Source organism: Ochotona curzoniae, unplaced genomic scaffold, assembly GCF_017591425.1.
Source record: "Ochotona curzoniae isolate NIBS_2020 unplaced genomic scaffold, NIBS_Ocur_1.0 contig_43, whole genome shotgun sequence".
In the NCBI taxonomy this organism is placed as follows: Eukaryota; Metazoa; Chordata; class Mammalia; order Lagomorpha; family Ochotonidae; genus Ochotona; species Ochotona curzoniae.
Window position 1 is genome coordinate 22,015,221 of NW_024466218.1, and position 144,179 is coordinate 22,159,399.

The 144,179-nt window shown below is 42.5% G+C and overlaps 2 protein-coding genes and 1 long non-coding RNA gene across 10 annotated transcripts; 2 read left to right on the forward strand and 1 right to left on the reverse strand.

Moving 5' to 3' along the window:
- Nucleotides 1–11,827: 11,827 nt before the first annotated feature.
- Nucleotides 11,828–62,621, forward strand: SMAD4 (SMAD family member 4). 8 transcript variants are annotated; one of them, XM_040985008.1, is made up of 13 exons: nt 25,019–25,031; nt 28,118–28,119; nt 28,428–28,807; nt 30,380–30,554; nt 31,244–31,273; nt 35,633–35,845; nt 39,262–39,381; nt 39,481–39,597; nt 41,009–41,059; nt 53,350–53,533; nt 54,461–54,629; nt 58,295–58,433; nt 59,904–62,621. In XM_040985008.1, exons 3-13 carry the CDS (start codon nt 28,559–28,561, stop codon nt 60,113–60,115), a joined length of 1,659 nt encoding a protein of 552 aa, XP_040840942.1. In that variant the 5' UTR covers nt 25,019–25,031; nt 28,118–28,119; nt 28,428–28,558; the 3' UTR covers nt 60,116–62,621. The 8 variants fall into 8 exon arrangements, 7 of the variants coding, with proteins under 7 accessions (XP_040840941.1, XP_040840942.1, XP_040840943.1 ...); XM_040985007.1 differs by lacking the exons at nt 25,019–25,031; nt 28,118–28,119 and adding an exon at nt 11,828–11,957; XM_040985009.1 differs by lacking the exons at nt 25,019–25,031; nt 28,118–28,119 and adding an exon at nt 27,448–27,605.
- Nucleotides 62,622–64,167: 1,546 nt separating this feature from the next.
- LOC121159686 lies at nt 64,168–67,024 on the forward strand. Its single transcript, XR_005884406.1, has 2 exons — nt 64,168–66,520; nt 66,631–67,024. It is a non-coding gene; the product is annotated as an uncharacterized LOC121159686 (long non-coding RNA).
- A 25,645-nt stretch (nt 67,025–92,669) lies between these two features.
- On the reverse strand, nt 92,670–112,332 carry MEX3C (mex-3 RNA binding family member C). Its single transcript, XM_040985015.1, has 2 exons — nt 111,204–112,332; nt 92,670–95,682 (listed from the first exon to the last, which is right to left on the reverse strand). Exons 1-2 carry the CDS (start codon nt 111,967–111,969, stop codon nt 94,457–94,459), a joined length of 1,992 nt encoding a protein of 663 aa, XP_040840949.1. The 5' UTR covers nt 111,970–112,332; the 3' UTR covers nt 92,670–94,456.
- Between the last annotated feature and the right edge of the window lie 31,847 nt (nt 112,333–144,179).

A 144,179-nucleotide genomic window follows, 5' to 3' on the forward strand; every position in this document is an offset into this window, starting at 1 on the left:
GGAGGTTTTTTTGGTTTGTTTCTACCCTATAAAACTTTTTTCAGTCTCTTAAAATTCAAGTAATGCCTCACTGGGCACTTTTCTGGGCACCGTTTTGTTGTAGAGTAGCAAGTGTCAGGGTGTCCCTGAGTACAAGTTCAGCTGCTCCACTGGTAATCTCAGCTGTCCCCGGGATCTTGTCACTGCTCTGCTCATTTTCTCATCCCACCACTAAGTGAGCCTGAAGGCACGTGGGGGAAATCCCATCGCACAGGCCCAGAGTGAAGTTGATGCCCTGCTCCCCTTCTGCCATCCCAAAAGTGGGCAGAGCAGCACGAGCCGGGACATGTTGGCCTTGAGGAGGTCATCTCAAGCCAAGAGCTCGCAGGCCGCAGCAAGGCAGCTCCACCCCGCAGCCCAGAGCAGACAGGGAACAGGGCGGCTGCTGGACCTCCGGCCTCCTCTCCCTGGCTGAATGCAGATGCTTACTGAAATGTCAAGGAGAGAAAACAGAAATTAAAAAAAATAATAATAAACTAAACTAAGTTTCATGGAAAGAGGTGATTGAGTGGGCTGACCTAAGTGGAAGACCTGAAGGGGAAAACTGGCTAAGCTTCCTCCCACACGTGGATTCCTTCTCTCTGACTCTGTCCTGTCCACGCTGCTCTTCCTCCTGTTTTATGAACCCATTGCTTATTTCTGCTTTGGGGTCTTTGTATCTGCTCTTTTTGTATTACTCGGGTCTCTGCTGAAATGTCACCTCTTGGTCGACCTATCCTACCTATCCTGTCCTATAACACACATCCTCCCCAAATCTAATTACCCTCTGCAGGCTTTTCAAAAACAGTGATGATCATGACTTAGTGTTACGTGTTTGGCCTTGTATTTATTATTAGGTGTCACCTGCTAGAAGGTAAGTTTGCTAAAGGCTAAGAATTTGTCTCCTACAGCGCCATAGCCCCACCTTGAGCAGTGCCTGCCACACACACACACTCATAACCATACTGGATGAGAATTCTCATTTAACTCTTAGGAAAGAAAGGAAACTTTAAACAATGAGAGCCATGGCTAGGAAGACAAAGGGGCTGGCAGCTGTTAATCTGGAAGGATAAGGAGCGAGGTCACCATTGGCTTTGCCTGGGATCGAAGAATCCAGTTTGGCTATTTCCCTCAGCAAAAGGTAGGTTTCGGGGGCACAAGAGCGAAGCCCACATGCCCGGGCTCGTGGCAAACACTCCAACAAACAGCATTTTCCAAGGAGCCTTTGTGGACTGTGGTCAGGACTGGAGTCGGGACCTGCATTCTAATCAGTGCAGCCTGGGGCAGGTCCAGACCCACTCAGCTGCCCCGTGGAGCTGCCAATCTTCTGTGTGCTGGGAAGGGCAGTCCAGGCCTTGAGCGAGGTTTCCGAGCCAGGGCATCTTTTCTCAAAGAGGATTGGTGTGTGCTAAACAAGGTAAGAGGTGAGGGAAACAGCTACTGCCAGGACAGCTTCAAAGATCTACTTATCAAAGCCCAAAGAGGTCGCTGGACCACAGGCTGCTCTAGGGGCTTGCTTCCCTGCATGGTACAGCATCTCATTAAGGGAAGGAAGTGTGGGCACAGTTCAAAGGCAGCTTCTGGGTGAAGCTTGTCAGAAGTGCCAGGGGAAGTGAAAGTCAGCCAGAAAAGGGAAGAAGCAAAAGTCAAGAAGCTGCAACAGCTGCTGAGACAAAGGGAGCGGAGTATCTCAGAGGGACCTGATTCTTAGAACCATCTGTGCTTCTCTGTCATCCAGTGACCTGCTCTAGAGCGCACAGCATCCTTCTCTCTTCAATTCCTGTTTCCTGGCTTCATTTCCACCTCTGAACAGTGTCATTTGGTTTTCTCTGAATAGTGTTTTTTGTTTGTTTGTTTGTTTTGTTTTTAATAAGAGCAAGTGTTTAGCAGCAGGGTGAAGAAGCCACTTGAGATAGCTGTATCCTCTGTTGGAGTGCCTGGTCCTGATGCTGCTGCTGATTCTAGCTTTCTGCCAGTGAAACCCCTGGGAGGCCACAGGTGATGGTGTCAGGCCTTGGGTCTCTCGCTCTCTCTCTTAAAAATCTATGTAGAGTTCTCAGCTCTTGGCTTTAGCCTAGGCTAGGTTTTTTTTTTTTTTTTAATCTATTTATTTTTATTGGAAAGTCAGATATTCAGAGGAGAGACAGAGAGGAAGCTCTTCTGTCCGATGATTCACTCCCCAATCAACTGCAATGGTCAGAGTGTTGTCGATCTGAAGCCAGGAGCCAGGAGCTCTTCTAGGTCTCCCATGTGGGTGCAGGGTCCCAAAGCTTTGGGCCATCCTCACCTGTTTTCCCAGGCCACAGACAGGGAGTTGGATGGGAAGCTGGGCTTCCAGGACATGAACTGGTGCTGATATTGGATCCCAACACATGCAAGGCAAGGACTTTGGCTCCTAGGCTACTGCACTGGACCCAGCCTAATCTAGTCTGATTCTCTCAGACATGTAGGGGGTGAACCAGTGGATAAAAGATCTCAATCTGTCTCTGTGTCTTTCTCCCTGCCTTTCCAAAAATAAATAAAAATAAACAAACAGTAACTGTGACTTTGGTCCAGGGTAAAGTAATTACTTTCTCCAACGTTTTCTCCCAAGAAATATATGAAAATAATTTGGCATTTGCTTAAGGTTAGGATCTTTTCCCTCTGAGAGGTAAAAGTTTAAAAAAAAGCAGCACAAATATTCATTAGATGATTATTTTATCACTAACCACTGCCCTGGCGCAAATATCACCTCTTTAAATTTTTTTTTTTCTCTCTCGTGTTCTTGCTTTTGATGAACTTGTCATTTCCAGCACTCCCTGGCTGCAGTGTTCTCTCTTGTGCCTGTGACACCAAGTGAGACTGTCAGATACCAAGTTCACTCACCAGACTAAAAGCTGTCTAGACTTCAAGCTGATTTGGGGTCTCATGGGGGAAGGGAAAGTCTGGGTGGATTCTAAATGCTTCAGTTATTGTGCATCACCATGTGATTTGGAAATCTACAGCACGGCAGCCAATAGGTTCATTCTTAGTATACAGTGAAAGGAAGGACATCTGACAGAAGGAAATCTCAACTGATCATCGAAAAGCACCTGAAGCGGGTAGTGCCGTAAGCGCGGCGCCTCCCAGGACAGGCACTGTTCCTTTCTGATATTTTCCTCCTTGATACCTTTTGAATTTGGTCCCTTTAGGTCTAGACCAGGGCCTGCCTCTGGAACCACGGTCACGAACCAATGGTCCCACCAGACTGTTCACCTGGGCTTCAGAACCACTGGATCAGAACCATCTTTTCATAAGACCTGTCAGTGATCCCTGTGCATGTTATAGAGGGAGGAACACGGCTCCGAGGCTCCTGGCCAGCAGGCGCCCCTGGGCCCTGGCAGAGGGCTACACAACAGCATCATAAAACATATCATAGAGACATGGAGGTCCGCGGGGTTCAACTGCTAGAGAACTCCAACACCTACACATTAAAAAAATAATAATAATCAAAACTTACAGAAAATTTACAAGACAGTAAAAGGAATTTCTGGATACATCCTTTATCCATACAAAACCCAAGTAGTAATTCATCAAGTATTACTATTTTGGCTTTGTTTGTTTTTAAGATTTATTTTTATCACAAAGTCAGATTTATAGACAAGGAGAGAAACAGAGAAAAATATCTTCCATTCGTTGGTTCACTTCCCAAGTGGCTGAAACAACCACAGCTGGATTGATCCAAAGCCAGGAGCCAGGAGCCCCTTCCAGGTCTCCCACATAGGTACAGGGTCCCAAGGTTTTAGGCTGTCCTCGACCGCTTTCCCAAGCCACAAGCAGGGAGCTGGATGGGAAGTAGAGCAGCCAGGACATGAACTAATGCTCATACGGGATTCTGGCTCATGGAAGGTGAGGACTTTAGCCACCAGGCTACCACTCCAGGCCCCAAGTATTACTATTTCATAATATCTACTGTATCATATTTTTCTTCTGTATGCATACATTATTGCTTTGCTCCTGAACTTTTGGGTGGGGGAGTAAGTTGCATACACTGGCATGCCTTTACCCTGAATACTTCAGTGTGTATTTCCTAAGATTAAGGGCATTCCTATCCTCAGCCACGTTACCAGGGCCAGAATTGAATAGAGGCAAACACCACCTGACAGCAGGTGGATCCGCAAAAGTGCTGCCTCCAATTCTGCACCTTATGGCCTTTCTTTCCTCACTCCATACCTGGCCCTGCAGCGCTAGTCACAAAGTTAGGAAATCACACTGATCCTATATTATAACCTAATCAATGGCCCTTTTTCAAATGTTGTCAAGTGTCCAAATAACATCCTTTTAAAAAAAGTTTTATTTTTTGTAATATAATTCCTTAGGCTCAGGGATTTCCCATTCTACCCTTCCCCCCTCCCCTCACTATTATCCCCCTGTATTTTTATAATAATATAGTCCTTCAGCAACAGTCACAAATCCATCATATTATTTCAGTGTATCGTGACATTGTAAATATACAGTAGCAGAAGTCTAGAATGCCTTGTCAAGATGTATTTAACAATTTCATTGGGAGTCCATCTTTTATTTGCGAGTAGAGATATACACTGCAATTTTTTTTTCTCTTTCTTCTTCTTGTATCTGGGGGAAGGGAGAGAGAAGGAGAGAAGCTGCACCCAGCTCCCAACTGTCTCAGTACCCAGGGATGGGGAACAGGCCTGGTGGGGGCTTATTGGGAGTCAGTCCAACTAGGCTGAACAAAGTTTTTAATATATAAATTTTACTTCTATGAAACTATATTTTACAAAGAGTTATTTATTTGACAGGTGGAATCACAAAGTCAGAGGGAATGAGACAGAGAACTTCTCCATGCATGAAGTCACTCCCCACATGCCCATAGTTGGCCAGGTCTGATTCAGCCTGAAGAGCAGAACTGGAATGCCAACTGGGTCTCCTACATGGGTGGCAGGGGCCCAAGTTCTTGGGTCATCTTCCTCTGATTTCCCAAATGCATCAGCAGGAAACTGGATTAGAAGCAGAGCAGCTAGGACTTGAACCAGTGTTCCTATGGGATGCTTGTGTTGCAGCTGGGGGCTTAACCCCTATGCCACTTGGTTCATAAAACTTTTTTGTCTTAATTCAGACATATCTGATCCTGAATGAAGTGCAACTCATCAGCATGTTTTTCCTTCATAGTCAGCATCACTGTATCTTGAGGGAGTGAACTAGGATTTCACACAGGGCCTGGGTTCAAATCCCAGCTCTGCTTCTGACTCCAGCTTCTTGGTAATGTGCTCCTTGGGAAGCAGCAGATGCTCCAGTAGCTGGGTCCTGGCCGCCCGTGTGGGAGTCATGGATTGTGTTTCTGTTTGCCTCTGTGGCTCCTCACTCTTGGAAAACTCCTCTTTATAGAAAGGAGACCCTTTTAGGAAACATGGGTGAGAGCTCTCTGTCTCCCAAATAAATAGATGTTTTTAAACACATTATTAAAAAAAAAAGACAACATAAGGAAAGCAAAGCTTTCCAGCCCCTACCTGCACAGGTAGGAAGTGATGGGGAACCAAGCTTTGCTTGGAGAAACCTCAGCAGAGGCTGAACTCTCCTTGATTGCTTTTTGGAATCTCATCTTCACAATTTCTTGCTTGCTTATGTCCTAAAAGATATCTGAAAAGCTGCATTGCTTCCTATATTTTTAAAGGTCACATCTAAAATGTTTGATCATTAAGCTTGAATAATGGCAAGGTTTGGGTAGTACTGACATTTAAAAATAGCATTATTAAATCTATCTTTAAGTGAATCCAAAGGAATCTAAATATCATAATATGTCTATCATCCAGTTTTAAAAAAATTCATGAAACAGCTCTTCTTTAAGTCTTATATCATGCTTTTGTCCCCTATTTTGTATTGTCTGCTTTCCCTCTCAACATTTTAGTATTTTAAACTAGAAAATTTATGCAAATCAGACTATCATAGTTCCCAAATAAAAAAAAAATTAATTGAATGTCAGAGCAGGTACTTATCTAGCTGAGAGGTTGAGCTCACACCCTACACTGGAGCACCTGAATTCACTTCCTGACTCCAGCATCCTGCCAGTGCAGACCCTGGGAAGCAGCTGTGATTAAAAAAAAAAAATTATTTATTTTTATTGGAAAAGCAGATCTATAGAGAGGAGAGACAAAGAGGAAGATCTTCTGTTTGCTGGTTCACTCTCCAAGTGGCTGCAAAAGCTGGAGCTGAGCCAATCCAAAGCCAGGAACCAGGGGCTCTTCCTCCAGGTCTCCCACGCAGGTGCAGGGTCCCAAGGTTTTCCCAGACCACATGCAGGGAGCTGGATGGGAAGTGGAGCAGCTGGGAAATGAACTGGTGCCCATCTGGGATCCTGGCACTTGCAAGATGAGGATTAGCCACTTAGCTACCGTGCTGGGCCCTACTTGTGATGTTTTAAGTAATTAGGTTCCTGCTACCCAATGTGAAAGACCTGGACTGTGTTTCTGGGGTTTGGCCTCAACCATTCCTCAGCCCGTGGTTATTGTGGGTATTTTTGGAGTAAACCAGGAGAAGTGAGCGTTCTTTCTCTCAAATACACACAATTCTAAGGAGTTGATGTCTGCATCTCATATGTGAACACTTGGTTCAAGGCTTGCTCTTGCTTTGATGCAGCTTGCAACTAGAGATAGCCATCACCCCCCCCACCAAAAGAAGTTCCTGAATTCTGACTTCTGACCAACCCAGCTCTTGGCTATTGCAGTTATGTGTGGAATGAATCAGCAGATGGAAGATCTCTTTCTCTGTGTCTTTCCCTCCCCCTGCTCTCTCTGTAGCTGACTTTCAAATAAAATAAATAAATCTTAAAAAAAAAAAAGGAAAAAGTGGATGCAGCAAAAAGAAGAAAGTGCAGCAAGGACAGAGTTGTTCCCACCTGCAATAGGAAAGTTAGTGTGTTTGAATAGAATTGATAGCGGGGGGGTGGGGGGCATTCAGTTTCTGACAGGTCAAGTTTGAGGTGTGCAGTAGTCTGCTGGAGTTCAGAATCTAGAGTTCAGGCAAGGGGTCTGAACTACAGATAATAACATTGGGAGTAGTTAGCATATATGACATCAATGTGTATTAGATGACAAGGAAAGTCAGAAGACTGGATGAGATCATTCAGGAAATGAGCATAGATAAAAAAGAGAAGTCCAAGAAATAAACACTACCCTTGCACTTGCTCCCTGCAAGGGAAGAGGTTTGAGAAAAACAGATGGAACCAGCAAAGACAGGGAGGCAGGAGCGAGGAGGGAGGAGGAAAGCCCTGAGCATACGTGTGAATCAGGTGGTTAGCTGTGACAGCTGTCAGGCAAAGCAACGAAGAGGAGAAATGAGACCAGATCACTGGACTTGGCCAAAGTGAAGTTCACTGTTGACCTTGGTAAGAGTATGCTCACCCAGAGTGAACAGGATGAAAGCATGAATGGAGGGGGCTATAGTGAGGGTCAGAGACCTGTCTATTCCCTGTCAACATAAAATATGCCACAAATGTCATCTCCTCTGCATTATTATCCTATTACATGTGCATGTGGTCTCAACACACAAAAAAATTTCATGTTTTTGAACTTCATAGAAATAGTATATGTGGCATGCATTCTGTTTATCCAGAGTAGGAAAGGAAACTAAAGGACTACTTAGAAAACTCAGAATTTTGTAGGGCCCTATGCAATGGCTCATTTGGTAATCCTCTCTTGTAAGCACCAGCATCCCATATGAGCACAGGTTCAAGTTCTGGCTGCTCCCTGTTGGTAGTCAGGGTAAGCAGTAGAGGATGGCCCAAAGCTTTGGGACCTGGCACCCATGTGGGAGACCTGGAAGAAGTTCCTGGCTCCTGGCTTCGAATCAGCTCAGCTTTGGGTGCTGAGGCCATTTGGGGAATGAACCAGCAGGTAGAAGATCTTTTTCTGTCTCCCCTCTGTAAATCTGACTTTCCAAGTAAAGTAACCTTAAATCCTTAAAAAAAAAATTGTCAACCTCAGTGTGGTAGCTTAGTGGCTAAAATTTTCTGTTTGCATGTGCTGTGATTCCTTATGGGCACTGGTGTCCCAGCAATCCCGCTTCCCATCCAGCTCCCTGCCAGTGCCCTGAGAAAGCAATGAGGACAGCCCCAGGCCTTGGGATCCTGTACCCTGAGACCCAGAAGAGGCTCTGGGGTCCCAGCTCCGGATCAGCTCAGCTCTGGCTGTTGCAGCCACTTAGGGAGTGGATCAGCTGATGGAAAATCTTCTTCTTTGTCTCTCCTCTTCTTTGTATATCTGACTTTCCACCAAAAACAAATCATAAAAAAATTAAAAATAAATCTTTCAAAAAATTTGGTAACAAGGCAGAAGAGATATGGGTGGTAACTGATAGTGGAGATGAATCAAAGAATGTAATTTGTTTTTTCTTTTTTTAAAGATTTATTTATTTTTATTACAAAGTCAGATATACAGAGAGGAGGAGAGACAGAGAGCAAGATCTTCTATCCGATGATTCAGTCCCCAAGTGAGCACAACGGCTGGTGCTGCGTCGATCCGAAGCCGGGAACCAGGAACCTCCTCCAGGTCTCCCACACGGGTGCAGGGTCCCAAGGCTTTGGGTCATCCTCGACTGGTTTCCCAGGCCACAAGTAGGGAGCTGGATGGGAAGTGGAGCTGCCGGGATTAGAACCGGCGCCCATATGGGATCCCAGCCTGTTCAAGGTGAGGATTTTAGCCGCTAGGCCATACTGCCGGGCCTCAAAGAATGTAATTTGTATGACTGGAGAAGTAACAACTGCTTACAAGCTTATGAAAATGACCACAATAGAGGGACATATTGGGTAAAACAGAAGGGATGAGAGTTGTTGCTTTAGTGAGGGAACCAGTTTATCCAGGTTATCTGATATATCTGATAGTACATAATGAAGATCAAGTGAGGAAGAAACTGGTGTGCAGGCATGAGTAGAGATGATGATGGGATTCTGGGGCAAGTTTTCATCTCATTGCTTCCATTTTCTCAAAGATATAGGAAACTAGTTATTAACCAAGAATGAAAGTGGAATTGAGGATGTGTACAGGAAAGAGAAGGGATACAATCTAGGAAAGTGTTGGGGGAACATAAAATCGCTGGGCAGTGCAAAGGGTCTACCCACGGCTCACTGTGTTGACATTACAGTGAAACTCGTCCGTGTGGCTGTGCTTCTGACTAAACGTATTCGGACATATCAGTACTGGTGTGGACCAGGTGATGAGCTGACCTAAATCAGAATTATGTTTTTGCCAAGTAAGCACTACAAGGAGGAAGTAGGAAAGGCAGCTGAAGGTGTGTCGAAGAGTGATGATATTGATTAGCCAGGGGACTAAGCTGAGTGAGGATGGGGCTGAGAACACACCTGGAAGCTAGAGAACTGTTGGAGTTAGTACATGCCAAGAAGCCACCCGGAACTCTGAGGTGGTAACCAGAACGTGAGGAATCCTAAACTCTGATTGTGCAGAAGTTGCAGAGTTTGATCATGCTCTGATGTTTATAACTGTGGGAGGAAGCAGCTAAATTAGGAGAGAGGACAAGATGCTTGGCTAACTCCAGAGGCTTACTGTTAAAACCAGTCATCAGTGTGAGAAGTGACAAGGGAAGCTGTGTTCCAGGAGACAGCCAGATTTCCCTTAAAGAAAAGGATGAGGAGAACCCAAAGGGCAGTTCAAAGCACAGGCTGTGTATAGGGAATGTGAGCTGCATAAATAAGTAGACGGTGTGGTGAACTGACCCTTACATGCCTGTGCAGTTTCTTCTTATGTTTAGGCAGAGCCTGGGACCTAAACAGAGCAAGGCAAAGGCAACAGGATGTGTTGGATCAGTAGCCATGTGTGGTTATGTTACCTAATGTTGCAACCAGTGTCTGGAGGACAGTTTTCCCTTTGCCCAACTTTGAAGAAGCAAGACACCACATCACATGTGAGCTTCCCTATGGAGACGGTCCCTTGCAAAGAGCTGAGGTGACCTTGGCCAATAGCAAGGATCGGGCCCTCAGTCCTGCAGCTTGCAAGGAACCAAATGCTGCCACCAGGATGTTGGAAGCAGATTTCTCCCCCACCCCTGGGGCCCTACCAGGGCAGCCCCACTTGGCAGAAGATTTCGATGAGCCTACAGTGCTGACTCAAAATGTCTAGATTTGTGGTAACACTATTACACAGTGTAATGCAGTTACACAGTTACAGCTGGCTAGTACAGGGAGGAGAAGGTGCCTACCCAAGTTTAAAAACTCCTTGTGGCGCATTAACTAACAATCACCTAGTGATCTGTTATCAAATGATCTTAAATGATCTATTGACCTGACAGAACTTCCTTCACTGTTTGTTGATGGCAAAGATTCGGAGTCACTGGTTTGTAAAATAATATAACATCCATTCATTAAGGTCATTTACGTTCCCACCACAGATCAATTTTCAAATTGTCCCTTTGAATCTCCTTGGAAGGATTTTACATTTTGGATCAATATACCTTAGCAGAGTGGGAATTTTGACTTTTTTTTTAAGGCAGGTGGAGAGCAGTTTTGAAAGGGGATGTTGTGTCTTCCCAAGCAGAGCAGTTCAGGAAAGCAGTATATTTGGCAGGTCTGGAAGGACTCTAAGACTGAGCCGTGAAGGAAAGGCAGCTTGAAGAGTGGACAGCTTCAGGGGTTTGTTGTAGGAGCAACTGCTTAGGCGATGATGGCAGTGAGCAAGGAATGGGGCACTGGGTGCATGAAGGGTGTTGGTGCTGATGGCTTTTCACACTTTGCAGCCACTGTTACCTCAACCCACGTGTATTTTCTGGAATGCTCGAAATTGCAGGAGAAATTACTATCTCTTGCTTAAAAAAAAAATCAAACAAGTGAAATGTACAGTCCCAAAGCAGTCTTTCCTCTCCCCAACCGGCACCCTGGCTAACAGGTGCATCTTTGGGATGCTGCCCACTCCTTTTCCAGCAAGATGCATGCTAGTCCTGTGACACCTAGCCTGGTCCTTAACTCCAGAGTGGCTCCTCAAGGTTAAATGATCCCCCTCTTTTTTTTTCTTGTGCTTGTGATTCGGGACTGCAGCAAGGAGAGGGGAAAATGAAATCATCACTAGTTTTCTCCCCCAAAAGTAAACCGCTACATCCACTTCCTCCCCGGAGTTGACGCTTGGCTGGGAAAGCCTAAGTTTTGCACCCAGGCAGGCCCTCCAAACAAACGAAACAATATCAAAATCCACAAAGGCCTGGCTGGCTGATCGTGATACACACTCGCGGGACCCAGGCGCTACGAGCTCCCCCGCGTTGCCAGAGTGCTTTAAATTTTTTTTTTTCCCCTGGAAGGGACACCCGTTTCTGTGACAACCCCCCCAGCCCTCTCCGTGAGCAGCCTTTCCTCACCGCCCTGGGCCAGCGCCCTGCGCCAGCTCCCGGGACTCGGAGCCGCCCGCCGCCCGGCGTTGCCCTGCCGGCGCCTGCGCAGAACGTAGCCTCCCGTCACTCCGGGCAGGAGGCGGGGGCAGCGGGAGAAAGGAGCTCCGTGTGTGTGGAGGTGGTGGGGGGGAGAAAGGGCCAAACCCTGAAATTACCCGGATGTGGTCTCCGCGCGCGCATGCTCAGTGTCCTCCCGACAAGTTGGCAGCAACAACACGGCCCCGGTCGTCGTCGCCGCTGCGGTAACGGAGCGGCTCGGGTGACGGAGCTCGCGTTCTCGCCCGCCCGGCCCTCCACGGGGAGGCTCTTCCGGCCCTGTTCCACAGCTCCCCGGCCGCCCGCGGGGGGCGGGAGCGGGTGAGGGGAGCCGGGCGCCCCGCGAGAGAGGCCCCCCTCTCCTCCTCCCCGCCGCCGCCGCCGCCGCCGCCGCGGGGCGGCCCGGGAGCTGGAGGCGGCCCGGCCCGCGCGGCGCTCAAGGAGGGGCGGCCCGGCCGGCTGGGACGCCTCGGAGCGCTCCGGGCCCGGCCAGCGCCGGCGGACGAGCGGAGACCCTGGTCGCCACCGCCCGAGCCCAGGTAAACCGCGCCATCTCCCTTCCCCTTCCCGCGGCCCGGGCCCGCGCACCCCGCCCCGGGGCGGGCTCCCGGCGGCGGCCGCGGCGACGAGCGCGCGGGACGCGGGCGGATCGGCACGGAGGGCGAGTGACCGCGGCCGCCGGAGGGGCCGGCCCCGGGGCGGCCGCGGAGCCTCGCCGGCCCTCGGTTCGCCGGCCCTCGGTTCGCCCGGTCGGGCTCCCGTAGTTTGTGTGGGAGAATCGAGAGCGACTCCCGCGGCGGCCGCAGCCGCTCTTTGTTGTTCCTTCCCCCGAGGAGTTTGGGCCGTCACCCCCTGCTGCACAGGCGGGTCGGATCCGAGGACCGAGTTGCTTGGAATCTCAAAGTTGTCATTCTCTCCTCGAGCCCATGTGGGATCTCTCTTTGTCCCTTATTTTTCTCTTCCTGGTCCTGTCATCTCGAGTTCACGTTTCTGGCTCTAGTTTGTTTACTTTGCCGTCCTGGTGTGGGGTGGCGACGGCGGTCTGCAGGAATCCCCTTTTACACCCAACCCCGTCCCGCTCCCCGCGCTCTCTAATTAAAAACGCGGCCCCTCAGGAAAGCCGCGGATTGTCTTATTGTTGGGGCTGCGGGTTCCGAACGTGAAATCCGTGCAGGGTGGTGGGCGGTGGCTCTATCTATCGCCCCCCTCTCCCGCAGTGATGAATTGTCCAGCTAGGTTTTCAAAGACTAGCGGGAGGTGCTAAGTTAACTTGCAAGGTCTCTATGGGATTACAGAAGTTTTAGAAATCCCAGTATGAAGCTGTGTGGCCGTGGCCCCCTTCAGAACCTTCCACCTCTCCCGAAGCCCGTAGAAACTTGTTTTTGTCTTTTAAAATTGTGGCACAATTATTTCGAAATGAGTTTGTTAGTGCTCTGAGTCTTTGTAGCATCGTTTAAAGTGCGGTTGTTAGTGATTTAGGACAGAGTGTAGAACCAGAGGGGCAGATCACTTTAAGTACCCCGGGTTCGCTATTTGCAGGCTGATTTTTTAACGACCTTTGACTTTTGCCGGAATTAATATCCTTTTAGTCTGAGTATCAGTTTGGTTATTCTAGTGTTTAAGAAGTGGGTGCAGTACTTTTTGCTGACTGAAACCATTTAGAGGTTCAGTAGAAAATACAGAAATGCATACTTTGATTATTAGACCTAGTGCATTACATTTGAATAATCTTACTGTAATTTCATAAGTTGTGTTTGCTGTGTTTTACTGAGGCTATATTTCATACAGTTTTATTTCCCTGCTAAGGACTTAGTGTCTCTGTGATCGTTAAGTTCTGGTATAATTAGTCGGCATTACAATTTGTAAATGATTGATATAGTTTTAAAATACTTTTCCAAAAAGCTGTCATTTTTATTTATTTATTTATTTATTCTTATTTGAAAGGCATATTTTACAGAGAGAGAGTGAGATAGATCTTCCATCCCAATTCACTCCCCAAATGGCTGCAATGCCAGAGCTAAGCTGATCTGAAGCCAGGAGCCAGGGGTTTCTTCTGGGTCTCCCACATGGGTTCAGGAGTCCAGAGACTTGAATCATCCTCCACTGCTTTTCCATGAACATTAGCAGGGAGCTGGATTGAAAGTGGAGCAGCCAGGACTTGAACCAGTGCCCATGTGGGATGCTGGTGTTTCATGCCACCATGCTGGCCCCTGATTTTTTTCTGAAGTAAATTTGTTACAGAACAAATGTAATTGAGGCAGGCCAAGTATTTTGATGGAGAAGTACCTTTAGGTGTCAAAGTGATGATTAATTATGTAAGTCTAGGTTCTTGAAATTAAAAGCCTTTCTAGAGAAAATTGAGTTTTGTAAATCTATTAATAGAAGTGGCTTTGCTTTCCAGGCTTTTGGGTGAGTTTGCTTTAAAGAGGTATTGCATCTCAGTTAAAAGAATTGTTTTGAGTGAGGAATACGTACTTCTCTATTAAGTGTCATCACAGAAAATCTTGAGCTTAGAAAAAAATACCCTGCAAATCTCTTTTGGATTTAATGAAAATTTGTGATGAAACAGTAATTTTGAAATATTTTAGAATAAATCTTAGATGGATTATTGACCTTTTATGATGAGTTTGCTGCTTGAAGCAGCTCTTCTAACTTGAGGAAGCAGCAGATTTTATTTTTAACAACTTAAACTTTTTTTGAGTTACATTGTAATTTAGGTATTTCTCTGCTTTTGTGTGAATTCTTTTGCAGCATTTCTGTTCAGATCTCCTAAAAATTACCCCTTCCCCCCCAGTTAAGAAGCAAGCGTCATAATCCAGATATGACTTAGATACTGTCTTTTTTTCTGATTTGTTATAGTAACCTGGTTAGACACTGCTATTGTGTTTGAGCTGTACATTGCTGAGGAATCCATGGAAATAGTTAACCCTACAGGATTTACAGTGGTCGTTACATTTAAAGTTAGTCTTGCCTAAATTTTTCCTGCTTTTGAAAAGAGCATACATTATTTTTCTGATGTTTAGGATTTACTCCGTTTTATTTTTCCCCAGCCATGCCTTTTCTTCTTTCATTTTCAGTTAATGATTTTAGAGAAAATGGTCCCCACCCCCCCCTTTGTTTTATTTGAAAGGTGGATTGAGAAGGGAAAAAGGAGAAACTGAGAATGAAGTCCTTCATGTACTGACTGACTTCCCAAACGGTGGCTGCCGTCAGGGCTGGGCCAGACCCAAGCCAGGAGTCCCTGTGGCAGGCAGGGGTCCAAGTGCTTTCCAGGCGCACCAGCAGGGAGATGGGTCAGAAGCAGAGGAACCCAGACAACCCACGCTCCAGTATGGGATGCAGCTTAACCCACTGTGCCACTAAGCTGGCTTCTAGCGAATGGTTCTTTTCACTGGTTATTGTACAGGAATCTGCATTTCTTTTTTCCCTACAAAATTGTGTAGTTCAGCAGAGTTGCTTTGTTTTTCTTAAAGCTGTGATGAATAATATTCTGAGGTGACCCTTAACCTCATACAAAACTAACCTGATTAAAACTATCTCATTGATGTCCTGTTTTCTGTATTAAATGAATGCTAAAGTGTACATAATAAAGCATAACATATTGTTAAATTATCAGATTTAAGGCTTTTTGTCCAACAATTGAAGACTTAATTGTTTTAAAATGGGAAATCCAAACAGTTGAGAAATGTGTTTATTATTCATTTGAACTACTTTCAGTATGATACAAATATACAAATGTACTTGGTAGTGAGTCAGATTTAGACTTTTTCTTCTAAAATGTCTAATTTTGGTAATGGGAAATTTGGCTAATTCCAGTTTCTCAGGAACAAGGTATTTTTAGGTTGTGTCACCTTGGTAGTTACATGGTGTAATTGGCATCCAGGAAAATTTGAACCAAGTGAGAGTGAAGAACAGGTAATGCTTACAGGGAGTGTTTTGCAGTTTTGACAGCTTTGTAACTGAGTTGGGTTTAATCATTGTGTTTTTCTCTCAAGGTTAGGGAATGGTTTTCCACTTTGGGTGTACTTAGGAGCTTTACAAAATGCTGCTCTCTGAATCTCACCCCCATAAGTTGTGATTCAGTAGGTGTAGAATGTGACCGGTTTAGAGCACCACAGTGGTTGGGCCTTTAGGGATCTCTGTTTGTCCTCTGAGCTGTTTCCCTTTTGTAAACTGTATGTTCAGGGGCATGCTGCTCCACGGGTGCGATGCTGTCATCTCATGGCTAACCTGATAGGTCTGCTGAAGGTATCTGTGCATTTGTTTTAATTCTTTCTCTACTCTTCCCTCTCTGTTTTCTTCCCGTCTTTCTTAGTTTCAGTCCATTTGAATGATTTGGGAACAAGTTTCAGCAACCTGTACTTGCCATTTTGAGGAGTTGGTTTATCAGTATTTTAAATAGGAAGTTGCTCTTCTTTTAAGCTGCTCTAAAATGCTTGCTTGTTCTTTTAGAAATGAACAATTTTTAAGTGCTTAAATTAGCATTTAAATTCCTAATGAAACTTAATCTTAGGGGATTAACCTGCTTGGAAAACATAAAATTTGCAAGCCACCAATTAATTGGTCACTTTTTGAGGGGCAAGCTGTATTGATTTAGCTTTTGCTGTCTGCACTTAACTTACTGTGAGAAAATTGTTCATATACTTTAACTACCCCCACTAGTCAGCAGTTTTCTAGTTACATTCAGAGTTAAAGTTCAGGGCTCCATTAACATCACCTAAAGTCATTTCCAAGGGCTGGCATATAGAGTTTGTTGCTTTTCTGTCACTGGATAAGCTGTTTCTTAAAAAGAAGATATTTTTCCTTCCTTGACCCAGCACACACACTGATTCAAAATGGTAATGACATGAAGACATGAGAATCAGTACTGCATTTCCAGAAACATTAATCTGTACAGTATTTTTAAAAATTGATTTTTAAACACTTTGATTATTTTAACATGCTTATCCTTATTGCTTTGTTTTTGTAAAGTGCGGACTTATCAAGCCCCAATTCACATATTGTGATGCATGTCTTATTTATGATTGAAATAGGACTTTTGAATATTTTTCGTAGTGAAGCATGGTTTCTGTGTTATTTTAAATGACTTATTTGAGAGGTAGAGTAAGAGAAAGAATGCTATTGGCTACTGCCCAAATAGCCGCAACGGCTGTGCTGAAGCCAAGAGCCAGGGGCTCCGTGTGGATCTCTTCTGTGGGTGCTAGGGTCCGGGTATCTGGCCGTCCTCTGCTTTCCCAGGTACATCAGCAGAGAGCTGGACCAGAGGCAGAGCAGCTAGGACCTGTGTGGGCAGCTGGTGTTGTGGGCAGCTGGTGTTGTAGGCCCCTGAGCATGGTGATGCTGGCCGCTGATTTCCATAGCAAATGAAGTCAGATCTTTCTCAGGTCAGTGTGAGTTTTTAGTAAGACTAAATTAAGGATTTTTTTTTAGTGATATTTAATAGTGAATTCCAGCACATTTGTTATCTGTAAATGGCCAGTCATTGTAATAATTGAAACATCTGGTGAGTGAATGCTAAAGTAGCACTGAATGGGGGAAACTAAGCCAGGAATCCTTATACATCAGCACACTGGGTATATCTAAGAGTTTTTTATTGGAAGGTCAGATATACAGAGAGGAAGAGAGACAGATCTTTCATCCGATGATTTGTTCCCCGAGTGGCTACTGTGGCTAGAACTGCGCCTATCCAAACCCAGAAGCCCATAGCCTCTTCTGGGTCTCCCACGTGCAGGGTCCCAAGGTTTTGGGCTGCCTCAACTGCTTTCCCAGGCCACATGCAGGGAGCTGGATGGAAAGTGAGGCCGCTGGGATATGAACTGGCACCCATATTGGATCTGAGCATGTGCAAGGCGAGGACTTTAGCCACTAGGCTACCTTGCTGGGCCCCATATAAGTAGTTTTTTAATCAGTTGCATATATTATAGTGTTGTAATTTGTTTTGGTAGTTTGTAAGGTGAAGTTATTGACTGAGTCAGTTCTATGTGAAACTGACAGCAGCTCTGATTCCTAGGGTGCTTTGTCAAGGTGAAGCCCTGGTTGTCCACCAGACTGCTGATGCCTGTATAGTAGAGCTGAGCTAGTCTGAGTGACTTGATAACCCCTCTGTGAGAATAAGACAGATGACTTGACAGTCTCCTTCACTTAGAAGTTTTTTTTTTTTTAAAGATTTATTTATTTTGTTGGGGGAAAGTCAGAGTTACAGAGAGAAGGAGGTACAGAGGAAAGATCTCCCATTTGCTGGTTCACTCTCTAAGCGACTGCAATAGCCGGAGCTGAGCGTTCCAAAGCCAGGAGCCAGGAGCTTCTTCCAGGTCTCCCCCGTGGGTGCAGTGTCCCAAGCGTTTAGGCTGCCCTCTTCTGCTTTGCCAGACTAGAAGCAAGGAGCTGGAAGGGAAGTGGAGCAGTGGAGATAGGAACCAGAGCCCATATGGAATCCTGGTGCATGCAAGGTGCTGGGTCCCACTTAAAAGTTGTATAAAATATATTTTCCAGTTTATTAAAGTATAACTTTAGTCTCCAGATCTTTTAAAATAGTTGCTTTAGGATGAATGGTTGTAGTGATTAAGACAGCCATGTGGGCTTGATGTCTGGCATTGGTTCCTGACTCGGCTTCCTCTTTCAGGAAGTTCCTGACTCCAGCTCTTGATTTATGCTTCTTGCAGATTCTGAAGGGCAGCACTGATAACCCTGTAATTGGGCACTCTACTTGTGGGAGATCTGGATTGAATTTTCAGCGCCAGGCTTCAGTGGTTGCAGACACCTGGGAAAGATTGGTTCCCCCCCCCCCCCCCCTTCCTCAATCGTTCAGTCTTTGCATGCCAAACAAATAATAAACAAATAAGTAAATAGGAAAAATTTTAAGTGATTCCCAATGTATGGTTCCTTAGACTCCTGAGGATCACCTGGACCCTTTTATTTAAGGGGTTCACAAAGTCAAATTCATTTTGAGAGTAAAACCAAAGCTAGCTTTTTCCTTTCATCACGCTGACATTTACACTGTTGGTAAAGGAGCAATGATGAGTAAAGTACTGGCACGTTCGCACAATCAGGGCAGTTGCCCAACTGTATACGAGTCCTTGTTCTTAACATAGAAGTACACATTAAATATTTGAAAAAAATAGCAGTTTCACTCAAGAATGCTTGCTGAAGCAGTAAGCAGTTTCAGTTTTTAAAATCTCTCCCCTGGAGTGCATTGAGTTTTTTTTTTTAATATTTAGTATGATTAAATAGTATGCCTGAAACATTGTGGACATCGAAATACTGTACTTATTCCTAGGAAAAGCACTTGTGTGAGCTGCAAGCTAAACTGGCTGCTTTCTAAATGTAGAATATGATTTTAATTTTTACATAACGAAATGACAGATAAACCACAGTTCTTTTTTGATAATATAGTGAGCCTTTTACTCAGTATTAAAATTTTGATCTTTCAAGTGAAAATTAGATTTTTGGAAAGCTTGAACCTGTCATTAGGAATTTATCAGTTTCCTAATAAAGATTTTTCTGGAGATTGGTAGTGATCCTGAAGGATATGAGTTTGAAAGTATGCATTGTGTAAGATCTTTCAGGAATTAAAAAATGATGTATATTCTGAAAGTTATGCATACTCATTGAATCAGTATTTTCCCAAATGAAGAATTCATGATTTTTAAAATCAAGTGTAGGTGGCTGAGTCCAAATAGTAAGTTATAAAGTTCATTTGATATAGGTTCAAATTCTATACTAAAGTCAAATTACAGCTTGAAGTTAAGGAATCATTAAGATTATTTAAAAGTTGTAAATAAGAATTGCTGTTTTGTGTTGAATAGAAGATGAATACCCATTATCCAAAAAGGTTAATACTATAATCCTTTTTTATAGCATGTCTTTTCTTCATATACTTTAATCAAAATAACCTGTCATGATAGATGGCAGAAGCATCTATGAGACTATAATGTTTCATGTTAAGTTAATAACTTAGTGAAATGTAAGTGCCAATGGCTATTTTCTTTTGGAAAATTTTTCTTGTGTTATCTTTTAATGTTAAATGAATTAATATAATAAATTTTAATGTTTTATTGTAACTTGTAGTATGATGAACTTTCTAATGGAAAACTATTTGCTATACTCAGTAATGCAAATGAAGGGATTCCCAAGACTAGATTTTTTTTTTAAGATTTTTTTTTAAATTTGAAAGATAGATTTTACAGAGAGAAAAAGAGATTAAAAAGATCTTCCATCTGCTGGTTCACTGCCCAAATGGCTACAACTACCGGAGCTGAGCTAATGTGAAGCCAGGACCCAGGAGCTTCTTCTGGTTCTCCCATGTGGGTGCACAGGTCCAATTGCCTGGGCTATTCTCCACTACTTTTCTAGGCTATTAACAGAGAGCTGGATTGGAAGTAGAGCAGCCAGGACAGGAATCCCTCCCGTATTGGATACCAGCATCACAGGGTGGAGGATTAGCTTGCTCTGCACTACTGCAGTGGTCTCCAAGACTAGAATTTTCAGTAACTTCTATATTAAAAGTAACTAGTTCTTTTTGTTGTCCGGATTATTACTTGGGTCTGTTGATTGGTTTGTATTACTGCTATTTCTGAAAATATTAGTAATGAAACTTCTTGTTTAGTTATATATTATGGGACATAATAGTAAACAGAGAAATCTGCTGTTTTGTGGTCTTGATGTAGAGCTTACCTCAAACTGCTGGATCCAGGCTCTCGCCAGAATCCTCAGACTCCTAACTCGTGGCTCTGCTTTTCTTTTTTAGTTTAATTCTCAGGTAGTTTCCAAACTAATTATTCCTGCTTGAAGTCTTGTGTGAGGAGTCTGTGTTCTCTCTAGTTCTATGAAGGAAGGTGCTGGAGAGATGTCACTGTCCTGCCTTGGACTCCTTCCCATCTCTGAAATAGTGGAGTGCCCAGTGGGCAACTGCTTTGTCAGGCTGGGCACTGGCTCAGCTGCTGAAATGGAGAGCTTCTCCTTGGACAATCCTTTGATTATCCTTCAACTTGGCAAATTTTTATGCACACATGATATAGTCACTAGCACTATTCTTCCAAAACTTTCATAGCTCTTCTTTGGCACAATTAAGTATTGTACTTCTCTCCTCCCTTTGCTCCTTTAAATTAAGCATGGTCCAAGGTTTCTCAGTCGTGGCACGATTGCCATTTTGGACTGTGAGCTATCTTTATTCTGGAGGATTCTACTGTGCATCCAGGACATTTAGTAGCCATTCTTGCCTTTCCCTTCTAGAAGCTCAGCTGTACTCTCCATCCAGCTATTATATTAGAAAGGTCTTCAGATATTGCCAGGATGTTTTCCCAAGGGACACAAATTCCTTCTGGGTGAGAACTTTGGCATGTCCTGTGACCTTGGGCAATCACATGTGAATGAAGTGGCAGCATTTACAGATGGTACTTGAGTTGCCTTGTCCCTTCCCTTTCCTTGCCATTTAAGAATAGAGATGGAGCCATTGCCAGCCTGCTCCCTGAAAGATTACAATGTATAGTGCTTTGAAGTTGATCTGTGATGAACTTGTAGCTAAGGCAAAAACGTAACTTTTGTTTTAAGCTATTGATATTGCTGGTTTTGGTTGTCACTGTGATTGATCTGTTCTAATCTGTTATATAAGTCATGCCAAGACTCAGCTTATCTAGTCTTTCCATGCCCTCTTCAACTCCCATATCGCTTTAATGCCTATCTGTTTTAGTGCATATTATTTTGTACAGTAATATCTGGACTATTAAATATTACTGGAGTTCTTAAAGAGGTGTTATGGAAACTCATGGGAAGAGCTTTGTTAAGTAGGACCAGTGGTCCCATTCTTTGAGAGACAGTGAAGATTTTCTGTGTTGTATAAGACTTTTAGATGCTCCAAAAATTCATGTAGGAGGAAACAATTGGAGGTCAATTTAATTTTAATCTATACTAAAATATTCTTGGAATTAAATTTATCTAGTTTGATTTCTTCATTGCAGGTTTTATTTTTCTGTTTGCTTGTTTGCTTAAAACTTTATCAGCAGTTCATCATTAGGGAAAATTCATGTCAAAAACTGCAGAGCCATGGTGGTATTTTAATAGTTAAAAAGCATTCCTGTCTTGAAAACTCAGAATTTGTGGCTGTTGTATTTATGGTTCTTGCATAAATGCAGGCATCTAGCCTCTTTATTTTATATTCTAGGTTAGTTAGTATGCTTGAGCATTTGTGTATTGAAATACGCATTTCAATATAAATATTTTTCTTTATGTTGCAGTCGGGGCATTTTCAAACTTTAAAAAATCAGCAGGTTAAGATTTTGTTTCAGCATAGCTAAGGGGGTGACATAGTTTATTTGTTATAAAAGTCAGGTGTTGGTCTGATAGAGTTGAGAACCATTTTCTGATTGCATACTACTTGTGTCTGTAATGCTTTGTACATGGTAGGTAGCATGTTTATTGGTTGGTCAGTTTTTGGTTTCCAGATTGCTTTTACATACACTTTTTTATATGATTACCACAGTAAGATTATGGTTAAATAGTTATACTCATATTTTAAATTGGTAAAGATGTTTTTGGAAAATAATATTAGAAAATGTATTAAATTAAAGTTATTTGTATGCTTTGGAATTTACTGTAAGAAAATTCTAAAGATTAGACAAACTAGATTAGACAGATGCGAGATGCTTGGCTTGGTTTGTGTCGGATTGTGCATAATGCTAAAAGTCTATAAGATGAAGATGTGATTGTTTTCTACAGTTTACACATTTGTGGTGCAACAGAGTGAGACAAATACATAATCAAATGACTGTAATGTGGCATGGTAAACTGTAGTAGGAGTGTGTTTTAGGGAGATAGTTAAGTAACATGCAAGGAAACACTAGACAAAGCTGCGAAACAGTTCTCTAGGATTAAGAGGAGAGGAGGCAGTGTGTCAGGGAGAAATTCAAATCGAAGTATTTGTCAAACTATACTCTGAAGCATGTCTAGAACACAGTGGATAAAATGTGGCTTGATTTTTTTAGATCAAAAGAGCATAAGCTAACATTAGAAGTCATAACAATATAGATGCCAGAGTCCAGCTCCAGCTGAGTTCGGAACTCGCGAAGGGTGCGTGGATGAGGCGCAAAGAAAGAGACGGACCACTAGGAACTCTTGACCATCGTGGACGATGCACAAAAGCTGTCCGCTTTATTTATATAAAATCACTCAAACTCTGGCTCAGACTTTTTACGTCATGGTCAACTGAGTGTTTCTAAAGATAACTCTGCCATTTGTTTCACCTAAGGCTAGGTTGCTATTCACCTGGCACCTGGCTAGGAAAAAGTTCTCAATGGATGGTGCATATCAATCACTAACACATTCCTGCCACAATTACTCTACAGCTTGGTCTTGAGACAGTCAAGGAAGGAAGGGCCCTAAAAGATCAGAGAAAGAAGGAAAGAATAGATTCCCACTACACCTGAAGACAGAACACCCTTGATTAGCATAGGATCAAAAGGGGAGTTAGCACCCTTGATTAGCATATTGCCACAGGATGCAGCCGTAACAGCAATAACAGCTTTTAGGCTAAAAAACGAAAACAACAACAGCAACATCAGCTTCTAAGCTCCCATTGATATTTAGCAGTAACTGCAGAGGCAGACAATGCTTAAATAGATTACAGAAATCTCAATGGGGTTGTCCGGTGTCCATGCAAAGGGAGGCAGAGCTGCATTCAGGTGTTGTAGAGACATCTGCCGGGCCTTGCCACACAGCGGAAAGTTCCTTGTGGCCTTGCCTGCAAAGGAACGATACTCTTCACACCTTCCTGTCTTCCACATCCATCACGGACCCCAGCATATAGATAAAAAGGATTTTTATTTATTTATTTTTTGGACAGCATAGAGCACTTACCCACTTACCCTAGGTACTGTGTAGATAGGGCATGTAAGACAAATATAGTTTCCATTTCCTAAAGCTTTCAGTGTAGGAATGTAAACTGTAAAGTTTGACCCGTAGTAATTTCACACTGGTAGTTCTCTTGGGTGTTATTTGAGTTGATGTTGTATTTTGTTTGGCATATATTTGATCGCTTGCATTCTCTCTTTTTCCCATGAAAAAAAATTACCACTACTTAAAAACATGATTTCAGCGCCCGGCGCAGTGGCGCAAGTGGTTAAGGTCCTCGCCTTGCACGCCCGGGATCCCATATGGGCGCCGGTTCTATCCCGGCAGCCCCACTTCCCATCCAGCTCCCTGCCTGTGGCCTGGGAGAGCAATCAAGGACAGCCCAAAGCTTTGGGACCATGCAAGCACGTGGGAGACCCGGAAGAGGCTCCTGGCTTCGGATTGGCATAGTATCAGCCGTTGCCCGCACTTGGGGAGTGAATCATCAGATGGAAGATCTTCCTCTCTGTCTCTCCTCTCTGTATATCCGCCTTTCCAATAAAAAAAAAATAAAAATAAATCTTTAAAGAAAAAAACAAACATGATTTCATGTCTTGATGAGCATGTTTAGCTCTCTTTGGGAGGAGTGGAATAGCATTATAAAATGTCCCCCACTGTGGATGGGCAGGTGCTTGTCCACTGAGTGATGTTCTTCACAGCAGCACATTTTGTTCACTTACGTGTTTTGCCTCCCCACCACTTTTGAGTTGTTAGTGGCAGACCAGAGATTCACTTTTGTTTCCTGCCTTGGTTCATTTTCTCCAACAATAGAAGAAAATATGCATAATCAATTTTAGGAAAGTCTTCCTTTTTTTAAGATTTTTTAAAAAGATTTATTTATTTTTATTACAAATTGAGATGTACAGAGAGGAGGAGAGACAGAGAGAAAGATCTTCTGTCTGATGATTCACTCCCCAAGAGAGAGCAATGGCCGATGCTATGCCGATCCAAAGCCAGGAGCCAGGAACTTCTTTCGGTATCCCACACGGGTGCAGGGTCCCAAAACTTTGGGCCGTCCTTGACTGCTTTCCCAGGCCACAAGCAGGGAGCTGGATGGGAAGTGGAGCTGCCGGCATTAGAACCAGCACCCATATGGGATCCCGGGCACTCAAGGCAAGGACTTAAGCTGCTAGGCTGTGCCGCCGGGCCTGAAAGTCTTCCTTTAAAGCATTTAAATATTTTGGTATTTAGACAGTTGTTACTTTCGACTGAATGCTGTGTACCAGATACGTTAGATTAAGTTTCTCCTTTGAGCTCTCTATGCACTTTATACTAAGACAGATAGTTTTAAGTAGATGTGATGCAACCAAAAATGTGGCCTGCTACCTGGCCAGTTTAATTAAGAAACGCACCATCAGGAGTTGTCACACAGTTATTTATTTGCAGAAAATGTGTTGACCACAGGGAAGTGTTTACAAAAACGTTGACTCCCCAAGTAGGGGGAAATGGGTATTTTTTATGTTATAAAGGAAAATGAACATGCAAGAGTAGATTTCTTGTCATCACATGCTGGTGTGACTACAGAATTTTTGTAGACAGTTCAAAATCATGTTCCAACATAGGTTGGGGTAGGGTAATACCTAGGGTATCCTCCTAGGGTAGAGATTTTAGTATTGAAATGAGTGATGACCTTCAGATATTTGCTGTTGCTTTGCCTTGGTACAGCTGTTGGCCTGGCTTCAAGGTATAGACCCAGTCAGCGTGGCTGGTGATTGCATCTCTCCTGGAATGTGACAGAAAATCCAAAGGACAACTTTGGAGAATGTCAGGTGCTTTGTAAACTTTAAGATATGGAAGTAGAAATGAATCCCAGTGAAGGCTTTTGAACTGCTCCAGGCGTTAGGTAGTTGTACAACTTTGGGTAGTGTGAGAAGATTTTTTTTAACCTATTTGAATGCAGAGTTACAGAGAAAGGTAGAGACAGAAAGATCTTTTATTTGCTGGTTCGTTCTCCAATGGCTGCAATGGCTGGAGCTTTGCAAGGCCACAGCTAGGAGTCTGGAGCTGCATTTGGGTTTCCCAAGAGTGGCAGGACCCAAGAACTGGGCCATCTTTGGCTTTCTCAGTCCGTTAGGAGGGAGCTGCATTGGAAGTGGATCAACCAGGACTCAAACTAGTGTTTATGTATGTAGGATGCTCATGCTAAAGACAGTGGCTGCTGTGCCATAATGCTGGCCCCAAAAAGTGAGGTTCTGTTTTAGATCTCTGATTCCAAAACTTGCCATGCAAGTGATCTTTGATCATTAATATTTTCTTACTGAATGCAAGTAAATGATATGTACTCAAAGACGAGAGAAAGTGCTTGTCTGCGTGAAGCTTACAGTGAGTTACAGAGAAAATATGTGTGTAAAAGGAGTAACGCTAGAAACAAGGGTTAAATACCTAGTTATTGATATAAATACCAAGGAGGCTCAAAGCTGCAACACCAGGAGGGCGGATGGAAAGGAGGAAGCAGGTAAGGACCTGAGGAAGTGTGGAGGAGTGCAGCCATGGTTTGCCACACTTTCTAAAGCTTGATCTTTGGGAAGAGTTGATGCTTTAGTACAGGATCCTCAGAAGAGGAATGAAACTTCTGTAGAGGGTGTTGAGTGAATTTTATGCATTTAGGAAAGGGGATAAAATTAAATAGCAAAATAAAATAAAGACAAAGTCAGTCTGGAGTGAACAGATAAAACCTCCCAGGCAGAGGCTTCAGCCCTGCTTTAGCTTGTTCATTCTTAGGCTAGTGGACCCTTTTCCTATTCAGTATGTTATCTTGAAATCAGGTAAATTCTTCCAGGTATACCTAGAATACCTGTTGAATGAGTCTTCATTAGTATTCATTTTCAAAGTAACATTTTTAAAAGAATTTAGTACACCCTCATTGGAAAAATAGCTTTGCCGGGTAGGCTTTGGCTCAACAGTTGCCTTATCAGAGTGTCTGTGTCAGTGCAGTCCAGCTTCCTGCTGAGATACACCTTGGGGAGCGGCAGACAGTGACTCAAGTGCTGGGTTCCCTGCCACCCACATGGGAAATCCGGACTGAGTTTCATACTCCTGGTTTCTCTTGCTGTTTCCGGTATTTGAGGAGTGAATAAGTGTAATGTTGCTGTCTCTTTTTCCCTGACTTTGAAATAAAATGAAATCACAATGTAAAATAAGATACAATTTACATAACTTGAAATTCATTTATTTAATGTGCATAATTCAGTGGGTTTTTACTATAATTGTGTAATTATTCAATCATTAGCATTATAATTTTCAGACATTTCATTGCTCCTTCTCTCTCACAAAGAATCCCATTCTTCTTAGCAGTCACGTCTCACTCTCCTCCCCAGTCTCTGACAGCCATCATTTACTTTCTGTGTCTATGGATTTGCCTATTTTGAGAATTCATACAAATGGATTTATTCACTATGTGATCTTTTTTGATTGACTTATTTAGTTGATTTTTTTAGATTCATTACTGTTCTAATATGTATCAGCACTTCGTTATTTTATTTGTATGTTTGTCAGTTGATGTAATTTGAGTTATGTCTGTTTTTGGCTATTAGGAACAAAGCTGCTGTTAACATTCATGGACAGGTTTTTGTGTGGACATAGGTTTCATTTTGGGGGGAGGAAATTGTTAAATGGAATTGCTGAGTCTTACGGTAACTCCATTGCCAGGCTGTATTATCTACCAGCTGTGTGAGAGCTTTAGGTTCTCTACTAATTTCCAAATTCAAATATATATCTTTTTATTTATTCATCCCAGTATCAAGCAGAACCTCACTGTGGTTTTGATTTGCATCTCTTTAATGGTTAATGTTGCTAGCATCTTCTGTTGCTTTTACTTATTTGTATTTTTCAAATATTTATTTATTTTTGATTTAAATGCAGAGAAAAGAGAAGAGACAGAAACAGGGACAGGGACAGGTATAGAGACCTCTCATCTGCTGCTTCACTCTCCAGATGACTGCTGAAGCCAGGAGGCAGGAGCTTCTTTTGGGTCTTTTCCCACAGGGGTGCAGAGGTCCAAGGACTTGGGCCATCTTCTGCTGCCCTCCCAGGCACATTAGCAGAGAGCTAGATTGGAAACAGAGTAGCTGGAATTCATACTGCACCCATATAGGATACTGCCACCACAGACAGAGGCTTAATTTATTATATCATGGTGCCGGCCCATGTTTGCTTTTTACAGACTTATTTGAAAGACTTATTTGAGAGAGAGAGACAGAGAGAGAGAGAGACAAAGAGGGAGCAAGACTGAGATCACACTGGCTCCTCCCCAGGAAACTGGACTTTATCATGTTCCTGTCTTCTGCATGAGTGGAAGGGCCCAGGTATTTGAGACATCTTCTATTTGCCTTCCCAATTGCATGGATTAGCAAGGAGTTGGATTAAAAGCAGAGCATCCAGGACTTGAACTGTTGATCATGCTGGGATGCTGGCATCATAGCCAGTGGCTTAGCTTGTTGTAGCATGATGCCTGAACATCTTTTATAGACTCATTAACCATCTTCTTTGGAAAAATGTCTGCTAGAATTCTTTTGCCTTTTTGAAATCAAGTTACAGATGTGTGCTGTGTGTTTTGCCACATTGTATATATGATGCTGGTCCCATGCAAATATATTGTCTGGTGATGTTGTAATAGTCATAGTTTTTAAGTATGCCCTGGGATGTTCACACATACATGAAATTGCCTAGTGACTTATTCTCAGAACATATTCCTGTTATTATAAGCACAACTATTTGTCTTTTTATTATCACCAATGGTCTCTCTTAACAAAGATGATGTTACTAAGTGCTAAGTAGAATGTATACCAGGAGATGCTGAATTTTTCATATGTACCAGTGGTAAGAGTTTAAGGTTTAATAGTGCTCATTCTCATAAGTAATCCTTTTACAAAATTCTGTTAAGATTTTATTTTTAGATGAATAGTACACTGAACATGACTCAATTAAGCATCCTTTGTAATTATGAAAAGGTCTAATTTCATAGCATTTTTGGAATGTCACAAGCAGTGACATTTTAAGTTTTTTAAAGTCAAATTTAAATATGTACATAAGACCTTGACTTAACCAGAACAATTCATTCTTTTCACATGTAGCTGAATATACTTTGTAAAATATGTTCTCATCTTTCCTCTCTCTCTCTCTTTTAGATTATTTGGAACACCACATGTCTAACAATTTTCCTTGCAACATTAAACCATTCATTTTCACTGCCTCCAAAAGACCAAAATTGCTCTGGAAATTGGAGACATATTTGGTTTAAAAGAAAAAACTTGAACAAATGGACAATATGTCTATTACGAATACACCAACAAGTAATGATGCCTGTCTAAGCATTGTACATAGTTTGATGTGCCATAGACAAGGTGGGGAGAGTGAAACATTTGCAAAAAGAGCAATTGAAAGTTTGGTCAAGAAGCTGAAGGAGAAAAAAGATGAATTGGATTCTTTAATAACAGCCATAACTACCAACGGAGCTCATCCTAGTAAATGTGTTACCATACAGAGGACACTGGATGGACGCCTGCAGGTTAGTGTCATAGTAGACTTCCTTGCCTTCTCTGGTGACAGATTACAAATTATTCTTAAGTATTTTTCTCGACTTGCTGTAGGATGATTTAATGCATGCTCCATCTCTTCAGATACTGTGTATCCTGTACAAAATGCATTGTGGGAATGTATGGAAGAATATACAAGATACCTCTTGAAAGTTTTTTAATGTTCTGACTCAGAAAAAGTTCAATGAAGAAAATTGGGAAAATAAAAATAAAAAGCAGAAGAAAGCTCACACTGAGAGAACTACCTTTAGCACTTTGGTATTCATCCTTTTTTTTTTATTTTTTAATAATCTTACTTAGTTGATTAAGGTGCAAAGGGTCAAGGGCTACAGGGTGAAAGTGGGTAATACCATTGTTTCCACACTAATATTATCATTTCTTCCCTGTATCTGGGGTCAGGGGAGAAACAAGGGAAAAGCCCCAGCCACTCTCCCACCCTTCCCAGATCCCCAACGTGAGACGCGCTCTGAGGGTCCTGCTCAGGCAGTTTTGATAGTTCAGCAGTTCTGGATTGCTGCCAATCTCTCCGTTCCAGTCGCCATGAAACCTATTCAGAGTCCACTGGCTGACATAGTCTCTTCATGGTTGGGGTTCTGAGATCAGCAGTTCAGTTGGACGGATCTCCAAAGAAACTTCATCTGAGATGATCCCAGACCTGATTATTGCATCAGTTTGCTAGTACAGGGTCCAACACTGTCCATTACGCCAATCAGCTTACGCACATGCTGGTTGTTGCTGTTGCTGAGTCAGTTCTGTTTCCAGCCCTGTCTTCCTTGTGAACCAATGGGTGTTGTAGTCCAGCTCCATCCTACCCACTTCATACTCAGTCCTCACGCAAACCAGTTGGAGCTGCAGCCTAGTTGGGGCGACTCCCCATAACCCCCACCAGTTCTACCCCCTACCCTGGTTCCCATGCTTGCCAGTGTGTATCGCAGGCTTGTCTAGTCTGTCCCACATCCCATTTAGCTCTCGTACATGTCAGTGGACATTGAAGCCTAATTCAACACAACCAACCTACTATCCAGCCCACACACTTACTGGCAGGTGTCTTTCTGTCTAGCCACCCCTGCGGTATTCATCCTTGTAGCCTTTTTTTCTTTCTTGATATTGTCTGAATGTTTAGAAATAAATCATCCTTAATCCTTTTATGATTTAGAAGTCTGGTATCATTATGTTTCACTGATATCAAATGTTGCACTGATCACTTTTAGGGTAGAACTACAAAATCTAGCTCCTGTGCTTAAGGGAACTTCAGAAAATTTTATGTTAGATTTCAAAATTTTATTTCTAGATTTTAGGTATAGGTTTTACAACAAATTCATACTTTTTTCATTTTTAATGCCCAAACCTCAATCTCTAGATTATACCTAGGCTCAAATTTTAACTCTGAGACATGGGCAAGTTAGTTATTTTGAGCTTTGGTTTCCTCAAAGTGAAGGCTGGATTTTTTTTTTTTTTAGGGTTAAATGAGAACACATGTAAAAGGGTCTTGACTAAAATCTGAAACATAAGTGATGTTCAACAAATGGGTATATTTTTCCTAGGTGGCTGGTCGGAAAGGATTTCCTCACGTGATCTATGCCCGTCTCTGGAGATGGCCTGACCTTCATAAAAATGAACTAAAGCATGTTAAATATTGTCAGTATGCATTTGACTTAAAATGTGATAGTGTCTGTGTCAATCCGTATCACTATGAACGAGTTGTCTCACCTGGAATTGGTAAGTGAACTTTGCTTTTCTCCTTACAAGCATAAAAGGGAAAGATCCCAATACTGTTTTAGTTTTTCTAAGAGTAAATTATAAATTTAGGTGCTAAAGGACTTTAGTAAGGCTAAAGAGTTAGACATGTCTAGTGAAATACAGATATTTAAATTTGAATTGGGAAACAAATTTGTATTTTGACTGTTAAAACTAAATTGTGACCATTAAGCACATTGATTTTTTTGGCTAGTGTTGTGAAGCAACAGGTTAGGCTCCACATGTGACCCTACTTCCTGCTAATGTGCCTGGATGGCAGCAGAAGATGGCCACATTGTTAGGTCTGCCGTCCACGTGGGAGACCTGGATTGATTTCTAGGCTTTAACCTGGCCCAACCCCGGCTGTTTTGGTCATTTGGAGAGTAAATCAACGAATGAAAGATGTGCCTATATCTCCCTTGTTCTCAGTTATTCTTTCAAATAAATAACTTTTTAAAAGAGAATATTATTTTTAAAAAATAAGATGGAAAGAATTATAGATCTGATTAGCTTATGTAAATGCTAGGTATCATGCTATTTCTCATGAATTGAAATGGTTCAAAACAGTATGTAATCTTGATCTTAAAATTGTAACCTATAATTTTAAATGTAGCAGAAAATATTTTCATGATAGTGATTAATGTTTCTTTTTTTTCCTTTAAAAAATTAAGATCTCTCAGGATTAACACTGCAGAGTAATGGTAGGTAATTTTTTAAAACTTTCTTTTGTTTTGTTCCTCCCCTGTATATAGATAGACGGATAAACAGACAGACCTAGAATTAGTTTGTGTAGAAACCAATAACATTAGCAGAAAAAATCCTTACCGTTTTTGAAATGTAGGGTTTCATAGGGGGCATACATCTGCATTTAAAACTAGATTTAAACTTACTTTTGGCTCTTTGAAGTTGAATTGAAATTTGTTAAAGTACTCAAAAAACGGCATGGTGGAATGTACCAGAAACATAAATGCAAAGGAAAAATATTTTGGGTTGATGAAAAACTGGCTATTCCCACAGAATTCTTTTGAATGAATCTAACTACCAATAATGTTTGATAATTTATAATCATGTATAACATGTTCTTTAAAGATACTGATTCTTTGTTTTATCCTACCTTTAATGAATGTTAATGTTGAAAATTTTTAAAATTATGTATTTTAGTATTTTTTTAGTCTTGTTACATTTGAGTAAGTGAAACAGGGCTACTTCAAAGCATTTGCCAGTCAGCTGATAAAGTTCCCTTTTAAAACAGAAAAAAGTGTTTTTGAAGTGAGGAATTGGAACAAATGGAGAGGTGTGGTTTTTGTTTCCTAGTGTAGCATTTGCGCACGGAGTTGTTAAACCTTCAAGTCTGTTACTTAGAACTTGTTAATGGACTTTAATTTCTTTAGCAACTGATTAATTTGCAGAGAAACTGTGATAGAGAGCCCTTGTCATAGGAGGTGTGCAGTTGTGCGGTTTTCTGGAGGGAAATAGGAACTGTGGCAGGATGTGAGAGGTGGCTCACAGGTATCAACTGGCCTTAACATTTAAGGAGAGTGTACCATCTGCTTATTTTCATTTTCCGCTTCTGATAACAAAAGACTCCAGTGCTTGTACTTTGTTATTGGTTAATAGGTGTCTGAAAAGGGTTGGTTGTTTATGGGAGCTGTTACGGTCTGGAAATGGTAGCTTTAAGATTAGTTTCAGGCCCTGCCTCTGACCCACACATATTGATACTATGTCACTTCCTTTTTTTTTTTAATGTAAATACCCTTTAGATTTTAATTTTCCATCTTTTTTTTTTTTTGAGCTCAGTGGATGTTAGTGGTTGGTAGACTGCGATAATAACTGTTTCACAATTTCTCCTTGAGGGTGGTTGTGAAGATAAAGGCTTATCATACTCCTTCCCTGTCCTAATATTACTGTGTATTCAGTTCCTGTTATTGATAGGGTTGTATGGACTGATTGCCTTCTTAGTGACTGAAGTGCTGTCTTCACCCATGTGTGGAGCCCTCTAGTGGTGACTGGTAGCAAATACTTTGAGCCTAGACATTTGAGCAAAGGAATAATACACAACTGGATAACTGAAAGTTGAGAAAATAAGCAGTTTCTTCACTTTTGAGTTGGGGTCTTGTGGTACTCATTTCCAACATGTCTCATCTCTTTCATGAAAGTTTTCATGACCACACTGACTTATGTATTTGTTTAACAAATATCAAACGAGTATGCATTGCCTGATACTCTGCTAGGCTTTTTTTTTTTTTTTTCATTCAGAGGAACTCAATTTCATGGAGCAAATAAAAAATAAAAAAGCCTACGTGCTTTCAGTGATGAGGAATACAGCCTTGAGGGGTGGCTGGGCTTCAGCATAAAAAGTGCATTCTTTACCCCTTGTAGACAATTTTACAGTCATTCGGTCTATATATTATATGTATGATTATTCTAAAAAATGTGGCTAAGCGATAGTAGCTCATACTAAGTACTCATTGGCTGTCAGCTACTGAGCTGACTGATTGGAGAATATTGTTCACGATGCACGAATGGGTTTATCATCCAGATGAGGAGAGTGCTGCTGGGAAAGGGCAGGAAGCTTGCTGGGCAGCTGTGAGGAGCTGGAGTAGGACGTAGTTGCTAATAGATGTTTAAACAGGGTGACATCACAGACTGTGTCTCATGAGGGAGGGGATAGTCCTTTTGTTAATAATGGATTCTAAGTGCTAGAACAGTACCTACAATACAGGTGCTCAGTAAATATTTTTTCAGTGAATGAATTTATTGAATGCAAGCCCTAAAGAAAAATACTTAATAGTTTAATGTCTGCTTTTCTGGACATCTAAAAAAATCTATACTATATATTTTATTTCATTTTTTTTTTTTTTTTGAATAGGCAATTCATGGTCCATAAATGAAAATACCCCTAAAAGGTATACAGTGAAAAGAAGTGCTCCCACCCCACCCCCTTCTCCCTATCTCAGATAATCGCTTGTCAGTAGTTTCTGGTGTTTTCTTCCAGTGTTTCTTATGCAGAAAGAATACACATATTATTTCACTCCTTTCTTAAATGAAAAGCCTGTGCACACTATTTGGACCTTTTTTTTTTTAAACTTACATACTTTTATACATGTGAGCTTGCATATGAAGCTATAATAGAGTTTTTTTTTGTGTTAACAAAATTATATTGCAAATTTCTGTTCTTGTTGATTCTTCTAGTTACACCTAAGAAACAGTATTTGGTTGTTGGTGAAAGATAGCTGTAGACCACTACCCATTAGACGTCCCTTGGAAAGGTTTTAGCTAATGTATCGAAATAAGGAAAATTTGGGGTATTACCTGTTTAAAAGCAGAATGCAGTTGGGACTTGGAGGAGATATTATTTAATGTTCATTAAACCCAGAGTCAGTTGGCAAGCAGAAGTTATAAATATCAAGTTGTCCAGTTAACATCCTCAAATCAGTAGCTGTATCCTTATACACTACGTGTTACCAGTATATCAGTAAAAAAAATCCCCGTCCTAACATCAGGAGCCCTAGGGTGTCTAGGAATTACATAAAAATGTCAGGATCCATATGAAGAAATTGTTACATTTTGTGGGAGGGTGTAATAAAAAGTGTACCCATCTTATGACCCAAATCATTTTTTCCTTATATTTTATAATTTGACTAATGTTAATAATGAATGTTTAACTGTTTTTTTTCTTAATGAAAACCTGTATCTTTTAAAATGTTTTTTGTTTTTATTTGATTTTCTAAAGGGATACTTTTTTCATTTTTTTATTCTAATTTTTAAAGTTGTTTTCCCACAGTATGTTTTTGTAGGTATAGGGATTCATCTCTCCCCTTCTTTCCTCACTCTTCTCTCGCCATTTTTTTTCTCCATGTTATCACAGTAGTATAGTCTCGAAGGGACACTTTTAGAGGTTTAATTTAAGGGTTTTGAAAGAATATCTTTGTTTGGATGCATGAAAAAGCTTAAGTTGTACACAGAAACTAGAACAATGGATTATTACTGCTTTGAAATATTGTCAATGAAGAATAATCATCTAATTGATGTTTCTGTGTAATACATGTTTTCAAAGGTTGACATGGGAGAATGAGGGCAGTGTTATGCTGGTTCTTAGTAGAAGAGGGAGTGTTGGCATGTTGGCTGTTTGTATTCATTAACAGCTCTAGAAGAGAAGCTAACGCTTCAGTTGGGTGGATTATCAAATCTTGCAGTAGTGTTTACTTGTCAAGTAGGGGCGTTTGCTAAATGTAAAAAGCAAACCCTAAAATAATTAACTCCAAAACAAATGGGGAGATGCTTGGAATGGAATTGGCATTATAAAAATAGTTTAGTTTGATTTTTTTTCATACAACAATGGAAACCATTCATAGTTTGTTCATGGAAATGTATGATGCTTTGCCAGCTAGAGTTTAGCGTTGTTCATTAGTCTGTAACCCTATAGGAGAAAGATGCTGATTGTTGAGTTTTTTCTTTTCCTTACTGTATATTTACCAAATATTCTTACTTGGATTGGGTTTCTAGAGGGAAATATCAGTTTGACTTACTAGGATTCTTCTAGTTCTAAACCTATAGGAGATATCCAGTACACTTAACTTTCAGAAAATGTGTTGGCTTAATGGTAATTCTGGAATTAAATAGCTGTCAGATCCACTGATGTCTCCACAATGGGGAATCAGCAAAAAATATCCAGCTGGCTTTCAGTCTCAGTATGAACTCTGAGCTGAATGCAGATCTTCCCAACCATTTGGGTTTTGCCTATTTTATTTATGTATTCAGGCTATTATTGCTTACAGATTTATCAGAAAACGGAGGAAGGCCTGTTGAAGATAGACCATTGCTGAAGGCTGCTATGATAGAGTCGAGCTTCAAATGTGAGAGTCTGACATAGAAAAAAATGTATTTGATGCCCATATTAATGGCTTTTGCTGATTTTAAAAAACCCTTAAATGAAAAAAATCTAAATTAGAGTTGTTTATATTGTAGTTAAATTTAGGTGTTGTCATATTGCTTATTTATGAGTTTTTTTCTAGGTATAGAAAATATGAAATTTAAAAATTATTTGATTTTCTACATAGCTCCACAAAGCATGCTGGTGAAGGATGAATATGTTCATGACTTTGATGGGCAACAACCGTTACCCACGGAAGGACATTCAATTCAGACCATCCAGCATCCACCAAGTAACCGTGCAGCAACGGAGACATACAGCGCCCCAGCCCTGTTAGCCCCGTCTGAGTCCAGTGCTGCCAGTACCACCAACTTTCCCAACATTCCTGTGGCTTCCACAAGTGAGTTGTAGCATCAGACATAGCAAGTTAAATCTCCAAACTATTCGGTTTTATTGGGTAGTCACTTGGAGGGAAACTCCAAAAAGTACAAATTAAAGATATTGTAGTGTCTTTCACCAGTCTCTAAGTGTTAAATATGTGTTTAGCTCCTCAGTTGTATCAGCAGTTGAGATGGACTGATGGTTTGTTAGATGCTTCTAAAGGGAGTGTTAATGTATGTATTTTAATAAGATCAAGGTCAGTGTGGAAATTTTTTGTCAGCACTTTTAAAAATATTTATTTGTTTTTACTTGAAAGGCAGATTTACAGAGAGAAGGAGAACAGAAAGATCTTCCATGTACTGATTCCCCAAATGGCCACAGTGGCCAGAGCTGAGCCTATCTGAAGCTAGGAGCTTCTTCTGAATCAGGGTCGCAAGGCCTTGGGCCATCCTCTACTGCTTTCCCAGGCCATAAACCGAGAATTGGAAGTAAGTGGAGCAGCCCGGACATGAATTGTCATCTGTACGGGTTACCTATGCTGCGTGCAGATTAGTGTGCTAGGCCACAGCACTGCCACCCACTCCACCCCCCATAGAAATTTTCATCTTGAAATAAGTACCGGACTGACTTCCGTAATTGAATTTTTTTTTTTTTTTTAGTGAGCTATTTCAAATTTTCCCATCTTAATTTCACTTTAAAGCAATATGTATTTAGCTTGTCATATACATTTAAGAGGTGACAGTCCCTCCATTGACAGTATATCTTAAGTGGATTATGTAGATTGAGTGCTTTTGCACGTTAATTACTCAATAATTTGATTATTAGGTTACCTGTTCACTTTTTATTTACTATTTTGGGAATATGATTGGTGTTGTTGGCAAATAGAAAGCACAGTGCCTCTGCTTGAGTGCATGTTAGTACTGGAGCATGGCCACGTGCCTGTGCTTCTGCTCTCAGAATTAACTTTCTATGTTTTATCAAAGTGACTGCAAGTGGTCGTTTTATTCTCTATGGCCGGGTCTTGTCTAAAGACCAGAAAGAGTGATACAAATGAAATGTATCTTGATTTTGTCTTGGTAACTTTTGGGAGTAGATTTCCATAATAAAATACTAAGTACTATAGATTTTAGAACTTGTGGCGAATGGTCCTATAGATCTCAAAGGTGTATCATATCAGAAGAGAAAAAGCAGGTCTGGAGTGGAGTAATGGAAACCTGTTTCACATGAGTTGATTGAGTTATTTTGGCACCTGAGAAATTCCCCCAAATGGCTATATGTGAAAATCACTTAGTTCTTTAGTAACAGTTTTTCTAAGTTATCTGAGAGCATATAGCATGTATTATTGATTAAAACAAAGAAAAAAAAAACATAAGTAACTCTTCAACATAGCTTATAGACTTTTACCAAGGGCAGGAAAAGGGGTTGCAAAAACTGTCATCTTTAGAAATAATTTTGAAATTATTGAAATGCTTTATTTTGCTTTGTATAATTCTTAGATTTAAGGAGATGCAGTACTGCAGGAGGAGAAATATTCCTTTTCCTTTATACTTTGAGGAATGGTGACATTTACTTTCTTCCAGCTGATTAAATTCTTGTTTAGCTGAGAAAATTATAATGTGATACCAGTGATAACAGTTATGAAATTTCAGTGCTTTTCAAATGAGTTTGGCAACTAATGCTTCCCTTGGGTCGAGTGTTGTGGTGTCTGGGTTAAGCCACTGTCTGCAAGGCTTATATCCAATATGATCACCTGGTTTGAGTCCTGATTTCTTCACTTCCAATCTAGCTCCCTGCTAATACTCCTGGGAAGGCAGCAGAAGATGACCCACGTGCCTGGGCCCATGCTACCCACTTGGAGGACCCAGATGGAGTCTCTGTCTCCTGACTTTGGCCTGGCCTAGCCCTGGTTGTGGGCCATTTGGCCAGCAAACCAACAGATCTCTTTCTTTCACTCTCCTCTCTCTTTGTAATTCTGCCTTTCAAATAAAGAAAGTGAAATAAAGATTAATGCTTACCTGAATAACTCAAGATTTTTCCATTTTGAAAAGAGGTCTTAGATGAGTGTGCCACAGCAGTTAAGGCACTTCTTGGGATGCTTGCATCCAGGATTGGAGTCCAAGTTCCACTCTCAATTTCAGCTTCCTGCTAATGTGCCCCCTGGGAGGCAGCAGGTTTTGTTTCTAGTACTAGCATCACCGCAGCTGAGGGAGACCAGGATTGAGTTTCTGATTCCTGGCTTTGGCCTGGCTTGGTCCTAGCTGTTCCACCCAGCAGTGGATGAACAATCTATCCCTGGCTCGCTGTCTTTCTTCTCTGGTTTTCAGATAAAATGGAAATTATTTTTGGAAATCTGTTTTAGGACCTGGCATTGTGGCAAGTTAAGCTGCTGCTGCCTGTGATGCTGGCATACCATAAGAGCTGGTTGGAGTCCTGACTGCTGCATTTTCAATCCAGTTCCCTGCTACTGCACCTTGGGAAAGCAGCAGATTGTGGCCCATGTTCTTAGGGCCCTGACCCATATGGGAGACCTAGGTGGAGTGCTGGGCTCCTGGCTTCCTCCTGGCCCAACCTTGGGTTTTGAGGCCATTTGGGGAATGAGCCAGCAGGTAGAACATCTTTTTCTTTTTATCTCTCTCACTTGCTGTCTCTTCTCTTGCTCCCTCTTTCTGTGTAACACTGCCTTTAAAATAAACAATTAAAACAATCTTATTTACAACAATTAAAATTGTTGCGGAAGACTTTAAAATGGTAAATAACAGTATATAGTTTTTTTTTTTAGTTGAAGCAAAGCAGAAGCTTTGTTCTTCTCATTTATTACACAGAGAGAAGGCAATTGATTGTATGTAAATCTGGGAATCTTGTGTTCTTGAAAAGATGTGATTCTTCATTTTGTAAAGCACATTAAAAAAGGTCAAAGTGGACCAATAGGTGTTTTGTTTGTTTTTCATCAGTCAATACTGACTTGGTAGTGAAGCTAGTTTTCCTTAATTTTGTCACCTTCCCCATCACATCCTATTTAAAATGTTTGCTTGTTTGCTTTTTCTTTTACCAAAACTTAGCATTTCTTGATTCTGGAGTTTTTAAATCCTGATCAGGAGATTCCAGAAGAGAGCAGGATAGAATGCCTAGGGAATGAATTGATGTAATTCTAAAATACAGTGGCATTTTGCTAATGTTTGAAGATTATTTGTGAATAGCGCATTACAATTAGCTAATACTACTTATAAGAAGTAATGTTGAACTTCCAGTTAAGATGTGCCTGGATGATTTTAGGGATTTTTCTGGTTTGTTTGTTTTTGCTTTCATAGGCCAAAGAGTTCCACTCTGCCCATCTATAACTGTGAACTGTCATATATGATTGGTCCTTCGTTTGTTAAAGAAAACCGTAGACTTGCATCTATAAATGTACCATGTCATGTCTTCTTGTTCCTCTAGGTCAGCCTGCCAGTATTCTGGCAGGCAGCCATAGTGAAGGACTGTTGCAGATAGCTTCAGGGCCTCAGCCAGGACAGCAGCAGAATGGATTTACTGGTCAGCCAGCTACTTACCATCATAGTATGTACATACTTTTTAAAATCTTTTAAATAGTTGAGATAAAAAAAAATAGGCAGACTTTATAAAAGCAAATTAATCCATGTGGGCCTTGATTTTTAGACAGCACTACTACCTGGACTGGAAGTAGGACTGCACCATATACACCTAATTTGCCTCACCACCAAAACGGCCATCTTCAGCACCACCCGCCTATGCCGCCCCATCCCGGACATTACTGTAAGCTCTTGTTTTTGTTGTAAGGGCTTTTTCTTTTATAGGACTTTGTTTTATTTCTATTTTAATTGTTTTTACATCTTTTATTTATGCCATAATCTACTTTCATTGAATAATGGTTTTCAATATTTTTTGTTAAACAGTATCATTATTTTTTAGTTAATCACAGTTTTGCTTTAGAGGAGTGCTGTTTGCTAAATTCGTTTATTTCTTTGTTGCTAGTACTTCATTCACACCACATTGATTTCCATTCATTTGTTTGTATGTGTTCCTTATCCATCCATAGTAGTTGACACCTGCCCCTCCAACCCTTGAGTGCTAAAATTCAAGGTTTCCCTTACCATCATGTTCACTGGGCCATAGATACTCAGATAATGAATCTATTGATAATCTGGGTAGGTGTGATTTGGGTGGACTCACCTAGAGATACCCTGAAGACCCAAGCAGAATAGGAAAATTGTCCATTTGGCTTATTTGTTCAATGAAAATCATGTAAATAAATCTTGTATATATTTAAAACCCCTTTTCTTCTCACTGTAAGATTAGTAGTACCAAAGAAAACTTGGAAAATATGGGAAGATGCAAATAGGAAAGTTAAAATTAACCAGATTCCTACTGTACAATATACATACTTGTAATATTTTGTTATTTTTCTTTCCGGGCAAATAGATGGGTATTTGTAAATTAGGGATAGGAAAGAGAGGATAAATATGTATATTACTATATTCTGCTTTTTTTGTAGTCATGCTAAGTTTTCCATGTCTTTAAAGAATATAACTTTCGATGATTGCTTGGGTCACTGTAATGGTTGAAAGTGTTAAGTTTGGATCCTTAACTGGCTATGTAATTATGGCAATTTATTTAACCTTGTTAGGCCTCAAAGGTAGTAATAACAGTGTCTGTTTCAGAGTATTGGAGGAAATAAACTTGGCAATTCATACAAGGTGTTTAGTGCAGTATATTAACACATAATACACTCTATTATGTTAGCTATATGTTTATATTCCACTATATAGTTATCTTAAAAATAAATAGTTTTAAGAGTACACTTAACATTAAAAATTATTATACTTTCATTGTATTATAAATTATCCTATATTATATGTTTTATGCAATTATTTATTTATGATCTGCATTAAGTATTCCATGTTAAACTATTTGTACAGTACTTGCCAGCCCTTGGCAGATAGCACCCGTTAACTGTTAAGTATCTACAAAGGTAGTCAAGACTATTTGCTTATTGTAACTATTGAGTATTTAAACTACTTAGTTTTTAAGTTCTTTTAGACCTTGTATAAACTTGATCTAAATGACTCCTATGTAGGATAGTTATGTTTAGGTCAAGTTTATTGAAAGTTTAGCACTGAAAAACTTTTAATAAATGCATGTGGGATTTTTATTGTCTTTTCTTTAGGGCCAGTTCACAATGAGCTTGCATTCCAGCCTCCCATATCCAATCATCCTGGTAAGTGTATTTCAGAATTGATCCCCCCTGGATGGCTGTTTATGTTGAGGCCTGTTAGCTCCTCGGGATTAGGTGATAGTGTTAACTCCTTAAGTATATATATATACATATACATATGTACATGTATATATATATATATATACATACACATAGTATCTACACTGGGGTTCCAGCCTGTCTTTGCATACAATAAGGAAGTGACTCAGTGGTGAGAATGGCTTTCAGAAGATCTCTGGGTGATGGCAGGAGGGGATTAGTTCTGCTGCTCTTTGGCTGTGGGCACTAGTGGGTCCCTGTGGAGTTTCACCTCAGCCGTCTCCTTCGTTTCTCCTTACAAGAATATTGTTAAGTCGTCTTCCTGTTTTTGAGCTTCCAGTTTAGTTAGTTTCTTCCTTACCAGCTAATCTCTGTTGCTACTTGGTACTGCTTTCTTACAAATTTTGGATGCAGTTACATTATTGCTCCGCCTAAGATCTTATATTAATTCCCCACACGTTGCTTGGTTATATGATAAAGTCCGAAGTGCTTAGCTAACAAGAATCTGTGGTCCTGGTCCCTGCAGACTTCCATAGCCTCATCTCTTTATCAGTCTGTACCATTCACCTTAACTTACTAGGTATGTTATCCCTCTCCACTTTTTTTGTGTAAGCTGTTCTCTCCCTGATTACTTTGTACTCTGTGCTGGTTTATGTGTTCTGCAACACATCATCACAAAACTTAGCAAGTTTCAGTAGCACTTTTTTACATCAGCTAGTTTTTGTCATAGGGATTTGAAAGTGGTTTGAGTGAGTAGTTCTGACTCAGTGTCTCAGGAAGTCACAGTGATGTTGGCAGCTAGGCCTTGTCATCTGATCAAGGCTTTTGGGATTTGGAGGATTCACTTTCAAGGTGGCTTAGTAGCATATATGGCAGGTCAGTGTTATTGTTGGCAGGAAGCTCTGATTTCTTTCCTTGTAGACTTCTATAGAGTTGTTGGAAGGCTTCCCAACATGGCAGCTACTGGATGATTGGGACAGGGTAAACAACCTCAGTGTTTTTTACAGAAGTTCCATATGAGAGGTCCCACACAGGCTCAGAGAAAGATGGGACTCACTGGGGCCACCTTTGAGTGCTGGGGACCGTGTCCTCTGCTGTCATTTAAGTATGTCCCCAAAAGTCTATGTGCTGGAAGCTGGTTTCCTAGGATTGCAGTGTGAGGTGACTAGATCATGTGTACCTAAAAATTAGTATGGTTATTTCAGGAATGTAAGTTCTCATGAAAGCAAATTATTACAGAGCAAAGGCCCGTTAATTTTGACAGGTTTCCCTATTTGCTTCTCTACTGTGGTGTGACATAGCTGGGGGCGAGAGGCCCTTGCTAGATTACAGTGACATGCTGTTTGGACTTTCCAAACACGTGAATTGGGATTCAGGTAACCTCTTTTTTTTTTTTTTTTAAAGATGTGTTTATTTTTATTGCAAAGTCAGATATATACAGAGAGGAAGAGAGAGAAATATTTTCCATCTGATGATTCACTCCCCAAGTGATTGCAACGGTTGTGCTGTGCCGATCCAGAGCCAGGAGCCCAGATCTTCTTCCAGGTCTCCCACGCGAGTGCAGGGTCCCAAGCCTTTTGGGCCGTTCTCGACTGCTTTCCCAGGCCACAAGCAGGGAGCTCGATGGGAAGTGGGGCTGCCAGGATTAGAACCAGTGCCCATACGGGATCCCGGTGTGTGCATGGTGAGGACTTTAGCTGCTAGGCGATGGCGCAAGGCTTGGTAACCTCTTTTCTTTATGAAGTATTCTGCCTTGACTGTTTTGTTGCAGCAACACAAATCAGGTTAAAACACATCCCCTGCCTCCTCAACGTATGACTCTTGGCAATCCTGTTTTTTTTTTTTTTTAACTTATTTTTATTGGAAAGTCAGATATACAGAGAGGAGGAGAGAGAGAGAAAAAGTTCTTCTGTACTCTGACTCAGTTCCCAAGTGAGTGCAAGGGCCAGAGCTGAGCCAATCCGAAACCAGGAGCCAGGAGCTTCCTCCATGTCTCCCACATGGATGCAAGGTCCCAAGGCCCCGGGCTGTCCTCGACTGCCCTCCCAGGCCTCAAGCGGGGAGCTGGCTAGGAATCAGGGCTGTTGGGATATTAATTGGCACCTTCATGGGATCTTGGTATGTGCAAGGCAAGGACTTTAGCCACTAGGCTACTGTGCTGGGCCCAAGCCTTTTGTTTTGTTTAATTTTTATTTTTTGTGGCACAGTTCCTTAGGCTCAGAGATTTCCCCTTCTACTCTTACTTTTTCCACCCCCCACTGCTTTCCCCTAAATTATTACAATAGTATAGTCCTTCAACAGCAGTTACAAGTCTATTAATAAGTGTATCCTCACTTTGCAGATAATGATAGAGTCCAGCATCCTATTATTAAGATATATTGAACAGTTTCAGTGGGAGTCCATCTTTTATTCAGAAGTAGAGATGCATATTGTTATGTATTTTCACGTCTCACTATACTTTGACAAGCCTTTTTGAATCCCTTGTCCTTGCCACCTAATTGTACTTAATCATAGTTACCAATTCACAAGTGTACTATGCTTGTTGAATGAATAAATAGAAAAAGGCACAAATATGAATGTTTGTGTTAGTATGTGGTTAATTCAGCATTTTATGGTATGATGGAAAAACATGCACAACATTATATCATGCTGAAGACCCTTTAAATGGGAAATGTGCATATGTTTCTGAATGTTGTTTTAGTAGGAATCATCAATCATACAGAGTGACTCTAGAAATTATTTCTTAGAGTATTTATATGTTTCATATATTTTTTTAAAAGATTTATTTGTTTTTATTGAAAGGAAGATATATAGAGAAGAGAGACAGAGAGAAAGATCTTCCGTCCAATGATTCACTCCCCAAGCGACCACAAGAGCTGAAGCTGTGCTGATCCAAAGCCAGGAGCCCAGATCCTCTTCTGGGTCTACGCACAGGTGCAGGGTTCCAAGGCTTTGGGCCGTCCTTGACTGTTTTCCCAGGCCACAAGCAGGAGCTGGATGGGAAGTGGGGCCGCCGAGGTTAGAACCAGTGCCCATATGGGATCCCGGTGAGTGCAAGGTGAGGATTTTAGCTGCTAGACTACCACACCTGGTCCGGATTTCTTTATTTCAAAGACAGATTTATGGGGAGAAAAAGAGGCAGAGAGAGGGGGTCTTATCCACTGACTCATTCCTGAAATATCTGCAATGGCTAGGAACCAGGAGCCTCCACTGGGTCTCCCGCATTGGTGCAGGACCCCAAGGGCTTGAGACATCCTCTGATATTTTCCCAGGCCATAAGCAGGGAGCTATCAGAAGTGATGCCCATATGGGATGCTGTTATTGCAGGTGAAGGATTAGTCTGTTGAGCCACCATGCTGGCCCCAGGTTACATGTTAAGGAAATATGTAATAGTGGTAAGACATATAAAGATAATAGTTCTTTCTTATACATAATTTCAGTTGCTCATGGTCAACTACAGTCCAAAAATGTAAAATGCAACATTCCAGAAATAAATAATCCATAAATTACAAATGGCATATTGCATTGATACATGTTTTATTAATCTTTTCACTATAGCTAATTTTTAATTTTCTTGTATAAAAAATCATACATAACAAGATTCAGTGTTACTTGAATGGTTTTGATCTGAGATATCAAGGGCTTCATTGCATCGGGGTTAAGAAAATTTTTCCAAAGTCTTTTGCCTAAGTCCACTTTAGTGACTCCTCAGGCTCAGGAGCATGTTGCAAAGCTTGGCCAGGAGAATTGTCCAACCTTCTCTGCTTTCCATCTGATGCATCACTCAGTGTCCTCTGCTGGTCTGGCTGAGCTGGCTGTCATGTCACTTGTGTACATCTGGGCATGCTGTGTACTGCACAGGCATCAGCAACTCGGGAGGCAAGCCGTTTCCCAACATATGTTCTCCAAGATAAGACCACATATATTTTGATTTTCAGGATTTAATTCCAGCAGTCTAGTTGAGGAGTCCTCCCAAGAAAACTTGCCTGGGTGACCTCAGACTTGACTGTTGTGTGCCAGTCAGTGCAGGATCAGATTCAGTCTATTATCTGCACCAGCCAATGCACACACTGATGGGTGCAGCTACCTGGTCAGTTCAGCCCCATCTCTCACATAAACTGATAGGTGCTGTGGTCTAGCCCAGTCCAGTCCACCACAGGCCCTGTATTCATGCATGCCAGTGGGTACCATGGCTAGTCAGGGTGACTGCCTATAAACTCCACCAGGCTTGTGCCTAACCCCAATTTTTGCATGTGTTGGCATGTGTTGCAACCTAGCCTGGCCTATTCAGCATCCCATCTGGCTCTTGTTCACACCTGTGGTGCTGCAGATTAGCTCAGCCAAACCCTCCCCCAGTCCCAGCTCGTATTTTTGCCTTTGGGTGCTGCCAATGTTTGCTGCCACCTTGAACAGCCTGGCCTACCCCCAGCCCTGCTTTTCATTTTTACCAGCTGGAGCTGCAGCCCAGTGGGGGGAATACCACACTGGAAAGGAAAAGACCTTCTCCCAGCCCTGGATCTTGCACCTGCCAGGGATTCTGTGGTTTACTCTGACCTGATATGCACCCAGTCCTGGCACTTAGAAGCAGGTGTGGGTAGCCTAACCCAGCCTGGACTGCCTCCAGACACAGTCAGCTGACAGCAGCTGATGGGTACTGCAGCCCTGCCCACACTTGCCTGCACCCAGTCCTAGCTGTCACATTACTACTGGAAATAGTGGAAATAGTGGCTCAGCAAGAGAGTCTCCAAAGCTCTCCTACCAAGCCTGTTCCCAGCCCCAGATCTTATGCATGCTCATGGACATTGCAACATAACCCAACTGGGTATAGCCCACACCCTATCCTACCTCTGTGTATGCCAGTTGGTGCTACAGCTCTATAGCCCTGCCTGGCCTGGCCCATACCCAGTTCTCAGTCTAATGCTCCCCAGTGGGAGCTGTAACCTAGCATAGGAGTTCCTCAAGGTCCTTTACCAGGCCTCCTTCTAGCACCAGATCAGATGTGTGTTGGCTGATGCCATGGCCCTACTTGACATGGTCTTCCCTCAGTCCCAGCTTCTGTATGTGCTAGCAGGTTATACAGCCTCTTCTTGGCTCCTATGAGTGTTAAGTGAGTTCTGTGGTTGAGCCTGGCTCAATCCATCACCAGTCCCCAGCTCTCGTACAAACTGTCAGGTACTGCTGTACCATAGTAGTGAACCCATGATTCCCTTACAGAATCTGCCCCCTGTTCCAGTTCCTTTGTGTCCTGGTGGATGCTGAGACCTAGGCTGACATGGCCCACTCCCTTCTCTAACACTCGTGGGCAGGTACGGTGGCATAACCCACCCAGATACTGGGTAATGGGTGATGCTGCTTAGCCCAGCCCAGGTCTCCCATGTGGGGGGTGCCTTGGCTTGGCCCAGACATCCCCCCTGGCTCCCTCTTCTAAACCATTTAATCTCAGCTTCCTTGCCTTACCTGCGAGTACATTGGCCTGGTCTGTGGAAGCCCTCAGGAGTCGTTCCTGTCAAACATGCCATCAGCCACTTCCACTCCAGTTTGTCCCCAGACCACCTTCTCTGGCAATCTGCAGGTCCCCATCCCACCCTGACATGGGGAGTTGGGGTGGCGTGTCCCAGCCCGGTACCACATCTTTAAATATATATATGTGTGCGCGCACACACACACACACACACACACACATTATGACATATGCTATACTAAGGCAACTGTGCTGGCACATGGGTACAGTTAACACAAATTTGATATTAACCAGACACAGAATACCTGCCAGCTGTTGGCTGCTTTTCTCCCAGCAGTGTAATACTTGCCTAGGTACAAGGTAAACTAGACAGGTGCTTACAGCTGGGGTGCTCTTAATTTTAGATGTATACTCTATGAATAAGAGGAAAATGCTGAAATTAGTGTTGGTCATTCCCTTGGTGTTAAATATTTCACTCTGGCAGTATACTCAATACTTGTTGATACCCATGTTTGGAGAAAGTTTTGAAAAATTTAATCAGTCCATTCTTTTTCATTGACTTATTCTGTTTTCCCTTTTTAAGCTGAAGTGTTATAAGGGCAGTCCTAAAAGTACACAGAAAATGGAATTTAAAAATATTGATTTGCTCTGAGTTACTCTTTTATTTTAATGGCCTCGTCAGTATCTTTGAGTTTGTTTTGTGTTCACATTCACAATGGATTCAATATGCAAAATTTGCAAGTTGAGGTGTATTCTCATACTTTAAAACTATCTATTCAAGAGGGTACCTTCATGTGTAGAAAATCCTCACAGGGTAACTCCTTTAGCTCTGAATCTCATCGTAATAACTCACGGTGAGTTTCTTCAGTATTTTAACCAAATTGTTAACTTTTTCTTGAATAACTGCTTCAGAAATCCAAGATAATGCCTAAGTTTTACATTTTCGATTGAAACTTAGCAACATTTATTTGATTTAATTTTCAAAAACAACTACCTACAACACAAGAATTCTTTTTCAATGCCTTAAATCATTTAGAAGAAAAAAGAAGATTATTAATTTTGATACTTGTAGCTTACTGCACCAAACTTGAATGCTTGTGGCCTGGGAAAGCAGTCGAGGATGACCCAAAGCCTTGGGACCCTGCACCCGCGTGGGAGACCCGGGAAGAAGTTCCTGGCTCCTGGCCTCGAATTGGCATAGCACCAGCCATTGTGGCCACTTGGGGAGTGAATCATTGGACAGAAGATCTTTTTTTTCTGTCTCTCCTCCTCTCTGTATATCTGCCTTTCCAATAAAAATAAATAAATCTTTAAAAAAAAAAGAAAGTTGCTTTTATTTATTCATTTTTTAAAAGATTTACTTATTTGAGAGAGAGAGAATCTTTTCACTTGCTGCTTCACTCCCCATATGGTTGCAAAAAAATTAGGTCTTGGTTGGGCAGAGGCCAGGAACCAAAAGCTGCTTCCAGGTCTCCCTTGTGGGTAACAGGGGCCCAAGCAATTGGGTCATCTTCAGCCATATACTTTCCTTCTTCCTTTCTTTTCTTTCTTATTTTTATTGGAAAGGCAGCTCAAATTTATGGAGAGAAGGAGAGAGAAAGATCTTCCATTCGTTGGTTCACTCCCCAAATGTCAGCAGTGACTGCAGCTGAAACTGTCCAAAGCCAGGAACCAGGAGCATCTTCCAGGTTTCCCGTCTTGTTGCGTAGTCCCAGGTCTTTGGGCCATCCTCAACTACTTTCCCAGGCTACAAGCAGGGAGCTAGATGAGAAATGGAGCAGCCAGGACACAAACTGGAACCCATATGGGATCCTGGCGCTTGCAAGGCAAGGATTTAGCCATTGAGCCATTGCTCCAGGCCCTTTGCAGGCTTTCTCAAGCCATTATCAGGGAGTAGAATTGGAAGTGGAGTAGCTGGGACACAACCTACACCCATGTGGCTTACCAGCATTGCAGGTGTGGCTGTGTAGGCTACAATACAATACCAGCCCTGCAAATTATTTTTATAATCTTAAGCATTAATTGTATTTCATTTTTGGATTTTTTTTCTTTGTTTCTTTGAAAAGATGTGATTTCTTTTTTATTTTAAGCATCTTTGCAGAAAGTTGAAGTGGTTTTTTGTTGTTGTTGTTCAAATTCTGGTTCAGACTTTGTAAATAGCACCTAGACTTGTAGATGTATCTGTAAATAAAACTCCACCTTTTTTCCCTTTCTCCTTTCATGAATGACACTGATCTTTGTTCATTTTTTTAAAATATGCTAAACCCATTTTCATTCTGGGCATTGGCTTTTGTTTTCCTTTCTGAAACATTGTGGCTACATTGAAACAAGGTTTTTCAGTTCTCAGCTTTTTTGATATGATGTCCCTTTAACTCAGTCTAAAATGCTGTCTCACACTGTGGTTGTTTTTTTTTTTAAATCACAATATGTATTATTGCTTGCTTGCTTGTCTGTCCCTATACCTCCTTGAGACTGAAGGCTACAGTTGTTTTGGTTACTGTTGTGTATGCAATGCCTGGGAGAGTCCCTAGATACTCTGCCATGCATGTTTAATGAATTAAAAAAGGAAAGCCAAGCTGCCGGAGACCAGCTCCAGCTGAGTTCTGAGCTCACGAAAGGGGTGTGGAGTTGATGTTTTAAAAAAACATAAGAGATGAAGAGAAAAGATGGACCACTATAATATAGTGATCATAGTAGGCAATGCAAAAAAGATGTCCCCTTTATTTATATAGGTAAACTCAAACTCTTGCACAGACTTTTTATGTCATGGTGAAGTTGGTGTTTCCAAAGATAAGTCTGCAAATTGTTTCACCTTAAAGCAGGGCATTATCCATCTGATCTCGCAACCAAGAATTCTTCAGCTGGCAGCACATATTAATCAGTAATACACTCCTGCTACATTTCTCATTCTGCAACTTATCAGTTAAAGGAGAAAATGTATCACAGAGGGAAAAATATAAGATCAGAAACAAAAACTTTAACCATAAATTCTCACTACAACCATGGCTCAACAAACCCTTAATTAGGTTGAAAGCATGTTTTATGATATTAGTACAAACATCCTTGAGCTGTTCCAGTCACAGGGTTATGGGAGCTGCCGAGACAGTAAAAATGTTGTTAATGATGTTACAGAGAGCCCATCTCAAAAGGGCAAACAGCAGTGTGTCAACACCTCTCAGTGGCAGTTGAGTCCGTGACACTGCATTGAAGTAGCTGCAGACACTTACCAGGCCTTGCCATGCAACTGGGGGGCTGTTCTCTTTGCAGCTTTGTGTGCTCCAATGACACAAAAGTTGTGAGGCCTAGGCTCTCAGCACCAAACGTTTTCATGATACGAGTTTGATGTAATCATCATATTCGAACAAAAATTGATGATATTTTTAGTCAATTATATTTGTAAATCAGACTACTACTTTCTTCCCCCCATAACATTTAAATTATTTGAAGTAACTTGTTATTCAAATAAAGAAATGAAATCAATTTTCAAAGTTAAAATTATGGTGGTTAATGTTTTGACTAAAAACATCTTTTGCTGGTGGCATATACAGATGGGACAAATGACAGTCACCTATGAAATGATTGAGAATCATCTATATATGCAACAGTTGTGTGGTTCATATATCATTAACCTTGACCCAGGGCTAGGATAGCTGACTTGCTATTCCATTTCAGTTAGGGAGCTATAAAATGTGCCATGGGTGGTGGTCATGTAAGAACATTTTCCTGAAATAAGTTTTTTTTTTTTTAAGAAAAATCTTTAATGTGCTGAATTGAACAATTCTAAGAAACTTAAACATGTAATTGCATTTTATAATTCATTTTTTGTTATGTTCTTTACTCAGGGTTCAAAAATTCTAGGATTTTCATTGATGCTAAAATTCTAAGAAAATCTCATCTAGTAATAGCTGGTTGTAAAATTTCTTCAGTTTCTGTATTTTAAAAAAAAACCCTCTGCAGTTCTTGGCCAAGGGAAGCTATGCTACGTAATGCTACGTAGTGATGTTCTTTTATTTTTAGTTATGTCTTATTGGGAGTTCAGTTGGTTTTAACTACTATGTAGCAGGCACTGTCCTTGACACTGGATAAGACATGGTCTCCGTCCCTAAGGAGTTTACAATCTGTTGGAGGCAAGCTGGAAGTGCAGAGAATTACATTAGAATCTAAAATGAACGAAAATATCAGAAATGTTTGTATTATTGGGCTTTTAAATATAATAGCATGGCATTGTTTGCAATGTCAAGGCAGACCATTAAAATGCACTTTCATGTGGAAAAAAAATCAAAATCATGAAGACCAAGTTTTAAAACATTCACATGATAAAGGTAGTTAATACTAAAACTTTACACAACAGTTTATAGGCATAAGTTTTTTTTTGTTATATTTTTATTTTGAATTTTGTGGTACAATTTCTTGTGCTGAAATAAGTTTTTTTTTTTTTAAGATTATTTATTTTTATTGGAAAGGCAGATATACAGAGAGGAGGCGAGACAGGAAGATCTTCTGTCCAATGGTTCACTCCCCAAGTGACTGCAATGGCTGGAGCTGAGCCAGTCTGAAACAAGGAGCTCTTCTGGGTCTCTCAAGTGGGTGCAGTGTCCCAAGGCTTTGGGCCGTCCTCAACTGCTGTCTCTGGCCACAAGCAGGGAGCTGGATGAGAAGCAGGACCGCCGGGATTAGAATCAGCAACCATATGGGATCCTGGTGCGTGCATGGCAAGGATTTTAACCACTACGCTATTGCGCCGGGTCCTGAAATAAGTTTTAAAGTTAGTGTGCTTTAAAAATATATTATGGGACTGGTGAGATGGCTCAAATGGCTAATCCCCTGCCATACGGTATGCCTCTGTAAGCTCCGGCATAACGTATGTGTGCAGTTTGCATCCCAGCTGCTTCTGCTTCCCATCCATCTCCCTAGATAAGGCCTGGGAAAGCAGTGGAGTATGACCAAAAGCCTTGGGACCCTGAACCTACTTGGAAGACCTGAAAGAAGCTCCTGGCTTTGAATAAGTTCAGCTCTGGCTGTTGTGACCATTTGAGGAATGAACCAGCAGATGAAAGATCTTTCTGTCTCTCCTCTCTGTAAATCTGCCTTTTCAATAAAAATAAATAAATCTTCAAAAAATATTCACACTGCCTAGAAAATACAGTATGTGTAGTCAACTGAAGCATTATGGTAATTTATTTATTTTAGATTCTCAGTTGACTTGGTACTTGAGGCAGCTCTGCTTTCAGACCAGAGATGGGATCCCTAAGAAACTATTGCATTTATCTGGACAATAAGATGCTGGACTCTATGCATGGTACATGCTTGCACATGAAGGAATCATGACTGGATTTGAACTGTAATACTGCAACAAGGTGGAAGAATCCACCATGAGAGGAGGGCACGGGGGAGGGGTTGAGGGGGATCCCAGAGCCTATGAAACTGTCATAAAAAGAATTGTAATTGAAATTAAAAAAAAAAGCAAACTAAATTCTAGATTTTGAAGATGACTTAGAAAAGTTGTTTTGGTACATTGGGCTACATTGCTGCTTGGGGTTGGAGTTCCTGAGGTTGAGTTCTGCTTCTGATCCAGCTTCCTGTTAATGAGAATCCTGGAACACAGCAGATGTTGACTCAATTGCTTGGCCCTCTGCCACCGACGTGGAAGCCCTGGATTACTGCAGTTCTTTTTTTTTTTTTTTTAAGTATTAATTTATTTTGAAAGCATTACAAAGATAAAGAAGAGACAAAGATTATCCATCCTCTAATTCATTCCCCATATGGTCACTACAGCCAGTGCTGGACCAGGCTGAAACCAGGAGCCGGGAACTTCATCTGGATCTCCTTCATATATGAGAGTGCAAAATGTTTGGACCAGGTTCTGCTGCTTTTCCTAGGTTGTTAACAGGGAGCTGGATCAGAAGTGGAGAGGTGCAGTTTAATGGCCTACTGGTTAAATCCTCGCCTTGCAGTCCTGATATCCCATTGGGTGCCAGTTCGTGTCCTGGCTGCTCCACTTCCCTTCTAGCTCCCTGCTTGAGCCTGGAGAAACAGTGGAGCACAACTGAAAGCCTTGGGACGCTGCAGTGGCGAGGGTGCCCTGAGAGACGCTCCTGGCTCCTGGCTTTGGATGAGCTTAACCCTGGCATTGCAGCCACTGAAGCAGTGAAGCAGCAGATGGAAGATATTTTTCCGTCTCTTCTTCTCTCTGTGTATCTGTCTTTCCAATAAAAATAAATAAATCTTTAAATAAAGAAAGAAAAAAATGAAACAGCTGGGACATGAACTGGCATCCATATGGGATGCCATGGTTTTATTCACTATGGCCACATTATCAGTGCTTTTAATCCAGTTCTTTTGGATACTTTTTTAAAAAAAGGATTTATTTTTGTTGGAAAGTGAAATAGAGAGAGAGAGTAAGATCTTCCGTCCATTGATTCACTCCCTAAGTGGCTGCAATGGCTGGAACTGAACCGATCTGAAGCCAGGAACTCTGAGCCTCTTCTGGGTCTTCCATGTGGGTGCAGGGTCCCAAGGCTTTGGGCTGTTCACTGCTTTCCCAGCCCACAATCAGGGAGTTGAACGGGAAGTGGGGCTGCTGGGGTTAGAACTGTTACCTAAATGGAATCCTGATGTGTGCAAGGCAAGGCCTCCAGCCACTAGACTACCACACTGGACCCTTTTTGGGAGACTTTTAATGTTGTTCTCCCGTTCCCACATTTTTTTTTTTAAATAAAAAGCCTTTGTGTGTGTGTGTGTAGCAAAAACCTAATATCTTGAGTGTATGTTCTTTCCCATTTATTTTTTACAGCTCCTGAATATTGGTGTTCGATTGCTTACTTTGAAATGGATGTTCAGGTAGGAGAGACATTTAAGGTTCCTTCAAGCTGCCCTATTGTTACTGTTGATGGATACGTGGACCCTTCAGGAGGAGATCGCTTTTGCTTGGGTCAACTCTCCAATGTTCACAGGACAGAAGCCATTGAGAGAGCAAGGTATTGATTTTATAGTTAGATAGTTAAAAACTGAGCATAGTGCATTATCTTTTATTTGGGATTTTTTTTTCCATGTACATTGTATAAGTTCTACGTGTTATATATGTAGAATTTGAATATGTTCCATTTAATTGCTGATTTGTACTTATCACAAAATGATAAAGTATGGCTTTGACTTTTTTAGGGAATTGTGTTTTCTGTGCTTTGAATAACTAGTTTTTTTAGAATCCAGTTTGAAGGCTAATTTTTATTTTCTGCGTTCACAACTTTTTACAAACCTGTTGAAAGGAAATGACATGAGAATAATTGTTTCTGGAAGTGCTGCTTGTGATGTTGAAAAATTGAAAATAAAAGGGAGATGGTTAAATAAATCATGATAAAATGTAGCCGTTTAGATGTTAATGAGTCATGAAGTAGAAATGCTTAAGATGACCTTAAGCAGTTTTAACTACTGTATGAGCTCAATTCTGTAAAGACATGCTATATATGTAAGCATTATGCTCTTAGTTTTTATTACTTACATTGTGTTTTTAAGAAGTAACATTGTCTAACCCAGTGCCTGCTAATATTATTTTCTGTGATGAGGGAATTAATTTATATATGTGCTATTTAGTCCAGTAGCCACTAGTCACATATAAATAATGCGTTCTTATAAAAAGGCTGATGTGATTGAGTTTTAAATTCCAGTTTGTTTAAATAGCCACCTGTGAGTAGTGTTAGCCATAGCCTTAGTTTTCTTACTTTTATTAATATGAAAAGAAAAGGAAGAAATGTAAGGCATTACATTTAGCAGCATCAATCTTTTGGCTCAAGTGTTGAATGATATCCTTTCTCTATTCAGTTTTTCAACATTAAACATGCTGTGTAAACTGAACTTTACTCTTAATACGTACCAAGATGAAGTGTGATTCCTTTTTTCTTCCTAAGGTTACACATAGGAAAAGGTGTGCAGTTGGAATGTAAAGGTGAAGGTGACGTTTGGGTCAGGTGCCTTAGCGACCATGCGGTCTTTGTGCAGAGTTACTACCTAGACAGAGAAGCTGGGCGTGCACCTGGAGATGCGGTTCATAAGATCTACCCAAGTGCTTATATAAAGGTTAGTTACAATGTTTATGAGTATTTGAGTCTTGCAAAGTTCTATTTGTTGGTTTAAGAAGTGAAATGGAGATAGGAATAAAAGATCTATTACATAATAAAAAATCGTTTTCAGCAGAGAACACATTCTTAGGAGCATTTTTTTGATGGCATGATCACCTGTCTGCTTTGATTGCTGCCCTGCCTTTGTGTTATATTAACCAATTTGTTAAGTATTTCTTTCTGTAAATGTAATTTTGTTTTGAAAGTTTTTTTTATAGAATAGTATTAAATGATTTAGAATAATATGTGAACTTTTGAAAGTGTTGAGTGAACCCCCAAATTTGTATCTCATTGATGTGAGATTGGTAAAAGAGTCATCAGTTTTACACTTACCAAACCTCAGAATTTTAAAGGAGGATATTCTAAAATTAGTAGCTTTTAAATGTGAGAAATGAGATGCTTGAAGTAGTTTCACTTTTACATATTCAACTAATTTTAGTTTTACTTGTATTTTTGAAAGAGAAAATGTGTGTGTGTGTGTGTGTGTGTGTGTGTGTGTGTGTGTGTGTGTGTGTGTTTGTAATTTGTATATTTGAGAGACAGGGAGAAGACAGGAAAAACTATCTACTGATTGCTTCCCTAAATGTTGACAATGATCAGATCTGGGTGAGATTGATGCTGAGAGTCTGGAACTTAATCCAGATCTCCCACATTAGTGGCAGGAGTCTACTTTATTCAGCCATTATCACTGCCTCCAGAGTCTGCATTAGCAGGAAGCCACAGCCAGCTATCAAACCTAGGACTTCAATACAGGATGTGCGTGTTTTAACAGCTGTTTTAACTGCTAGGCTAAATGATTACCATATATATCTATATAAGATATTTATAAAGTTTGATTTATTTTTATTTTTATTGGAAAGTCAAGTTTTACAGAGAAAAGAGAGAGAAAGATCTCCCATTTACTGGTTCACTTCCCCAAGTATCCATAATACCCAGAACTGAGCCAATCCAAAGCCAGGAGCCTGTAGTCTCTCCTGGGTTTCCCATGTGGGTTCAGGGTTAAGGCCTTGGGCATTCCTTCACTGCCTTGCAAGGCATCAAGAGGGAGCTGGAAGTGAAGTGGAGCAGCTGGGACATGAACCAGCGCGCACATGGGATCCTGGCAGTTGCAAGGCGAGGATTCTAGCCACTAGGTTACCACACTGGTGCCCCATAAATATATTTTTAATTTCAGATTCTTCATTCATCCTAACTGTCTGTGTTGTCAGCTCTTGTAAATAGTTGAAATACCTGTATCCTACCACGTATTCTCAGGCCATTGCTTGTAATACAACTAATAAAAACAAATGTTTAATCACAAAATTTAGTTGCTCTGTTGCCTTCAATTGCAAATCCAGTATTTATTTTCAGTTGCAGTTCAGTTACAGAATATTTTTTAATGTGAAACTTTTAAACAGAGCAATTAAAACACTTATCAGCATTTTGCCCATATTTACTGTCTTCCTTTAGTTTTTCCCTTGAGTAACTTAAAATTAGTAATAATCATTTTATTAATTTAGCCAAACAATACTGCAGTAACAATTGCTAGTTCTAAAAAATCACAGGACAGTGAAACTGTTCTGTTTTGATGTTCCATATGTCATAGATTGTCCAAACCCTTGGAATACACAATGCCAGGAGTGAATCCTAGTGTAAACTGTGGACTTCGGGTGATAATGTTGTCAGTGTCGATTCATCAACTGGAATAGATTCTTGAGAAAGTAGCAGTTTCTTTTCCAGGCACTGTGGAATTGTGATTCCACTGATTTCCACAATCTGACTTCATCATGCCTTCAGTCCTGGAATCTTTTAGGATGTAGTGATACAGATTGTATATCAAATTATAGGATGGCTTTAAGTGTTGTTCATTCATTAGTGCTTGCTTTTGAGGAGATGGGCACTTGAGTGGAGAAGTGCATTTCTTTTGGGGAGAGTCTTTTACTACTGTAAATTTTTATGGTTGAAGACAATCAGAATTTTTTTAAGCATCTAAAAATTCAGTTTGTATCCCAAAGATGTTGAATATCATCAAGTGGAAGGGCATTCATTCTTTGATTTATTTTCCATTGTTTTGACAAATTAAAAAAACTTAAATTTACATATTTTACTCGAGAGCATGGGGGTTAGAGGATAGCTCCCATCTGATGGCTTTCTTCCCAGACGCCTGGGAGTCGAGAACTATCTGAGCCTCCCAGGTGGGTGGGTGGTACTCAACTACCTCAACCATGATCACTTGCTCCTTCCATGCTGTACATGAACAAGAATTTAGTTGAAGCCAGTACATAAGCCCACACACTCAGATAGGGGACACATGTGTCCTAACCAGTGTTTTAACTGTGGCACTACATGCCTGCCTCCAAAGGTGTTTTTAAAAATTTTAAATATAAGCAAATGTTATTCTGGGCTAATTTTTTCTTCCAAAGAAAAAATATGATGTGAATTATTATGCCTGACTTGTAGCTTATTCAGAGAGAATTCTAATACTCGTATGAACATAAAAGTAGAAGACAACCTCTTCTTTACTATCCCAGTCCTTGGCTAGGTTGAAAGAGAATACTGGGGGCCCATTGCAATAGCCTAGTGGCTAAAGTCCTTACCTTGCGTGCGCTGCGATCCCATATGGGCACTGGTTCTAATCCCGGCATCCCCGCTTCCCATCCAGCTCCCTGCTTGTGGCCTGGGAAAGCAGCTGAGGATGGCCTAAAGCCTTGGGACCCTGCACCCGTGTAGGAGACCTGGAAGAAGCTCCTGGCTTCTGGCTTTGGATTGACTCCTCACTGGCTGTGGCGGCCATTTGGGGAGTGAATCATCAGACAGAAGATCTTCCTCTTTGTCTCTCCTCCTCTCTGTATATCTGCCTTTCCAATAAAAATAAATAAATCTTTAAAAAAAAAATAGTCCTGGATTTACTTATGAACTTCTTAACTCGTCCTGAAAGAATAATGCTACAGGGAGACCAAAAACAATAAGTCATACAAAAATGCTTATTATTGACAATTTTTCTTTTAAAATTATAAGCATTTTAAAACATGTAGAATAGTACAGAGAAAGTAGTTTAATGAAGTTCCATAAACCCTTCAAATAAAAATCATTAAGATTTTATATTGACATAGATCCCTTTCACTTTGTTTCTTAAAGTCCTAGACATCATGTCATTTTGCTCATATGTACTGAAGAATACTTCTCTAAAATTGTGGGTGTCTTCTGGTATCGCCACAATGTTGTTTGTCACACTCTTCCAAATAGAAGTGGTAAAGAATGTTAAATGTTGGTCACGTGATTCCAGTCTTTTGAAACTTAGCAGTTCAACTTTCAGGAGTGGGATGACTTGTCTAGTACTACTTAACCCAGTGGGTTTTCCCAGGGATGCCAGCTGGCGCACACTGATCCCGATAAAAGATCAGAGGCATGTGGCATGAAGGGTCATTCTAACAGGGAAGTACACTTCTTGGTGAGCTCCAAGCCACCTTCCTTAACTAGTTTTGTACTGATTGCAGTCTGTGTGAAAATTTAAAATTCCAATTTTTATGAGAGTTAAGTAAAATAAACTTGTAAGTCTTAAGTAAATTGTACATTGATTTTTGGCAAATAGAATCTTTGCTGATAGATTCATAACATTAAACTTAGACCTTTTTTTTTGAACAGGTATTTGATTTGCGTCAGTGTCATCGACAGATGCAGCAACAGGCAGCTACGGCGCAAGCTGCGGCAGCCGCCCAGGCGGCAGCTGTGGCAGGAAACATCCCTGGCCCAGGCTCTGTGGGTGGAATAGCTCCAGCTATCAGTAAGTATGCTTTCCCTTTGTTTTAAAGCGTAATATATGGTATTTCATTTTAATTCACTCAGTTAATTAGTTAGTTTAAAGAGAAACAGAATTAAAGTTCCTTTTACTATGGTGATAATGTTTTTGAAAATATGTTTTCTTTTTTAAAAATTGTAATAGTTACTCTTTATTACAATCCTATTTTCATTCTTTTGTATCAAAAAGGGAGTATGGGATAAAGGAGAAAGTGGGTGTTGCAGTACATCGTAATGTGGCCCTTTTTTGTTGTTGATGCTTAGTGTAATTCCTGCCTCAGTAGGGTGGGGTTATAATCACTGAAGTGCTTGACTTACTCTAGTAATGGAAGCATACTTCCATTTCAGAATTGGACACCTCTCCGTTTTTTTTTTTTTAAGTGTGCTAAACTTGGGGAGAAAAGTGAGGGTGGTATATTTATAAAATTGTAGATTTTTTAAAATTATAGGGTGGTAGAATTGAACTGTGTGCCAGGTTTCACACTGATGGGGAATTTTTTACTGCAGAGTTAAACTCCTGACTATAGACTTTTATGATGGAAACACGTGGCACCCATCTTCCACGTCTGAAGGCATAACTAGTGATTCATTCAACCCCTGTTCTTAACCTCTTCAGTGTGGTAAGCAAATCACACTGGCTAAGAAAACTGCAGTGGCCCTGCAGGTTTCTCTACAGTACATGAAAATTCCTCCCATTAGTTTCATTGTAATATTGATAAATGAAGATTGACTATATGATTGTATGTGAAAATTAGATGTGAGTCTTCATTGTGACTTCTGTTCAGGAGTTTACAGTGTAGAGGTAGATAAGACATTCATTTAGAGGGTTTGATTTTCTAGAAAATATGGGCATCAAGCAATCTGCTCGTTTCAATATTATGAACATGTTTTTACTAAAGAATCCATGACTATATTATTGAGTTTCTTATTTTCATCTACTTCCCTCCCCATCACATTGAATGATTGTATGTATCTTTGTCACACTGTAGAATTAAGAGACAGATATCAGTTGGGTTGTGCAAGAGGTCTTAGTGGAACCAGGAAGATTGTCTTACTAGTCATGATGTACTCTGAACTAAGCTGCTTAGACAGATAAAAAGGTTCTTAGAACCAACCTGTGAACCTGCAGCACCTCTAAAAGACAGTTCCTTATCCCTTCACCTCCTCTTTTAAAGAAAAAAAAACTAGATGGGGTGTTGTTGGATTATGTTAATTTACTTTATAATTCGTTTTAGCTGGAAGACAAATGTGGAGTGTAAACTTGCTTTAATCAGAAGACTTATGTAACTCTACTGAAAACATGCAGAGCCACAGTTACCTCTTGGCTTTTTGGCAGAAAAGTTAAATGCTAAGGACAATGAAGTAAAGAAAGCCGGTCACTTTGTTTATAAGAATGTGGGGAGTCTGGGAAGAGGTAACCCTGTCCTGACATCGTGCTTCCACGTCTTTTCCTTAGGTCTGTCAGCTGCTGCTGGCATTGGTGTTGATGACCTTCGGCGCTTATGCATCCTCAGGATGAGTTTTGTGAAAGGCTGGGGACCTGATTACCCACGACAGAGTATCAAAGAAACGCCTTGTTGGATCGAGATCCACTTGCATAGGGCGCTGCAGCTCCTGGATGAAGTTCTGCACACCATGCCCATTGCAGACCCACAGCCCTTAGACTGAGGTGGATCACTGCAGGGCCCTTAACAGTATCAGGATGGTGGACTGTAAAATGCAATCCTGTTTATTATCTGAAGATATGTTTCACCTTTGTTCTGCTTTATCTTTTCATAAAGGGTGGAAAAAATGTGTTTGCTACCTTGCTCCTAGCAGACAGAAACTGGATTAAAACAATTTTTTTTTCCAATTTAGAACTTTTCAGGCATGTCTCAGAGCTTGAAAATCAGGAAAACACATTCTTACTAAATCTTTACCAGTTGTGTATGAAAGAGTCATTCCAGTGCTGGAAAATTTAGCCCTTTAAAATGTCTTAGAGTGTTTTTTATATGCAGAACACTGATGTGTGTGTTACTCTACACAATAAATTCAATATTGCTGATTTTAAAGGCAGAGGAGTGCTCAAAGTTAATTCACCTGTTTTATTTTGTGTGCAAATTGTTATTGTTGGACAAACTTTACTCCAAAATATTGTGCCATGTGGGTGAGTTAATTTTACCAAGAGCAACTTTACTCTGTATTTAACAAATAAAATAGTGATGTATTATAACCTTTTATCTAAAATATTTTTTGGAACTAGTGAAAGTGATTTCAATTCTGGTTGTCTTGCAGCTCAGTTTTATCTTAATAAGGTGAAAGACTAATCTGGATGTATATTAAGAATTGCTTAAAATTACTGGACAAAAATGTCATTTAAAATTACATTTGTTATCCCTATTAGACGACTATCAGAAAGTATACTTTTCCCCCATTAAACAGTAGATGTGTTTGTCTACTTTTGCCTGGAAAAGTAATTTCTTTTCCTTCATTAATTCATAGGGAAAAGTTTTGTATTTTTTAAAACACTAAAAGCAGTGTCACTCAACATAGTATCTCACTGTTCTGCAAAGGTGACAGTGCTTAAATAATGAATATTTTGGAAACTGGCAAATTCTGTGTTAAATACTGTGCAGAATAATGGAGACATTACATACAGTTCATACTAGGTAGTTTGGATATTTTTGTACTTGATTTGATGTGTGACTTTTTTTCATATACTGTTTAAATCATGTATGTTATGATATTGTTTAAAATTCAGTTTTTGTATCTTGGGGCAAGACTGCAAACTTTTTTATACCTTTTGGTTATTCTAAGCCCTTTGCCATCAATGATCATATCAATTGGCAGTGACTTTGTATAGAGAATTTGAAGTAGAAAAGTTGCAGATGTATTAACTGTACCACAGACACAATATGTATGCTTTTTACCTAGATAGTAGCATAAATAAAACTGAATCAACATACAAAGTTGAATTCTAGGTTTGATTTTTAAATTTTTTTCTTTTGCACTTTTGAAGCCAATCTCAGTGGCAAGACACCTTTTATTAAGTGACAGGCAACAGCCAGCTCTATTGGGCAGCTCTGGTTTGCTTCTTACACTCTACCAGGACTTTCCCATTGTGTATTAGGCATAGAGTTGGTTATTTTTTTTAACTTTTATTTGCTATAGCAAACAATAGGTCTGGTTGTCTATGTGATAGATGATCTACAGAAAAAAACAGTGTGAAATGAATCAAGGATTATCTTTCAGATGCTTTTTCTGTTTGTGTGGAGGGTCATTGTAAACTTACTATTTAAAGTGTGTTATAGATTTGAGCCATAGAAACACTTATGTATAATAATCCTTTTTATGTCAACTGACACGAACAAGTCTTGTGCTTGCTTGGAAGGTCTCCTTAATAGGACCATTCTCTAAGTTCTGCCACTGAGTTTGCTTATGCAGGCTACACAGTTTTTTAAAAGCTTCTCTATGAATTCATTTGTACTCTTTGAGTACTCAAGTATTTTCAGTAAAGACCTAGTTTTCATCTGTAAAGGTTTATAGTGTTTTAAGTTTTCTTGACAGAAGTGTTAAAAGATAACTTCTCTAGAAATTTTCTCTTTAGGTCCATTTTACTGAATGAAGAATAGGAATGAGAGGAGCGAGTCCTAGAGTGACATTTTAATCCAGACTCTTTGATTAAAACCTTAACCGCGTGATGGTACCATCCATTATCTCTTCCTAATTTAAGGAAAGTTTTCATGTTTATTCATCTGTTGAAAGTATGTGGGAAATATTTGCTAAGAAATATTTTTTTAACCAAGCCACCAGTCTTGGTTTCTTTCTACTAAGAGCCATAAAATATAGAAGTTTTTCTAGTTATTGCTTGTTATAATATCTAGATTGAGGCACATGCTGTTGAGGAAACACCGAGGTATCATGATCAGCTATGTTTTATAGCGTGGTTCTTAAATTGTGTTTGTTTCTTAGATGTGGTCACCTTTGATGAGAAGACAGAAGAATTTCCCTAGGTTTACACTTTTGTGTCTGCTTTAAGGATAAAACAATTTCCACATTCTCAAAAATCATTTATTATCAGGATATGGTTCTGGGTACGTTTTCTCTAACTCATATCTCAAAGACCTTCTGAATGTTGAATTCCAGTGTAAGCCGAATGAGAGATGAATCAAATATAGCCAGTACACTAGACCCATTCTACTTTTGTCGGTGCCTTTCAATGTAATATCAAAGTGAATCCTTGATGGTATTGCCTTTATTTTCCAGGGAGTAGATTCTTTTTTGGGCTACAAGGTATCTTGGTTTTTATTGTTTACTCCCTGGGTATACAGAGATAATGATAACCAGTCGTATATAGTCTTGCATTTCCAGGAACAGCTCCTTTATATTTCCCTAACCATTGAATAGGTCCCCTGTCCCATTTCTTTTGTAAACAGTACTGGTTTGTAGATTGAATGGTCTAGCTTAAAGTTAACCATCCTTGAAATACCTGACTACACTTTACACAGCGTTAACTGTGTTGTATCTCAAAGTTTAAAATGTTCTGTCTTCCAAATGAGAAATCATCAGATTTTAAACGTTTATTGCTAATTGTGGGAAGATATTGCAGGTATCAGTTTGACTGTGAACATCTGGGAAAGGAAAATGTTAAATGCTCCTTAATTATCTGTGGAGACTAAAAAGTAGAAACTGAAATGTTTCTGCTGCTGCTTTGGTGGGCACTGCCTGACAAACCATTTGATGCCAAGTCGGATTAGGTCAAACCCTTTTGATGCCAAGTCGGATTAGGTCAGACCCTTTTTGAAAGCCTTTTGGAAGAAGCAGATTTTTCCCTCTGAAGGAGGTGGAGTTTCTTATCTTGATCATTTCTAGAGTTCTCTTTATCATTGCTATATTTAATGATAGCAAATGAAGATAGTAGTGAGTTTGGGTTATTGAGGTATTGATTATATAAAAACATAGTGCATGTCAAGTCAGTTAACTCTTGTAGGCAGGCCTTGTCAGAGACTAGTGGATAATGGAGGAAATGCCCTTTTTCTCCTTCTAAAGGCAGGACCTTTATTGCTGCAGATAATTAAATCCTCCTTGGCAAGATATTGGGAAATAGACATGAGAGCCTTTGCAGTCCTTTTTGTTTTCCCCTTGGTGACCAGGTCATTTTTGTTGTTCTAACATACCATGGAAACAGCGGCCGAATCTGCAGCTCTGCCTCTGGTGCTGCTGGGTTGCTTGTGTTGTTTGTCTGGTGTCAGGGTGGATGAGAAATTTCCACATGATTGAAACTTGCCTTATTTAAGGAACAAACTTTTTCCTAATCATCTGTTGATAAGGTTACTTAATATGTACATGGGAGGATACAATGGTGATCCTGCTTCTTTCTGTACATGGACTCTGGGGGTTGCTAAGACAGGGCAGAACTGTTTGTCTTTATTGAGTGGTCCCAGACTGTTCTGCTTTGAAATTTTGGTCTTTTTTTTTTTTTAATTGCAAAATCAGATATATACAGAGAAGAGGAGAGACAGAGAGGAAGATCTTCCGTCCGATGATTCACTCTCCAAGTGGCTGCAATGGCCAGAGCTGTGCTGAGCCAAAGCCAGAAGCTCTTCCAATGTCCCACGCAGGTGCAGGGACCCAAGGCTTTGGGCTGTCCTTGACTGCCTTCCCCAGCCACAGTCAGGGAGCCGGATGGGAAGTGGAGCTGCCGGGATTAGAACCGGTGTCCACATGTGATCCCAGTGCATTCAAGGCAAAGACTTTAGCCACTAGGCCACCATGCCGGGCCCTGAAACTTTGGTCTTTTTAATTTCCTTTCTTCCTCCGAGTCTTCCTCCTTCCCAGCAGCTACTCCTTCGTGTATGGTTGTTAGTGTGTCTCTCTTTAATATTCGCTTCTTCCCTTTATAATGTATTACTTCTGCTTGGGCGAGGAAACCAGATAACCAAACTTACTTACTAGACTTTTTGTGAAAACACAAGTTCAGGTTGTGGTACAAGTCCCAGAACGCTTTCCTGTGATGTGTTGGAAAGAACTTTATGGCACTGACACTTGACATGGTGCAGAATGCTTCCTGGGTCTTGCCAAGGTTCAGCTAGTTGAGGTAAAGAGAAGTCAGTCTTAGTCCTGGTTCTCTAGTTTAGAGGAAGGCTTTGAGAGGTTGCATTGCTTCCCGTTCAGTACAGATCACACGAGAGCTGGGGTCCCGGGGGTTCCTACGTAAGTATTGATAGCCTATAGGACACCAGCCAACACACCCACAACACATGTAACAGAAAACCTTGGGAAACGAGAGGGCCGTTTTTGTTTTGTTTTGTCCCCTTTTAAACTCTGCCTTCTGGCCTTCATCCTCCTTAGATACTTTTGACCTTTAGGTGCCTTTATGGGAATTGAGGGTCTGATATCCTGCCCCGAGGAATAGCTAATGTTACTGCTGATGTTTTCAGGGATTTTAACATCAGATTTGAATGGATGAGTGAAGCTCTATTCCTTTTCTTAAATATGGGAAGGACTGAAGACATTTGGTGAAGACAATCATTTCTGTTTATTGATGTGGCTGGTTTTCACACAATTTATTTAGGAAGCTCTCTCAGTAACTCTAGGGCCGGTATTTGAATCTGATTGAAGGCTCTGGGCTAAACCAGACAGTTGCACTCCTGTTTGCTCTGCCACCAATTTGATGTGTGACCTTGGGCAAGTCATTGTTCACTGTCTCTGGGCCTCAGTTGCCTTATCTGCAAAATGAGGGGGAGTTGGGCTAGATTTGTTCTTCCAGCTCTGAATTCCAAGTGACCTTGCCTACCTGGCAGCAGTTATAGGTTTCTTCCTTACCTTTGCTCTGCTGTGTGAGGGGGCTTTTTTCTTATTTCCATGTTATTTCAAGTGAGACTAGGCTTAATAGTTCATTACTGTTCTATGGACAAGAAGTTACATAATATGTCCTTAAGACTTAATTTTAACCAAAGGCCTAGCATAGCTTAGGGGCTGCAATAAACACTTGACACAAAAATCTAAGAAGGAGGAAAAGAAAGCCTTCATTTGCTTTCTGTCAACTTTGTTTAAAGTTTTAAAAGGCTTTCTTTGAGTCATGACATTCCAGCTTTCAGGGTGACAGATGTGACACCATCCTCCTAAGTGCTGTGTGCTGGTGATTTTTTTTTCTGAAATGGATGAGAACACCTGTGATCAATGCCTAATGATATTTAGAGATCATTTTTTTTGGAGTCTTTGCTTTCTTAACTCATGTGTGCTCAAAACAGGGAAATTCTGAACTGCATCAACTGAAATGGTTTACTTGTGTATGACTCAATAAAACAATATCAGTGTATATGATTATTCACTTTATTTTTGGCACTTTTTAGATCCATTTTGATTAGGTAACCTCTGGCTGGATCGTTGCTTTCAGAATTGTCTTCCAGCCTATTCTTGGATGAATAGACTTGGTAGGTTTGTTTTTCAAGGACCCAGGAAGCCTTCTGTAGTGAAGGGGTCGGTTGGGATGGGAACTGAGGAGTCCTGGTAGAGGCCAGCTCTGTGACAGCTGGAGAGAAAGGGATGAACCCCACGCTGTTGCCTGGGCTGCCTGTTACTGATGGGACACGGACTTAGATTGGTTAGAAGGCTCAACACAGTGTTGGCAGACTTCCTCCAAATACTGGCTTCTGTTTCCTGCATTGGACATGTGAATGCCTCTAAATGAGGCAGACCTAGTGGGCTGCAGAGTGCAGGGAGCAAGAAGCGACTGAGGTAGCGGGGACAGATTGGGTGGTGGTGTTTTCCAGCTCTGTCCCCTCTCCTAAAGGCACAGGAATGCAACTGTGCCAGAACCCAGAGAGGAGCCACTCTGAGCTTTTGCTTTCGGGAAAGCTGGGCAGCTGAAGCTCCCTTAGTTCCTTTGTGGCTTTCTGTGTCCTTTTGCCTGGTTGAAGTCTGTGGCTAAAAAATAGTTGAACCTTTCTTGAGAACTATGTAACAAAGTTTGTTTTTGATTAAAAGAGAAAGCCAACTAAAATCATGATGTGCTCATTCTTTTTCTTAAGCTTGTGGATGTCTTGGATCTGGAAAGAGTTCCTCATCATGTAGAGCATTCTCAAACCTGAGGTCAGCATTTTCCTTCACTGCTTTTACTCCAGTGGCCACTGAAATGGGAAGAGTTATGGTATTTCAAATATGTCCCTGGAATAAAGAACAACTCCCATTCTTTTCTCTAGAAGAAGGGAAAGGAGCCACGGTGATTGGAGAAGAGGTGGGGTCTAAGACTTGATGAGAACCAAGATGCTTGATGAAGAACCAGAAAATGCAAATTAGAGACCTATAATTACCCATCTAAAGATTGTAAAAAGCTCTCTCCCAGTGGCCTCTCCTGTGTACTGGGGATCAAAGCGGGTTGTGGGGAAGGGGTCTGTCAAGTAAGGGCTTCTGTGTACAGCATAGTCACACCAGTATTTTCATTCTGATTTTACTGGCATGAGGTCTCAAGATGTATATCAGCTCAAGAAATTATTTTCATCTGTTTGCTAATCTAAAGTTAGCAGTATATTGGGCTAGAACCTGAGTGTTAGACTGACATTGAGTTGAGAAAAAAAAATTCGTAGTGAAGTGCCTGAGGAGGAAGGGCAGTTGGGTGTTTTCTTGAGTCTTTCTCTGCTCTATGTTCTTAACCCTGATTTATTCCACTCATTTTCACAACTCTTCCACAAACGCATTTTGAAAAGGTAGGATATGCCTCATTTCTCCTGCAGACTTTTCTCACCCTATTGCCTCACAGATAAGTTGCAAAACCCATTCCCACAATCTTTTATGTTCCATTAGCTCTGGCCGTGTTTTTGAGGTGGCATTGCCATCTCTTTTTTGATGTGTTCGTTTTGGAATACACACAGATGGGCAAGATGTGTTCAGAGAGACCAAAGGATGAGTTAGCAGACTACCCTAAAGGGCATGGTGGCACAGCAGGTTTAGCTGCTGGATGTTCGTGTCCTGTATGAGCTCCAGTTGGAGTCCTAGTTGCTCCACTTCTGATCCAACTCCTTGTTAACACACTTGGGGAAATAACGGTAGGATGTCCAAGTGTGTGTGTTCTACTAACATGTGGGAGACCTGGATGAAGTTCCGGGATCCCGACTTTGGCCTGGCCCAGCCATGTCTGCTGTAGCCATCTGGGGAGTGAACCAGCAGATGGAAGATCTTTGACTCTTCCATTCTCTGTAACTCTGCCTTTCAAAAAAAAAAATGGGTAAAGGGTAAATGAGATTATATAAACAGAAAATGATGAAGGAAAATTGAAACACCAAAAAGAAAAAAAAAAAGCAAAAATATGAATAAATAGACTTTCCTATGGTTTCTAAATGTTTGCTAGTTGGGGAAGTTATAACCCTACTCACAGTGATTCTAAGACATTATGGAGAAGGAAAACTGAACAAATATATGGGAATGTATGCTCTCTACATTTCACGCAAATTAATAAAATGACAGTAGACTACAACAAGATATCGGAAGATACACACACAGCTATTCGAAAGCTACCCTCCTCTCTGTTATATCTGACTTCCCAATAAATAAATAAGTCTTTAAAAGAGCATTAAGGGTACAAGGGAATTCTTAAAAAACAGATATTGGCAGAATGGATTAAGAAATATGACCCAACTGTGTGCTCTCCTCAAGAAACTCACTTCAAATATAGTACAGGAAAGTGAAAATAAAATGTATCTCAGGTAAACATTAAGTTTTAAAGGAAAGCAAATGGGTCCAGCATGGTGGCCTACTGGCTAAGTCCTTGCCTTGTAACTGCCAGGATCCTATATGTGTATGGGTTCTAATCCCAGCTGCTCTGCTTGCCATCCAGCACCCTGCTTGTGGTCTGGGAAAGCAGTAGAAGATGACCAAAGCCTTGGAACTCTGTATGCATGTGTGTGAGACCAGGAAGAAGCTCCTGGCTCCTGGCTTTGGATCGGCGCAGCTCTGGCCATTGCGGCCACTTGGGTAGTGGACCAGCGGATGGAAGATCTTTTTGTTTCTCCTCTTCTGTAAATCTGCCTTTCCAATTAAAAAATCTTTAAAGAAAAATAAAAGCAGGTAAGGTAGATTGCAGAGCAAAAATAAATACCCAGAGACAGGCATTATACAATGAAGAAAGGGACAGCAGTGAAATAATCATGCATGTATGAAGAAAATGAAGGAAAAAGTGAATGAAAATATAGATTCATAACCATAGTTGAGGATTACCAATCTATAGAACTAACCATGGGATCATCAGAGACTTAACTCAGCATTACAGTCAGCAGGAGTTCATTGACATTTATACGATAAGCCATGTAAGGACGGAAAAAAACACTTGCAAGTGCTAACAACATATACCAACATTAACCATGGGCTGTAAAAACCACATTGAAAAAATTTGGAAAACTATTCTGTGGTGACGTGTAATGAAAGTGAACATCAATAACAAAGATGGCAGGAAAAATCTCCCAGGAGACTGAATTCCATACTTTAGTATAATCAATGAGTTAAGAGGAAATCTCACGAAAGTTTAACACAGAACCAAATGGAAGTGAAAATAAAGGATAGCGCAGTTTGTGAAATACAACTAAAGCAGTGATAGGTTGGGCTAAATTTATAGCATGAAATGCAAACTCTGGAAGAATATTAAAGACCAGCAGACGTTGGGCCCAGTGGTTAAATTAGGGGTGCGTGTATCTTACGCAGGAGTACCTGAGTTCAGGTCCTGGATCCTCTCAATGCCAGCTTCCTCTCATGTGCGGCGATGGCCGAGTTGCTGTGTCATGGCCACCTGGGACACCTACATTGGGTTTCTTGCCCTCTGCTTGAGCCTGACCCAGTTTGGGTCATTTGGGGAGTGAACTCATGAGTGGAAGCTCTCTGATTCTCATTTATTTCATCAACAGGCAAAAGGAAAAGCCTCAGATTAGTACTCAGGGCTCCCACTTCCGAACCCCTAAAAAGATGAGAAATATCAGCCAGTGCTGTAGCATAGTGGGCTAAACCTCTGCCTGTGGCTCTGGTTTATATCCTGGCTGCTCCACATCCTCTCTGGCTCGTTTTGCTTAAGACCTGGGAAAGCAGCACAGGATGGCTCAAGTTCTTGGGTCCCTGCACCCATGTCGGAGACCTGGAGGAAGCTCTGGCTGTTGTGGCTATTTGGGGAGTGAACCAGCAGATGGACGATCTTCCTCTCTGTCTCCTCTCTATAAGCCTGCTTTTCCAATAGACATGTCTTTTTTAAAAATGCAAATATATATAAATATATAAAGAAATAATATAAAGCAAGAAAAAGAAGGGAATGAAGATACCAAGGCTCAGTAGACTTGAAGCAGAACAACAATGGAAGAGCTATTAACAAACTGAGACTGATGAGACTGACAGCTGCCTACATTACTGCAACTCACCTGATGTAAGACAGGTTATTTGAACAGACATGAATTGTTTGAAAATCCTGAAAAGGAAACCTCTAGGCACAGATAAGTTCACTGAAGACCTGTTACCAAGGAGAATGAATATCAATTATGTAGTCTTTTCCAGGACATAGAACAGGGAGTGTTTCCCAATCTGTTTTGGGAAACTAGTATTACCCTGCTTTAAAAAACAAACATAATGCAAAGAAAACTTGGTGAATACTCCTTAAGGATATTAATGGGAAAGATAATTTCTATGAGAAAAATTTTTAATGAGCAAAACAGCAATGCATAAAGGAGATAAGCCATGACAACATGAGTTGTGCGCCAGGAATGCCGGACTGGTTGAATATTTAAAAGTCAATCTGGCCACAAGCAGGGAGCTGGATGGGAAGCGGGGCTGCCAGGATTAGAACCGGCGCCCACATGGGATCCCTGTGCGTCCAAGATGAGGATTTTAGATGCTAGGCTACCGCGCCAGGCCCTAGCAGACGGAATTTTAAATTAGGAAGATTGTAGGCGGGAAGATGATGTTTTAAATCTCCAAATGTCCCTGGCTTAGAGGAAGAAAGGGAAAACCCTCCGAGTGACGCAGGAACACCTGGGGAGACAGGCAGAGTTGGAGTGAGTCGCCAGCCGAGCACCGCCCACGAGCCCCCAGACAGAGCAGAGGACACGAGACCTTGCCCACACCTCAGTCCTGGATCGCAGCCTCCAGACCTGCGGGAGAAGCCGCCCTTGGGGCCATCCAGGGTGGAGCTTCCTAATGGCAGCTGGAGGAAAGGAAGTCACGTGTTCACTCATTGCCTCATCCTTCAGAGGTGAACCGGACCTCACTCCCACGGGGCATGGGCACGCTGGAGGTGGCTGACTTCATGCCTGGCTGGGAGAGGAGGTATGTGGGGGACAGGCCCTGCGCTGTGCCCTGGGGAAGGTCAAGGCTGAGGGACATGGGACAAATTGGGGCTGGAGGACCTTGCTGCTCACCTGGGGGGCTGCAGGCCCTGTACCGAGGACCACTCAGGAGGGAGAACAGGCACATAATCCTCTCCCTAGGGCTGACAACACTGGTGCAGGTTTTCATAAGCCAGCACTGGCAGTCACTGGAGGTGCAGGTGTTCTGATGGGGGTGTAGACATTTGTCAGCACCTGAGGTTACAGGTTGGAACCACAGTTGGAACTGTTGGAACTTCAGCAGTTCACTTTTTTCTTTTTAAAGAAATTTCTGGGGTCTGCTGTGGTGGTATAGCATGCTAATCTTCAGCCTGCCGTGCTGGCATTCTATGAGTGCAAGTCCCAGTTACTCCACCTCCAATGCAGCCCCCTGTTGACCAGCAAAGGATGGTCTAAGGGCTTGAAACCCTGCACCCATATATGGAAAACCCAGAAGAAGCTGCTAGCTCCAGGACTGGAACTGTGGCTCTCAAATTTGGCAGGGTCCACCTTCCAAATGGATGGGCCAGATTCAACACTTGATCAAGAGGGCTGTTTTTCTGTCTGGGGACTGTGGTATCCTGCCACCTGTGCCCACTGTCTACCCTCTCCCGTGTGACCCTGGTGGGGGAAGGAGGGTTGCAAGAAGCTCCTCCCATTCGCCTGCGCAGAGCTGCCTCTCCCAAGAGTTGGGCTCAGGGCTGTGGAGCAGAGGGCATCGCAGTCCCCTGGGAGAGAGGGTGGCAGCAGATGCACCTCTGGGCAAAGCCAACAAACAGGTTAGCTAGCAGGGGCAGGTGCCCCGGGGGAGATCCGAGATGAGGTGTGGCAGTCCTGGAAACTCCGGGTCCCCTCGGCGCCCTCCTGGACGCAGGGACCCCGGGACCCCGGAAAGGAGCCAGGCGGCCCGACCCGGTCGGGGTTTGCGCCTGAGGAGCGGCGACGGGCCCGGGTGGGCAGCGCTGAAGGCGCCGGCTGGTGAGGGGGACCGAGGTCCCTGGCGGGAAGGACGGGCGCGTCGAGGCGGCCGCCCAGGAGGGGGCGCTCTCGAGGGCCACCAGATGCGCAGCCAGCGCGCCCCGTTCCCACAGCCGCCACTGGGTGTCGCCATTGCCCCGCGGAGGAGCGCGCGAGTTCGCCCTGAGGGAGACCCTGTTCCAGCCCACTTCGGGTCAGAAAACCCCAAGGAAATCCGGGGGACCCAGGGGAAGCATACCGGACGCGAGTGCCTCCCTGAGGGGCTGCGAGGACTCCTGTCCGGGCCGCAAGGGACTCTGCTGCGTGTCCCTAAAGGGTCACCGTGCCTCGGACGGACCGAGTGACCAAGCCAGGAGGCAGAGGCAGCGTCCCTCGGGTGGACGCCATGCTCTGCTCCACGCTGGGGATCTCCCATTCCAGAAACCCCAATTGTGAGTTCCCCGAGCGCCAGAGCCAACGTGTGTGGAAAGTGGCTGCTGCCGGACCCCAACCTCGGCTCCACACAGCCCAGTTCTGAAGGGTGGGGGGAATTGTTACTAACCCCCGCCATCTTCCCTCGCTGGGTCTCCCCCCCACCCCTTGCTGTAGGCCGAAAGGAAAGTTCTGGAAGCTGCACTGCCGCGGCTCGCTTTTGCTAGCACCCTGGCCGCCAGGACTCTCTCAGGCCAACCCCTGAGAACGCTCTGAGGAGATTCCTGCTGTTTTCAGGTGAGTGAAGTGAGGTGCAGTGATCTGAAATCTGATGTGGTGTCAGGGTCCTGAACACCCAGCGGCTCTCACTGGAAGTGCCCCTGTGTCGAGGGGAGAGGGAGCAGGCCGTGGTTCCCAAGAGAACCTTATTCTAGAGTTGCAGGCAAGTTCAGGGTGAATAATTGGCAGAGTAGGGGTGAGGCAGGGAATGTATTTCTGGGTACACTGTGATGGGGCAAGACCCTTATAAAAACCTGGAAGCAGGGCCAGCATGTGGCCCTGGGGGTTAAGTAGCCACTTACAGCCAAGCAGGTACCCCATATGGGACGTACCTTCCATGCAGCCCGATTGCTCCACTTCTGATCCAGCCCCCTGCTAAGGAGCCTGGGAAGGCAGTGGGAAGATGCCCCAAATCCCTGGATCCCTGTCGTGTGAGATCCTGATGGAGTTCGGGGTCCTGGCTTCTGCCTGGGCCAGCCGGCACTGTGACCATCTGGGGAGTGAACCAGGAAATCAGCGGGTGGAGGAACTCTCTTTTCCTCCCTCCCTTTCTTGGCTGGGGAGGAGGGTTGTCTATTTTTATCTGAAAGGAAGATTTACAGAGAAAAGGAGACACACAATGAGAAATCTTCTATCCACTGGTTCACTTCCTAAATGGCTGCAATGGCCAGAGCTAAGCTGATCTGCAGCTGGAATCCAGGAGCTTCTTGTGGGTCTCCCACACAGGCGCAGGGTCTCAAGGGTTTAGACCTGCACTGCTTTTGCAGGTCACAGAGCTGGGAACTGGAAGGGATGTGGAGCTGCTGGGATATGAACTGGTGTCCTTATGGGTTGCTGGTGCTTGGAGGTGGAGGACTAACCTATTGAGCCATGGTGCTGGCCCCTCTTTCTCTCTTTCTGCTAGTCTGCCTTTCAAACAAATCAAGCAATAAAAAAATCAGGAAGGGTACAAAATGGATAGAGGAAGTGGGGGTGAGAGAAATGATTTCTAATGAGCTTCCGGGGAATTTTTCTTCTGAAGTGACCCCTGATAGGCAGGGGCAGAGCCCCTTAGCTGGTCATCCCTGCAGGGGAAGGGGTCCCCCTGGTGTTGAGGACAGCACCAGCTTTGCTTTGACAATAAGAAAAGGTTCAGGTGGGGGTAGGAGGTGGGCTGAGGCACCTGGGCCACTAGACAGGAAGCGAGGTGTGTGGGAGGGACACCTACTGAGTTGTCATCACACCTGGTGGCCCCTGACAGCTCCAGGGATGACCAATGAGCAGGCCATGCTAAGTAGAGGAGTTGCTGGCATTTGAGGGTGCACGAGCCATGTGGGGCAGAGACTGAGTGGAAGAGGCAGGTGGGCAGTCATGGGCTGAGGTCCTGTGGCAGTTCCAGAGTGGCTAACGGTGTTAGAAATTCCCTCACGAGGAAGAAGAGGTCTTGGTACCAGGCCAGATCCCATTCTTGTGTTTCTCTGAGTCTAGAAGGGTCTTCTAAGTGCTGAGACAGGTCCTGTCACCAGTTGGTGATAGCTTTCATTCCAAGTTCAGAGCTCTGGTTTCTCCAGGGACAACCCCATAAGACTGGCATTTCATCAGACACTTTTCAGGGTTAAGGGGGAGGAGTGAGACTCCTGGGTGGTTGAAAGTGGGTGGGTGGTGGGTGTTACCTCTGCAGCTAGAACTGGAACTGATGCCAATATCTTGGGCGTGGCATGGGGTGAGGAAGTCAAGCCTGTTTGTGCGGTGTAGACCGTGTGAGGTGAAGATGTTCATTTCAGCCATCTTCAGCAACAGCACAGGTCTGGGGGCCTGTTTGGTTCCCTGTTGACCCCAGTTTTAGGCAGCTTTTGATCACATATTGCATATTACATACATGGATGAGAGCGAGCATTTGGCCTAGCAGTCAAGATGCTTTTGGGGATACCCATGTCCCATGGCAGAGTGCCTGCGTTTGAGTGACAACTTGGTTCCTGATTCCAGCTTCCTGCTGGCATGCACCCTGGGAAGCAGCAGATGGTGACTCAAGCACTTGGGTCCCTGCCACCCAGCTGGGAGACCTGAATGGATTTCTGGTCTCCTGGCTTCAGACTTGCTGTATTGGGGGAGTAAGCCGATGGGCTGCAGGGCTCTTTCTGGCTGTCTAGTTTTCAAGTGAAATGACTAAGAAATGTAAAAAAGAATGCATGGTAAATACAGGAGGGTCACAGACAAAGATGAACCTGTGCCTGCGTTCATGGAGTTGAATCAAGGCTGGTGCTTCGTCTGCTGCTCTCCAGGCCATTCATGAGGTTGGTGGTAGTCCTACGTAAGGGGTTTTCAGGAAGTTCGTAGATGGTGCTATGAACAAACTGCAGAGATTTCAAAGTGTGTTCACCATCATGAACGTGTCTTTTCATTCCAGTTCCAGGAACTTGTGCAGTAGTGTGTAGTTTACTTTTTTTACGTGTGTACCTTGAGGTGATCCTTCTGCCCTGCTCTCATCCACCTTGTCCTGGGACAAGTGTTTTTGTTAGTTTTTATGTCTCCTTGCACGTTTCCTTGATGCAGATATTTGCCACCCTGGGTATTAACCAAGGTTAAGTAATTACTCTCTCTCATTCTAATTTTAAAAAGTAGCATCCTAAATGTACAATTTCTGCCCCATTTTTCCACTTGATCATTGTTCTGCGTCAGTGCATGACACTTGAAAAAATAAAAAGGATGCCTGACCATCAAGCGGCAGTGTGAGGGCTGATTGCCAGGGAGCAGGCGGGTGATGCCTTGTGAGGCTGCCCTGGGCAGTCCCTCCTTGCCCAGTGTGTCCTCAGTTGCACCTGAGGCCCTGGGCCAAGCAGGCATTCCTCCCACATCCAGGCCAGCAGGTAGGTATCCTTCTCCTTGAGGAGGACTTGGTTCTGAGACCTGTTAGCAGCTACCTGCCCTGCTCTCTTACTGTCGCATTTCCCCCCAGCTTAGCAGTTACATTTTGTGTTATTTATTTTTGTGAAGGTTGGTGTTTATCTTTAATACTTGTATGTAATAGGTTGTGACCAAATCAGGACAGTTAATGTTTCCATTTCTGGAATGTGTGTGTGTGTGTGTGTGTGTGTGTGTGTGTGTGTGTCTGTTTCATTTACTTGAGAGGGATACTGACAGACATATTGAGAGATATCTTCCACCTGCTGATTCACTCCTCAAATGTCTGCAGCACTCAGGGCTAGGCTTAGCACTGAAGCCAGGAGCCTGGAGCTTCATCCAAGGCTCCTAGGGAGAGCTACAGGCCCCACTGCCTGCAGCTGTGACAGCACAGGCCCTGGGGACTGGGCCAGGTGCGGCTGCCACGCCTGCAGCTAGCATGCCCCTGCCAGGCAGGAAGGCCAGCCTTGTGCCACCAGTCCTCATATTTCAAGAGAAGTCAGGATCCCATGTTCTTATTGATGTTTCCCAGTGTTTAAATGCTGGCAAATGATTCAAAAAATTGTCAGACACCATGGGCCAATCAAAACAAGTCTGAGGGCCAGCTGCAGGCTCATGCTGCCAGCACACTGACCTCAGGGCCAACCTCCTCCTGGCCATGTGTTGTCTGCTGGCCCAGGACCAGCTGTTTCTGCCCGCTGGTCTCCTGGCAGGCTTGGTGGCTGCCACTCAGCTGAGGCGGCATGGATGCCTGTCATACTGGAGCATGTGTCCACACGGGGAGCCAGTGCCTGGAGCTTGGGTGATCATCTTTCCCATCGCTTTCAGGAACAGCTTGAATAGCTCACATGGCATCACATTCCCAAGCCAGACACCAGATGGCCAAAGCAGGAAGCAGGGGCCAGCATTCCCCTCATGAGAGGGAGTAGTGCATTTCCTCCACACTGCCCGCCACCAGCATCTTTCCCTCTTCTAAAGAACCGACTTTAGGGTGAGGGACAGCTGCACCACACTCGGGTTGCCAGGCTGGCAGCACTGTGCCACGCTGTTCCCACTGTCAACCTGTCAGCTATGAGGGTGCAAGGCTTGCAGAGGAGGGATGAAGAGCCGGGGGACCACAAGCTCTGACCTGTGACAGCAGGGACGGGCTGGGGGACATCGTACAAGGAGAAGGGGGACCTGCGGGAGTGAGCAAAGACACCTGCACAGGAGATGCAGCTTGAGGTTGGGGACATGAGACTGGAGAATCCTAGCTGGTTCTTCAGGGCAGGACTTCACTTGTGGCCAGTGCATAGCCATTCTTCCATCTAAAAGGAACTGTGATGGGGCTCCTACTTTCAGCTCCTGAGGGGCCGAGGGACTTGGTGGCATTGGGAGCAAGTGAGCAAGAGTCAGTCACCCAGGAGTGGGATCCCAGCCAGCACCAGGGCAGGGCAAAGTAAAGGGAGGAGGTTTGATAGAATAAACAGGTTGTTTTGGGACATGCCCACGAGGCCCCCATTTCCCGTATCCTAGCTGTTCCTTCCAGCGGTTACATTCTTGTGCTCCTATCTTCAGCCATGTCCTCTGTCCAAGCCCCGGTTCCTAGGGGACAAACCTATTGGCTGAGACATCCCTGAGCAGGTCAGCGGCCCTCAACTCTTTTGGAGTGATTTGATGACACAACGGCTTTAAGATGGAGGTGGCTGGAGCATGGAGACCTCTGAGGGACTACTTCTGTGAAGACATTGGGCACAGCAAGGATCAAATGACTTTGAGAATGAACTCCAGGCATGCTGAAGAATGCCCAGGGCAGGTGACTGTGGTCTGGGGTCCCCACCCCTCTTTGTGTGGTGCCCTGGGAGGTCTGGCTCATATCTTGGAGTGTGGAGAGGAAAAGGGAACGTCTGAGATCAGCTTGATGTCCCTGGGTCGGCCCTGGCAGTGCGTGAGCTTGAAGACTGTTGATTTGTGGGAGAAGCCTGGTTCCTATGCAGACACTAACCCCTGGACACCAGCTGAAGTCCAAATGCCATGGAGCCTGAGCCCATGCCCAAACGCCTGCAGGTGCTGTGTGCCAGGCCTGGAAGAGGCTGGGCAGAGACAAGGGAGCCCCGTGTGGGCTTGTGCACCTTCCTGTGCAGTCTTCCCTTCCACTGCCCAGCAGCGGTAAACACTGACGCAGTGCCTCATGGGGACTTCTTGACGGTGGGGCTTTTTTTGGAGTGAACAGGCAGATGGAAGATGCCTGTCTTTCAAATTCAATAAATAAATAGATTTTTTTAAAAGAATAATTTGGGACAGGTCAGAGTTCCTTTGAAAAATGCCAGAGGATCATTTTGTAGGCTGAGCCTTCCCTCTGCCCGGGGAGCTTTGGTCCATACTGACTTCGGCTCAGCAAACTGGTATTGCATGACTCCTGTGGGACCTACGTGCAGAAATGGAACCAGCCTTGTCCACTTAGCAGGAGGCAACTGAGACCCATTACAGAGACTGGCAAGTAGCAGCTTATAGAAGAACTATTGGCTTCTTGATAGTGTAGCCAGGAGTCGAGCACAAATTCTAAGTGGCTTTTCCCAGTAAGGATGAGGAAAAGGACAAGGAGGTCTGATTGGTGGGATCTTGGAGACAGTGATCATGGCTGAGATCATCCGGTTCCTGTCTCTGAGCGTCAGTTCAGCTCAGCCCTGGCCATTGTGCAGATCAGGGGCTGAGCCAGCAAATAATAGAAGTGCTTCCCTCTCTCTCTCTCTCTCTCCCACTCTCTTTCTCTCTCTCTTTCTCCCTCCCTCCTCTCCCCCCCCCCCAAATATCTCTCCCTGAAAAAATAAATAATTTTAATGATAGTATGACTTGGTTTCAAAAATTAATAATATGGGGGAGGAGATGGAATGGTAGAGTAGTGGCTCAACAGGCTAATCCTCTACCTTCAGGCACTGGCATCCCATAAGGGTGCCAGTTTGCATCCCAGCTACTCCACTTGCCACCCAACTCCCTGCTTATGGCTTGGGAAAATTAGAGAAGATTATCTAAAACTTTAGGACCCTAATCCTGCATGGGAGACCTAGAAGAGGCTCCCGACTCCTGGCTTCAGGTCAGCTCAGCTCTGGTTGTTGTAACCAATTGAAGAAGTGAACCAGATGATGGAAGATTTTTCTTTCTGTCTCTTCTCCTCTCTGTAAAAACTGTCTTTCAAATAAAAATAAATATTTTTAAATGAACAGATAAAAATAAATTTAAAAATAAAAGATAATTATATGTTGCTTGCAGAATGTACACTGGAAATTTGAAAAAATATGAATGGCAAAAAGTAAAGTATGTTAGAGGAGATAGCAAACAAAAACCTGAAACTGAAGTATCCACGTCAGAAAAAATTATATTAAAAGGCAAGAAGCATTACTAAAGAACCAAAGCATTGCTAAACAACTAAAGAAGTTGTTGGATTTTTTTCCCATTTTCCCTTTTCTTTCTTGAAAGACTGAAGGTCATAAAGACAGAGGAACTTCTTTCCCATCTGCTGATTCACTTCATATATGCCTGCGATTCCAGGGCCATGCCAGGCCAGTGCCAGGATCCGGAACTTACCCGAGCTCTCTGGTGATGCTGGCAGGGATTCGCCACTGTACCATCACCTGTTGTCTCGTCTGGGGCACAGTAGCAGGATGCAGGGTCGGAAGCAGAGTGAAGGAGTTAGGACTTGAAGCTACCAACTCCTCCGTGGTAACTGACCACTGTGCCAAATACTCACTGCTGAAGAAGCATTTTATAACAATAAAAGATTTGATTCAGCAGAAAGACTGTGTGTGCATAACAACATAGCCACAAAAAAAAGCAAAAATTCACAGAGTTAAATGAAGGAAAAATAATTAATAATTACAGTTCAGGGGTGGGACAGGAGTGTAGGATGATGGTTCAACTGCCTAATCCTCCTTATGCAAGTGCTGGAATCCTATATGAGTGTTGATTTGTGTACCAGCTGCTCCACTTCCCAGCCAGCTCCCTGGCTAAACCCTGGGAAAGCAGTGGAGGACGGCCAAAAGCCTTGGGACCCACATGGGAGACCTAGAAGAGGCTCCTTGGCTCCTGGCTTCAGATCAGCTTAGCTCTGACCATTGTAGCCATTTGGGGAGTGAGCTAGCAGGTGGATGATCTTTCCATCTCTCCTTCTCTCTGTACATCTTCCTTTGGTATATATCGCTGAAATGGCCAGAGCTGGGTCAGGCCACAACTAGGAGCTTGGAACTCCATCCAGATCTCCCACAGGGGTGGCAGGATCCCAAGTACTTGGACCATTTTCTGCTGCTTTCCCAGGTGCATTAGCAGGGAGCTGGATGGGAAGTGAAGCAGCTGGGACTTGAATCAATGTCCATATGGCATCACAAGCTTAATCTGATATGCCACAACACTGGCTCCAAAACCTTTTGCACTTAGTCCAGCTTTTCTAGTTGTTCTTGGTGGAATAATTGATTTTCCTGTCCTTATTATTAACTCTGCTCTGCTTGATGAAGATGCATTAAGCAGGCGTGGAGAAATCGCTGCTAAGAGGCTAGGCTAAATCTCACATTCTTTGGCCTCTGAAAAGAGTGGCTCACGGGCCTAGCACATGATGTTGCAGCAGGGGGCCAGGTGTGTGTTAGTCCAGCCTGGGAGCTGTACACATTGCTTAGCTGTCTGAGCAAACATCATCCAAAAGGGCACTTGAGGTGACCTGTGCTGACCCAAGGAGATCTGGACCAGTGCCCAGGTTCCAGTGCTGCGCAGGCCTCTCTAGACTCCACAATCAATGCAGGAGTCTTTGCACTCCACTCACACTGAGATGGACCCAACAGGGCTTGGTGCTGCTTCCACAGCCTGTAGACCAGCTGGAGGGCAGAGCCAGCCTGTCCTCGCCAGGGACTGATGACCACTCTGCAGGTACAGAGTACTCTGCTTTTATTTTTATTTTTTGATGATGCTTATATACTTGACCAGGGTGGGGAGGGTCAAGGATTAGGGGAAGTGGGTAAGACCATTGTTTCCAAGTGTACTTTTACTTTTTCCTGTATCTTAAAAAAAAAAAAAGATTTATTTTGATTGCAAAGTCAGATATACAGAGAGGAGAAGAGACAAAGCGGAAGATTTTCCACCCAATAATTCACTCCCCAAGTGACCACAATGGCCAGAACTGTGCCAATCTGAAACCAGGAGCCAGGAACTTCCTCCAGATTTCCCACGTGGGTACAGGGTCCCAAGGCTTTGGGCCATCCTCGACTGCTTTCCCAGACCACAAACAGGGAGCTGGATGGGAAGTGGAGCTGCTGGGATTAGAACGGGTGCTCATATGGGATTCTGGCACATACAAGTTGAGGACTTTAGCCGCTAGGCCACTGCACTGGACCCCTTCTTTCTTTATTTTGGGGAAGGTAGGAAATAAGGGGAGATGCCTCCCCCAGTCTCCTAATTGCCTCAGAACCTGGGTATAGGAATGGCCACCTGGTGGCATCCCAGGGTCCCTGATGTGGAGCATGCATCAAGGGTTCTGCTTAAATGGTTTCAATAGTTCCTAAATGTTGTCGATTCAAAGAAGAGGAAATCTTTCCAAGGGTCTTTGGCTTACATAGTCCACCTTAGAGTCTCTATTTGCCATCATATTTGCTATCAATGCATGACTGGGGTAGTTGATCAATTTGTTCTGCTTTCCTTCCTCTCCTGTGGCACCAAGTGTCCTCTGCAGGCCCCAAAGGACTGTCATATCCTTGTGTGCATCTGGGCATGCTGTCCAGTGCTCCGTCTTAGCCACTGAGGAGGCCTAGTTCTAACATATGCATCCCATGGTCAGTACACAGATCCTGCAATTTTCCCCATCGTTGGAATTCTAAGTCCGGCAGTTCAGTTGAGGGGATCGCCAAGGAAACCTCCTCTGAGGTGATATCAGACCTGACTTGTGTGTGCTTGACAGTATAGGGTCTGGCTCAGGCCATCACCCGTGACTGCCTACACACACACTGGTAGCTGCAATTGCTGGGTCAGTTCTGTTCCCAGCCTCATCTCTTAGACAAAGCAATAGATGCTGTGACCCAGCCCAACCCAGCCCATTACACACTCGGCCCTCATGTATACCAGCGGGAGCTGTAGCCTAGTCAGAGTGAACCCCAGTAACCTCCACCAGCACATCCCCAGCCCCTGGTTCCTGTGTTTGCCTGTGTATGCAGCAGACTGGTCCAGTCTGTTCTGTATCCCATACACATCAATGGGTATTCAAGCCTAGCTCAACCCAACAGACCCCACTATCCAGCCCACACTCATGCAGGTAGGTGCCACCACCTGTCTAGCAAGGATCACCTTCAACCCTGGTTCTCATGCTCACCAGTGGGAGTTGCAGACCAAAAGAGGGGTGTCTACTGTTTCCTTCCTGGGCCCACTTCCAGTCCAGGATTCTGCATTCTCCAGGTGGTTCTGCAGTCTAATTTCACAGGACTTGCGCTCAGTCCCAGCACTTGCCAGCTGATGCTATGGCAAATGCCAACCAGCCCACACCCACTATGGCTTGTACATGCACCAATGGGTACAGTTAGCCCAGCATGGTTCTCCTCCCAACCCAGCCCACATTCAGTCCAACAGCCATTGTAGTTCTTCCTGGCCTGATCCTTCCCCAGTCTCAGTTCTCATGTTTCCCTGTGGGAACAGTGGCCCAGCTGGGAACCCCACAATGACCCCTCTACCCAGCTTGCACCCCTCCCTCTGGGTCTCACGTGGACTGGTGGGCTTTGTGAATCAGTCTGACATGGCCCGCCTCATCTTGGCATTTGCTGGCAGGTGCTGTAACCAGTCCCAGCTTGGTACGTGCCCAGTTCCAGCTCATGCTGGTGGGTACTGTGGCATAGCCTAGTTCAACCAACCCCAGCCCCAGCCCTAATGTGGACTGGCTTGTGTTGCAGCCCGGCCTGGCCTGTCTTGTACCCATCTTGGTTCTCAGATCTGCCAGCGGGTGTTATGAAGTGGTCCAATATGGCCCACCTCCAGACCCACATGTATGCCAGTGGGTACTGTAATCTGACTTGGTCTGGACTGCTCCCAGCCTTGGTTTTTGCACTCAACTGCAGAGACTATGTGCTAACAGAGGAGTTCCCTAAGTTCCTCTCAGGAATCCTCCCAGTGGCAGATCTTGTGCACAGTGTTGGGTCCCAAGCCCAGATCGACTTAGTCCAGCTCCTGTCCTGGCAGGCACAGTGGCCTTGCCCAACCTGCCCACACCCATTCTGTTTCTTACTGTTGGGTGTTACAGCCCAGCCACACCTGGTCCACACCCAGACATAGCTCTCACATGGTTCAGCAGGAGCTAAAACCTAGCCTAGTCTATCCTATACCCACCCTGGCTCTCATGAGTACCAGTGGGTACTAGAGTCTAGCCCAATCTGGTGTACCCCAGACCCAGTCCACACCCATGCTGAGGAACACTGCACCCGTGTCCAGCCCAGGCACTGTCCCTATTCTAGCTCTCGTGCTCACAAGTGGGAACCACAATCCAGCTGGGGTGTCCTCTTGCTCCCCACCCAGGCCACAGATCTCTCATGTGCCAGTGGTTGCTCTGACCCAGGCTTGGCATAGCCCGTCCCCTATCTTGGCCCTTGCCATCAGATGTGCAGTGTGCTCTTATGAACCTGACAGAGCAGCCATTGCAGACACAGGCTCTGCTTGTCCTTAAGTGGCAAGAAAACAGATGGGGCCTGGGACTTCCACGCCTCACGCAATGCATGCTAACTGTCCACTATAGTGCTCAATGTTAACATCCCAGAATGGGGCTACATTTATAAAAAGGGCCTTACAGTTAAAGGCAAATATGGCTATAAAGGTTCAGCCCTCATGCCCACAGTGTCCTTCTAAGGGGTGGAAGACACACCAGGGATGTACACATGCAGAAAAGAGCCAGTGCACAGGGAAAAGCCAGTGTACAGGTGCAGTGAGAAGGTGTCCATCTGCCAGCTGAGGAAGGAGGCCGCTGAAGGGCAATTCTGCCAACACCTTGGTTTGGGGCTCCCAGCCTTGAGGACCATGGAGAACAATTCCTGTTGTTTCACTTAGCCTGTGGTGTTATGTTGGCCCGAACACGGGTGGGCTCAGTGTTGGCTCAAGGCCGGTGGCGCTGAGAGCTCTTGTTCTCCCTGCCCACTGGGTTCCTAGGCTTTTGGAAAAACAGCTCCCCAGTGCTTTGTCTGCTCCCTTGGTTTTCCCATACATCCAAGTCCGTGTCCACTAAGTTCCTGCCTCAGCAGGCCTACAGCTCCTGTCTCTGAAGTTTGTATCTGAGGTATTCTGGCACTTGACTGCCTGTTTTCTCAGCTATAGGCCCAGGAGGAATTGCTGACTTCACGTACCCTGTTCAGGTGCCCTCTGTGGCCAGCAGGACCAGGGCCATGCCACATGGGGTCCTGCTTGCCAAATGTGTGAACTTCCTTGTTTCTGACTCTCAGCCTCTTGTGCTACTGCATCTCGTTTGTTGGCTTCTCCAGACCCTATGGACCCTGGAAATCAGAGGAACAGCCCAGAGCTGTGACCTTGCCCTCCCAGTCGGGGCAGCCCAGAAACTGATGTCTGGTCTCCAATCCGCTGACCAAGCCCTTGTGGAGTGCTTGGGATGCAGTTAAGGAGAGGCCACTTCACTCCGAAGGCGATGACCTCACCTTGCTGCTGCCTCCAGGCCAGCTTGGCACTCCTTGGGGAATACGCGCGCGCGCGCGCGCGTGTGTGTGTGTGTGTGTGTGTACGCTTCTGAGTCATACTTCACCTTGTCCATTAAGCAACAGCACATTTGTGTAATGCACTTTGAGTTGGTTGGCCTCCAAGCCCTGGAAACTACATTTTAGGCACAAGTAGTGACACTGGGAGTGAGCTCCTGCTGCCGGGCCCCTGGTCTGCTTGCTCTGTCCCAGCTGTCAGCGTGGCCTCTTCCTGCTCCTCTCTGGGTCTCCTGCCACTCTTCTCTGGTGACAACATGCCTCCCTCATGTGCCCTGCCTTTGCTGTCCCTTAGCCCCGGAAGACCCTCTCCTTACTTCACCCAAATTTACCTTTGCTGTGGATCATTTTGCATACTTGATGCAGACAGAGGACTGAAGAGTTTTAAACCTAAGTCCCATGCAGACTTCCCTGGAACAAAGAAATCCCACAGCCTCGTGGGATCCAGGCTTCCTGGGAATGACTGTGCCTGAGCACATGACTTAAGTGAGGATGGACATAAGGGAAATACCATGTGCTTTAACAGCGTTGCTCAAAACTACCTTCCCTACAGACCACCCAAACTCAGGTCTGTGCCCAGGCTTGCCACTTTCCTGAACACAATGGACTCCCTTTGCACGGGGACACCACCCTGAGGGGTCTGAGCAGGTGGGTCTTTGCACATTTCCTCCATTGGGGACCTTGCCATGTGTTACCTGTGCACAACACCGTCCCTGTACTTGCGAAGGGAATCTTGCACTCCTTTCTGTTCCTTGCTTGCTGCAGTTGAGCCCCGAGACCTCCAGGAACACCTGGCTGTGAGATTTTCCTCCATGCAGTGTGTAATATATTTGTGCTGAGTTTTGAGGTTTTCATTCAGACGGAAATGCAGTTTCTTGCAGAGGCATCACAGGCTTCCTGTGTGTGCCTGGAGGTTGTGATGGCATCTGGGGGTCCCCCAATGCAGAAATTCAGGATTTGAGGTCCTAGTCCTGCCTTTTCAGGTGACAAGCTTCTTACCTGCTTCGCTCAGGGCCTGGGTTTGTCCCCTGGCCACCCCCAGGGACTGGCAGGGCTGGGGTCCTCTAGATGTTGCTTGGCCCTGGCTTGTTTTTGTTTGGGTCTTCCTAGGTGGCTCTGGGCACACACCACAAGCACGAGTGAAATCAAAATACTGATGTCTAGGAGGTGCCCAAGAGATGCCCCTCTGTCTACTGGGGCTCCTCAGCTCAGTCTGTTGGGGTGTCCCCAGCACAAGGCCTTGGGGCCCCAGGTGTCCTCCCTGAAGACTGTGTTGCTGGTAGGTGAGAGTGTGAAGGTCATGGGTACTCCCAGTGGTTGGACGCTGTTCTCCAGGCAAATGGGCAGAACTACGTGCAGCTGCTAGGCCTACGGGCCAGAGTGAGGCAAGGAGGCAGAGGTGGCTGAGGGCAGATGGGTGGCCTGCTTGCTTGTTGGAAGACAGGGTGGATGCTGGTCCCTGCAGCTGCTCTGGGCACATCCACCCCTCGAGTCAGCCTGTTGTACTCTGAGTCTGAGCTTCCCAAGCAGGCTTGCGCCCATACAGGATGCCAGGGCTGCAGGTGGCAGCTTTACCCATTGTGTCATGACAGGTTGAGACATATCTCACCCATAGAGAGCAGCAGAAACTATGTTTCATGCATTTTGATTTTTTTCATCTCTCCAAAACACTTTCTCATTAAATTCTTCACTGACTCATAGATCATAGAGTAGCATAATTTTCTTTAAGAAGGTTCTTGATTTTCTTTTTCATTACTTCAGCGACACATTAGTCATTCAGTAGCATGTTATTTAACTTCATGGTGTTGAAAAAATGTCTTTTTTTCTTTCTGTTGTTGATTTTGTATGTAGCTTTTCATTTAAGGGGATGTATAGTTATTGTGTAATGGAGACTATTATATCTACAAGTGAGGATACAATGCAATATGCCTCTCTACTTGCAGATCAAAGACGAATTCCCAATGAAACTGTTTACTATATCTTGACAATTGGATACTGGACTCTGCTATTGTACATGCCCACAATGATGGACATACAACTGTTTATGAAGAACTATACTATAGTAGTAATATAGGGGAACTCAGTGTTGGGGGAAGGGATTTGGAGACGGAAATCTTAGGGCCTATGAACCTGTATCATAAAATAATAATAAAAAAAAGTCAAAAAAAAAAAAAAAGAATTATCCAAATATTGCCTGGAGTGGTAGCTTAACAGCTTAAGTCCTCACCTTGCATGTGGCAGGATCCTCTATGGGTACCACTTCGTGTCCCAGTGGCCCTGCATCCAGCTTTCTGCTTGTAGCCTGGAAAAGCAGTTAAGAACGACCCAAAACCATGGGACCCTGCACCTGAGTGGGAGACCCAGAAGAGGCTCCTGGCTTCTGGCTTCGGATTGGCACAGCTCTGACCGTTGTGGCCACCTGGGGAGTAAACTCATCAGTTAGATCTTCCTCTCTCTTTCCTCCTCTCTGTGTATCTGACTTTGCAATAAAAATAAATCTTTTAAAAAATAAAGCAAAAAATTGACAAATATTTTAAAAAGTAGTTTTAAAATGGCTGGAAGATTAGATAGTTCCAATATTGTTTATCAATATTGTTTCAAAAATACAAAACCACTCAAGGCGAAGGCTTTTGCTGTGGACTGGTGGTGTATTTCTTCCTCTCCAGGCAAGGGGAACAGAATCTGTAGATACAGCAGCCCCATTCTGTTCCATGTTCTTGGTTGGAAAGCAGACTATTACACGCCCCAGGCATGTGTGCAGTCAGACTTCAGTCATTTCTAAGCGCCCGAAGGACCCTGTGCCTGGGTGCGTGTCACTTTACCACCTCCACTAAGTTCATTGGTTGAGTGCCCCGGCTCCTGTGTCTGGGGATGCCAACTCTTGTAGTTACAACAGATGCTGTAACAAATATAGGTATTACAAAGCATCTTTGTGAATAATCGCTCTTGTACTCCTGATGGTAGACCTCTCCAGTGTCAGGAGGGCGTTTCTATGAGTGATACAGGTCTGCTGTATTTATTTATGATCAGGGACTTTGCCCATGGTGGCCACTTCCAGATGCTTTCTCACAAGACTTTAAACACATACCTCTGGAAATAGCTTCATGACTGCTCAGTTTCCGTTTCCTAGAAATCACTGACTCCACACCTCAAGTGACCTGATCACTTTGTCACCCTCAAGTTCCGGGGCACAGATGACAAGCTCATTGTGTTTGGACTCAAAGCAAGTTGCAGTCTGAATCATAACCATATCCTGCAATAGGCCTGAAGCATACCACAGCAACATCTGCATTGAATCTGTTTCCGTTCCACTAACAGAGCGGGTGTGCTCTTTAGCAAAGGCAAACCCACACCTGGAGCCCATGCCAAAGGCAGTTGCAACTAATCACATCACCTGGATTTTTGTTTATCATAGCTGGCCTGTCAGTGGTGCAAACTGTCCTGTGGTGCGCTATTTTAAACCATTCCTGTTCCTTTCCCTGCTTCATACCAAGAGCACACAAAGCTGCCCAAAAGGGAGGAATTCAATCAGCATCCCAGGAATGCCTTGAAGTCCCTGTTTCCGAAGCCCCAGGGGAGATCTGAGTGGGCAGGGAGGACCCAGCTTGCTGAAGACACACTCCTTTTTGGGTGTTTTATTCTTCTAGGCTTCATACTGGGCATGGAGGACAAATGCTAGTGGGAGCCTGGAGGAGAGTGACCAGTGAGGAGAGGCCTGGGGTTGGAGGGGGCGGTGGTGGCGGAGGCACCTCCTGAGGAGCCATCCAGCCCTGGGGCTTTTGCTTGCCACCTTGAAGCCCCACCTGCCTGTGTGTTCAGATCTGGCTGGCACTGGTAGAAAGTCTGAGACCAGTCCTCTTCCTTTCCCAGCTGGAGCTCCACCACTGTCCAGAAACCACACATAGCCAAGCTGCCCTCCCACCTCATCACTGGATTGCTCAAAGTCTTCTCAAGATTTTTTTTTTTTTACCTCTTCCCCTGCTGGTCCTCTGAATGAATGGCTTGCAGGTTGTACTTGGTTCACCTGGGGCTGGGCAGGGCTGGGCAGGATGCTTTGCATGCTGACCTCTCCATGTGGCTGCCCTGCCAACCTGACTCCCAGGCTGAGTCATGCTGTAACTTCGGGACCCAACTTGGGTTACCAACTGGGCCAAATGGTGTCACCTACAGAACCAGGGTTGGAATTGGGCAGCACACGTCACTGATGAGCCCTTCAGGTTGACAAGGTACTGGTGAAGGCTGCTGTCCACTTCCCAAGGACCCTTGTGCCCCAGGCTGGCCCTGACCTGAGTTTGGTGTGTAACCCCCGCCACCATGAGCCTGCAAGGGCCAGAGCCCAGGATGGAGCACAAACATACACAGGTGCCCAGGAATCTGATTAAAGGCATTTTTAAAATGATATTTCACACCCAGTGGAGTTTGTTTCAGCATAGTTCCTGTCAACAATGAATTCATACAATTTAAGGGCTGAAAACTTCATGAGAAGTTAGGCTCCAGGTTGGCTCTATGGGAGGCTGCCCAAGCTGAATGGGCACGTATGGGCCTCTCATCCCCATTGTCGTGGCACCAGAGTTGGCCTCAGTTCCCACCCCTCTACCTGTGAAATGGGCCGTTACCTCAGAGGATGGGCAGAATCCTTAAATACAGTGACACAAGTCCTTCTGGAATGACAGACACACAGCCAGGCATTTCCAGGACAGCACCGGATGGCCCCAGGCTGGACTCAGGAAGAAACTCTTCCCCTTGCTTGAGCCCCAGGATGCCTACTGTGCTGTCAGGGCTTTCTTCTGCTATGCCCTCCTGGCTGGTCAAACCAGAATGTTGGTTCCCACCAGAGCTTCCTGTTCCTCTTTCGCTATGTCTGGAGGCAATGGTGACCAGGCAGTTGGTCAGGCCAGGGACCCCAAGTCCACTGCATGGTCGATTCACAAGACACAGGGAGGGTGGCTGGGTGATGAAGCTGTGGGCACTGAGCCTCCACCTGCCTTAAACTACAGTGATAGTACTGGAGCTCGTGGCCTGGGTGCAGCAACACCAAGCAGGATTTCATTCTTTGGAGTACAGGAGGGGAGTGAAGGAGCTCCAGAAAGGTTCAGATAAAAAAGGGATGGTTGTTCAGAAAGTGCCCTCACTTCATTAGGATGAAACACAAGCCTGGAGGCAGAGTCCAACACCCCCAACTCCCACCTGAAAGGTTCTGTTCAGTTACGAGGGAGCAACAACCAAAGATGTGTCTGCCGCTGAACTGCAGGTGGGAGACGGACAGGTGTGGAGCACACTGCTCCCTCAGCACTCCTGTCCGTCTGGTCCCTTCAGATAGGAGACAAAGCGACTTCTTCCAGAACTGAAAGCCACAGTAAGAAATCATCACGTAGCGGCAAACTACGTGAGACCTGTCCCCCACTCTGCAATTTTCCTTCCAGGATAAGGCAAACTACAAACCACAGGCCATCAACATGTAAGTGGGAATTTGCATGTTCCTGAAAAAAATGTCCAAGTCCCGAGAGAAAAATAGTTGACTGGGCTACTTAACTACTCACACTATGGCCTCAAAAATGAAATAAGAAATGAAGTGAAAATCCTGATTGTACCAATTTGGGCTGCTTTTCACAGCTGTTTAGCAGAGCACTACAGTGCCCAGGGAGCCAATAACTCAATTCTGAAACGAGAACTGGTGCATTACTTAGCCCAAGCCCACCATGACCATGGACAGTATGGGAACAGAGTAACCACATCACACTAAAAAGTGGCAGGCCCAGAAATCAGAGAACCACCAAGTTACATGAAAAAGGCTGTCTTAAGCAACGAATGAGGTATTTTTCACTCTTCTCAGAATACCATTAGATTCCATGACTTTTAACCTTAAGTCTCAGCTTTATTTTCTGCAACATGGAGTGGATAACTGCCTCATTCCTAGGACTGTGGTAGAGTAAGTCAAGGTACACACCTGCGTTTACTCTGTCCCACTGAGTCCTACCACGAAAGATGAGCGTCTAAAGCACCTCAGTGGCACTGCTAGAGGAATTTTCATGCAAGAACAAGAGTGATGCTGCTTAGGACAGCAAATCAGATATTTCACAGCATCCCTAGCTCTCTGAATTTCATGAAGTCCTCAGAGGTAGTTATTGCATGAGATTCAAAGCAGACAATGTTCAAAGCATGCACTTGGGTGCCCTCCTATTAAGTCAGAGCAAAAGGGAACTTGAAATGTTAAGGCCAAAGCTGAAGAACACCTGCTGTGCAGGGAAGCCTCACTGGCCTAGGTCAGAAGTTCCCCAGCTGTTTAGAAAAAGCATGTGAAAGGGACAGCCATCACCTGCATCTCATACTGAAATGCTTGAAGTTCTGAGTTACACTTCTAATTCCAGCTACTGCTCTAGTTTTTCTTTCTGATGTTAATTGGCCTTTCAGAAAAATCACTTTGTGAACATTAACTGTTTCTAAACAATGGATTACAGCTACTTCTTATAAACTGTTTTCATGCTTTCTTGGCAACAGGTCTGACATTAAATCTAGGTACTTAATATAGCACCAGCCAAATCCACAAGTTAAGTATTCCTGCATTCCCTCAATCCTTTATGAAATCCTAGTTCTCTAGCTTTAGATTATAACTACAAAGCTGTCATTTTCACATTTCACATCTGACACCACTACCCCATTCCTGCCTCAGGTCTTGGTAGTTTCCCTGGACTTTGGGGGAACAGATCATGTCAACAGTTCCACTGGTTTTTGATCATGAGAAACTGGAGAATCTTGGTTCTTTAAAATATGGGACCACCTACAGCTAATTTCCCAATTTTAAGATTATATACTTATAATCCCTCTAGTTTGCATTGTTACTACAGGGTCACTACTATTGATTTGTCCTAATTAAAAAAAGAATCTCTGACTCTTGGGTGGGCATAGGCTGTTTCTGCATGCTAAGGCTTACTGTAGCCTCTAAGATTCTGTGCCTGAGTCTTCGCAGCCTCAACTCAGTGTTATCACAGGCAGTAAGTTAGGCACAAAACCACCTGCAAGTTTTGGGTAAACACTGAAAAGCTGTTGGTAGGCAGAGTGAAGACACATAATCCTGAGATCCTCATTTATTGCCTGTTCTTAAACAAGCCTTTCTTCCTAAGATAGCTCTTTATAGTTTTTCTGTTGTGTATTCAGCTCAATATTGGTAGTTCCTTCTTGAAGTCTTCCAAGTTTATAAAAAGGAAGGTACTTATACACATGGTCTAAACAAAGATTTAGGGCTTCTATTTTAAATCTATTTACAGGCAGCAAAAGCAGCACAAATCGTTTAAGACACAAGAGTACATTGGTGAGTAATGGACTCTACTCTTTAGGATCTGACCACTATCAAATTACAGTTGTGTACTGACATGGAAAAGATGTTCACCATGTATTACCTCATCTATCTTTTTTCATTCTTGCAAAATACCTGTTTTTCAAAGGGATTCTTCTCATAAACCACTTATAGAATGACTTAACTTTACAATAACCGAATTGCTAGCCATCAAATATTTCCACGTTACTGGCCAACATCCTCCAGCCCTCTGAGGTTGTGAAAACAAACTGAGGTGAAACCGTCCGGAGTGGGTTCATGGAATTCTTGATGATTCACACTGCAGCCTGCTCATGGTGATGGCAGCTGGTGACACAGGGCCCAGAGTCCATAGTCTCCCCCAGTACTTCAGGAAAACACTGCCATATAACAAGCAGGTACAGATGCAGAACTAATAGAAGTGCTTATCAGTTTTGCTAATATTAGTTCCAAAGTTTAGGCTTACTCTGGCAGTAAACGCCTCTAAAATAATTATTTTCAAGGTCCCCTGAAAGATCTTGACCTTGTTCTTAAGAAAGTCAGTTCACAGGCTGTCCAACCTAAACTCTAACTGTAAAATACTCTGAACACACCAAGAAAATTTAACTTCTGTATTTCAGGGGCTAATCCTAAAATCAGCGAAACAATCCTGACAAATGTTAATCCCAGGGCAATGCTCTTGCTCATCACTAAAGCTATGTATTCCCATCTTCTGGCACAGCTCGGGGATTTGTCCAAACTGTTAAGAATGACTAGAATTTTAATTTATTTAAAAAATACTGGAAATGTCTTTATTCTTTTCTTTTAACAAAACAGTAACAACTTTACCCCAATCAGCATAAAATCAACTGCATAAATGGAGTAATATTTTTGTTCATGACAAAACTTTTCAGAAGGTAGTTTTAACTCAGTTAAAAACGTATACTTTCATATTAGAAAATCAGCTTTGTAAATTTGGTGGTTAAAAGAACAAAAATCCTTAAGAGAATACATTTCAAATAGAAATCTAAATTGAATTGAGGATTTCACTGAACATTAATGTATTAAAAGTAATGTACTAGATTATTTACAATTACGTCAGTAGTGATTATTTCTAAGCAACCATACAGACATGCACGTAAATCTAAAACCAGGTAAGTATCCCCCTGTACTCTAATACTTACCTAAGAGAAAGTTAAACTTAGCCAAGGACCATAAGAGAAACATTCACCATTAAGAGCCCATCAAAAACACACTACAACAAAGAGCACAGGTTGGAGAGTGGGGAAACTGAGTGAAAGAAAATTTTCAATCTATTAAGCAGCTCTCTTTCAGTCTCAACTATGGATTATATGAAAAACACCAAGGCGAGTACATTCAAGTTAATGGAAACAAGTCTTTATTAAGTAACTTTTAATATCAGAAAAATAAAACTCTTATAATTCTCTTTACAGCAAATATATAATATCAGTGCTTTGGCCATCTTAAGTTAAAGGCCCTTTATCATAAAATATATGGTTTTAAACTTTACTCAAATTGAATTTATAATCCCTATGACTTCCCTACATATACATAACAAAAGAGTGTAGTAAAATTAGCAAATACTAAACTATATTGATAATTTATCATTCTTAGTTTGTGGTTTTTAGAAACAGTACACGCACCTAATATATGTAGGTTCCTTGGCTTATTAGTTGCAGTGTACAATGCAACAAAATACAAAATACATGCTTGGTGAACATTCGTTCATATCTACAAGACGGCAGCTAGAGATTAGGTTTCAATACTGACATTTAACTATCCTACAAGCAATTAGCATTACATCATAATATGCCATCAAGGCAACTTTTTTTTATACTGAAAAAATTAAAATAAAAACCGTTATTTGTAAACTTTTATACGAAATGTAACTCTTCAAGTGGAAATAAAAAATAAAATTTGTCTATTTACTATTGATACACATAGGATTTCAATTTTTTTGTTATACTGAGAAAAAAAGCTCTTTTGTGTTGGGAAAAATAACGCTTCAAAAAATAATTAGTAGAAAAACCCACCAGTATAAGGTTTGTCCTTTCAATGCCAGCACAGATTTGGGAACATACTGAGGATGAAATAACAGACATCCACAGGTGAAATGTACAAGTGTATCTTAAAGAAATCTTTCCTTGTGATTGGAAATAGTTTTGAAATGAAGTAAACTGATTGGAAGTTGTCACAGCTGCTTTTGTGAATTATGCCAAGGGCATTATTATCCCCCCCACCCCTAAATTATGAAAAAATAAAAATGTATTTATAATGTGCAAGACAAATATGAATTGAACATAAAATGTTTCACATTTTGATCTAGTCTAAAAATTAATTAATAGCTTGATCAGACTAATGAATGGAATGTTCGCATCCTCAATGATTAGCCAATACAGATGCATCCCAAAGTCCTTCCTGAAATGGGAAAACTCAGGCAGCCATTTCCACATTCCCTATGGGAGGCAATGGGTAGGAACTCACAATTGAGATAACTGCATTCCTGATCCACTGATCATACCAGCCTTGATTGAGCTCTCTGGGAGAGATGAAGGTCAATGTAACAGTTTTTGTCCCAAATTATAACCAGTGATCTAGTAAACTGCCATCAGCCCTATTAATCACAATGCAATAAAAAATTCCTTGCAATCCTGCAGAATTAGGCATAAGTTGTTGTAAAATAAAAAACAAACAAACCTGTTTTGTCAAAACTGGCAGTGTAAAGAAGGCAGCACTGGAAGTGTCTGAATCATCTGTAATGCCAAGTACCCTCCATAAACTCTTAATGTGGTTAGGCTTTGGGAACCAATGTTTAAAATCTCAGACATTTACATTTTTCTCACAAAACCTACAATCTTCACTCAGCCATGTTGAACTTCAGCTTTAGCAATTCTTATTCAAGCTATGTCTCTGGGTCTACAGGACAGTATTAATAATTCAAACCAAACTAACAGACAAGAGACCACTTAGGTTTAGTGTTACCATAGCAGCCTTTTATAAGTTTACTAACAACTTTAGCCTAATCCCAATAAAGCCTGATAACAGTCATAAGAATTCATTAGGAAGTTTACTGGGGGGTACCATTATACCCATGCCTTTACGAGTCCATATAGAGATATAGTATTTATCTATATATATATAGTTAAGAGTGAATTTGGATTGCCTGAGTAACAGCTGTCTGGCAAACTGGACATGATGGCGTTCTCTTTTCACAGATCTTGTTGGCACATTCCATGCAGAAGAGGTTGTGGCCACATGGAACTAGGGCAGCAATAACTTCATTCTCAAAGCAAATCACACAATCGTGCTTTCTTCTTGATTCTGGAGGTGAGCTAGAGGTGGAACCACCATTGGAAGAGGAGTAACTATTGGTACCATTAGAAAAAGCAGGGATGTATATTGGAAGGCCAACATGGTTGCCTGTACTAGGTGGGTCACTCCTCACCCTCCGAGCAAGTGGGTGTTCTATGCTCTCAGGAAATGTAGGAGACAGACGAGGAGTAGATGGCTGACTTCCTCTACGCTGAGTCTTCATGTTACCAGAAGGATCACTCCCAAAGCTAGAGAGTGGGTTAACTGGTTCAAATGGAGTCCAGATAGTTTGAGCAGATGTTGGTAAAGAGTCAAAGGCAGGAGAGTCGACTGCAAGATCTTCTGAGCCCACAGATGGTAGTGTGTCTCCAAACCAGAAGTTTCCTGTGCTAAATGGGCTTGTCGGACTGAAGTCAGCCAGTCTATTGCTTCCAAAGTAGGAATCTGTGGAACCACTTCCTAGAGAACTGGAGCTATCATTTCGATAATTAGATATCATTCTTGCACGACTAGGAGGAACTGGATTGGAGGAGAGCCACGCAGAGCCAAGAGTGCCACCTTCAAAGCTTACATCGGTACCGTTGTAATGGAAATCATTCTCTTCATTGAGCTCTATATAGTTTCCTGTGCGCATGGCAATATGCATTTCTATTTCTTCCCGGGCTCGGTCTACATTTTCTGGCATTCCCGTGACCTCGAAGACAGGCTCCTTATCTCTACTCGGAGTTACGATGTAGGTGTGGGTTTGCTGCTGAATTCTTTTAATAGTTGCTCCTTTGGGTCCAACCACTAGCCCCACCACACGATAGGGGACCCTGACTTGAACAGTGGTCTGCCCAGGCAGATTAGGACTACAGGACAACCCTCCCAGGGCAGGGCCATTTTTGTTTCGAGATGCACGAATCATGGAGAAGTGTTCTGCAGCTGAGAGGATTTCTCTTTTGGCCATGGCAACATCTTCTTTCCGTCCAGTGACAACAAAAATGGGCTCTTCACCACGAACAGGTGTCTTGATATACGTGTTTGTCTTGGCTCTCAGTGCTTTAATTTTACAACCTGTTAGAAAGAAAACATTTCGTAAGAATCAACATTTACTTCAGCAGTATTTTTAGAGACCAAACACAGAAAGCATTTCTCCAGCTAAAATTCTAGCAATGAATGGGCAGTTTTTATTTTATTAAACTTTCCAAATCCCCACTAATACTCATAGTTTGGCAGTCTTTATTTTAGGACGAGACAGTATTGCTACTGGCAGGTCTTAAACTCAGGAGTCAGGCTTATTCCTTTCTTCCTCTTCTCATTTGTCAATGCAAATGATCCATAAAGCAGTCTTTATGGATAAGCTACATCATGAGTGGGTTTGATTTTCACAGCTCTCATAATTTATCACTTCTTAGAGTTTAATGGCAAAGGCAAAACCTAACAGTACAATGTGAGGAACATAATACCTATTTTGTTTATACAATACTTTTAAGAACCAGATTTTTACCCTCCTTTTACCGATAAGAAATTGAAGCTCAGAAAATCTGTATAATTTGTCAAAGTTTACACAGGTAATAAATGATGATGACAGAATTTAATTCAATCTGGCTTCAAAGTCTATGGCACTTGTTATTTCAAGCATCTCACCTTTGACAGTATCACAGAAGCACTGTGACTTCCATTTAATTGTTTCCCATTTTAACTTTTACTTTTGCCTCTGAAAACTCAATTGAGATAAACAATGCTTGTGGCTAGTTCTCACTTCTGCTCTTGCCAGTTGAATTCTACTTAATTTACTTACTTAGGGCCAACTGTTTTTTCCATTTTGTTTACATGTACTCATGCTAGCACACAATAGTGAAAGATATGAGACACTGTGTTTCCATCAAAGGCAAGCTGAATGTCTTTGAATGTCTTTCAGTAAAAATGGGGTAGCTTGGGGTCAAAAATCTGAACTATGAATATAGATTAAAAATGTAATACAATGATTTTTTAAAATCTTTTGTGAAGAAGTTTTCCATTTGAAAGAACAAATTTCTCAAACTACAAGGAATATAGGTTTTGTCCCAAAATCTTAGGTACATTTAGTATTTAGTATATTTAGTAAAACATCCATGAAAATACATAACTTCTCATAATTCCCAACTTGAACCAATGTGCAGAACCATCAGTTATCAGTAAAATACACAATTAAGCCACAAAACTCTGGGGTTAGATCTTTTCAAAGATCTTAACATGAAGTTTACCAGAATAGATCTGTTTTCATAAACATATCATGCTATACCTAGTTCCTCAAAATAAAGAATCTAGATCTTATTGAGACAATGTTTCTTTTCCTTAAGTTTCCTTAAGTTTTCTCCCCAATAAATGGACCGTGTGTTAAGTTTATGAGTAAATAATTCCTAGTCTGCATGACTGCAGCAAAGGTTTTTCATTCCACACTAAATAGATTTCCTTCCTCCAGTCTTATTTCAATTTTCTATACTTTTGTCAGATGGTATTTTCTAGATAATACAATCACTTCTTTGCATAGAGAGCTTTATCAGTTGTCTTTTACCACAAGGATAAAGTCCAAACAGCACAGTACACATGGCTCGCTCTTCAGTATCTGAACTGCCTCTCCAGCTTCATAAAACCACTTCCCCTTCCTCCCTCTCCTTGAACTCTGCAGAATGCTTTGGTTATGTTAACCTCCTATGGTAATCTAGGCTTCCTTGCTTCCAGATCTCCAAATGTGCTTCTATTCTTGCCTCTTTATTCCCAGTTCTGTTTGCTTAACTCCTATTAGTCCTATAGGTTTGAAGTTAGATGCCTCATCCTTACGAAGCTTCCTAGTTTGTGAGTTCTCTCCAGCATTCTCAAAACACCACACGGTAGACTGTTAAGAAGATATCCTATGTGGTTATGTTTCATTTGCTGAAAGAAAAATAAAGTTTTTCTACATAAGAACCCAGCACTTTGTATGCATATTGCTCTGAATGCTAACCGTTTTGCTTTGCTTTTAAGACTTCTGTGTTGATACCACCCTGTTAACCTGATCTTGTGGAAATGGACTGATCATGCTAACTTCGCTTACAGCATATTCAAAACAGCAGTACTCAAACTACTACTGAACCACAAATGAAGAGATCCTGTTCTCTCAACAGAAAGCTGTTTTCTCCCAGCTGAAGCCCAGGTACACACTCCTTGAATCACGTTCTCTTGAAATTAAGACATTAAATGTGTAAATGCATCAAGAATGTGACCTCCACATGGTATCTCCCTCAAAGCTTTCTGAGGCTTATAATTTTTTGTTTATTATGTTACATATCCAAAAATCTTGCAGTTGGTAAGAGAGCTATATAAGGAGAGAGGGGTCAAAGACTGTTACCAGGTAAGGAAGCAAACACAATACATTAATGTTAAAGATGCTCAAACTTCAAGGCTATATTCATTTTATAAGTGCATGGAAACCAAAAGGGCTTCTAATAAAACTGTCAAGAAAGCAGTTACTGTACGAACTGGGTCAAGTCAAGTCCAGAAGGAATGGGTGAGCTTAGAGTCTACTAAGAAATTATTACAATGAGTCAAATTCATGCCTCTGTAAAACATGAAAATTTTATCTGCAATAAAGATGAAACTGCTGGTGTGGTCCAAGTTAGAACTACTTTTGCTACTGAACTGGAAGATGAACACATTGAGACATCCCTGTTTATCCTTTATACAAGAGACTCCCTCAGGTAGTGCAGTAGATGTGGCCTGGGGCTGAGACTTGAAATCACAGTCCATTGAACTGATGTGTCTAATAGAGAGATGCTTAAAAAATTCTGAAAGGGGTATGTTAACTTGCAACTAGGGGACTATTATTATTTGGACACATGACTTAGCATTCTAAGCTCTAATATGACAAGAAGACAATCTGCTAGAATCACATTCCTAGCACAGTCCTGGTTGTCCTGAAGAAAAATACCAGATAATTTTTATTAGGGACAAAGGGAAAATGAGCCTGATGACTAGGTTAATTCCTTTCAACTGTTATTAAATATTGGCAGAACAGTGGATTAAGAAATCTCCCCAAATAATATTTCTTAGATAATAAGCAATTGTCAGAATATTTTGTTTGATACATAACAGGTATACTTTCCTTAGAGATCTACTAATTCAATCATATATTTGAAAGAGAGTTACAGAAACAGATGGAGAGAGAGAGATCTTCCACCTGCTTGTTCACTTCCCAAGTATCTGCACCAGTAACTTCTGGATCTCTGATTTTGGGCGCCAGAGCCAAAGCACCTGGACCATCTTCTGTTGCTTTCCCAGGCACACTAGTAGGGAAACTGGATCCAAAGTGGAGCAGTCCTGACCCCAATTGGCATCCATGAGACGCCAGTGCTGCAAGAGGCAGTTTAACTCTATAATACAGTGCCAGTCTATATACTGGTTTTAGCCACAGCAGTATGCTTTAAAGGTACACAGGACACTATCTAGCCTATGACTGGCACTAATAAATGGGTTGTTTAATATGGATCACAGGAAAGAGAGATCTCCAGTTTGGACCACCTCTAAAATAGGGGACAAAGTCAGGAGACAAGCCTATCACCCAACATGGTCACGGGCTTAGGTTTTACAGATTATCAATGAAAATAAGAAATAATCCATTAAAAATCATTATATAAAAACACAGGAAAGTCCTTTTTTTCTCCTAAATCTACAGAGCCATTTTAAACGCTGTGTCCTAAATTCAGTTTGGGAATACATAACTTCACCAATCGTAACACTGTACGAACAATTATACATCCCAAATTCCAACAACACATATTTCCAGAATAGAAATACATTCTAAAGTTGGGCACAATCTTGATAGTGTTTTACTTATATTTTTAAGATGTATTTACTTGAAAGGCAGAGTCAGAGAGAGAGAGAGAGAATATGAATCAACCAATTTACCATCTGTTGGATCATTCGCCAGATACTCTCAACAGCAGGGCTGGGCCAAGCTAAGTCAGGAGTCAGAAACCCCACCTGGGTTTCCCACATAGGTGGCACGAACCTGCACGCTTAGGTCATCATCCACTACTTCCACCACTTATACATTAGCAGGGAAAATGGATTGGGATTCTTAACCATACACTGGAATATTCAACATAATAACATAGACACAAAAAACATGGAAAGCAAAAACCGACAGGACTAAATGAAAAACAAATTCATCATTAAAAATTATAGTGCGTTGGGGGTGGTGCAGCAGGATGGCTCAACTGACTAATCCTCCTCCTGCAAGCACCAGTATCCTTTATGGGCGCTGGTTCATGCCACAGCTGCTCCACTTCCCATCCAGATCCTTGTTTATGGCTTGGGAAAACAATAGAGGACAGCCCAAAGCCTTGGGACCTTGTATTCACATGGGAGACCCGGAAGAAGCTCCCTGCTCCTTGCTTTGCATAAGCTCAGCTTTGTCAATTGTGGCCATTTGGGGAGTGAATCAGTGAATGGAAGATCTTTCTGTATCTCCTTTTCTCTGTAAATCTGATCTGCCTTTCCAATAATCTCAAAGTGACATGAAACTCAGAAGTCATAAAAGTACAATGAATTTAACTGTACTTCTAAAACACTGCTTTCAGTAAGTCATCAAAAATAAAGTAGGAAAATTAAAATATTTATAAATCAAGTGGTTATTCTTTCTAAAAATTTACTTAGTTATCTTGAAAGAATTACAGAGAACTTCCCTGTGTTGGTTCACTCCTCAGACGGCAGCAATAGCCAGGGCAGGGCCAGATAGGAGCCTGGAGTTTCACTGCAGTCTCCTCTGTGGGTGTGGAGTGCCCAAGCACTTGGGCCATCTTTCATTGTTTTTCCCACGACATTAATGCAGAGCAGCCGACACAAACTGGTGCCCAGATGGGATGTCACTGTCGCAAGCAGCAGTTCTGCTTGCCATGCCACAAGGCTAGTGCTATGGGCAGGTCCTGTGGCTCAGCATTAATCCTTTGCTTGCTACCACTAGCATCCCAGTATGGGTCCAGTTCATGCCCCAGCTACTCCATTTCTGATTGGATTTCCTGTTTGTGGCTTGGGAAGGGAGAAGGGGATGGCTTGGGTGATTGGGCCCATGCACCCAAAGTAAGTTCCTGGCTTCAGATCAGCTCAGTTCTGGCCACTAAGGTCTTTTAGGGAGTGAACCACAAGATGGAAGACCTGTCCCTCTGTCTCGAAATCTGCCTTTTAGATAGAAATAGATAAATTAAAAAAAAAAAATCTAGCTCCCCTCCAACAAACACTAAAAGCTCACAGAAAAGTAAACACAGAAATGGTTCTGATGATGAAGATTCTTATTTTCACAGGAATTTAACTATCATTTTCTACCAAAAATATTGCCAAGTCCCCCTACATTCAGTTATATAAACTATCCTTTCTGGAGGCCAGACTGAAATATCTGCCACAATTACTTTGTGCCCTACAATCCTGTCTTACTCATCTTGTAGAAATACTTGCAACAGTTGCAAAATGATGTCACGCCTTGTTTGGCGTACCCCAAGGTTGAATTAGCTGTAAGAGAGTATTATATACTCAAACACTGGCTGCTTTGGGGGTGCTCAGGGAAAAGGGGGGGGCATACTATTATGTTTCTACTTTTTAAGAACAAATTTCAACAAAATGATCAAATTGGGAAAGAGAAAGCATGAACAAAAATTTGCGCAGTATTACTGAGATTGTTTTAACTGACATGAACAGCAGGGAGAATTATTTCATAATTTCCAAGTTGAACAAGAGTTTTTAACTAAACTCTAAGGACAAACGCTTGTTTCCTTACAGCTACAGACAAAAATTAACATACATTGATCTGTATGCAAGGTGATCAATGGGCAGAAAGCTAGGACAGAGTGGTTACAGGTCAGGAACTTCAACAACATTAATATATTTACAGCTGTGAGCTTTATCTTGATTGGGAAGTCAATTCCACAAAGCATCCAACTTGCAGCTGGTTTGTAAAGACCCATTTTCCCTTCTATATCACTGCTGCCAGAAAGGAGGCCATCTGTTGCTGGTAGAGGTAAAAGCAAGAAAAGGATTTGGAATGATGGCACATTCAGTGCCTTAAAAAAAAATTCATTTTTATTTGAAAGGCAGACATACAGAGAGAAGGAGAGCGAGTGAGCCACATTCTATCCCTGTTTACTCCCCAAATGGCAGCAACAGCTACAGCTGAGCTGATCTGAAGTCAGGGGCTTCTTCTGGGTTTCCCAAATGGGTACAGGAGTTCAAGGATTCAAGCCACCTCCACTGCATTTTTTCAGGCCGTAAGTAGGGAGCTGGATAAAAAGTGGAGCAGCTGTGACTCGAAATTGTGCCCATTTGGGATGTTGACACTAGCAAGTGTAAGATTAGCCTGTTAAGCCACTGAGGCTTAACATTCAGTGCTTGTTAAACTGTGAACTGCAATATCAAGTCAGTGAGTTGTAATCAGCATTTAAAAACAGAACAGATATTCAACGCCAAGCCCTGTTCTTGATTCCAGCTTCCTGCTAATGCGGACTCTGGGTAGCAGCAGGCCATGCTGAAGTGACTGGGTCCCTACCACAGCCTCAGGAGACGTGGACTGAGTTCCCAGCTTCTAGCCTAGCCCAGATCAGGAATGAACTAGCTCAGTTTCTCAAATAAATGAAAAAAAAAAAAAAAATAATAGGGGCTGGTGTAGTGGCATAGCAAGTTAATTTGCCACCTGCTAGCGCTGGCATTTTACATGGCACCAGTTTGAGTATCAGCTGCTCCAGTTCTTTTTTTTTCATAGATCAATTTATTTAGAATTAAAAATATTAAGAATAAAAGATTTATGCATCTCTTGGTTAACATAGCAATTTAGCTCAATATAAATTCTGCACTAAAGGTTTGCCATGGCACAATACCAACAAAGAATACAGAAACATTTTTAAACTATACCAAAGTTTCAAATGGAAAATAATCTTGTTTTATTACACATTAACATATATAAGTCTCATTTTATTATGAGACATCTAAAAGAATCAAAACCATTGCTATAGCCTTATCTGAAAACTCCAAATCTGAGGACAATTTATTATATTTTCACTTTGTAATATTCTATATTAAAATAAAATTCCAAATACATATATTTTTACAAGATTAACATTTTAAAGGGGTTTTCTTTTTTTAAAAAAAAGCAAGAAAACAAAACAACCAAAACAAACTTTTCTTTTGCATTTCACAGCAATGGTTATTACATTTGTTTTCCTTTTAAAATCTTTTCACCTTATAAATTGTATACTACTGGATTTTAACCAGTAATCTGGTTTAAAAGTTGTGCAAATAAACAAAAATATGAAAATAGTACTATCAGTCTTTTTTATCTTAATAAATCTCATAACAATAACACTTTTTGCCCTGAATCAATGGGAAAAGACACGCCAAATCCACTTCTGAAATTCAGCACTTTGCAGTAATGTTTTATTCCTGCTCCTTCATTTTCTTTCAACAGTTTTTCTTATAAATTATTCTGATTCAGCTCCATGTAAGGCCTGAGCCCTTGGGCCACTGAACCCATGTGGGGACTGGGAAGAAGCTACTGGTTTTTTGCTTTGGATCAGCTCAGCTATGGATGTTGCAGCCATTTGGTGAATGAACCAGGGAATGGAAGATATTACTTTCTCTCCCCTCCGTAAAATCTGCCCTTCAAATTAAAAATAAATAATTAAAAATTTTTGGGGGGGCGTGGGTTATAGTAAGGAAAGTTGAAAACCTCTACACTGGATCATCTTAAAGGTGACTTTCTAGATTTACAAAACATACAAAGGATGTGTTTGTAATAAAAGAACCAGAACAGTGATATAAAAGCCATCATTGAGGGTCCAAGTGTAAAAACTGATTCCACATGTGACATTCCCACAGCTGAAGACAGTAATACTACATTCAGTTCTTTCTATGGTCACCCAAAGCAGCTATTGGAGCCTAAGAGCCCAGAAATAACCTATAGTATTTAATAAATTATTTTCCTAGTCACCAGAAACATCTTGGACACCTACCTAGAGCAGGAGTTTAAAATTTTTAAGCCACAGTCCATTTAAAAAGACCACATGGCCTATTTACACCGTTTGTTCCAAGAACCCAACACAAGACACATTATGCGATGAATCTATCATTACACACAAAAATGAAAGCACATGGAGCCAACATTCACAACTGTCTTCTCAGCTACAGCACTTGCACCTAGTGGTCTTTCAGTCAAACACTGCGGAGGTGCCCTGGGATGGGATTTATAGTTGCAATTATAGTCCAAGTTTGCTCTAACAGGGAGATGATCTACATCATCTGGGTAGGTCTGCTCTCCTCTCGAGTCCTTCACCTGATTTCAGAAGAGAAAGCTGTTCTGTTAACATGGAAGAAAGCTGACTATGCTGTGAATTGCCTTGAGTGATTCTATACCAAGTCAGACTAGAAAGAGCAGACCTTCATGTTACAAACCCAAGGAGATGCATTTTGTCTATATCCAGCAGGTGTGGGTGAGATCATGAGCCTCAGATGAGAACTGCAGTCTTAGCCAATACCTTGACAGTATCACATTTCATGTGCACTTATCTAGTCAGGCTTCAAGGGAAGGGTTGGTGGAGTAATGGCTGGGAACAGACTTTAGACAGATACACCTAGCCAGCTCTGTGAACTTAGCAGAGTACGAAATTTCTACCTTTCTTTCATTCATGAGCAACTATGATAAGTGATATTTTCTTCACTGAATAGTTGCAAGGAGTAAATATTGCATTAAAAATGATTATAAAAATGCTTATTATAATGTTATTCAGTAGAAGGTAGCTTTTACTTATTTTTGTAAAGATTATTTAACCATCATAATAGAGTGTTTTGAGAAGGGCAGGAAAGAGCAACTGAACTGCTCAAGATTTCTCAGCTATAAAAATCTGATCTCAAACAGACCATCTTAATTCCATATTCCTTTCACTATTCTCTAATTCCTAAAAGCATTTCATATTTCATGATACATTACAATTAATGAGCGACATATTTCTTAATGATTTTATATAAAACAAGGTTCCTTTCCCCTTGAAAGTCTAGAAAGACTAGTCAAGAACTCCTTTGCTTTTACATGAACTCGATGTCAGTATCACATCTGCAAATAATGACAGATATCAGATAGAGCCCAGCAAGTTTCTGATGCACACAATTCAGTATTTTTTTTTAAGATTTATTTTTATTATTATTTTTTAATTGGAAAGGCGGATATACAGAGAGGAGAGACAGAGAGGAAGATCTTCCGTCCAATGATTCACTCCCCAAGTGAGCGCAACGGCCGATGCTATGCCGATCCGAAGCCAGGAGCCTCTTCCGGGTCTCCCACACGGGTGCAGGGGCCCAAAGCCTTGGGCCGTCCTCGACTGCTTTCCCGGGCCACAGGCAGGGAGCTGGAAGGGAAGCGGGGCTGCCGGGATTAGAAGCGGTGCGCATATGGGATCCCGGGCGTGCAAGGCGAGGATGCAATATATCCCCGACACAAAATACAGAAATAACATTTTTTCCAAATGTCCTTCCTGTAGCTCTTAATTTTTTTTTTTTTTTTTTTTTACTTTTTTTTGGGGGAGAAAGAGATCTTTCATTCACTGGTCACTCCCCAAATGGCCACAATGGCCAATACCGGACCAGGGTAAAGCCTGGAGCCTGGAACTCAATGCTGGTCCCCCATTTGGGTAGGCAGGAACCCAAATAATTGGGCCATCACCTGCCACCCAGCAGGGTGTGCATTAGCAGTTAGCTGGACCTCAAACTTGGGAATGCTGACGGGATGCAGGTGCTCTAAGCGACATCTTAACCAAGGTACAAAGTAAAAATCTCTGCCCTTGGGAGAGGGGTCAAGAATGTTTCTGGGCCCAGCGCAGTAGCCTAACGGTTAAGGTCCTTGCCTTGCATGCTCCAGAGACCTGCAAGAAGCTCCTAGCTCTGGCCGTTGCAGCCCTTTGGGGAATGAACCAGCAGACGGGAGATTTTTGTGTAAATCTGCCTTTCCAATAAATATACATTAATTTTTAAAAATGCAAACCCTCAAATCATTGTATGCATTTAATGAGCTAGCTGGGAGTATATTTTGGTAAATAATAAAAATAAAATAACTTCAGAACTACATAATCAGTGGAATCAGTTTTAAAATAATTATCCATAATCTATTTGGAATTTTCTAAAAATTATTTTTCCAAAGCTGCAAATACATGTAGTGTCTTATGGAACATTTTAAGCTATTTTTTTTTTCATTTTCAATCAACTAAATTACAAATTCTATGTGCCAGAAATTACATTGGTTGAAATCCTGCAACAACATTGAATTTTACAGTATGCATAAAATAGTGCATGGCAACTGTCATAAATGTTCACTGTTATTCCAGCTCTTTCTTGGATGTACAATATGCAATGTATATTCTTGCATTCTGAAATTAAGATGTGGCCACATGACTCACTCTGATTAATAAAGCATGAGTGGATGTGGTAAGTCTTACTTCCAGATGTAACATTTAAGGCCAGTGTGTGCCACAGGATAGTCTCCCATCCTCTGGCACTGGGGGAAATCAGGCTTTGTCGGCCTGCATCCCTGAAGGACTGAAATGAACAGAGAGCCCCTGTGAACAGGAACTTAACCCTGGCTCTCTCAGTTTTGAGATGCCAGGGTTCTTTGTTCCCATAGCCAAAGTGTAAGGTATTGAACACACATTCAGACATCAGCTTGTTCTAGTTTTATTGTGGAAGAATTGTGAAACTGTCTGCAAATATTGATAAAAGGTAAGCAACACTGAAGAGAGTGTTTCTAAGTTAATTACCGATTTACCTCAACAAAGTAACATGGCTTACCAATTAGTTTTGCATGTGCATTTTGTACCATCTGGAATCTTGGCAGTATTTTAGATATGACTAGACCCAGCTGCAAGAGGTCTTCAGTGTGGGGAGCTTAAGTAACACAGCTAAGTTCACAAACTCAGTTATTAGCACAGAGTACCAGAATCCAGGAATTCACTATTTTTCATTGTGGCTCTCCTCAGTATAGCTGAATAGAGACTGCCACAGGTAATCTGGGCTAGTTTGCAATATGTACTTTTACATATAAACATACATTCTGGGCTTGGTGCAATAGCCTAGTGGCTAAAGCTTTGCCTTGCATGAACAGGATCTCATATGGGCAGCGGTTCGTGTCCTGGTGGCCCCGTTTTCCATCCAGCTCCCTGCTTGTGGTCTGGGAAAGCAGTAGGGGATGGCCCAAAGTGTTGGGATCCTGCATCCACATCATCCATGTGGAAGAAGCTCTGGTTTTGAATTGGCTCAGCTCCGGTCGTTGCGGCCACTTGGGGAGTGAACCAGTGGGTGGGAAGAGCTTTGTCTCTCTTTCTCTCTGTAAATTTTCCTTTCCAACAAAAATAAATAAAATCTTTTAAAAAAAGAAACAAATAACAACCCCCAACATTCTAAATCAATTTTGCATTTGATTTGGGTCAAAATCATTAAACTTTCCACACATTCTTCAATTTGCTAAAAAAAAATTAAAAATCAAATATGTTAGACGCTTCTTCATAATTCAACATTGCCTCTTTGATGAGATGTAGGGAAACGTAGAATTCCAACACGTTAACACTGCTGGGACTATTCCTATGCAAGAATTTCTGTAAGATTATCAATTCTTACAGATATTGCTACCTGGACAATTTTTCGCATGGTGGCAAACAGTGGGTAGAAAACAAATCTTTGGGTTTCTACCCATCTCCAAAACTTACAGTAACTGAACTGTTCCCTTATGTCCCAGAGGGTACAAACCATTATCAACAAAATTGAAATATTAAAGCCGAGAAAAGTTAAATTTTGAAGCTCAGACATCCATGTCAATTTAATAAATTACGCAAGATAGTGATTTTTCATAAATAAAGTCTGGACAGTGATATTTAAATTATGTATCCTAGAAGTCCAGTACCCCGGGACCAGCACCGTGATGTGCAGGCTAATCCTCCACTGCAGCACTGGCATCCCATATGGGTTCAAGTCCTGAATGCTCCATTTCCTACTTCGCCTCCCTGCTAGGCACCTGCACCCCACAAGGGAGATCCAGAATAAACTCTTGGTTCCTAGCTTTGGCTCAGCTCAGCTCTGGCCGTTGTGGCCATTTGGGAAGAGAACCAGTGGATGGAAGATTCTCTCTGTGTAATTCTTTCAAGTTAAATAAATACATCTCAAACAAAAAATCTGGTACCCCAAATTCAGATGAGTAAGACTTAACCTAAAATACTATGACCCTTCCAAAGCAGCGTGCTTCAGTCTTAGGAGGGATTGTGAAGTAGAAAGAACTTTATCTTTGATGTCAAATAGTTTAAACTAGAGCTAAGTTCTACAACTCAGCAAATTCACTTAGCAGGGTCAGATGGCGCCGGCACACACCTGACACATCAAAAGAGCAACACCACTCCTCCCCAACAGAAAGACACTGCACTTCAGCACCACTCTGAAATTGCTGCTTACCATGACACATGCTTCTTCAATGAAATGGAAATTTATATAAAGTGAAATCAAGTGTGCTTTCTCCTGGTCACACACACACACATCTTACTTCAGTTGTGTTACAGCTTGCAGAGAGATTCTGAGGAGAAAATGTTTCCAAAATGGCCAGACCAGCATGCGAAAAAATCCACTTGAGCGCAAAAGAAAATTAAACTCCTATTTCCTTTTTTTACTGCATTCTTTAATATTTTTATGTATTTTATAATATAAAAGCATATATACTGTTCACAAATACCCAAATATTGGGAATATGAGCTCCTTTTGGGGGCAGAATGTACAACTGAAAAACAAAGCTGGAGAGTCTTACAGATTTGCGGCTAGGAAACACATGCACGCCATCAATTGAAGTCACCAACAAAAAGAGCTCAAGCCACACATTCATCTTAAATATCAGCATAAAATCCTGTCACAAGTCTTTCAACAAAAGTTATGGCATTCAATATTTACATAGAACCCAGTTGAAAACAAGTCTAATCCACTTTTTAATCTGGGAATCAATGACTATACAACTATACTGTCATTTATTTTCAAGGCTAATTTTCTAAAACTTCTTTGATTATCACCAAATGTCTTTAGTTCTTGGCTTTAACATTGATTTCACAGTAGATGGAAAGCCAAACAATAACACCACCAACAGGGTCCTCCCATTTACAATGGGCCCTATGCTTCCCAACTGTATGTAGAAATGCGCAGGAAAACACTGCCAGCTTTCCTCCCCATCAAAAACAGGGGTTTGTATTTGTGAAAGACGCTGGAACCCGAGGACATCTAACTTGTGTTGCCAGTCTATGTGACTCAGAATTCCATTTGTCCTAATCTTGAAGCCATAAATGTCTCCATCTGTGACACAATTATTTCCAAAACCAATTAACCGATGTCAAACAAAATTATGACTTTAGGTAAGGAATGAAATGGCAGAAATGGATAGTTCTTAAGGATTAAAACTTAACTGTCCCAAAGTAAAGCAGAAAATGAGATATCTGTCCTGTTTTATTTACTCAAGGCATGCAGGTGCTCTCCCAAGAGATGATGGCATTAAGGGATGGGAACACTAGGAGTTAACGCAGTTCCCCACAGGAGCGAGCAAATACTCCACAGGTTTTAGTACCGAGCAGCTGGGGTGTGAGGGTAGCAAGGGGGTCAATTATCCACTAGCTGGATGGTTCAAAACAGGAAAAGGCCAAGACTTTCTGCTCTTAAGACAGAGGCTGAGGACATACTTTTAGTGCTATGTTAGCTTGGGAAAATATTAAGCACAAAAATTAATAGTCAGCAACTGGTCTCCATGTCCTAACACATAGATAGATTCACATTTCTTATTAACCAATAAGCATAGCCCTAAAAAGAACCACTAAAATCATGTAATACTACAAAACAAACCTGGAGTTAGTTTACTTCTTAAAATAGTGGATCTGCATAAAGATAAGTTTACATAATTAAGTTTCTTTTTTATGTCATTTTAAAGGTATAGTAATAGCGAAGAACAAAGTCTGTATTGAACTAAATCTACAAAACATACCTTGTCTTGTTCCTTAACAAAGCTGGCAGGCAAATGTTATTTTCCTACACTGCAGCAGCCTCCCCAGCCCGACAGAGCCTCAGCCTCCAGGAAATCCCCCCATCTGCCCAGCAAAGTCACCCCACACTGTGCCTCCCCATGCCTTCCTCAAGCTCTAGTCCTTACACTGCTCATTCTTTAGGGCTCTCCAGGATCCATGTTCTCTTGGGATTGTTTCATCTGCTACACTAGAGCTGGTGCCATCAGGTTCTCAAGAGTTTAATGTCATTCCCTTAGTTATTAAACCATTAGTTTCTTAGGGTTCGAAAGTTTGTCTGAACATACCTCTCTCTCTGAACTCAATTACTATAAACTCAATGCCTGAGGCAACATGTGTGAGCCTGATTCAGGACAATTCTTTAATGCTCTCAAAGGAATGGCCAACTCACTCTGGATCTACAAGTTTTGATGTTCTAATTCTGTCATGTTTGGGCAAAAAGTTTTCTCCTGGACTATCATCCCAGATCTCTTCACAAATAAACAAGGCATATGAAACCGATTCCCCAGACCAGCCATAAGAATAATAAAGTTTTCACTTGAACGGCGTCTAAGCTTTAAACAGTGCCTTCCGGTGCCAATCACCAGGTTGCCTCTATCCAGCTCGTTGATGGGTTTTTCTTAGCAAAATCTTACAGGAAAGAAACGAGACAACTTTGATCTGTGAAACCACCATTTTGCCAGACCTCTTATTTATGTGTACTTAGACCACTTGGGAAAGATGAGATCATTTAAACAGCAGCGCCATCATCTCGCTATCTGACCCCTACAATGCTCTCCAACCTAACAGCCTACAGGCATTCAACAGCCCGGCTACATCACAGCGTGGTAAACCAGGCAATAGTCAGCCCTTTCATAAAGGGGAGAAAAGCCACTGGACCCCGCACGGGACGGCGAGGTGCTCCGGGCATCCCCTTCCCCCACCTCCACAAATCTACTCCTGGAATCCGAGACATAGGTCCTTTGTCTGCACGCGGTGGGAGGAGTCAGTCTGCAGTGCTAGTGCGCCGGCGAGGGGAAGAGAATGGACTGAAAACTGTACCGACGCATAAAGTTCCTTCATGACCTTACAGTCCCGTTTCTCTTCGTCCTGCACCTCCCAAATGCTCTAAAATCCAATCGACATGCCTTTCCGAGAGTTGAAAACAAAGGGCTCCAGAGCAATGCAGGGAGGCCGACGGAGTTGGGCTGCTCTGGAAGTCAAGTTTTCTCAACAGCCGAGGGTGGGGCGGGGGGCTGCGGCCGCTGCAACATCCCTCGCCTCTCCCACGAGCCCTGGGCACAGCCAGCCTCCCCTGCCGCCCCTTCCTCCGTCAGAACCCGGCGTGCCAAGCCCACCGGGCGCTTTGACAAGGCCTGGGCCGCACACCCTCCCGAGCCCGAGACGCCCCCGACCCCTCCCACTCCCCGAAGCTCGCGGGGCTGCACCGATCCAAGAACTGGCACCCGCTCGTCGCGGCATCCCGCGGCTCCGCCCAGGGTCCCCTCTCCTCTCGCCCCGCGCCCTGCCACTCACCCTGACGGCCGACGATCTCGGCGACGTGTTCGGAGCTGGGCACCGGCACGCACTCGGTGGTGTTGACGCTCTTCCTCCGCAGCAGGGCCGCCTGCTCCCCGTTGAGCGCGGCCGCCGCCGCCCCGCAGCCGCCGGGGCCGTAGGCGTGGGACAGCATCGCCGCCATCATGCCCTGGGCATCGTCCCCTCCGTACAGCACCCCTGCCGCCGCAGCCGCCGCCTCCCGCGCATCGAAGCCTGCGGCCGGCAGCAGCACCGAGCCCAGGGGCCCGCCCGGGATCGGCTGGTTCTGGGAGGCGGCGGCGGCCGCGGGCGGCGACAGCAGCAGCAGCGACGGCCGGTCCTCCTCCTCGGCCTCGTCCAGCTCCTCCTCCTCCTCCTCCAGCAGCTCCCCGTCCAGCTCCGCTTCCTCCCCCTCCTCCTCTTCGTCCTCCTCCAGCTCCAGCTCCGCCGCCTCCGGGGCCGCGGGCCGGCCGGCCGGCGCCCGCTCCTCTGGAGACAGTCCTGCCGCCCGCCGGGCCTGGCTCTGCGCCGCCGCCGCCGCTGCTGCCGCCGCCGTCGCGGCCCGGAGCGTCTTCGGGGCGCCGGGCTCCGCCGGGCTGGGGTCGTTGAGGCCTAGCGCGGCCAGGCGCTCCCGCAGCAGCAGCCCGTCCCCCTCGAGCTCCGGGCCGCCCGCGGGCGGGGGCAGCGGCGGCGGCGGGGGCGGCTGCGGCAGGGGGGCCGGGGCCGCCGCCAGGGCCAGGGCCGCGGAGCTGCCGCTCGGCATTGCGGCGGCGCGCTGTCAATGGCGGCGGCGGCGGCGGCCGGGTCAGGCGCGGCGGGCGGCGGGCCCCATGGCGGACAGGGCCCGGGCCCTGCTCAGCGCAAACACCTTTCCTCGGGGGAGGCGGCGGGGCTGGCGAGCCGGGCCGAGACGCGCCAGGTCCGCCCGCAGGCCGGAGCGGGCGGGGTGGAGGGGCCGCGGGCAGGCAGGCAGAGGTAGGTAACTAGGTGGGTGGGTGGGGACGGCGGCGGGGCGGGCTGCTGGAGGTGGCAGCGGCTCCCCTCTCAGCCTTTCTTTTGTTTCATGGCCTTAACCAGCCCCCGGCGCGCGCGGCGGCGGCGGCGACGCCCCACGCCGCTCTCCCAAAGAAGCCGGCGCGCCCTGATTGGCTGCTTTTAATCTCCGGGAGCCCGCCCTCTCTGCCCGCTGCCTTCCAACTCTTTTCCCTAGTCACACCCCCCACCCCCGGAGCCCCGCCCCTCCCCGGCCCTGAGCTCTCTGATTGGATGAGCGGGATGAGCCAGCCCCCAAGCCTGCTTCTTCCGTCCTGTCCCCTCCCACCCCCCCCACCCCACCTCCTCTTTCTTTTGGGATTCACGAGGTGCGGGACTGTGATTGTTCGCTTTGCTTGTCACTCTTTGTGACATGCGCGGGAAGGGGGCGGGGGGGCGAAAGAGGCGGGGCGAAGGCGAGGTAGCCGGCTGAAACTACAGGCCCTGCGGGGGTTTCGCGCAGGCGCATTCCCTCCCGGGTGGCTTCCCCCCCCCTCTCCCCCGCCCTCCAGTCCCGGTAGACCCCACGCCGGGTTGGGTCTCGTTAGCCGCCTTGGAGCGGAGGGCGCGTTTCCACAGGTTGAGGAGGAGGTTGTCCTGTCAGGGTAAGGGCTTCAGGGCGAGTCGCCACAGGACGGGGCCAGGGCCGTGTCCCCCCGGTCCGCCCGCGGGGGTGGTTTCCTGAGCCGCGTGGCCGCCGGGCCTTCCCCGCTGCCCCGGGGGCTGGCTCGCTCCTCCCTCGGGGCCGGGCCCTCCCGCCTGCACGGGCCGGACTTCCACCGTGGAAGCCCGAACTTCACGTCGGTGCTTCTGAAGAGAATTCATTCATTGTTTCTTCCTGCAAGACTCCGTTCCCACTGTGTTTCCCCGAGCTCTCACGCGTGGCTATCTTTTCTAGCGGTTGTTTAAAAATACTTTGTTATCTCACCCTCCTCTTAGTACTAGATGCCCTCCGCCCCAGGTTAGCGTTTTCCTGTGGGGACGGAATGTGACTTTAGAGCTCAGTGGCCCCGTTAAAGCAGAAGCATAGTGTTAATATACTTACATGCAAGCAGTTTGATGCACAAAGGGTATTATTACAAGTATATTATTTACACTCAGAGCCTATCTCAATTCAGTTTCCTCCACTATCTACAATTCACATGTTCAGTGGCCCCTGGGAGCCCTGCAACTCCAGAATTTTGAAGTAAAACTTGGGACACTTTTCATATTGGATTTACTTCTCATTGTCTCAAAGTCGTGTTTTTTTTTTTATGGGTCCACTTGTCTTGAGCACGTGCTTATCTAAATTGTCCAAAATGTGGCAAAGATACAGAGAAACCTGAACTATGGTTTTCGAGTCCTGGTTTTATGCCCATGGATAATATGTTTATGCAGCTCACCCCACATCTCCTTGAAAGGCCTGCAGAGTTTTAGCTGATTCTTTCCTGCTGCTTGATATGGTTCTCTACCATTTCATCAGTAGCAACAAGCTCTGGGGCTTAATTCTCAAAGCTGGATCTTCATTCGAAGCCAAGAAGGTCTCAGAGAAAACAAGACACTGTGTGGGAGAAGTGAGCCCTGCTGTGTAGATTTAGGAGACTTAGGGTCAGAGGCTGGGCACATTTTTCAAAAGCTATGCACATGGAAGTTCAAAGAAGTTAAGAATACTAACTTAGGTTTTGAGTTTAGGGGTTACAGTGGAACTTTGCTGCCATTAACTCTACCAAAATGTGATTTTTTTTCTTCCTTGTCTTTCCAGTTAGGCACATTTTCCATTGAATTACTGCATCTACGTCCCTTTTTGAGATTTGCCCCAAGGAAATGTTTCCTGGCATCTTACAGAAGGTACTGAATCTTTTTAAATGTTCCAGTGAGAAGGTTATGTAACTAGACATTTTCTTGGTTTGTGTCTGATACATCAGTTTACATGATGGGCATTATTTAAAGACTTGAACTTGTGAAAAAGGCAAGTGCAGTCAAGGGAGAAAGCCCCATGGAATGCGAGCTGGTCACTCAGGATATGTTGGTCATTAGCAGGAGATACACGGTAGAAGTAGAAATGAAAGTCTTAGAAGTCCTTTTCTCTACTTTTTGCAAGTTGTCAAGTCTCATTTTTCATGAATCATCATGCTCACCCCTTGGAGCCTTATATTCTCTCCCCAGGAACCCAGGACTAAATACCAGAAGAGATAATCCACCACAGTTTTTTTTCTTTTTTGGAGGGGGAGGATGTAAAGAATAGATTTGTGTATAAAAATCCCTTCAGCTAAGATTTTTTTTAAAAAGTGCTAAATGGTTTTATTTAAGTGTTCATTGTATAAAAATTGCTTTCTATTTCATTCTCATATAATGAATGAGGTTTCATATTTCTCATACCTAAATATATGCATTCATGCAGTAATTTATATTTGATCAATATTGTGATTTATGAATAAGGCAGAAGATATTGAAACTCATCCACCTTCCCATTTGGGTCTAAGTTTACTGTGTTGAATTAAATCTTGCTTATGAAGCAAATTTGAGATTTGCTTTTCCTTTCTCTATATCACTGGAATTTTTCCCGTTTTATACATCAAATATTCAATCCCTCTGCCTTCCCCCCGCCACACAACGCATTAATCTTGCACCTAAGTAGAATTTTCTTTTTATTTCTTTTCTGTTGTTTATGGCATAATTGATAAACTAGGGTCTATTTTTAAGGATCTGAGGACAAAAAAGAAAATCTTTTCAAAATTAGCTGCCTTTTATCAAATAGCAGATCTGTTATTGGAATAGTTCTTTAAATCTGTCTGGTTATAATGTTAAGATTAGAACAATTACCATCTGAACAAAGCAAATCAGGATATTTGTCCTTGCAAGAAAACAGATAATTTGACAATGATTTTGAAGAGAGGCCCTAAAAAGTGTCCCAAATGTGTGGGTGAAAGGTTCTCTTGAGACTTTCTCCTGTCAAAACTTAACATGCTTCTAGACAAGGTAAGTTTCTGTGGGATTGGCTGTCATAAAGCAAAGCTGCAAGATCAGCCTTTGAGCAGGACCATGAGTGTGTCATTCCTATGCTTGGAGTGGCCTCTCCTTGTTAAGAACAAGCTCTCCTACTTGGAATTTCAGCCTTCCACATTGATGTCATTCTTCTAGGTGCTCAACATTGTCACACAAACATGCTCAGGTGTGTGCTATTAACAGAAACTTTTTAACAGCACAACCTCCCCTAGTCCACACCCTTTCTTTACTCAGCATCAATTTCTCCACTCATCTGTCTGTATCCCATGTCCATTTTTCTTTGTTGTTAAACACACCCTCCAGGGCAGTTATGGTTCTTACTGCATCACTGGAGTTATTCTCCCCTTGTCCATGGATTCAGGGAGCATATCTAATCCCTATCCAGCTTAACCTTAGCCTGGCAGGATTTGGCTGACTGTACTGCCTGCTGCTGCTTAAAGCACTCCATCGTTTGCCCTTCCTGGGCTAAATTCTACTGCTTTTCTCCCTACTTCCCGGAATGTGCCTCTGTCGCTTTTGTAGACTATGTATTGCTATTTGGGTATCCAGTTCAGTCCAGCTTTCTGCTTACTCCATTCTGTCCACCTAAAAATCTCATGTCCCAGATTTCTATCTCCTGGTTGACAGTTCTCAGATCTACATATCCTTTCTATCTCTTGATTTATTCCAGACCCAACAATCCTGTTGTGTTATAGCTATCTCCACTTGGTTCTTCAAGTTTAATCTCTATTTGAATTTGAATTCCCAAATGGAAAGCTTCTCAGTTAAAATTTGCTTTTCAGCTTAGGACTAGTCTGTACTGTTATCTACACAATTCTTATAACATTCTTGACTTCACTTTTTTTTTTTTTTTTTTTTTTAAAGATTTATTTTTATTATTTTTTATTGGAAAGGCAGATATACAGAGAGGAGATACAGAGAGGAAGATCTTCCATCCGATGATTCACTCCCCAAGTGAGCCGCAACGGGTCGATGCTATGCCGATCCGAAGCCAGGAGCCTCTTCCGGGTCTCCCACGCGGGTGCAGGGTCCCAAAGCCTCGGGCCGTCCTCAACTGCTTTCCCAGGCCACAGGCAGGGAGCTGGAAGGGAAGCGGGGCTGCCGGGATTAGAACCGGCGCCCATATGGGATCCCGGGCGTGCAAGGCGAGGACTTAACCACTTGCGCCACCGCGCCGGGCCCCTTGACTTCACTTTTAATTCCAGAGCCATTCAGAGTTAAATTTGGGGTATATGTCCCAATTCCAAAGTCTGCCAATCATTCTGCACATTTCCAATTGTGACATATTAAGGAATATATACATCCATTCCTGATTCCTGATTCTAAAGGTCTTTGTTTTTTAAAAAAAATATTTGTTTTTATTGGAAAGGTAGATCAGATTTAATAGAGAGAAGGAAAGACAAAGATCTTCCATCCACTGGTTCACTCCCTACATGGCTGCAACATCTGAAGAACCTGGAGGTTCTCTCAGGTCTCCCACATGGGTGCAGGGTCCCAAGGCTTTGGCCCATCTATTACTACTTGCCCAGGGTACAAGTAGGGAGCTGGATGGGAATGGAAAGGCCAGGATACAAAGCATTGCCAATACGGGATCCTGGCACTTCCAAGGTGAGGATTTAACCATTGAGCCATCGTGTCAGGCCCCTGATTCTGTAATTCTTTTTAAGACTTATTTATTTCTATTGGGAAATCAATTTTATAGGGGGAAGGAGAAAGAGAAAGATCTTCCATCCATTGGTTCTCTCCCCATGTGACCACAATGGCCAGAGTTGAGCTGATCCGAAGCCAGGAACCAGGAGCTTCTTCCTGGTATCCCATGTGGATGCAGGGTCTCAAGACTTTGGCCATCCTTGTCTGCTTTCCCAGGCCCAAGCAGGAATCTGGATGGAAACTGGGACAGCCATGACATGAACCAGTGCCCATGTGGGATCCTGGTTCATACAAGGTGAGGACTTTAGCCACTAGTCTACTACACCAGACCCTCTAAAAATCTTGTATTCTCCCAAGTGACCGGAGGTAATCAGAGCATTTTTTGTTATAGTGTTTGGTCTTTGCACCCAGTTACTGGCAAACAGTTCCTGAATCCCTCCAGATGTCATTAGTGATAAGAGCATTTTTTGTGTCCATGAGCCCACTCTTATTGGGCCCCTATGGAGCTTCACAATGGAGACTGAATCACCAAAAAAGACTAAACATTGGTGATAAGTTTGGAGCATTCAGCATCTCTCCAGGAGCGACTGAAGATTGAGTTAGTCATGTATGCCTGTGTGATGAAACCTCCTGAACATCTTTAAGTGATGGGATTTGGAAACCTTTTGGGTTGCTATGAGCTAACTCCCTGGGGAAAGAAGCTGTGTGAATCAAACCCTTCTTGCTCTTCCCCTGTATACCTTTTCAATTTGTAGTACATCCAAGTCCTTTAAAACAGTAGCAACCACAAAAGTACTTGTAGCCAGTTCCATACTGGATGGGGGGCAGAAATGTGGTCATCCCTGAGTTTACAGTTAAGTTGGACAGGAAGGAGAGTGCCCTGGGTATCTGATCCTTCCATTGGAATCTGAAGTCAGGAAGAGGTTATCTTGTGAGACTAAAGCCTTAACTTGTGCAGTTTATACTATCTTAGGGTAGTTTGTTGTCAGAATTGAATTGAATTGTAAAACACCCACTTGGGGTCGGCAAAGTTGGAATTGCTTGCTATGGGAACAAAATGTCATACTTTTTGTGTCACTCTGCTGAGGGTTAAAATAGTTGTCACAGTGTAAATCAGACCCTTTTAAGTGATGAATGAGGGGCAGACATTTGGCCTGGTAGTTAAGATATCAGTTGGGTATCCCACCCTGGAGTGCCTGGATTTGATACCCATCTCTTGGTTCTGACTCTAGCTTTATGCTTGAGCACACTTTAGGAGGCAATAGGTGATGGCTCAAGTAATTGGGTTCTTGCCACCAGCCTGCTGAGAGAACTGGATTGGGTTACCAGGTCTTAAAGTTGATGCAGGTGTTTGGGAAGTGAACCAGCAGATGGAAACAGTCTCTATCCCTATTTCTGTCTATCTGTATCTCTAAAAAAATTAAGTAAATGATTTAAAGAACTATTATAACAGTCTTCTGAACAATATTCTTACATAAAGTCTTTTGTTCTTTCAATTCATTTTCCATACTGCAGCTGGAATGAATTTAGTTCAGATTTACTCTTGTTTGTTCTTTTTTTTTAAAAAGATTTACTTATTTTTATTACAAAGTCAGATATACAGAGAGAAGGAGAGACAGAGAGAAAGATCTTCCGTCTGATGATTCACTCCCCAAGTGAGCGCAACGGCCAATGCTGTGCCAATCTGAAGCCAGGAGCCTGGAAATTCCTTCTGGATCTCCCACGAGAGCGCAGGGTCCCAAGGCTTTGGACTGTCCTCGACTGTTTTCCCAGGCCACAAGCAGGGAGCTGAATGGGTTTGGAGCTGCTGGGATTAGAACCGGCACCCATATGGGATTCCGGCATGTTCAAGGCGAGGACTTTAGCCACTAGGCCACGCCGCCGGGCCCCACTCCTGTGTGTTCTTAGGATAGCATCCATATTTTATTAATTTGAAAGGTGAAGCAAAAGAGTGCAAGAATAAGAGTGAGAGTAAGAGATCTATGCACTGATTTATTCCTCCAGATATCTACAGTAACAGTGAACTGAATCCAGGTCTCCCAAGTTTGTTGCGAGGATAACAACCTGAGCTGCCACGTGCAGCTTCTGGATGTCTGCATTGGCAGCAAATTTGAATGGGAGTGGAACTGGGACTCAAATATGGGATTCTGGGATCCCAAGCAGTGTTGCAATTGTGGTACCAAATGTTGCTGTTGCACATATTGTAATAGTGTGCATCTCTACTCTTAGCTTATCCAGTTTCTACATGTCCTTCAGGGCTCAATTTATCTCTTCCTCTCATGTATCTTCTTAATGTTCTAGGGAACATCGTATACTTGCAATAAGCTCTATAACATCTCTGAGACATCCTTGTTGTTGAATTGTCCCTTTTGTTGTCATGCTTGTAAAAACAGGGTTATTATAGTCTGGCATGCTGATATACTAAGTGGACATTCTGCTTGTCTGAGCTGTAGGCCATTTTTTTTCCCTCCAAATACACATTGCAATTTTCCATCTTTTTTTTTTTTAAAGATTTACTTTTATTATTTTTTTTATTGGAAAGGCGGATATACAGAGAGGACAGACAGAGAGGAAGATCTTCCTTCCGATGATCCACTCCCTAAGTGAGCGCAATGGCCGATGCTATGCCAATCCGAAGCCAGGAGCCTCTTCTGGGTCTCCCATGCGGGTGCAGGGTCCCAAAGCCTTGGGCCGTCCTCAACTGCTTTCCCAGGCCACAGGCAGGGAGCTGGAAGGGAAGCAGGGCTGCCGGGATAGAACCGGCACCCATATGGGATCCTGGGCGTGCAAGGAGAGGACCTTAACCACTGCACCACCGCGCCACTGCGCCGGGCCCCAATTTTCCATCTTTATGCTCCTGTTTGTTTTGCTTCTCTGTCCAGTATGCCCCCACCTATCCACTATCCCCATTGCTACACAGTTAGAAATGCCAGCTTAAATTCCTATTTAATAGAATCTGGTATAGGTCTTACTTTCATTTCCTCCAATAATACACATGATAACTTACATTTTCTGGATACTTAAGCAGCATCTAAAAATCTATGTGTTCTTCAGGGGTGTTTAGACCTATGTTACAGACTGGATAGATTGTACAGTAAACCTATTTCTTCCTTTTCCTTATTACTCAGCTCAACTACGTTTCTTGGCCACCATTGCAGTTGGGAGTATTCTTAAGGTTTTTAGTCAAAAGTATATCCTCTCCAGTCCTGGCATTCAAAAATGCCTCATACTCTTGCTCTTATCCTCGTTAGCTATGGATGTAGAAGAGTATCATGAATTCTGAAGTCACATGTGTAAGATGACAGGGGCACAAAATTAAGGAAATTTGAGTCACCACATAATGGACAGGTACCTTCCTATCTGTTATATCCATTTTCAACTTTATGTGAGTGAAAATAAGATGGCTTTATAGAGTGTGAAGTATTGCATCTTTTTGTATACATTTGTTACAGCTGTTAGCTTGTCTCACCTATTTTAAGACACTAGATTTGTAAGCAGAGGTAAAAAGATTACTGGTAAAAAATTTTTCAAAAGCCACAAAGGAGAGAGAAATTAGTAGGCACAATAAAAAATTTTAGGGCATTGAGGCCAATTTTTTATGATACTCTAATGGTAGATTTATTATATGTTTGTTAAAACTCATTAAATATACTACACCAACAGTGAATCCTAAGTGAGGTGTAGACTTTGAGGGAAGATGGTGGTTGGTGCAGATGTGTGGATGGTAACCAACAAACCTTGGTGTGAGGAATTGGTAGTGGAGCTGTCTGCATGAGTGACGGGTGGAGTATATGGGAACTCTCTGTATTTTCTATTTAATTTTGCTGTGAATCGAAAATTATTTCTATAAAATAAAATCTAATAACCAAATTAAACTCTGGTTTGCATGTTTATAGTATTTACTTTGAATTTCCTGTATGATCTGATCATAAACTGCCTGGGATTATCTACCTTTGCAGCATAGTGTCTGATAATAAATACTTATAGAACCCAAGATCCATCCACTAGGTAACAGCAATCCAAGACATACATGACCCAACAACAGAGTTTCAGAAAACATGGAAAGTGAGCAAACAAAAACAACCTGATAAAGTCTAAAAGGAGCGGCCCGGCAGCGTGGCCTAGCAGCTAAAGTCCTCTCCCTGAACGTGCTGGGATCCCATATAGGTGCCGATATGGGTGCCGGTTCTAATCCCAGCAGCTCCACTTCCCATCCGGCTCCCTGCTTGTGGTCTGGGAGAGCAGTCGTGGACAGCCCAAAGCCTTGGGACCCTGCACCTGCATGGGAGACCTGGAGGAGGTTCCTGGCTCCTAACTTCGGATTGGCGCAGCACTGGCTGTTGCAGTCACTTGGGGAGTAAATCATCGGATGGAAGATCTTCCTCTCTGTCTCTCCTCCTCTATGTATATCTGTCTCCTCCTGTATGTATATCTGACTTTTCAGTAAAAATAAATAAATATTTTTTAAAAATCTGAAAGCAATATACAAATCCTCAAGGAGAGTTGTGGACTTTAATACCCCTTTCTCAGCAATTAGCAGAACTATTATTAAGTAAAAGCAAAAAATAGAGCTGAATAATATGAACGAATCGGAACTTCTAGGCAACAACCACTACTATATCTTCTTTTGAAGTACCTGTACAGCACTCCTACAGATAGCTCTTACCCTGTCCTGCTAAATAAATCTCAACAAATCTACAAGAATTGAATTATAGAATTTTTACTCTGACCATAATGAAACCAAACAGGAAAACAGAATGAAAGAACAAGAACTCTGCATGGAAATCATACAGTGCATTTACAAGGAGTCTATGAGTCAAAGAGATACCTCCAGGAAAACTTAAAAACAACATACTAGTACAAACGAAAATGAAAGCACAATTATTAAAAGTTTGTGAGCTCCTGTTAAAGCAGACTTGACAGAAAACATATGGCATTAAATACTTCCATTAGAAAAAGTTGTCACAGATTCATAACATAAATTCTTAAAAAACTCAACAAAAAGGAGCCCCCCACACACAAAAAAAAGAAAAACCAGACAAAACCCAGGTAGGCAGAAAGAAGCCAATGAAGAGCAGAAACCAATGAAAGTGACAACAGACAAAATCAACATAAGAGGTTAGTGCTTTAATTATCATTAAAGTTTGTAAGACTGGCAAAACTGACAGAGAAAATATAAATTACCAGTATCAGCAGCAAAACAGGGACTATTAATACAGATCCTGCAGCTAATGAAAGGGTGAAAGGAGCATACTGGAAGCAGCTGTGTATTTAAAAATTGAACCACTTGGAAGAAATGAACCAACTCAAAAGCATAGCTATCAAATTCAAACAAAATGAAACAGACGATCTGAGTAGTCCTACAATAACAACATTGAGTTTGTAAGTGAAAAGGTCACACACATACACAAAAATACCACACCATGTTTCACTGGAGAATTGTAGCAAGTATTTAAAGAGGAAGAAAGAGTGATTTTAGTAAAGAGAGCACTTCTCATTTAAGTATAGGTCCTAAAACCATAGTAACAGTGTGGACAAAACCGAAAAAACATCCCCCCCCAAGAACTACAGATCAAAATCTCATGAACACAGACACAAGTATCTCCAGAAGATGTTATCAAATTTAGCAGAGTCTAAAAAGAAATCCCATACTACTAAAAAGTGAGATTTATTTTATGTATTTAAGACTGGTTCAATATTTGAAAGTTGACACAACAATTTTACAGTAACATTCATGCAGAATTAGCATGATATACGGAAATTGAAAGCATCTTAAATAATTATCAAGTGATTAATGAATAAATTAACCTGTTACCATACAGTGGAGTTGGAGTTTTATTTAGCCATAAAAGAGTGAATGAATGATAGATATACTGCAATAAAGTTGCAGAAAGAAAGGGAGAGACTGCCATTGAGTATAAAGTTCTTTTTGGGTTATTAAATGAGTAATAGAATGGATAGTGAAGGTTTGAAATTATTTAAATTCTGTGTGTAGGGTGATGCTGACATGATGGCTCCATTGGTTAATCCTCACCCTTCTAAGCGCCAGGACTCATATGGATGCTGTTTCATGTCCTGCTGCTTCACTTCCCATCCGGATTCCTGCTTATGGCCTGCTGCTTCACTTCCCATCCGGATGGTCCAAAGTCTTGGGATCCTGCACCTGTGTAGAAGACCAGGAAAAAGCTCTTGGCTCTTGGTTTCGGATTGGCTCAGCTCTGGCCATTGTTCCGATTTGTGAGTGAACTAGTGGATGGAAGATCTTTCACTGTCTGTCCTTTCTGCAAAATTTGGTCTGCCTTTTCAATAAAATAAGTAAATGTCTAAAAAAAATAAAATGTAACTTATGAATATGCCAAAAATAACTTTACACATTTTATGTGACAATATCACAGCCAACTAATTGCTAATTAGCAATGTTATCAACAGAGGAAGTTATATGATTCCATCAGTTAAAGAAAACTGTCATGCTAGTCCAACACCTGTCATCCACTGTCATCTGTTGAATTGAAGGGAACTTCTTCAGCCTGATAATGAAAAGCTACAAAAAAGCCATTATGGTGAAAACGGAATGTTTTTTCCCTTGGATCATAATACAAGAATGTTTTCTTTTGCCACTCTTATTTCCCATAGGATTGGGAATTTTAAACACTGCAATAAGGCAAGAAGGAAAAAATGAAAGATGCATAAATTAGAAAATAATGAGTATGTATTTACATGGGATTATCTAATCAATCTAGGAAATTAATAGATAATCAAAAATCCATATGACAAAGCAATCTTCCTTAAAAAGTCCAGATTTTGAAATCAGCATAGTTGTTCCCTAAATTCTTAGGGAAACTGATTCATTTGGAAGACTAAAGTAGCTGTCGTATAAGTTACATCTGGGAAAGCAACACAGAAGCTCCCAAAGTCAGAAAATGCAGAAAAAGCTTTAATTGGCTAAATAGCTAAATCCCCTGGAACGTAACTGTGAACCATAGCTCATATCCCATAAATGTATAAATCAACAAAAATTGATATAAAACAACTAGAAAATGCAAAAAGGAAATGCAGTATACTTTGCAGAAAGCAGGGGAAGAGAAAAATACTGAAAATCTAGAATAACTAAAATATTTATTGGCAAAAATGCTAAGAAAATGCTTATAGAGAAAGTTGGATAATATGCTTTGTGTAAGCATTATGATGTTGATATGTTTAAAGTTAAAATGAAATAAATGTTAAACTACCAGAGAAAGAAACTTTGTCAATAAAATCAAATGATTTCATTCTTTCTTTCATTTTGGATGAATCATCTAACTTAGGATTCTTCTTGTTTATCTTTTAAAAAAGATTTATTTATTTTGATTGTGAAGACAGTTTTACAGAGAGGAGATACAGAGAGAAAGATCCTCCATCTGCTGATTCACTCTCCAAGTAGCCAAAATGGCAAGAGCTGAGCCAGTGTGAAGCCAAGAGCCAAGAGCCTCTTCCAGGTCCCCTACACAGGTGCAGGGTCCCAAGGCTTTGGGCCATCCTCCATTGCCTTCCCAGGCCACAAGCAGGGATCTGGAAGGGAAGTGGAGCAGCTGGGACATGAACCAGCACCCATATAGCAATCCTGGCTGTTGCAAGGACTTTAGCCATTAGGCTACTGCAGTGGGCTCCTAACTCGTGCTTCTTTACTTCCCATACTTCCAATTAGCTATATCTCTAACATTTACTTATTGTAAAATGCTGATTTTCCTAACTTGAGGTTCATCTTTCCAGATCTTAGTGTCTTTACTACTGTGTTCTAACATAGGAAAAAAAAATTCCCACAGTAGCCTAACCCATGGAATATGTCTTCCAGAGACGGTGGGTGATATGTGTCAATGGAGAATTTGTTGACTTAAATTTAACTTGTCAGGTCATTTGTCCTGTCTGTGACTTAGTTTTTTCAAAGATAAAATATGACTCCATTCCTTTATTTACCCAAAAGAATATTGTTTAGTCACTGCTATAACCCAGGTGCTGTTCTAAGTGTCTGGAATACATTAGACTGCTTCTGTGGTGGAACTTACATATTCTATTGACATAATACAAAATTAACAAATATAATATGTGCTCTATCTAGTAACTTAGATGGTGGTAATGTTATCTGTATGTATGTATATGTACACATGCATATATATAAAGACCTGTGAATAAACAAACAAATAAGGTATGTAATAGGATAAGGAGGACATTAATTTCAGCAACCTATGACAGGATTCAGTTTTAAATATATGGTAACTTAAAAAAATTCATAGAGGGCCCAGTGTGGTAGCCTAGTGGCTAAAAGCCCTTGCATGCGACTGGGATCGCACATGGTTGCTGGCTCATGAGCGACCTCACTTCCCATCCAGATTCCAGCTTGTGGGGGGAAAGCAGACAAAGATGGCCCAGTCTTGGGGCCCTGCACCCAAGTGGGAGACCCGGAAGAGGCTCTGGGCTTCTAGCTCATGGCTTCGTATTGGCTTGGCTCTAGCTGTTGCAGCCACTTGGGGAGTGAACAAGCAGACAGAAGATTTTTCTCTTTGTCTTTCCTTCTCTGTACATATCTGGTTTTCCAATAAAAACATCTTTAAAAATAAAAAAATCATATTGTTCAATATCAGGTGTCTTTAGAGAGCATGAGTGGATGCAGTGTCATTAGCAGCGGTGTGTTTTGGGTCATGGTTTGAAGACAGTGCCAGCTGACAGATGCCATCAAAAGGATGGTGTTGCTAATATCAGCATGGAGAGCTAGGCTGACCCAGTGTGGGGTGAACATTTGTAAGGTTTCAAGGGTGTCCTGATGACTCGTAACCTCCGCTATGGCTTGAGACAGAAGGGCTCTACTTTGATATTGTTCACCACTTCTTCTGACAACACTCAGCCTTAATTTTAGGGGAGCAAGATTAGTCTGATTTTCTAGGCAGCTTTTTCTCTGGTTCCTTTTATTCTGAACCCTAATTGCAAGCCTTGCAATGAAGTCCTCCCTCCTGACGTTGGTCCTTGGGGGGAATCAGAATGGCTCTCTCTCAGAAAACAAAACAAAAACAAAACCTCCTGATACCTTACTTTGGTTTTTCTTAAAATGCTTATCTATGTTTTACAGAAGTTTAGTGTTTTTGGAAACAAATTTCATGTTCATTTTGCAACAAGGAAGAGTTAAATTGTTTAGATATGGGTATGGATGAAGGATATGTTATAATTTCTTGCAGTTTTCAGTAAAATATTTGAACCTTGACCTAGAAAATCCCTGTCATGGATGAGTATGAAATATACTTTCCAATTTCTGACTTATTTATCTTGGGTTATGTGTTGGAGCTATTGAGTTCACAGTGTGTAAGAGGAGTTTTAAATAGGCCCACTGCCCATAGGACCTTGGCTAAAACTGTTAACTTACTTTATTCAGGTCCTTTGATAATTGTGATAGAGTGTAGGAGGACATTGTGTCCCTGGAAGGCCAGCAGCACAGGATTGCAGTTCATTGGGCAGTATTTGCAAGAAAACAACCAAATGGCTACCTTTTGTATACCTGTTGGGAGATAGTTCCTACGGGTCAAGTAAACAGCATGTAAATGAGAACACCTAGCGCGATATACAAGACAAAAGGAATTCCAATCTAGAGTGCGAAAACAGTTGATGGTTTTGTCTATGAGCTCGATACTTCCTCCCCTACCCCATACGGACTTTCAGAGTATAAAGTCTGATGCCCCTAATAAACTTTGGCTTTTGACCATCAGTCAGAGTCCACGCGTGTTATTATCGGCTCTGTGCACCAAGTCCATCGCTGCAGGACAGCGACAATAGAGGCATTGGTCCCTCTGGTTAGGTTTACATTAAAGTCGTTGCACAGCAAAACTTCCCCAAGGCTGCATTTTTATGTTTCATTTGCAAACTGTTGGTGTCACAGGAGCAATTAAAATATGTGAATTAATGTTTTTCCCCCTTGATAAATAATGTGGATGGCCTGCAGTCCGCCCAAATTCTTGGCAAGGGATTTAATACCCTATTGTATCAGTAACAATGTGGATGCAAATTGTAAACATTTATCATCTACAAAGTTTCATTCAGTTTTTCAAAGCAATGTCAGTTGAAGCACAAGCACATGCTCTAACCACCCCTCCAAATATAATACAGTATTTAGAAGACTTCTTCACATTCTTCCAAAACATTTTGGTTTTCAGTAACTTGACGTCTTTGTTTTTTTTTTTTTTAAAGTATAAAATAGCATTGGAAAATCATGAATAGTCAAGGGTAAAAATCTTAATGTCTTCTAAAATTGATGTCTTTTTAGACACCATGAAGTATTATTAAAACACATCAGTAAATAATCTTATATAGTATAACTTAGTAGGGAATCTCCTCTTCATGTTTATTGGTGCTTATTAGGAAATAGCTACATATATACTAGTGAAAAGTTCTCAATATATTTATCTACCATCTTTGAATTTTGCACTTATTATTTTCTCTCATGAAAAACCACTGATCCTCATGGGAATGTCCAAAGATCTGAAAGTCTTAAGAGCGTATTAATGGTTTGCCAAGGGGGGAAAACTCTTTAAAAAGCATTATGACTTGACATAATAGCCTCAAAGAGAAAGACATGAATCACCAAGCATTGACTAACTTCTTACAAAGCCATGAACTTAGAATGTGGGGGATAAGAAATATGAATGATGGGTTAGATCCCAGGAGACTCACAGTCCAACTGTCAGAGTGGCCAAATGTCAAAGCATGTGAGAGTACATAAGACAGTCATCCAAAAAACTGAATTTTACTCATTTTTATTCATTTGGAGTAAACATCCTATGTCTTGAGATAATCAGGGAAGCCCTATGGAAGAGATGAAATTAAGCAAATATGTAGAAATGCTGAGCTATAAGTAGAGTAGATCTCCTCTTTCTGAAGGATTCCAACTGGTTGTCTGAATCAGAATAATACCAAAGCTCCCTGTTTTTTCCGAGTGCCTGGCATTATGCACACAGTTTCTGTACTTCCATGTTTTATGCTCTAATGGCTCTTTTGGATCAATACTCTTGTAGGTAAGAGGGGATTATTAAGTGAAATAAGGGATCCTTGAACACAGAGAGTGACATACTACAGCAGTTGATCTGTTAAGTGAGACAGTGTCTGAGTAATGGGTGGGCAATATACATAGTGTGAATACAGTGGACAAAGGGGTGATTCAGATCCTGGGTTAGAAGACATGAGAGATTTTAATCACACTTCTTAGAACAGTGCACAATTTAAATCTGACAAATTGCTTGCTTCTAGGATCTTCCATTTCATATTTTTTTTTGGAACACAGTTAATTGTTGGGTAAATGATATTGTGGATAAAGAGGGACCATTGTATGTGGACAAGAGGACAAAGGAAACTTCTTGGTGAGAAAAACCACAAGGAAAGCACCAAAAAAAAAAAAAAAGAAAGAAAGAAAGAGAGAAGCTCATAGACTTGGGATGTGAGCAGAAGAGTTTGAGTCAAGTGAGTGATGAGAGAAAGTAAAGCCTGGGAACTGGAAAGCACTATGGTACTTTGTGAATGTGAGAGTGAGGGGAGTAAAGGGTGGTTTCTTCTCTAAGGATTCAGAAAAAAAAATGAAGTTCAAGTCTCTACTGTGTGTAAACAATATGTTACTTAGTGATTTGACTTTTTTGCAACTCAGTTTCCCTTCTCTACAAGAGACATTGTGTCTGCCAGGCAGAGTTGTGAGGGCTATATGAAACATCAGTTTATTGTGATCCAGCAATGGTGGTCACTTTCTCTGTGACAAATGGGCAGGGCAGGCAGGCTGCACTGAGGGCTTATGAGGAGGGAATGACATTAAAAAGGTGCTGTGAGGCTCAGGGAATACAAGTTTTGTGATGTGCAGAATAAATTGGAGGAAGGGAGCATGGGTATGTTGGAGGTAAGGGAACATTAGGGTACACATGAAAATAAGGCCGCCTCTACTAGCCATACTGGTTATGGCTGATCCCTTGGAAATGGTGAAGTAAATATCACAAGAAAGGAATAAAGGGATTTAGTTCAGATAGAGCTAAATGTAAAAAATGAAACCCAGGGACCTGGCATGGTAGCCTAATGGCTAATGTCCTTGTCTTGCTCGCACCTGGATCCCATATGGGCACCAGTTCTAGTCCTGGCCACCTTGCTTCCCATCCAGATTCCTGGGAAAGCAGTTGAGGATGTTCCAAGGCCTTGGGATTCCACACCTGTGTGGGAGAACTGGAAGAGGCTCCAGACTCCTGCCTTCAGATTGGCTCAGCTCCGGCCATTGTGGCCACTTGGGGAGTGAATCACTGGTTGGAAGATCTTCCTCTTTGTCCTTCCCTTTTGTATATCTGACTTTCCAAATAAATAAATCTAAAAAAGAAAATTGAATCCCAGAAGAAAAGCTATTTTCAGATTAAAGAAAAAAGTATTGAACTAATAGAAGAAATGACTAAACACCATGTCTGTTTTAATTTTCATTTTGTTTTGCTTTATCTATGCATTTCCCCATCCAACTTTTTCCTTTGGATTAGCTACTTTCCACTCCGATGACATTTCTGCTGTCTAGCAAATCACAGTGCGTTGTTTTCTTAGCATCAGTGATTGGTCTATAGGTGTACATGTAATAGGACAGGGCCAATAAAAGTCATTCCCCAGAATGTTTCTGCCCCAAGATAAATCTTGTTGGCCTCTCTGGATTTAAAAGGTAGAAGGTTATCAATCAGGAGAAAGCTTCTGGCAGAAATAAGTGAAGCCAAGTGAAGACCAAGGAGATTAGAGAAGCAGAAATATTTAGAGGCTTGGTGATGCTGAGATTAGCTTTATTTCCTAAAATCCACCTAGTTGCCCTCATTTCTACTGATGTGTTTTGTAATTTTTATGAGCTAACCACTATCCTTCCAGTAAATTTCTTTGCATTTAAGCCAGATTATGCAAGAGAGACACCAATTTTTGCTTTACAGAAGTACAAAGTTTCTTCAAGCCCAAAATATTACAAACAAAATTAAATCAAATTGGGAAACACTTGTCAACAAATACAATGTGATGGAGTAGCTATTGTTATTTAATGGGGGAAGGGTTTGTATATCAATAAGAAACTACTTACATTCCAAGAGAAGAATGAACAGAGGCCAAGCAGACCCGTTTTCAGAAGAATCAATAAATGAGTCTACTTTAATAATAATTAGACATGCAACGAAGCAACAAGATATGAAAGCTCAGAAATCAAACTTCAAAGGTGAAAAATATGGTAATGATGTTTGGGTATACTACATGTATATGAATTATTCTACTTTCCTTGAGGGTTATTTTGTTTTTATGTGTCAAGAACCTTAAAACTATCTATTATCCTTAGTTAAAACATTCAAATTTTGGGAATTATCCTAAGGAAATAACCAAGCACCCTGATAAGTGCACAAAGATTCACATGTAAGAGTGTTTATTTAAAATTTATAACTATCTATTTTAATAGTATTCAATTGTTGACAAGAAAATACTATTGTTGACAAGGAATGAGAAGTGTACAACCAAATGTTGCAAAATTACAGGTCAGTAAAATCATTGTATACTATTTTAAAAATCTAGTACAAAATGATGTGATATGATCCAAATATTATTTGATCTGTGTGTATGTATGTGTATCATGTTAGTATGTGAAATAGGACTTTTTTATTGTCTAGAACTTTTGAATAAAGCCCAAAGCTAAGAATAATTGATAACAAGTGTACTCACATAATCTACAAAAGGATTAGACATAGTTTCACAGTATTTGTAATCAACTAAAAAAAAAAAAAGCAGTTTGGTAATCACCATTGGCACCAGCAGCAACCTATAGAAGAGATTTCTCAGAAGGGGTTTGTGAAGTGAGTTTGTAGACTCTTGATACAGCCCCTGGAGCTATCTGAAGATGGAAAGTATGCTGGGAACTCCACAATGGGATAGCAGTGAGGGAGAGGGTAACACTGGGAGGCTGCTGTTCCACCGTTGGGATGATGTGTGTTATTTCTTGAGGGGTGAATAGGATGCTCTCCAATGCTCTGCCCTTCATCAATTCCCATTTGTTCCAAAATAACTCACTACCTTTCACCTGGTCAGCTCCTTCATAGTCTCTTCCCTGTTTGAGTTCTTCATTCCCAACCCTACAACTTCCTCCAGTTCAAGTCTTTGCACTACAGATAGCCCTGAGCTCAAAGAAGGCAGGAGCATCATTTTACAATTGGACTCTTAAGCACTTGCATGTCAAGTGGCTCCTATACCCAAACCATGACAGGAAAGCTATGGCATCTGCCTGCATCATTGCTAAGGGCGGAGAATGGAGAACAGATGAAACATGCTTGAAGGCAGTAGATGGATGGAAAAAAATCACACAGCTTCATCCTTGCCCTCCACCATACCCAGTCTGTTTAATAATCACTGTACTCTGTACTTGTGTGTGTATATATACTCCTGTGACATGAAACATTGTTTAGCATATAATAGTCTCAGAAAACACTGGTGAATGAACTGCTTCTTAGTAATCATCATGAGCTTATTACATTTGTTAATTAATTACCAAAGCTACTAGAATTGTGGGACTTGGAATAGTCCATCAGTTCCTTTATTGAATCTGGTAAGCTTTCTAAGCCATCTTTTTTCTTTTTGCACTTAGGTATGTGGTTACCTGAAAGTTCATTTCACTTTTACCCTAATTAACTATGTAAAGATTGTCAGAAAATATAATAAAAAAAGAAAGTTCATTTCACATCACAGAATCTTTAAATAGAGTAGATTTAGATATGAGCTGAATAAGACAATAGACTAAAATGAAAGAGTGCTTATTTAAATCCCCTGGTACTAGCAATGAAAAGAAACTTTCTTATTGTTTTTGTTACTTTTAAAAATTACTTTTTTGAGGGCTCAGCATTGTAGCCTAGTGGCTAAAGTTCTTGCCTTACATGCACTGGGATCCCATATGGGCACTGGTTTGTGTCCCTGCAGACCCACTTCCCATCCATCTCCCTGCTGTGGCTTGGGAGAGCAGTGGAGGATGGCCTAAAGCCTTGGGACCTGCACCCCCGCGTAAGAGACCCAGAAGAGCCTCCTGGTTTCTGGCTTCAGATCAGCTCTGGCCATTGCAGCCACTTGGGGAGTGAATCATTGGATGGAAGATCTTCCTCTTGCTATATCTGATTTTCCAGTAAAAATAAATAAATCTTAAAAAATTACTTTTTGAGTCTCCAAACATATTTAAAAAATATAGAAAACTTTTTCACACTTCCTCCCACTCTACCATTGAGGAAAAATTATTTTTTATCTTTCCGAACAGATTGAAGGAAATAAAATAGAGGTGCATGCTTATTTTCTCACACCTAAATTTTTCTATTTATAAGTTAATATAAAGTAACTCTACATAAGTATTGATTAACATGAAGGGAGAGAGAGAAAGTGAGATTTGAACAAAAGATCAAGAATTTTCTCAGGTACACAGAAGGGCCACATCTAACAGGATTGTCAAACAGTGAATATTTCTGTGTGCTATATAATCCACAAGTTTGTAAACTGATTGCAGTTGACCTCATTAACATGATGAGAAGTACTGGTCATCATACTAATCTAGCTATAATGGTCAACATCTTATTATTCAAAAACCTCTTGATTGGACCTCACAAGAACCTGCTGATAGACTTGCCTTATTTCCCACACATTTTTCTTTCAGAAGCCCCCACTGCTCACTGCTCACTGCAGAGCAGGGCTTGTGGTATAGATCAGACATGAGCTTAGTCCTCACCCCAGCTGATCTTTCATCCCCAGTGCCTATCTTATCCCCACCCAAGGGCCAGCTTAGGGAGATAGCTTGGGCCTCTGGAGGAGCCTAAAAGCCAGAGGTTGTGAGGCTCATCTGTGCTAAGCCATCTCGAATTTCCTCCCTCCCCAAAGGCCTGCTTGACCTCCCAGATGGACACCATACCAACCCTGAGCCCCAGTTCCCTTAAAAAATTAAAACTCTCTAGGCTCCAGGCAGTTCCCTACCATTGGATGGGCAGGCTGTGGAGGGTGAAAGCCAGGCTGTTCTGCTGCTGCTGGCCCCTGGCTGAGGTATGCACAGGGTTGGAACTCAGAGCTCTCTTTTCCATGGAAACCTTAGTCTACTGTTAGGTAGGTTCTGTGGCTGGCTTAGAACTCAGAGGAAGACTGAGGGTCAAATGGACTTTGGAGATTTCTCTTGGGCACCTTCCCATTCCTTTTTGGTTATTTCCTTAGGAAAATGGCCATGAGTTCCAAGCTGTTGACTGTAAATCACCTTTGTGAAGAGGGAATATCATGGACCTAAACTGTTTATCTATTCTGAATCCAGACAGGTGTGGGTCCTGTTGAAGGGCTAAGTTCACACCACCCTTGCTTTAGACCCAGACTTCTGAGCTACTGAGTAAGCCAGGTGTTCGTTAGAGTGAGCATTCCAGAGGGACATAGCAGACCTAGAGGAGGGGGTGCACAGGAGCTTACTTACAAGATCATGGGGTTGATGAGACAGAAGGAACAGGAAGCCCAGGGTAGGAAAAGGGTGAGGATTCCTAGGTGTTTTGGCTCAGCTCCTAGAGAGTATAACCTTGGAGGATTGTAATGAAAAGTCATGAGAAAAAACACTCTAGAATGTTCCCTTCCCTGAGAAATGAAGGCCAGGATAGTTATCTAGTGACTAGTAGTAGTATGGCATATTGTGTGTATGTTTGGGAGAGGGAATTCCACTGTTCAACTGGAACAAAAATAAATGTTCCTTGCTTTTATCCAAGATGGCACTAATCTGGTAATGACAGGGGGTATAACAGTAGCAGCAGAGAAAGTGGGAATACACATGAAATGATGAATGAAATAGAGGCCATCAGAAGGCAGCAGAAGAAATGTTAATGGCCATCTGTGAATCTGGGCGGGGTGCTACTGGATAGGAGGAAGAGGTTCAGAAGGCTGGAACCCAGGGCGTGAAGTGCATGCATCTCCTCTTGGGTTATCAAAGTTGTTGCTCTTGTCCCTCTTTTGATTGTGTCTTGAGGACTTTCACATATCTCTTAGTGCTTAGTCAGGGGTCGTGCATGAAGTACCCCTCTAAAAGTGCTTCTGAAAGCCTAAGCGAATAATGAAACGAAATATACTCATCAACTAATAAAGACAATAAATATCCTAAGGTTGAGACAAAAGGCAAATAAGTAGCCTGTGCTGCTATACTGTAGGTTTGCAACCCAGTTTTCACCTTTATTGTTTAATATGGGAGCTGTTGATTGTGCCCATCTAGTTGTCAGCCTCAGCAGAATGCTACAGACTTTTGGGGAGAAACCAGCCGTCCCTGTGATAGCTTCAAGGTGGTTTTATGATCTGTGAAGTCCTCCAGTTTTTTTCTGCTAAATGAGGGCATGATGGGTAACAGTGTGAAGGATAAGGCGGTGAAGCCAGAGCTGGTGGTGTTTGGAGTTTTTGATGAGGGATGTAATGTGTAGTCTATCCATGACCTCTGTAGCCAGAAAGTGTTCTCTCAAAAGTTGAGAATATAGTACCACTGCAGCAATTGGTCCTAATGTATCCTGACTGACTCCCTCTCCTATTCCTGCTATCAGCTTGGGTGTTCTGTCTCATCCTTGTCACATTTGTCCTTCAACTAACAGCTAGAGGAAGACATCTGAAGTGACAAGCCTCACTTTATCAGTACAATGCCTGATCTTTTCTGTGACTCCTTCCAAGTCCTCACTTGTCGTTTCACATTGTACTTGTCGACAAGAGCTTGTTATTCCACACAGAAACCAATCCAGGCTTTTGTGTCCTTGGCTTTGAAGGCTTTCTAGGAGGAGAGGTGGTTTGTTTCCATTGACTTTGACTGCAGTACAATCTTAGTACTTCTTTTTCACACGAGAAGCCAAAAATTTTAAGGTTTCATTTCTCTTCCTGCCTTTCCAAACGTTGTCCCCCAATTATAACCCTGTAAGAGCCATTGTCTCAGTCAGATGATCCCTGCCCCCCCCCCCTTTTTTTCCCTTTTAAAACAGTTGATTTTTATTTGAAAGGCTCAATTACAGATAGAAGGAGAAGCAGCAATTTTCCATTTGCTGGTTTACTCTCCAAATGGTTACAGCGTTCTAGAGCTGAACCAATCGATTGGAAGCCAGGAACTTCCTCCATGTCTCCTAGGTGGGTGCAAGGGCCCAAGGATTTGGGACTTCCTCCACTGCCTTAAGTGCAGGGAGCTCAACCAGACTATTCTATAACATTTCTAGTTACTTGTATTCTCTTTCTCTTTGTGGTGATGGTTTATAAAGAGCTTTCTCTTCATGGAGCCCTGGAGGTATTTCTGTACATTCATCTATGCTTTTCCTAAGGCATTCCAATCCACAGTGATTTTTTTTTCCTTTTCCAATCTTGAGTTTTTATTGCTTGTACTGCTCTGTATTTACTCATTCCATTTTACTTTATATTGGTTTGGCTCTTGCTGAGTGTGTCTTACCTCTGCCACAAATTTCTGAGTTCTATGAGGGCAAAGATGGTGCCTCAAGTTTCTAAGCATTCCTAACTGGCTGCCTTGCATATGGTATGTACTTAGTGGACGTTTGTGGATTTCTATCTGTTGGATTTGCTCTCTCCCCTTAGGTCATGGTGGCCCTGCATTTTGGTGAGTTTTCATTAAATGTGTACAGAAAAGAGATGGCCAGTAAATTTTAGTTTCCAAATGTAAAAGTTAACTCAAGGCCAAATTCTTCAGTTCCCTAAAGGAGGATAATAAATTTTATGGGGTGCCTAGCAACAGTGTCAAGTTCTACTGAGCAAGTCCCAGCAGCCTGTAACTTTTGTGTCAATGAAAATTGTAATTACTAAGCACAATTGCAGTACTGTGGAAATCATGAATATTACAGTTCATGTATCTGTAAAATTGCCATTTCAGGGCTCATGAAAGATATAAACTTAAAACAAAGGAGAACACAAAACCTCTGAGCTAGATTTCTTATTAAAGTAGAAAAATACTTTTAGTTGGTACTAGACTTTTAAATGCTTTTTACAGATATGCCTGTTTATTTCTGAGCATTTCACCTCATGAGACTCTTCTGGTATTTTTATTTTTCATGTTTCAAAATTCTCTTATCTATTCTCAGGGTTTTATTATGATTTTGATGAAAATTCTAATTAATACCAAAGTCAAGTTTTAGGCATTTTTTTGTTCTAGAGATCTTGGACACAAATTATATTTCATTTATCCTTCCCTAGAATTTAGTATCTTTTTCATTGTAAATGACTTGGTTTATGCAAAAGGGAATTATTGACTCATCTAAGCTGCAAGTGTAAGACTCTAGAGCAAGTTGCTTCACAGCTGGGATTAGAGCTCAAAGTATGTCATAAATATTATGCTTCTTGCCTTCTTCTGCCTTTCAAGTGTTGCCTTAAGTTTTAGACACAATATAGTAGCAAAAAGGTAGCAATAGTGGATCCTTTAAGCCTTTTATCTCAGGTTTCAAGGCAGCCAAAAGAGTGATACACTTCTTTAGACACCCTAGTGATGCTTCTTATTGATTCTCAGTGTTGGCGTATCCACACTAAACTGATTATCATGGGGTTGGTGGCAAGGCAGGGAAGGTACTCCCTTGCCTTAAGGGAGTAAACCATTCCACCAGAATCTCATGCATGTGGATGTGGATGAGTTGATATCGATTTTCCAGAAAAGCTCTTACCCAACTCTCAGGAGCAATCCATCCTGCTGACCACATCCTCTTTTAGTATATTTCCTTGGCTTTTGTGATGCCTCAGGCTTATTTATCTCCTTTTATCTGATTATTATATCCCTTCTGGTTATTAGATGTTTTAATCTCTAAAGATTAGATCTTAGGCACTCTCTTGATTGGCCCCCTTTCTAGGTGATTTCATTCATACTCGAGGTTACCTAATAACTAAGGTTAAACTTTGTTCTGCAACTTGGAGGACCCTCTACATTCTTACGCTCTACTTCTGCCCCTTTGGTTTTCTACTTGACCCCTTTAAAGTCACTTCAAACTCAACATGTTTAATATCCACATCTGTCCTCCAAGAAAACCTGTTTGAATTACACAAATAACAGATGGATTCTCAGGCACCGAGAGTGGCTCACCAGGTCCTTCCTCCTGCAGACCTTCATTCTGTCCCAGGATAGATGACGTTCTTAAGTGCGGTTTGTGAGGCTGGCCCTCCGTGGTGTTTTAGTTGTGAACCATCCTACATGTGGGGAACTCTTGTGATGTGGCATTGAAGTAGTTCCAAAAAATAACATAGCTTACTCCGTGAATGACAAGTTTTGCAGTGATAAACACAAGGTCTGCCCCCCCTCCTTTGACAATGGGACATTTCCACTATTAGATTATACGTGTGAGTTATTGACTTCAACTACTGAACTTCAAAATGTAGTCATGTGTTGTTTAAAAAGCAAAACAAAACAAACCTGTTTGAGTACAGCTTAGTAAATTGTACCATTGTCCACCCATTCACTCAACAAACAAGAAACTTTAGCACCATTTTTCACATGTCTGTGACCTTGTGATGTATAATGTACGGACTGTGGCTTTTATCCATAGATCCGGGCTCATAGATTACCTTGCAATTTCCAAAGTGACTAGGACAATAATGGAATCACTTGGTAGACAATTTAGCCTTTTGTTTTTTGTTCTTGCAATAGCTTTAAAGTTTATAACGGGAAAAAGACAATGTTTTCATTATTTACAACAAGCCCTTTCAAACACACCTGAGCTTATTTTAAGAAAGTTATATTTGGAAACTCCCTAGACAGGGTTGGGGGCCAATTGCCAGAAGAACCAGCCTTATGTTCAGAGCATTGGAATTTCAGCCTAATCACCTCCCTTCCCCTCGCCCCACCCCCCATCTCCAGGGAGACAAAAGAAGTATAAGTGGAGTGCTAGTGGCCCATGGTTTGAGTTAAATCCAAGTCTGAGATAAAATATCTAGATCCAGCAAATGTTCTTCGAGTATGTGAGTCCCTGCCTTCCACATGGGAGACCTAGATTGAGTTCCTGGCTCCAGGTTTCAGCCTGGCTGTTGTGACCATCTGGGGGAGTGAACTAGCAGATGGACGATGTTTCTTTTACGTTCTTTCAGATAGAAAAACTCACAGACATAAATAAATCTTCAAAACCTTTCTTATAAAATAATTTATTTTAAAAAATATTTATTAATTTATTGAAAGGCAGGGTTGGAGAGAGATAGAAAAGGAGAAAGGGAAAGAGGGAGGGAGGGAAGAAGAAGGGAGAGGAGGAGCAAGGCAGGCAGAGAGATAGAGAGAGAGAGAGAGAGAATATCTTCCATCTGCTGGTTCACTTCCCAGATGACACAATGGCTGGATCTGGACCAGACTTAAGCCAGGACCAGGAGTTTCATCTGAGACTTCCATGTGGATACAGAGACCAAGCATTGGACCATCTTCCACTGCTTCTCAGGTACATAAACAGGGGCTTAGTGTGGTGGCATAGTGTGATAATCCTCTGTGCAGCTCTGGCATCCCCTATAGACTCCTGCTTGAGTTCTGCTGCTCTACCTCTGATCCAGTTCCCTGTTTATGACCTGGGAAAGCAGCAGAGGATAGTTCAAACCTTTGTGTCCCTGTAACCACGTGGGAGTCCCCAGAAGAAGAGCCTAGCTTCAGATTAGCTACTTTTGGGCCAATGTGACCATTTGGGGAATGAACCAGTAGATACAAGATCTCTCTCTCTCTCTTTTGCTCTCATCCTTCTCTGTGTAACTCTGCCTTTCAAATAGAAATGCATCTTAAAAAAAAAAGAAAGTGGAGCAGCCTAGACTTGAACTGGTGCCCATGTAGGTTGCCAGTGCTGCAGATGGTGGCTTTACCTGATGTGCTACAGCACTGGACCCCTATAGGATGTTCTATAATAAACTTCAGGGCTTCCCTGGGTCCTGTGAGCCACTCTAGCAAATTGAATTTGAGAAGGGGTTGGTGGGAATCTTGATTTATAGGCAGCTGGTCTGAAGTGCAGATAAAATAACCTGGGACTTATGATTAGTATTTTAAGTATGACTGGGGGACACCGTATTAAGGACTGAGCCCTCAGCCTGTGGGATTTGAGACTATGTCTGAGTAGAAGGAGCCATAACTGAATCAGATCAGTGTACCTCCAGCTGGTGTCTGCTTTAGAACTGGTTGCTCTTGAGGTGTGTGTGGGAAAACCCCATACATCTGATATCAGAATTGGTCTGTGTTGTGAATACAGGAGAAACTGAGCATCTCTCACCTTTATTCCCCAAGGCTTTGCAGATCTGTCACCAAGTCCTACAAACTTTGCTACTGCATCTCCCAAAGCCTTCCCCTTCTCTCCAACTTTCCAATATAACGTCCTTTGTTCAAGTCCTTATCTTCAGTCATGTGATGACCACATCTCTGCTCATCTTCACATTTTCTGTCTTGTTCCAATCTGATTTTTCTTTTGTAGAGATGTGTTTTCAAAATGCAAGTCCAAGGACTTTCCATTGGTCTGGGTCCACACCTTGCCTTTTGTCTTCCAGTACAGGAGTTTCTGGTCGCTTTCCTGGCACACATGGTGGACAGAATAAAAGCCCCTGCAGATGTCTGTCTATGTTTCAATCCACTGAAAAGCCTCTGAATGTGTTGCTTTTGGTAGCAAAGCAGACTTTGTGGATGTGACTAAATGAGGGAACTCCAGGTGGCATCCCTCTCTTAGAGATTACAGTGACTGTCAGATGTCCCTCCTCATTCCTTTCTGGGTTCCAACATTTGCTTTATCCCATTACCTCTCTAAGCTGGCCTGCTAGGGGCTCATGGCTCCCAGCTTTGCTAGTCCATGTGACGGCACTCTTCTGTACTGTTTCCTCATAGCCTGACCCTCATCTTGCTAAATTGTCTCTCTACTAAATACTCCTGAAGTTGTCCAATTTAAAAGGACCATCCTTTTCCCCACAGGATGCTGACTAATACAGACCTCATTCTATTCCCTTCTGCCTCAGGGCCTTGGTAAATGCTGCTTCCTTTGCCAGGAAACCCTTTCACCCTGACTGCACCTTCTTCCTGCATTAATCTTTAAAATTCTTCAGCAGCACTTCCTCGAGAAGTCAGGCACTTTATAACATCACAGCTCGATGCATCTGTGTACATATATACTATATGTTTAATCACAGCTAAAGCTTTGGGTTGCTTCTAAGTTCATTGATTTGTTATCTGTCTTTTCCTCTGAAGCTGCCTTATTGTATATGCAACAGTAACCCCCAGACACACTGACTGTTGGGCAGTTGGAATGGGTCTAGCATAACCAAAGAATTGAATTTTAAATTATACTTCATTTAAATTTAAGGACAAATATTAGACTTAATCAAGAACTTGTATGCATGTTTGAAGTTACTTGGGTATATGAATATACTTTATTCACTCTAGCATTTATGAAATCTAAATGCAAATCAAGTCTTCATGGTGGAATCTAGTGTCTGCATAGAGGCTGACTGTGAGTATAAAATACACACTGGATTTCAGAGACTTAGTCCAAAACAGGGCATACTGTCTCATTAATAGTTTTACGGCATTGATTACTTGTTGGAACGATAATGTTTTGACTGTATAAAACTAAATAAAATACATTGTTATAGTCAGATCACCTATTATTTATTTATTTAAGAATATTAAAAATTTGTTTGCGAAGCAAAGAGACAGAGAGGGAGAAGGCGAGCTTCCACCTGCTGGTTCACTCCTCAGATGCTTGCAATAGCCAGGGCTGTGCCAGGCCAAAGCATGGAGCTGGGTTTCTTACAGGGATGGCAGGGACCAAGCACTTGAGCCATCCCTGTTGTAGCCCATGGTCTGTGTTAGTAGGAAGCTGGAGTCAGAAGTGGAACTGAGAATCTGAACCTAGATACTCAGTGTGAGGCATGGGAGTCTTAACTCGGCCTCTTGTATTTTCTTATTTTTTTAAAACCATGTACTAAAAAATTCAACACACATGTGTGGTGTCATCTCTGGGACGGCAAGTGCTTCTGCAGGGCAGAGCATAATGACTGTGGCCAGACTGTGTCTCGTAATGGGGTAGGATATTACGGATTGTGCAGGAGTGTGTTTTGCCGCACCTGGCAAGAGGCAGGCTGGTAGGTGGTTTCAGAAGGTGAGGGTCAGTAATGCCATAAAGGCTCAGGACATTCAGAAGAAAGCACCTCAAAAAGTTCATGGAAAATACAGTTTAAAGATGTATTTTGGTGCAAACGCTTTGAAACCGATGCCTAGTTTTCTATGAAAGCATTTCTTGCAGACTCTTTGAAAACCCAACATTACTACGGACATGTCGGGGCTGCTGCTTGCTCACTCCTCACAGTGTCTTGTTTCTTCTGGGTGGTTTTCCCTGTTTTTTCCCCCATCAAGGTCACATTTGTCTTTCACTCTGATTTCACCCAGTCTAATCCTATAGGGAGCCTTATCCCAGCCCCTTCATCCAATTGGGAATGTTTATTTTGTGGACGGCATGTGTCTGCTTACTCTAATGAACTCTTGAAAGGGAGATGAGCTTGGTTGGGGTGTGAAATAGGTCATTTGGTTTTTGTTGGGTCATAGTCAGACTTCTGGATTTCAGGTCATCGTCTACTTTTCACCCCTTTTCCACTTGCAAAACATCCTCCTTCTATGTAACTCATCTCTTTGTTTTCTGTCAAGTATTCTCTTCTACAAGAAATATGCACAGATGCAGGCGAGACACTGGCATTACATTTTTAGGATTAAGGTCCTTTGACTGTTCACTCTGCTCCTCTGATTAGCAATGCTGTTAAGGTCTGAGTCATCCAAGGGCTCACAGGGGACTCCCCTGACTGGTCCAGCCCTGTCACTCTGCCCATCTCTCTGTGCTTCTCACATAAGCAAAATCCAGCAGTTTATTTTCATTCATTCCATCTTTACACTTCCTTTAGTGCAATGACCTACTTAAACTAAAGGGAAATACAAACCCCCAAGGAAATGTGCTGACAGCTGTTTCCTGGGTAGAATTAGGTTGGGCATGTGTCTGCGGGAAGCTTGTGAGCTCTAGGGATCATTCTGGCAGAAGAGGGGAAGTGGAAAACAAAGGATAGAAGGTAAAAAAAAAAAAAGGTGTCACATGTCAAGTGCTCCTGAGAAATGGTTGGAGACTGATGGTGGCTGGGAGGGTTCAGACCTACTCCCAAGGTCTAAATAGCATCATGGTCCAGATAGCCTACATTAAGCCAAATAGTTATCTTATTAGGCTGGTAATGTTCTGACATGTAAAATCAGCTGTTTTTGAAAAATAATTGAAAGGTAAAAGATGACAGATGGAAACAGTTTCAAACCACTCACAGGAATACTTTTGTTTTCTTTTGTTTTGTTTTGTGTATTTTTTCCAATCTTGGATTGGCCAGGAAATGACCTTGTCCCTTAAGCAATTCATTTCAATACCTGTGAGCTTCATTTTTCCATAACAATGTATGTGTGTGTGTGTGTGGTTTAGATTATATATAACTAGGATGCCTTTCAGCTTTAAATTCCTTGACACACATAAAATTATCTATTGCCTAAGGTATCTGACAATTGCTATTCAGTAAAATTGTTAACAATTAAATTGACTTACGATTTTTTTCTTTTAAAATTTATTTGAAACACATACAGATATACAGGGAGAGCTCCTCTCTGCTGGTCCCTCCCCAGTTGCCCTCCATAACTGAGGTCAGTCTAGGTCTTCCACATGGGTAGAAGGATCCTTACTGGAACCATTGCTGCTGCCTTCCTGGGTCTCCCTTGGTAGGAAGCTAAAATCAGGATCCAGCACTAGGGGATAAACCCAGGCACTCTGATGTGGAATGCAGGCTTCTTCACTGCTAGGTTAAACACTGGCAGTCCCCTCTTTTTTTTGTGGAGGTGTTTTGAAGGTTGGCCCAAAGGTAGGGTACAGCAGAGATCTGAGGCTCAAATCTGCAAGCAAGGCGGTCAGCGGGCTTCTGGATGATGGACAGCTGAATGTTTATGAGCTGTAGAGTCCTTGTGGATACCTCTGGAATGAGTCACAAGACCCCTCCTCCAAGGCATCCAGTCTGTGTGTGTGGTATGAGGGGTTCCATCTACCTCCTGACTCACAACCCAGAAACTTCTGGCTGAGCGCTAGAATGCATTATGCTTGCTCTTTTCATCCCAATGTGACAGTGTGAAAGAAATGGACACTGAATAATATTTGATGCTAAATTCCTCAATCAGTTATCTGATATTAATTGGAAGAACTGTCAAACCAGTTACAATAGGTGAAATACTCTTAGGTCAGTTTGTAAGCTGTAAAGTGTTAAAGGATTTTAGATATTAAGGAGTATTTGATCTACTATTAACACTTAGAGATGAGAAGAAGATAAAATGACTTGCTCCGGGTTAAAAATTAATTGTAATAGCGCCAAGTCAGGAGTAGAAGACACCATTAAATTCTCTGTTATGTGGTCTTTCTACCATATGAAAGCACTGCCAAAATTTCAGAGTCGGGCTGGCATTGTAGCGTAGTGTGCTATGCCTTTATCCTGTTCTGGAGCTCAGGTTCAAATCCTGGCCATTCTGTTTATGATCTGGCTCCCTGCTAACGTGTCTGGGAAAGCAGAGGAAGATGATCCAAGTGCTTGGGCCCCTGCTACTCACCTGAGAGATCATAATGGAGTCCCAGGCTCCTGGCTTTGGCCTGGCTCAGCCCTCACTGTTGTGACCACTTCAGGAGTGAACTAGCCAATGAAAAAAATCTTTCTTTCTCTGTCACTCTACCCTCCAAACAAATACATAAATAAATCTTAAAAAAAAAAAAGAGAAAAAGTTCACAGAGGAATGGGTGCTCACCTTCACAGTGTAGATGCTGGCTCATGTGCCTGTGATACCCATTGGGGTACCTAGGCTTGATTCTAAGCTTGGCTCCTGACTGCAGCTTCCTGCTGATTCAGATCCTGGGATACAGTAGTCATGGCCCGGGGAAGTCAGTTCCTGTCACCCACATGGGACCCTGCGTTTGAGTTTCTGGCTCCTGGCTTTGGTAAGAATCGGCCCTGGACATTGTGGGCATTTGGAGACAGAATCAGCTGAAGAGGGTTCTTTTTGCCTGTTAGAATAAAAGAATCAGGGCTGCATAGTGGCTCAACAGGCTAATCCTCTGCCTGCTAGCATTCCATATGGGTACCATTTCTAGTTCTAGCTGTTCCACTTCAGATCCATTTCTCTGCTTAGGACCTGGGAAAGCAACAGAAGATGGCACAAGACTTTGGGCACCTACATCCATGTGGGAGACTACAGGAGCCTCTTGGCTCACAGTTTTGGATTGGCTCATCTCCAGCCATTGCAACCATTCAAAGTGA

Excerpts from the sequence above, each read along its gene's own strand:
- SMAD4 (XM_040985007.1), top strand. The coding sequence starts at position 28,559 with ATGGACAATATGTCTATTACGAATACACCAACAAGTAATGATGCCTGT. Across the intron at positions 31,274-35,632 it reads ATTAACACTGCAGAGTAATG|CTCCACAAAGCATGCTGGTG; the intron begins GTAGGTAATTTT and ends TTTTCTACATAG. Across the intron at positions 58,434-59,903 it reads TGGAATAGCTCCAGCTATCA|GTCTGTCAGCTGCTGCTGGC; the intron begins GTAAGTATGCTT and ends TCTTTTCCTTAG.
- MEX3C (XM_040985015.1), bottom strand. The coding sequence starts at position 111,969 with ATGCCGAGCGGCAGCTCCGCGGCCCTGGCCCTGGCGGCGGCCCCGGCC. Across the intron at positions 95,683-111,203 it reads CGAGATCGTCGGCCGTCAGG|GTTGTAAAATTAAAGCACTG; the intron begins GTGAGTGGCAGG and ends TCTTTCTAACAG.